The sequence below is a fragment of the Cornus florida genome, unplaced genomic scaffold (assembly GCF_030987335.1).
Source record: "Cornus florida cultivar Cherokee Brave unplaced genomic scaffold, ASM3098733v1 CherokeeBrave_3.0.0_Hap2_Chr07, whole genome shotgun sequence".
Taxonomy (NCBI): Eukaryota; Viridiplantae; Streptophyta; class Magnoliopsida; order Cornales; family Cornaceae; genus Cornus; species Cornus florida.
Genome location: NW_026775577.1, coordinates 85,786,070 through 85,930,248, shown reverse-complemented (window position 1 = coordinate 85,930,248; position 144,179 = coordinate 85,786,070). Strand labels below are relative to the sequence as shown.

The following is a 144,179-nucleotide window of genomic DNA, read 5'->3' as shown; positions in this document are numbered from 1 at the left end:
GCTCGGGAACCCTGCAAAAAGTACTAAGGTTTCTTAGTGACCTTGGCTTGGTGTCTAAAGGAACCCCCTTGGGTTCAAGTACCATTCCACATCCTTGTAACATGTCCCAACACACAGTTCAAATTATACCATCACCTTGGCTATACATTGCAGTGAAGCAAGTTAAGATATTATAAAAGTAGTGAAGCAAGTTACAAATTTAAGGTCTTATAGTTCTCTATTACGAGTCTTAATATATCAAGTGTTACATTCATTTAAATTGACATTTGACTTACGAGGATACCCTACACCAAATAATGAGATGCTTTAGTCCGAATGGAAACAATATGGTCGACATACGAGGATACCAAGTGACAGCGAGGAGTGTTACACAGTGACCATCAAATCTAATAGTCCAGACCTAGAGCAACAAATAGAAATTACCATCTCTTCCGCCCAATCATATCCAATTGGCAACTGAGGCGGGGGAATAACTTGACGAGGTTCAAATCGATCCACTCCAACCAGAAAGAATAGTCACGACCGGGTCCTTGCAATTTGAGGAAGAAAAGATTAAACGAACAAAGTTGCTTAGCGCTAACTTAGATATTTTCACCTAAAGTCACTTGGACATGCCAGGGGTACATACAGAGGTGGCATGCCACAGTCTCAATGTTGATCCAAGTTTTTGCATGTCATGGAGTGCCTAGAAGACTTGCATGTCATGGAGAGCCCATGGCTATTCCCACAATGGGGGATGTATGTTGTAAGGCCGTTTGCCATGGCTTATGGGTCCAAGGCAGTCATCCCAACCGAACATGTGATATTAACACTCAGAAGCATTAGCTTGGATACTTCAATTGAGGACAGTAGACAGGATTTTGGTACTGGTTTAGGTACTTGTAGGAACGTCACCAATTGAGGACAGTAGACAGGATTAACTATTCGTTAGTCTATCCTTAATCAAGAATTTAGTTCCTAAGGGTGTGATCGAACATCTAAATATGGGAGCTGGTGTTACCAGACTAGGGATACTGTCGTTAGACAAATTGGGAGGCAGGTAGGAGGAGGGACATAATGCGTTGTCGCAAAGTCTGATATCTAGTAAATAATCTAGATGGACCGTCAGAAATCATTAGATCCTTGTGGCCATTTCTCGTGCTAGAGTTGGCCTGACAGAGTAGTTTCCACGGATCTAGATGGGAGATTACTGATTCTACACAAGGGTCAGGATTCTGGTTGGGAGATCGTTAATTGATAAAATTAAATCAGTTTCATTTTGTCTATTTTGGGAACTAGTAAGATATCAGTTCCTACGAATAGCACGGATCACGAGACGACTTAGATGGATAGATGTGGTGATTCACACTTTGCGTTAAGCTTCGTCTGGTGGAAGTAATAGGGAAGAGGATGATTTTATCAATTGATATGGTAATTAAACCTTCGGTGGTTATTGCGCAATCCGTTGTGGTTTAACATGTGAACATTTGAGCTGACCCCACAGGAGGTAGTACCTTCCTCAGATGAGTTTAAGGTACTGAAGGACGATTAGTAGTTGTCTTTCTGCTTCTAGGAAGGTCGGAGTGACTGAGCTGTAAATTTCATAAATTTTACGGTGCAGTCAACTGGTTATGGTTAGCATCACGACATATAAGGTTAGTTTTGGGTGCAGTACGGATAGAGACAGGTATATCACTGTTTCCTATTTCGAAATGGGAGTAGGACTAATCAGGAGGGGATGGTTGGTAGAAGTTACCAACATTAGTTAGAATTTTAATTCCATATGGTTTAAGAATAGGGGATAGAGCGAGTTCGCTTGTGGACTACGCCTTAGTGGTGTTTACTTAGGCGCTTCTTATTCGTTCTCCATTGCGCTAATAACGAAGTTTTTAGCATGTGGTTATTCAATATAGAAGATAACCGGTGTTGTGTCAAAGGAGTTTTCTGAAGGTGTTGGTGCAACAACTATAATTCGCATCTCTAAAGGGGAAATGTGTTCGCAATATTATTTTTTTTAAGTCACGGCATATATGCTTAGGATATATCCTAGGTTAGCATGAGTAATTGGACGCGTTACTTAGCCTTTCAGATATTATCTGTGCTATTGTTGGCACAAGGGGGTTCGTGCGACAATGTCTGGGATTTTGGATAGTAGGTGGTGCCGATCTCTCACTGGTTGGTCCGGCCTGGAAGCGAGGTTATATGGTAAGACCTTGACTTTATGTAAGGATACATCAGAAAAACATACTCTGTTTTGGTAATGAGTGTGTATGGTTTGGAGGCGCCAATCGGATTTTGTAGATAGTTGAACTCGTACATAAGAATTCTCTATTAGGAAATGGTTGCTTAGGAGAAAGGTTAGTTTTCTGTGTTACACTGCCTTTTCACGGATTTTGCTAAACGAGTTAGGCAGTTGTTTATACTATAGCGTTACCAACTTGTTAAAGCGCTGCATGTATAAGAATTCTATGCGTCTGTTCTATGGAACATGAAGGAATAGTGATCATTACCTTTCGCTAAATATTGGGTATGGTTAGATCGTTGATAGATACAATTTGGGAGTTTTACAAATATGTTTTTCTTATACATGGTATGTTGTTGGATATGTTGGAAATTGGTGGAGCTCATCTAATGAAGCTGTGCCACAAAAGAAAAAAACGGGAATGAATTTGGTAAAGTCCTTAATTCAGAGTTTCGTGAATTCCGAGGACGGAATTCCTTTTTGTTAGGGGGGAAGAATGTAATACCCCTAGTTTTCAAAAGGATAGGATTGGAAATTTAATTTTTTTTATTTTTCATTGATTAATTGATTTAGTTATGTGACTTAGTTGTTTTGTTTTTCTTAAGTGATTAATTGTGGTTGCTTAATTGATTTAATTAATATTTGTGTGTATTTAATTTACATGTTAATTGAGATTGTTTTAATGATATATTACTTGATTAATTTTTTAATACTGATTTAATTGTTTTATTTAATTAATGTACTGTATTTTCTTTATGGTAACTTAGGGTTTTATTTTACACGGATGTCGCCGACATATTAGGGAATGAATGTTAGGGTTTTGTTTTCCTGTTTGTAAACGAATTAAAGTTGGGTTAAGATTTTGGTTCTATAAATATATAGTTATGTGGGTTTATGGTTTTAGAGAATACACAGGGTTCTTCTCACGTACCTAAGAAATAGAGAGAAAATACAGAGTGCAATAGTGGGGAATTGCAGGAAAACAAAGGGTAGACCTTTGAGGATTTCTAGTGAGGTTCAAGGGGAAGAACGGGGTTGCTTCTGGATTGAACCAAGAGCGCCGGAGGTGTAGAACAGTAGTTGACAACATTGACGGAAAACTCAGAAATGGTGGTTTACAGTTTCAAACTCTAACATTGCAGGCAAGTCTCTGTTATATTCTTTCCCCTTAATTCGTGTTCTGTGCATGCCTGGTTAGACTTCAGGGTTTTAATAAAGGCTAAAATGGATTGACACAAACATAATCACATGTTTTCCATGCATATATGAATTTATTTGATCTCAGTGAGTTAACTGCTTTGCATACTGGTTGATATTCTGCTATCGGCGTCTTTTACGTTTAAGCCTATTTTATTGAGATTAGTAATATGATTGGATGCCTCATAATTATTCTGAGAATGAGTTTAATCCCTAGAACAAGATTTTAAAACAGTTTTGAGTTTTACTAAATAAATCTGTTGTAAGTTGTCTAAAGTTGCTATCAGAAATTATGTAATCGTTGCTGTAAGACTTGTGTCTAGTTCAGATCGTGGCTGCATATCAGTGGGTTAAGATTACCCTAGAACTAAGATTGAATCCTAGAACAACCATTAAGAACCTTACATAGGTCTAGAAAACACCGTAGTCGAAGAAGAAGCAGCAGAACGGACGACGGCAACTAAGGGGAGAAGAGCAGGCTCCAAAAAGAGGAGGAGCCGGCTCTTTCTACCTTAGAGCCGGCTCTAAAGGAAGGTGGAGCCGGCTCTAGCATCTAGGAGCCGGATCCTAGAGCAAGTGAGCAGGCTCTTTTGAAAAAAATAGAGCAGGCTCTTTGTTTTGAATGAGCCTGCTCTCAGTTGAACGCACCAAATTTTGTTTCTGTGCACTGTTTGGTCTGCATAGGTTCTTACAACTTTGTTTAGGCTGTTTTAAATTGTTGTTGGATCTGGAATAAACCCATTATACTATGGAAAATATTAATCCATGATTGGGTTAAGGATGGGAGCAAATTAAATTTAAGGAAAAAAATCGGGTGTTGCTAACTGTCTTGAACATTCAAACCATTTACTGGAACTTGGAATTTTTTCTGGCATATATAATTTATGGTTTCATTATATCTAAACAGAAGTATAAGAATAGTAAGTGCTTGAAACCAACTATTCTTGAATTGGAATTAATTGATATATTTCTTTTATAAATTCTGTTCAATATAAGGAGTTTATGGAGGATCGGATTACTATGCCTTGTATTAACATTTTAAATGGTTCTATAAATATATAGTTATGTGGGTTTAGGGTTTTAGAGAATACACAGGGTTCTTCTCACGTACCTAAGAAACAGAGAGAAAATACAGAGTGCAATAGTGAGGAATTGCAGGAAAATAGAGGGTAGACCTTTGAGGATTTATAGTGAGGTTCAAGGGGAAGAACGGGGTTGCTTCTGGATTGAACCAAGAGCGCCGGAGGTGTAGAACAGTAGTTGACAACGTTGACGGAGAACTCAGAGATGGTGGTTTACAGTTTCAAACTCTGACATTGCAGGCAAGTCTCTGTTCTATTCTTTCCCCTTAATTCGTGTTCTGTGCATGCCTGGTTAGACTTCAGGGTTTTAATAAAGGCTAAAACGGATTGACATAAACATAATCACAAGTTTTCCATGCATATATGAATTTATTTGATCTCAGTGAGTTAACTGCTTTGCATACTGGTTGATATTCTGTTATCGGCGTCTTTTACCTTTAAGCCTATTTTATTGAGATTAGTAATATGATTGGATGCCTTATAATTATTATGAGAATGAGTTTAATCCCTAGAACAAGATTTTAAAATAGTTTTGAGTTTTACTAAATAAATCTGTTGTAAGTTGTCTAAAGTTGCTATCAGAAATTATGTAATCGCTGTTGTAAGACTTGTGTCTAGTTCAGATCGTGGTTGCATATCAGTGGGTTAAAATTACCCTAGAACTAAGATTGAATCCTAGAACAACCATTAAGAACCTTACAGAGGTCTGGAAAACACCGCAGTCGAAGAAGAAGCAGCAGAACGGACGACGGCAACTAAGGGGAAAAGAGCAGGCTCCAAGAAGAGGAGGAGCCGGCTCTTTCTACCTTAGAGCCGGCTCTAAAGGAAGATGGAGCTGGCTATAGAATCTAGGAGCTGGCTCCTAGAGCAAGTGAGCAGGCTCTTTTGAAAAAAATAGAGCAGGCTCTTTGTTTTGAATGAGCCTGCTCTCAGTTGAACGCACCGAATTTTGTTTCTATGCACTGTTTGGTCTGTATAGGTTCTTGGAACTTTGTTTAGGCTGTTTTAAATTGTTTGTTGGATCTAGAATAAACCCGTTATACTATGGAAAATATTAATCCATGATTGGGTTAAGTATGGGAGCAAATTAAATTTAAGGAAAAAAATCGGGTGTTGCTAACTGTTTTGAACATTCAAACCATTTACTAGAACTTGGAATTTTTTCTGGCATATATAATTTATGGTTTCATTATATCTAAACAGAAGTATAAGAATAGTAAGTGCTTGAAACCATCTATTCTTGAATTGGAATTAATTGATATATTTCTTTTATAAATTCTATTCAATATAAGGAGTTTATGGAGGATTGGATTACTACGCCTTGTATTAGCATTTTAAATGGTTCTATAAATATATAGTTATGTGGGTTTAGGGTTTTAGAGAATACACAGGGTTCTTCTCACGTACCTAAGAAACAGAGAGAAAATACAGAGTGCAATAGTGAGGAATTGCAGGAAAACAGAGGGTAGACCTTTGAGGATTTATAGTGAGGTTCAAGGGGAAGAACGGGGTTGCTTCTGGATTAAACCAAGAGCGCCGGAGGTGTAGAACAGTAATTGACAACGTTGACGGAGAACTCAGAGATGGTGGTTTACAGTTTCAAACTCTGACATTGCAGACAAGTCTCTGTTCTATTCTTTCCCCTTAATTCGTGTTCTGTGCATGCCTGGTTAGACTTCAGGGTTTTAATAAAGGCAAAAATGGATTGACACAAACATAATCACATGTTTTCCATGCATATATGAATTTATTTGATCTCAGTGAGTTAACTGCTTTACATACTGGTTGATATTCTGTTATCGGCGTCTTTTACGTTTAAGCCTATTTTATTGAGATTAGTAATATGATTGGATGCCTTATAATTATTCTGAGAATGAGTTTAATCCCTAGAACAAGATTTTAAAACAGTTTTAAGTTTTACTAAATAAATCTGTTGTAAGTTGTCTAAAGTTGCTATCAGAAATTATGTAATCGTTGCTGTAAGACTTGTGTCTAGTTCAGATCGTGGTTGCATATCAGTGGGTTAAGATTACCCTAGAACTAAGATTGAATCCTAGAACAACCATTAAGAACCTTACAGAGGTCTGGAAAACACCGCAGTCGAAGAAGAAGCAACAGAACGGACGACGGCAACTAAGGGGAGAAGAACAGGCTCCAAAGAGAGGAGGAGCTGGCTCTTTCTACCTTAGAGCCGGTTCCAAAGGAAGGTGGAGCCGGCTCTAGCATCTAGGAGCCGGCTCCTAGAGCAAGTGAGCAGGCTCTTTTGAAAAAAATAGAGCAGGCTCTTTGTTTTGAATGAGCCTGCTCTCAGTTGAACGCACCAAATTTTGTTTCTGTGCACTGTTTGGTCTGTATAGGTTCTTGGAACTTTGTTCAGGCTATTTTAAATTGTTGTTGGATTTGGAATAAACCCGTTATACTATGGAAAATATTAATCCATGATTGGGTTAAGGATGGGAGCAAATTAAATTTAAGGAAAAAAATCGGGTGTTGCTAACTATTTTGAACATTCAAACCATTTACTGGAACTTGGAATTTTTTCTGGCATATATAATTTATGGTTTCATTATATCTAAATAGAAGTATAAGAATAGTAAGTGCTTGAAACCATCTATTCTTGATTTGGAATTAATTGATATATTTCTTTTATAAATTCTGTTCAATACAAGGAGTTTATGGAGGATTGGATTACTACGCCTTGTATTAGCATTTTAAATGGTTAAAATGTGATGGTTGGATTCTATAGTAATTCCTATTGACTTGTCATAGGTATTAAGTGATAATTATGCATATAATGGATTATGGTTGATTAGTATCTAATACTGTTTTCGTCAACTAGGTTAGCTGGAAGGGTTAATTGTACAGTCTTTTCATATATATGAAGAACTATAATGAGATATCTAAATGTTATATTGGATGCGTAAATTGGTTGTATACGTGCTAAACTATATTTATGCTTAATCTGGGATGTGGTTGATAAATAATTATACTGTGTTAATAACTACGTGAACTGGAGGATTGTATGTACCGGTATGGTACAGTGACATACTAGGTATGCATTAGTTCAAACACTAAATCCTACTTAATTTGGAATGAGTTGGATAAAACATAAAAAGGTTAAGTCCCACTTATATGGATGTATATGAACCGGTATGGGACGGTGTCATATTAGGGATGGCTTAGTTCAAAACACTAAGACCTACCTATATTGGGAATGGATTAGTTCAAAACACTAAGTCCGACCCAATTTGGATTCAGGTATGGATTAACCATAAATGTTAAGTCCATCACCTACATGTGTCATATCAATTGTGAATTGAATGATCTACTATGGTTTCCGAATGGATTTATTATATAGATATCAGACCACTACACAGATGGATAATATTCTGTATTAGGAGGAGTACGGACTTTATATATTTATTATATGTGCCATGGTATGAGCTTGAGTCTCAGGACCATGGTTAGGGCGCGTATATCGCCTAGGATGGATAACTGGACATAGGTGTTGTTCCCTGGTAGGTCTAGGTACTCATGCCCACCTTAGGGTGCGTATTCGCATGTTGCCTCCTATTCAGGCTGAGACAGACCTACTGGACTAGCGAGCGTCCTATAGTGTGTACTATATATACATATATGGACTACTCTAGATATTGTTGAGTCTTTCTATGATGTATCTGCGTATCGGATTACTGTTTGGATCGTAATAGATCAGGACTTGCATGTGGGCCTGACCCACTCTATTATTTTTCAGGTGTTCGACAGTACCAGGCTTAGAGCGGGATCGTGTTGATGCAGATACAGACACTTATTCTTCCGGTTACATAGGATTTCCTTTCTATTTTAATTTTGGATTTTAATTCTGTAAATTTATTCAAGGATTTGGGATTAGGGGTTCACTAGGTGGATTCTCGAGTTGTACGGTTTTAAATCATATTAATTTATTTATTTCAAGTTTGAGTTCTTATGTTAGATTTCTTTCAGCGTATTATTATTTTGTTCTTAATTCAGTTTTATTTCTGCTTGTTTACATATTAATTGTCTGGTATCCCTCGGATCTGTGCTCGGACTTGATCACCCGTGGCTCTAGAATCGAGGGGTATCACACAATACAACACACAAATAATCCTAAAACATTCCCTACCTCAATTGGAATGAAAATCCCAATTACCACCGAAATGAAATCGCCCCAAATTTTTGGTCCTCAAAACAGATTTTTCAGCTTGCTACATTCAACTTGTAAATTTCATAAAAAAATTCAATTCTAACCCACATTGAATGAATCCAAAGCCCAATGAAAGCTTAAACACTGTAATTTGATAATATCAATTTAGTTTAACAAAATATTTTCCCAATTGAAACAGTTTTGCCCCACAACTTTGAAACAAATTCTGCCCAAAAAACACATTTTCAGCCTGTAGCTTCCAACTTTGAAAATTCATAAAAAATTCATTTGACATCCAAATTAGGCAAACCTAATTTATTTTGCAAGTAAACATATGAGAGTGTAAAAATGGAAATTTACGCCATGATCCAATGTCAAAAGGTTAGTGAAATAAATCATCTAAAAATATGTTTTCCAGCTGCAATAAAAACATGGACAGCAGATAGTTTCGGATTTTTAAAAAAATTTAGAAATGCTCTAAAATAGTGAAAAAATTCTGAGTAGTGTAAAACCCATGGAAAAAGTTCCAGTAAAAATTTCAAGACAATTGAAGCACCACAGCTCTATATAAAAATTCATTTCCGGACCAAAAAGGAAAAGCTTCAAATTTTCAGCAACTAGCTTGCAACTTCAAAAATTCATAGCTAATTCATTTTAAATCCAAATTACTTGAAACCAAAACTAAATGAAAGCTAATTGAGTATATTTTCATATTCTATATTTAATTTGACGAGATTAATTTCAAGTTAAAACAGTTTAAGGGCAAAATACAAGTCCTTCTCTTCCATGCATGTAAAACCCCCAATAATGACATAAAAATACTTCAAAATAATAGATCAATACCTCACTAGAGAATTGAATCTCTAGATACCAAAGCAAATCTAGGAGTTAGGCTAGATCCTTCAAGGGTTTTGAAGAGGAGGATAAGGGGAACAAAAAGTATTCCAAGCTTTATGGTCTAAAGTAAGTGGAAGGGCCTCAAAGATCAAGGTCAATGCCTAAGGCTCCAAGCTCCATCCATGGAGGCTAGGGTTTTCTTATAAGGAAGAGAATGAAATAATATGGTTAAGTGTGAGTGGAGGAAATATAAATCCTCCACTCACTATGTGCTCTTACACCATGGTCAACACACACATCTATGGTCAATTGCACAAAAACCCTCCTTTAAAACCATAATCCCAAAGTGGCCCAAAGATATTTGCAAGACTAAATTGTGAACCTACACTTGTCACCAATCCATGGCTCCTTCCTAGGCTTAATCCCACACCTACACTTGTCAACCATCCAAGCCAACAAGTGCACCAATCCTAGGCCAACAAGTGGGTGAATCCTCACCCTCCAAATGTCATCATCCAATGCATTAAAGTGTTTCCACACAAATGTCAACAAGTGGACCAATGAGAGTGTGACACTTGTCACACTTTTCAAAAATTGTAAAAAGGTCCTTTTTGAAAATATCCTCCAAATTTAATTGCAAAACGGTCCCCAAGATGAAAAATAATTACTTTATTTAATTACACTAAAACCCCGCAAGTTAAGAATAATTACACTAAAGTATGCATTAATGCCCCTTTATGAAAGAAGTAAGCAATCAGCATGCTTTTCTAGAAAAGTAAAAATACCACTATCATGGAAATCAAATATCATGAATGCATGCAAAACCGGAATCAAATCCGAGCACAAAAAGTGAGGTTGTGCAACGAAAAAGGATAAACGAGAAAAAGACAAAATGTGAATAGTGTTCGGAAAAATAAAATATGGAAATGACACAATCCCCAAAGGAAGTTGTCAATCCAAGGAAAAGAGTCTCGGAAATCATTCTAGAGCACTCGAGACGACATCAAGTGATGAAAAACTGAACCCAAAAAGGAAAAGATAACGGAAAAAAAATATCCGTTAAAATCTGAGAAAAAGAAAAGGAAGAAAAATGACCGGGTCATTACAACCTTCCTCCCTTAAAGGGATTTCGTCCCTGAAATCTAGCCCCAACAAAACAAAAAGGCGAAACCAGGATAACTACGGAGTACATCTCTGAGTATCCCTCACAACATGCTATGAAAACAATCCCAAAACCGAAGACAACGTACAACCCCATGTCATTCGCATCCACGTGCTCACGACAGGACAACCCCTCAAAAGAAAAGTGATCACATGGCCACACCATAAGTTGAAACTCACACACAGAACTTAAGGCCAAACGAGGGAACGGAAGACAACAATCGAAAGCATCCCTCCTGACGAACCATCATAAGGAACCAAAAACAACCACCAACAGAACTCCAAGATATCCATGAATCAAATCAAAGTATTAAACAAAGACGACATGGCAGTGCGAATAGCGACCAAAACCCGCCCACGACGTACTCAAATGTGTGGTAGTAATGACAATTCCTAGTGCCCGCCCACACTTACTCGTCAGTAAGGTAGCATCGACGACAACTAGCACCCGCCCACAACACACAACTTGTACGGTAGCATGACAGTATAAGGCACCAATTCATAACCTGCCCCACTAGGTCTACCCATGAAACCTCTCGATACAAATGACTTCAGTGTCAAAAATGATCATTACCAAAAGCACTATGAAAACCAACATTTTGTGAGAATTAAGATATGGTCCGAAGATGTCCGGTCGGACCATCCTGGCCAATCCCAAAACTCTAACAACAATGCCATAGGTACCGCTACGCTTAAGGCCTTAAATCCTCAATACAAAAGACCAACAATTTTAACATCTCAAAACACTACTATCAACAACATCAATTACGAATCCAAAGTCTGACAAGCAAAACAACATCTACAAAATCCCAGATATCATCCTAAAATAGATCAACTATAAGACTACTCACCGTAATCAAACATCGGATCAAAATCCCTATCACGGATAACTAGATCCTCGAAATACAAGTCCACAAAGTGGCACACACATCAACATCTTGACAACTAAGGTCATAGAACGAGTCTCTCAAAATCGTACTTGACAACACCAAGCTAAATCAAAATTCCTCAATTTCGATCCATCTATAAACAACCACTGGAACTACGATTCCTCAAGGCCATACCTAGTCATAACTAGGATGAGAAAACTCTACAAGCAAGCCATATCCAACAACGATCCTCCAAAACTCCTCCTAAGAGTCAACCACATCCAGGCCTCCAAAACTGGAACAAGTCTCCAAAAGACATTCTCAAAAGAGCATCGAGCTCACCTCACGAATCAAACAATCCTCAAAGATATGGACATAAGTCTTTGTAAAATGATCTCACACCAATCAACTCACTTTGAGCACCACAACCGTCAACAACCACGGTAGGAACTCCCCAAGGGAAGACACGAAAGAAAAGGGACCACCAGTCCTAAAAAGGACAACACCACGACTCTATCTCTGAAATGAAAGACAACAAAGTCAACGACTTCACCCCCTACATGGAAGTAAGTCGACCAAAATCTATCAAATCCTCACCAAGGACTTAAGACAACAACGATGATCCTCATGGACCAACCAACCCCAAAACAGTGCACAACGCAATGGAGGGAAGAGACTCACTAAAACCAAACTGAAAGTCATGCATAGGACAAGGAATGCAACTACCAGAAAGAAAATCTACTTACATAGATGAAAATCAAAAGCACATGTTGCACGTCTCCACATCAACACAAAAGCATGCCATTAAAGCGCAGTAACAACATGGCATCTCGAAGCATATAAGAAAGGCATGCTATTAGCACACAATAAGAAGGCAAACGTGGATAGACCTCCACCTACTCATGCATCACAATATCATAAATCATACTACTAACATGGGAGTAAATGAAACTGCAGAAAACAAAAGTGACACAACAATGAACCCTATGGACATCGTGTCCTAGAGCGCCTAGGTAAACAGGAAGGACCAGTCCTAGCCATACACTGACTCCAAAAACCAATGCAACAACAACCTGTCTCAAAACAAACGTGAGCCCTTACCACAATGGTAAGACTCTTACAATCCATCTCTGAGTCTAAGGGTGACACTACAAGTGACACTAACAATGCAATGCTCTCTCTACCCGAAGCATCTATTAATCGACTTAACCCCAAAAGCGTCATCGCGCAAGGAGAACTCAAAGAAAATGGCAACTCTAGCCATACAATCAGACAACTAAATCGATCACTACGATTGATCCCCAAAACAACCATCATCATTATTGATCAAAAAGACTACACCTGTCGGAACAAAACCTAACGCTGATTCCATCCGAACTGCACTCGTAACTTGCCAGTACGGTAGCATGACAGTGCCATGCACCTGCCCACAACATACCCACCCACAAAAATTGCAATCTCAAAGGAACCTTCTAAAACAACCAAGGATCCCAAAAGGTCCAAAACCTAACCATGGCCTAAAATCAACAAATCCAGTACTACGGTTGTGCCTAATGGCTCACCCCACGAGAGCCTAAACAAAAGGTGCCTCTCCACCTACCTCAAAACCAACTCTAGGTCAACAATAACCTAAACTGCAATACAACCGTGACTACAATCACCATCAACCTCAAGTCGAGCCTCAATGACCAATCTCGTGTCATGCCAAATATGCAACACAATTATGCATATACAAATCTGATCTAGAATACATCGCATGTCATGCTCTTTACATAATAATTAAATAATGCTAAACAAACGGCATACCACATGTAGCACGTAAGCACATAAACATGTTATTAAACCAAAACATGTTATCATGAAGCATATAAAAATAAGCATGATATGCACCCAAAACCCGTCGTCCAAGGTATTCAAACCTAGGAGCTCTGATACCACCTGTGACGACCCTGGTTTTTAGGCCAGCGTGTCCTGTGATGAACCGTAAGGATGATCCGATAACGGATCCGAATGCGGAAGCGAAAATAGAAAACAAGACTCTAAGAAGTCAAAGTGACCTTCCATGAGGTCGTGGAACTCAACAAGAACTGATGTGGAAGCAAAAGATCGAAAATATGACAAATAAGCCCCCAGGGGTAAAATAGTCATTTCTAAAAACTATAGATTCGGGTGCCACCGAGCACACCGCTGGAAGGATAACGAAAAACTAATCAAGATGGACTCAAGAATCGCATGATTCGGAGTCCGGACGAAGGAGAAACGGCATGACGAAGAAAAACGAGCACTTAAGGCAAAAAGGGTAAACTGGTAATTATCCAGGAAGAACCAGGTGCAACCGAGCACACCGTTGGAAAGACAGCGAAAAATTAGTCAAGTTCAAAAAAAAAATTCACTTAAATCGGAGTCCAAACGAAGAAGAAAAGCCCAAAAGAAGAGTTGACGTCGTGGCGGCCCGACGAGGGGCCATGACAGCCCCATGCGCACGCCTATGCGCGCGCCCATACACACCATGTGCGCGCTGGGTGCACCATGGCTGCCAGCAGCCCAAAAGCTGCTATGTGTTTTTTTTTCAAAAACAAAAACAGAACAGAGGCTGAATTTGAAGGCCTAGATGAACTTTTTTGCAAAAACACAAAGAAGAAACCCCCTTCAAAATTGAGTTTTCTACGTGACTTGAGAGAGAATTAAAAAAAAACGCAATGTAAAATGCCCAAAATACCCTCCCAAGAAATCTGGTTGCATCGGGTGTGGGAATTCCATTTTCATTCTTTCATAGGGTCTTATTAATCTTGTGTGAAGTGTGGCCAAGGGCCAAACGGTCATTTGACTCCATTTTACATTTTTAGATTCCATGTTTTCCATTCCAAGTCCATTTTTGCCTTTTTGCCCGTTGGGGGGTCGAATTTTGCATCGACTATATTTTTAAGCCATGGACCATTGTAGCGCATCTAAATTGGTAAATTACGTTCGCGTGCATAGTCGTTTCCGGGCAAAACCTCATCGTTTGTGTTTTGAGCCTCCTACGATTTCATTTTGCGTTTTTGTTGCATATTCTGATCTAGGGGCATTCTAGACTTTTTAATTCAGTTTTATTTCCTTCTTTTAACATGGTTGAATAGAAAACGTGATTTTAGGGGGGGTTTCTTTTTCGTGTTTTTCCAGAAAATGTCATCTTGGCATCGGAAATCGCTTACGAAGTTCAGCTTTCAGTTTTCTATTTAGCAGCTTTTTCGACCCTCTGGATCAGATTTCTTGGGAGGGAATTTTGGGCATTTTACATTGCATTTTTTTTTAATTCTTTTGAGAGTCATGTAGAAAACTCAATTTTGAGGGGGGTTTCTTCTTTGTGTTTTTGTAAAAAAGTTCATCTAGGCCTCCAAATTCAGCCTCTGTTCTGTTTTCGTTTTTGAAAAAAAAACATATAGCAGCTTTTGGGCTGCTGGCAGCCATGGTGCACCCAGCGCACGCACGGCGTGCATGGGCGTGCGCATAGGCGTGCGCATAGGCGTGCGCATGGGGCTGTCATGGCCTCTCGTCGGGCCGTCGCGACATCAACTCTTCTTTTGGACTTTTCTCCTTCGTCTGGACTCTGATTCAAGTGAATTTTTTTTTAACTTGACTAATTTTTCGCTGTCTTTCCAACGGTGTGCTCGGTTGCACCTGGTTCTTCCTGGATAATTACCAGTTTACCCTTTTTGCCTTAAGTGCTCGTTTTTCTTCGTCATGCCGTTTCTCCTTCGTCCGGACTCCGAATCATGCGATTCTTGAGTCCATCTTGATTAGTTTTTCATTGTCCTTCCAGTAGTGTGCTCGGTGGCACCCGAATCTACAATTTTTAGAAATGACTATTTTGCCCCTGGGGGCTTATTTGTCATATTTTCGATCTTTTGCTTCCGCATCAGTTCTTGTTGAGTTCCACGACCTCATGGAAGGTCACTTTGACTTCTTAGAGTCTTGTCTTCTATTTTTGCTTTCGCATTCGGATTCGTTATCGGATTATCCTTACAGTTCATCACAGGACACGCTGGCCTAAAAACCAGGGTCGTCACAATTACCCTTACCGCACTGATTTGAAACCCAAAAGTTAATTTTTTTGAAACTTTGACGTTTCATATCTTCTTCATCCAGACTCCGAATCAAGTGATTCTTGAATCTAGGTTTATTAATTTTTCATTTTCTATCTAACGGTATGCTCAGTTGCATACAGTGTTGTCTAAAAAGACCATTTTACCCCTGGTCAAGTACGCTTCCCATTTTATAATCTTAGCTTCCGCATTTGATTCTTTTGAGTTCCGTGACTTCATAGAAGGTCACCTTGGCATCTTAGGGATGTCGTGTATCCCTAAAGACCTTGTTTCTATTTTTGCTTCCGCATTTCGGATCTGTTTCGGGTTATCTTACAGGTCATCACAGGACGCACTGGCTTGAAAAACCAGGGCCGTCACAAAGTACCTTTCATATAAGTTGGGTTATTTATTCAAACTTTATTTCATGCATCGTAATGTGTAAAGTATATAACATAGTGTTGTATACTTTTTATATGATATAGGAAGAACCTAAGCCCCTGTGTTCGCAGTTCATTTTGGATCTACTAGACGATCCCAGGAATGCAAAACAAGATAAATTGTACAAGCTCACGAACATTGAACAAATTTAAAAATGCATCTTAATGAGAGTTGGTTGGACAAGCTACCTCGTACTAAGGCTTTATATACTGCTGCTTCATATTCTGATCACTATGGAATTGCTATTCACATCTCCAAAGATTTTACAACAGGACCCAAACCTTTTAAAATGCTCAAGTTATGGTGTATGCAGATTTGTATGCCTCCTATGGTGCAGAAAGCTTGGGATATTGAGGTTTCAGGGAATCCAATCCATGTTCTGCTGAAGAAGCTCAGGAATGTGAAGTTGATCATAAAAGATTGGAACAAGAATTGTTTTGGTAATGTTGGTCAGAAAGTGATTAAAACTAAGGACCATTTTGATCAAGTCCAGCTCCAATTATTGAATGATACCAGTGATGCAACCTTCTAAATTGAACAAGAAGCTAGATTGGCTTATAACTCTGCTATTAGTGGTCAAAAAATTCTTGTAGCCCAGAAATCTCGTGTAGTTTGGTTAAAAGATAACGATAGAAGTACTGGGTATTTTTATCGTAAGCTGAAACAACATAGAAATTTTAATGCAATTACTGTTATGGAGAATGATAATGGATAGACTACTATAGATTTGGGGATGATTAGAGTATGGTTTGTAAAGTATTATCAACAGTTGTTCTCTAGGAGTCCTAAGGTTTCTCATCCAGATATTACTCCTAGATTTTCTCTGAAGCCTGAAGAGGTAGTTTCTCTTGACAGAACTGTGAGTGAGGAGGAGATAAAGGAGGTTGTTATGGGGTTTCATCCTGACAAATCTCTAGGACCATATGGGTTTCCAGCTCGATTCTATCAGAAATTTTGGTGTGTTATAGGCAAGGAGGTTATAGCAGCAGTTTAACATTTTTTCCATACAAATGTTATGCCAATGGGAGTGAGTAGTTGTTTTCTGACTATTATTCCTAAGGTGGGTAATGCAAAGAAACTGGGAGAGTATAGGCCCATAGCTTTATGTAATTTACTTTATAAAATTATCACAAAAGTCTTAGCAAAAAGGTTGGCTATTGTGTTATCAACATTGGTTAGTCCTGAGCAGAGTGCTTTTGTGAAGGGGCATAAAATTCAAGATTCTCTTATTCTGGCACATGAATTGGTTAGAGATTTCAATGGACCTAAACATGCTTCCATGGCATTGAAGGTGGATATCAAGAAGGCCTATGATTTTGTGTCTTGTAGTTTCTTGTTGAGAGCTATGAAAGGTTATGGGTTTAGTGAAGTGTGGATCAATTGGATTTCTGCTGTTCTAAACTCTACTAGATATTCCATCTTGATCAATGGCTCTCCAAATGTTTTCATACAACCAGATAGGGGATTAAGACAAGGATATCATTTATCCCATTTGTTGTTTACACTTGTTACAGAACACTTGTCTAACACTATAAATGCTGCTGTCCAGAGAGGGGATCTAAAGTTAACACATACAGTTGCTAAAATTCATTCTTTTTTTAGCCATATTTTCTTTGTAGTTGATTTGGGATTGGCATTGTGTCCCTATGGCATTAAGAGAATTCATTATCAATGGCTGAAAGATAGAGTCTCTAACAGAATTCAGTGTTGGAAGACCAAGATGCTATAAGTTGCAGGTAAAGTTGAATTGATCAGGTCTACTGTCACTCCTATTTTCCTCAACTGGTGTAATATTTACAACATTCCTATGGCTGTGATTAATCAATTGCAAATACTCTGTAGGAATTTTGTTTAGGGCAGTACTAAACATTCAAAGAAGCTGCATTTACTTAGCTGGGATATAATCACAAGAAGTAAGGCTGAAGGGGGGCTGGGATTGAGAAAATTGGTTGATATTCAAAGTGCTTCTAAGCAGGTGTTAGCTTGGGATTTTCTTAAGTAAGGATCAGCTGTGGGTTTCTTGGTACAAGCTTAAATATACTCCTAATTCCAACGATTGAATTTTCATTCCAAGGATGACCAATTCGGTTCTTTGGAAAGCCTTAGTGGAGGTTAAAGATGATATGTTGCATTATATCAGCTTCAGGGTGGGTAATGGAAAGCTTTTTACTTTAAAAGATCCATGGTGTGAAGGGCTGACAATTACACAGAGATTTGGACATAGTGTGTTGAGGTTTTTACACTTATCCAGAAATGATACATTGGAAAGCCTAATGAACAATGGAAGGTGGGATTTAAATCTGTTTCAGGAGCCTGCGTTACTCCAGTTTAAAGAATTTTTGGTGCTGGTGCCACTTAAATATGGTACTGAAGACAGAATGTTATGGGATGGAGGAATGTTTTCTTTTTAAAAAGCTTGGATTTCTTGTAGGTCTGAAGCTGAAGAGGTCTCATAGGCTTCTTTGTGTTGGGGTAGGGCTAGACCAAGAAGGTCTGTTAATATGATTTTTATTATGCTTAACAGACTTCCTTCCATGGTGAATGGGGGATTCAAACTTGTTAACTTCCATATGTTATGTATGATTATAATGATGTCCCTGTGGAATACCGGTGAAGTATAAAGTACCTTACTCCTTTCTTTCTTTTCCCAATCCAAATTGGGTTGGTGTAATTATGATAGTAGTTCCTGATTTGTAGAAGTTAAGGTTAATAATTAAATGGAGAAAATGTTTTTGTGGGTAGTGTCGATGGAGGATGAACGATTGTGGTGAGGGTTTTATAAATGTTGGGAATAGAGAATGGCGAGGAAAAAAGGTGCAGCACAGAAAGGGAATTCGGAAGGAAATGTGTACCTAAAACAATGAAGAAAGCAGATTATTTAGGGTTTTAGACATTCGGGATACAATGATATATTAGTAAAAGCAACAGTTGTTCAAAAATTCAGTAAGCAATGTCGATGTATTTGACTTTATCCATGTCCAGTTCCTCTAATTTTGTGCTACTGTTTCGAAAAGATAATTTCCAAAACAAAGATACGATCTTGGGTTGTATGGATGAACTCTGTATATGGTTCCTAGTTTGGTAGGTTAGCATATGTAATGAATCCAGTGATAAACGCCGAATACTGTATATTCAAGCGCCCTAAATTGCATTAGTTAAGTCTGTTGTTTGTTTAATTCTGTAGATTATCTTCATTTGTGTGTTTTTATGCATTTTCAGGTTTAATTGCAAAAAGGGAGCAAAAATAAGCCCTTGTGGATTTTTGATCAACAATGTGCTCAAAAGCTGAATTTCTGGCAGCAGTAAAGCCCAAACTTTGTTTGCCATTTTGACCTACCAAACTCAAGAACTGGACTTCCATCATAACATGAAAGATTTAGAACTCTGAATTAGCTTTCTAAATCTTCAAACGGTTCATCATTCGGAGCTCGGAGCAGAGAGTTATGGCCTTGTTACCAGAGGTGCGCAGAACTGCCTGGCAGCACTGAAGTACTGCCTTTCTCCCCATTTTCGACCAACCAGACTTGAGATTTGGGTCTTCATCAAAACATGAAGTTTTTAACGCTCTGAATCAGCTCTCCAAATCTTTAAATGGTTCATCATTCAGAGTTTGGAACGCAAAGTTATGGCCATTTCATCAAAGTAGGTCTGGGCGGAGCAAGTGAAGCATGGAGCTTTTTACACTAAATTCGAGTGCTCGAGGCCCTATTTCGAGCACTCAAAATTTGGGCTGTTTGCTCCACGAGACAGCCCACTTGTGCTCTGAAATTTCCAATTTTGGATGGCCCTCTTTTATGAGGTGGTTGGGGATGTTTTTGGAGGAGAGAGAGCCTAGTTTGGTGGTAGATAAGAGGGATAAGAGTCACACATATTATGAAGCTTCATTCTACAAGATTAGAGAGAGAGAAGAGAGCAAAAAGAGGTGTGTTCTTGGAGCTAGAAGAGGGGAGCTCGAAAATGGAGGTCAAGGCTTTGCTTCCTCCTTCCTCTAGTGCATCAATGGGTAACTAAACCTCCATCTAGGGAGGTGATGAAGCCTCCTTTGTAAGCATGCTATAATCTTGTTTTAATTTGGGGAATGAAGTGTATTTGTGATCTTTTCATATTCTAGAGACTTACACATGTTGTAAATGTTCTTCAATTCAATAAATGATTGTGTTAAATGTATCATCTTGTCTTAGATTGTATGTTTTCATGATTATAAGGCTTATATCTTCATAGTGAGAATGGAGATGAGAATATGAAACGGTTTTCTTGGCATGTCTTGTGAAGGTTTTGATAGTCCATTCCTAGGAACGATGAACCATACTACACCCCTAGTTTAATGTAGTTAGGTAGATGGTTCATACCAACCGTGGATGGATTATACTTAGTCTTTGATTACATGTGCATTTACCATACAAAGTAAGGAATTTGATAGGCCATTCCTAGGGGATTATACTTAGATGGTTTATACTTAGCTCTGATTGTATGAACTTCTTGAAGATAGTGTAGTTATCATGCATCTCTATATATCATGATCATTTACATAAGTAGTTCCCCAAGTTAATTGCAAGCTAGCATGTTTATGAGGTGTGTGGTGGATTCATTTCCCTAGTCCTCTCCACCTAAGTTTCACTCCTTTTAATCTCCTTCAATTTATCATTTTATGCATTCTGAATTCGTAGTTTTAGTGACAAACAAAACAAACCCTCTATGAACACCCCTTATCACTCTAAAATGACTCTAGACACTTAAGTTGCCATAGATTAGCGCAGTCCCAGTGGTTCGACTTACCCGACCAATAGCCCTATTTTACAATGATTCGTGCTATTGCGAAGGTTGATGTATAGTTGATCAACCGATCAATTTTTGGCGCCGTTGCCGGGGACTGCAAACGGTTTAGCAACCGAAGTTTCTAGGGTTAAATTTAGTTTGATTGTGAATACTGTGTTTTGTGAATATTTCTTGTGTGGTTTAACCATTTTTGTGTTGTAAGTGAGATTCTAGGAACTCGAAGCTCACCGTGGGGAATGCTAGCAAATTGTAAGTCTAGAGGACCCCGGGTAAGTCTCTTGACCTTCTAGTTTCGAATTGTGAATATCGTGCATGTGTTAAGCTTAGAAGTAGATAAATTGTAAGCCCTTGTCGAGGCTATTTCAATTGTGTATTTTCAATTCCAAGCATCGGTCCTTGTCGTGGCCATTTTAATTTTTGTCTTGATAATTGAGGAGAAAGGGAATATCATTGTATGTGGAGTTGATGATAAAGAATTGTTGTGTTGATTATGTTGTGTGTTGTTGATGTTTAACTCCTAGATGGAGAATAATTATCTCCCAACTCAATTCTACACACCACATGCGTTTTGTGCTTTTTGCTCTAGTAATTCACATCATACAAGAGATTGTCTTCCAACGAGACAATTCTCGGATTTTTATCTAGAGCAACCAAATGAAAATTTCTTTGAACCGGGTAGTGATCCATACTTCAATGGTTACAACTCGGGTTGGGGAGACCAACAAAACTTCTTGTGGCATGATATAGGAAATTCAACCCCACAATCTCATATGCAACCTTTTCAACCCAATGATCATTCTTTCCCGCCCTCTTCTCCTTTTCCACCGTCTCCATTGGATGAGCTAATTGTTGCTAACAAACAAATGATGGAGTATATGCACACGCAAATGATGGACTCCAACAATCAACTATTGGCCTCCCTTGCTAGCATGTAATCCACAGTAGAGTCTATCAATCAAGTGGTACCATATCACCAGTCCCAAGTTAGTGCAATGATAGATGACCAAATATCTCAAATTCAACAAAGGATTAATGCTAAAAATCATGAAGAGGAGGAAACATTTTCATTTGAATTTATGGCCAATCCAAAAGAAAATTCTATGAATGATGAGATTACTCCTAGTAACTTTCATCATGAGAATGATCAAGTGGTTATTACATGTGAAAATGATGAAATGGTGGTTGAAGATCAAATTGTTGCCACTCATAAAATGGAAGAATTTGTGGTTAAAAATGAGGAAAAAGATGATGAGATTGCATCCTTTAAAACTCCAGAACAACCCCTAAATAATCCTTTGCTTGATGCACCTCCTTCAATGGAGGATCCTCTAAAAGCTTGTTTGGCTCATTTCAATTGTGAGGATTTTAATGTTGACAATTCCATTTCGGAGGTGAATTCTTTGCTTAATATTCATCCACCTATTCATTCTCTTCCTTGGTCAACATCAAATGTATCTCTTTCTTGGGAGCTTGCATCTCATCCCATTCCCTCACTTGAGTTGTCTCAAGTTGTTGAGCCCGAACCGCCGGATAAGTGTGAGGAGGATGTTGAAATTTTGAAGGATAAGTTGTCGAGCATTCCCGTGCTCAATATAACCCTTCAAAAGCCTTTGCTAGGTGCACTCTCACCTACTCTATCTTCCTATAATCCAAATAAGCCCCATAATCCAAAGTTCTTCATTGAGGATGAAGAGTGGGTTGAGGTCTTCCGCTACCTCTTTTCCACTTTTGTCTTCAAGCTCTTCCTCCTTCGCTTTTAAAAGAATTATCCTATTTGGGGAAGCTTGAATCTCTTGAGAGACATGGTATAGGGTGAGGAGGACTAACCTGATCTCGGTGTGTCTAGCTATCGAGATTTTTGAGGATTAGTACCTGCTCTAAATTCGTCTAGCTATCGACATTAAATTTAGCAAAGCAAGGGAAGCAATTCTTTCAATTTCCAAGCTTCCTTCTCTTTGAAATTGCTCGTGCCTTGCAAAATTTTCTGGGAAACGGTTTAGAAAAGCCAAAAATTTGATTTTTCTTAGACCTTCTCAACTCTAATTTTCATTCCCGGAAATTTCCATCGCTTCCTAGCAATTTCATCGGATCTTAGGAATGCTACTCATGTGCATAATGTCTCATTTGTAATACATTCTTGAAAATTTTTGCAAAATCATCCATGCATTGAAATTCTTACACTGTTTAAAATTTTTCCATGCATTTGCAATGTTTGAAAATTTTTCAAAATTCCCCATGCATTGTCCCATGCAAAATTTCAATTTCTTTCCATGCATGCAAAGCTTCAAAAATCCATCCATGCATTAGATTGGAATAATGTGCAAAGTTTTAAAATTTTCCATGCATGGCTTGAATTGAAGCTGCTGCTTGCAATGATTTTTCAATACATGGGAATGACATGAAAAATTTTCGATGCATGGAATGGCATGCAAAGTTTTCAAATATTTTTCCAACTGCCATGCAAAGCTTTAAAAATCTTTCCATGCATGGGAATGGCATGCCAAGTTTAAAAATTTTCCATCCATGCATTGGAATGGAATGAATTTGCAAAGTTCAAAATTCATCCATACATTGAAAATGTGTTACATTTTGAAAAAATTTCCCATTATATTCATGCATTAGCAAGATGTTGCAAAGTTTGACACATTTGTTTCAGCAATTGCATCCACTCAAAATGCTCACTGGGCCAAGATTCTAGTGCTCGAATGATCTAACCAAAATTCCATGAGCTACTACCCATTTTGGAGCACTCTAAATTCCATTTGGATTGCTCCAAATGTCTTCACCATCAATCCCAAGCTCACTGCCCATTTTTGGAGCACTCTAGCTTCCATTTGGATTGCTCCAAATTACCACACCAACTTGCCGAAGTCACTGCCTTCATTTCGAGCAATCTAGCTCCATTTTAGAGTGTTCTAATTGTGAACCAATCTTGCATGCACCACTGCCCAATTTTAGAGCGCTCTAAATTCCATTTGGATTGCTCCAAATTTCAGTCCTCACAGCCGAGCTGACCCCCTAGCCTACTGAGCCATTTTCGAGCACTCTAAATTCTAGTTTGAGTGCTCGAATTTCATGCACCAACCTACCCAACTCATTGCTCTCAGTTCGAGCACTCGCCGATCCTATTTGGAGTGCTCGAACTCCACCTTCTTTCTCTCTCCATAGCCAACCCCAACATACCGAACCTACTGGCTCCATTTCGAGCACTCGAGCTCCCCCTAACTAGTGCTCGAACACCTCATGCCAACGCCCCGAGTACTCGTTGCCTCACCCTCATCGCCTTCTCTTCCTCTCAGCCATCTTATCTACAAACTAAACCACCCATCAACCATCCCATGCATACAAACCCAGTCCTCACCAACAAATCAACCTCACCCAAGCTCTCTCACTCACCACCCGAGCACTCAACCTCTCTCAACCACTCGGCATCTCTCCATCCAGGCCAACCCCTGCATGCCAACTAACCACCCATCATGCATGCAAGCTCCCACATCCTCACCAACCCTCACCTTCTCTCTCTCGGCAACTTCACTCTCACCACCCAACTTTCTTCCTCTCTCTCTCTTAACCCAAGCAACCACAATGCATGAATCACCATGCATCCAACCGAGTCACAAACCAACTTCCCTCTCCACCATGCAATCCTCATGCAACCCAAGCAACCTAACCACACACCATGCATGCATGCGACCATGCAGGTGCCACCACAAACCAATCTCGGCTACCACAAACTTCACTCTCTCGGCATCTTGCATGCACCATCAACTTCCACCACCTCAACCCACAAACTAACCTCTCGGCAACCCCTCATCATCCTTAACCAACCAGCCACCAACAAACCTCCACCAACTAACCAACCTCCCAACCTCACCACTCAACACTTCACATCTCGGCTTCCCAACATCCCACCACCCTTCACACTCAACCAACTCCACACCAACCAACCCTCACACAAGCCTTCTCTCTCTCGGCATCCTCTATTTTCCCAACCATCCAACCAACCTCACCAAACTTCCTCATCTCACCCCACCATGCATGCCACCATCTCTCTCTCGGCACCTTCACTCCCTAACCACCCACCACCCTTCACACTCAATCAACCCCATCCTCAATTCCTCCACAACACCCTCATGCATGCCATTCAAAAAAAAAAAAAAAAAAAAAAAAAATGGCACACTTTTGGCATTCTTTTGCTATCCATTTTAAACTTGTGACTAATGTCTGCATTTGTGTTTTGTTTGGATTTTTATCTTGCACTACAATTCAGGTTAGTGTTTTTAATTCTGTTTTGATTTTTCTTAAGAGCCTATGCTTTTACATGTGTATATTAGTTGTGTTTTGCTAGGTTTTCATGTCCAAGTTTAGGGGAAGCACTTGCACATTCACATAGATGGAAACCTTTGCCTTCCTCACTCGACTTGGTATTATTGTTCTTTAACCCTCTCTGTTCTTATTTTCATTTACTTGTCTTCTCACATTGCGGACAATGTGACATTCAAGTTTGGGGGTGCAATAGGACATTTTTGGTTTCACATTTTGACATTTTTGGTTTCATAATTTTTGCTAAGCAATGATAGTATAACTTGACACTTGTCGGAGATGAAACATATGTTTAATACCTTGTGTATAGAAGCAATTGAAATTTTTGAAAATAAAGAAAAATTTGAGTTGAAATGATCATGTAGATTCAAATTAGTCTATATAAATGTCTCAATTAAATTTTCGCTGGATTTGACACTCTTTTAAGCTTCACAATGCACAGATGCACATTGGAAACTTAACTGTGAGGCATGCAACTTGATCGACCTTGACCTTGGCCTAGTTAATTTGATTTGATGAACCTGATAGATGAATATCTTTGGCATGATTTAAGTTGTCTAAAAAAAAAAAAAAAAAAAAAAAAAACTGAGAAAGAAAGAAAAAAAAATGACCAGTTGACGTTCGTAGCCTTTCCAACTCGAGCTATTAAGCCCTAGGAGTGTCTCTACACTTAGCACCCTAAAGCCGTCTGGTTTGGGAGTTGTTGGCCTAACGCTTGCTACAAGGGTTGGTTAGAAAGCTTAAAGGACTTAAACATTGCACGATCATTCAAAAAAAAAATTGTAATAAACATGGTTTGCTGGAGTTCGTAGCCTTTCCAACTTGAGCTATTAAGCCCTTTGGAGTGTCTCTACACTTAACAACCTAAAGCCATCTGGTTTGGGAGCTGTTGGCCTAACGGTTGCTACATAGGTTGGTTAGAAAACTTAAGGGACTTCAACATTGTACAACCATTCTATGTTTCGCTTATGAGTTGCAATAAATTGTCAACAAGCAACAAAAGTTGTCTTGTAAATAAAATCATGCCTTAGGGACCTCATTTAAAGGGGAATTCAATGATTTGAAAACTTGTGCTTGGGAATTGGAAAAGAAAGTAAAAGCCGCATGTTGAGAATCCAATTCACTTTCACTGAAGCTAGAGTTGATTTCCATTCAAGAGATGATAATTGAGTTATTTATATAGACTTTGATGTTGATACATGTATGTGGAAATGTATTTAGCCAATTTTTGTATCAATGTTTCATATATGCAAGGTAGTCTTCCCAATGACCCCATCTCCAGCTCTTTTTCTGTTTCAAGTTATTTTTGAGCCATGTATATATCTCATTTTACCATGGATGATATTTTTGTAGTAGCATGCCCATGGTTGTCTTTTCATTAAGTTTTTCATTGTAGTTTTGCTAAGGGACTAGCAAAATGTAAGTTTGGGGGTGTGATAAGCGCCGAATACTGTATATTCAAGCGCCCTAAATTGCATTAGTTAAGTCCGTTGTTTGTTTAATTCTGTAGATTATCTTCATTTGTGTGTTTTTATGCATTTTCAGGTTTAATTGCAAAAAGGGAGCAAAAATAAGCCCTTGTGGATTTTTGATCAACAATGTGCTCAAAAGCTGAATTTCTGGCAGCAGTAAAGCCCAAACTTTGTTCGCCATTTTGACCTACCAAACTCAAGAACTGGACTTCCATCATAACATGAAAGATTTAGATCTCTGAATTAGCTTTCTAAATCTTTAAACGGGTTGTCATTCGGAGCTCGGAGCAGAGAGTTATGGCCTTGTTACCAGAGGTGCGCAGAACTACCTGGCAGCACTGAAGTACTGCCTTTCTCCCCATTTTCGACCAACCAGACTTGAGATTTGGGTCTTCATCAAAACATGAAGTTTTTAACACTCTGAATCAGCTCTCCAAATCTTTAAACGGTTCATCATTCGGAGTTCGGAGCGCAAAGTTATGGCCATTTCATCAAAGTAGGTCTGGGCGGAGCAAGTGAAGCATGGAGCTTTTTACACTAAATTCGAGTGCTCGAGGCCCTATTTCGAGCACTCAAAATTTGGGCTGTTTGCTCCACGAGACAGCCCACTTGTGCTCTGAAATTTCCAATTTTGGATGGCCCTCTTTTATGAGGTGGTTGGGGATGTTTTTGGAGGAGAGAGAGCCTAGTTTGGTGGTAGATAAGAGGGATAAGAGCCACACATATTATGAAGCTTCATTCTACAAGATTAGAGAGAGAGAAGAGAGCAAAAAGAGGTGTGTTCTTGGAGCTAGAAGAGGGGAGCTCGAAAATGGAGGTCAAGGCTTTGCTTCCTCCTTCCTCTAGTGCATCAATGGGTAACTAAACCTCCATCTAGGGAGGTGATGAAGCCTCCTTTGTAAGCATGCTATAATCTTGTTTTAATTTGGGGAATGAAGTGTATTTGTGATCTTTTCATATTCTAGAGACTTACACATGTTGTAAATGTTCTTCAATTCAATAAATGATTGTGTTAAATGTATCATCTTGTCTTAGATTGTATGTTTTCATGATTATAAGTCTTATATCTTCATAGTGAGAATGGAGATGAGAATATGAAATGGTTTTCTTGGCATGTCTTGTGAAGGTTTTGATAGTCCATTCCTAGGAACGATGAACCATACTACACCCCTAGTTTAATGTAGTTAGGTAGATGGTTCATACCAACCGTGGATGGATTATACTTAGTCTTTGATTACATGTGCATTTACCATACAAAGTAAGGGATTTGATAGGCCATTCCTAGGGGATTATACTTAGATGGTTTATACTTAGCTCTGATTGTATGAACTTCTTGAAGATAGTGTAGTTATCATGCATCTCTATATATCATGGTCATTTACATAAGTAGTTCCCCAAGTTAATTGCAAGCTAGCATGTTTATGAGGTGTGTGGTGGATTCATTTCCCTAGTCCTCTCCACCTAAGTTTCACTCCTTTTAATCTCCTTCAATTTATCGTTTTAGGCATTCTGAATTCGTAGTTTTAGTGACAAACAAAACAAACCCTCTATGAACACCCCTTATCACTCTAAAATGACTCTAGACACTAAGGTTGCCATAAATTAGCGCAGTCCCAGTGGTTCAACTTACCCGACCAATAGCCCTATTTTACAATGATTCGTGCTATTGCGAAGGTTGATGTATAGTTGATCAACCGATCATCCAGTGGAGGAGGAATTTATATTTCTGTTATTTGCCAATTGTTGTAAAGTATTATATTATGTATTTATGGAAATATGCATTTTCCAATTATGGTAAACGATTGGATTATTTGGTTTCACTCTTCAAACTGGACTTTATCCATGTCTAGTTCCTCTAATTATGTGGTACTGTTTCCAAAAGATAATTTCCAAAACAAGGATACAATTTTGGGTTATATAGATGAACTCTGTATATGCTTCCTAGTTTGGTAAGTTAGCCTAGGTAATGAATCCAGTGGAAGAGGAATTTATATTTCTATTATTTGCCAATTGTTGTAAAGTATTATCCTTATGTATTTGTGGAAATATGCATTTGCCAATTATGGTAAACGATTGGATTCTTTGCTTTCACTTTTCAAAGTGGACAACAAATTAACAGCTAAAAATGAGATAGTTGACTAGTAATATGGGACAGATGCATTATATGTTTGTACAGTTATATTGACATATGTGAGTTATTTGAAGTTTCGGAAATAAGTCACTTATTTGCTAGAATGGTGGAATTTGTTAGTTTAACATTGACCTACAGTTTTGGTCGATGACATTTATATGTTAGGAACTTATTGGAATATATAAAGTAATAATGTCGTATAATACCTTTAATAGTAACATTCTAAAAACAAAGTTCAGATGGTGTAAAAATTTCAAACAAACTTCATGTCATGACTTTATATCATTTTTACTTCGCCTTTAATGAACACGAGAATGTATGCCTCTAAACATGCATTTAATATCAGTCAATCCAGTGAAAGAGAAAATATGCTTATGTGACTGTGTAAAAGAGCTCTCTAATATAAACAACCCTCTTACACATCTCCTAAATGTGGCAGTGTATCTTAACAGAGTGCTGGAGATGAAAATAAATTACAAATCCATATGTGTCGTTATATATTTTACAGAAAAGGGTTATTGAACATACTGTTGGAGATGCTCTAAATCCCAGCATTTTCCTACTTTAAATCCCAGCATTTTCCTACTTTAAATCCCAACATTTTAGTATGTAAATTTCCAATATTTTTCTACTTCATTTTAAGAAAATGTTGGTAGGAAAAATCCCAACATTTTTCTAAAATGAATCGCAATATTTTCGTACTATAAATCCCAACATTTTCCTAATTAACATCTCAACATTTTCATATTTTAAATCCCAACATGATCCTAAAAGAAATCAAAACATTTTCTTACTTTAAATCCCAATATTTTCCTAATTAACATCTCAATAATTTCGTAAGATGAATCCAAACATTTGGTATTGTAAATCCCAACATTATCATCACTACAAAAACACCATACCATTACAATGCGAATATGAAATTTGCAGTGTTTAAAGAAACATAAGACAAAAGTTGGTTCATAACCACAAAGAGGGATCACACCTTACAACTGAAACCTTACGTACGAAGTAAAACAGATACAGTTAACAGAAAGCATAAGATAGTCATAAGTAGGGTTGACATTGCCAGCAGCTTAACCAATGCATTACTTGCCTGGTTGAGTCTCACAGTTGAAGCAAGGTCTCCGGTTTCAGCTTTAAGTTCCTCAACTTCATCCACCAAATTAATACGATCTCCCATGGACTGGTTGGTTGGTAAGTGTTGTGGTTGACTTTCAAATAAAGTTGAAGATTGACCAAATCTAGTAGAAGAAATAAGATGGCACCATTCCCAAAATCCGCAACGTTCATGTTGTGGTTTTGAACATACATAATATAACTTTCCTTTGTTGGTATTTTGTTTTTCTGTAATTTTGACATCTGCCGTCTCTTGACACTAACAAAATGTATTCATATACCTTATGTCAGGTAAGTTGATTGGTCCTGTATCTGATGCAAATGCAGCCTGAATAAAGGGAAATCAACATATTAAATACGGCTTCACCAAACCTTTTTCCAAAAAAATGTCAATAGTCCAATTTCATCATGGATGAAGTAAAAATTATTTGAATTAAGTAAATATATTTCATAAATGAAGAGAGGGAATCCCTTACTGTGTTCTGAACATTAGATGGCCGGAGTGATTGGCGATTTCCACAACTGTTAGTGTAGGTGGCCATTGATGATCTTCAGTTATAGGATTTTAGAGAACATTTGCTGGTTTACGAAACATAGTAGTCCATCTACAAATAGGACAAGAATATATCCGTAATTCATATGAAGTAAATTTGGGAAGTCATGATTTATAAGACTCTATAAATAGTAATGCCAATTAAAGTACAGAAACGGTAAGTTTTTCAAATTTTGAATTTCAAAAATTTTACTCTAATATTATCCAATAAAATATGTAAGAAACAAATACGAAGGATAAATTGTCAACATAATTCATACAGAACATTCTAACATTTACCTATATTAAATCCCATAATATTCGTACAATAAACCCCAAGACTTAAGTACATAAAAGTCCAATCTTTACGTAAAAAAACATCCCAACCCTTACGTACATAACATCACATTTAAAATAAGCCTTCAATGTAATTTGTTGAAAGTTTTTCTTGCAACAACATGACATTTAAATCACACCAACAACGATGGCAAGTTATGACATCCTCGTTCAAAATCCAGCAGCGCCAGTTAATGTGGTTCCCTTGCAGACAACATTGAGGAACATATTCAAAGAATCTAGCATTCCCATAGTCTTGTTTCTGAATTAATGTAAGAATTTTTTTCCGGGCAGTCTTCAATGTTGTCAGCAGATGCTTATATTTGTCCTATCTTTTCATGTTTTCTACAAAAATAAAAAAATAAAAACAAAAATGAGGTATTTCTTTCCCTACTTGGCACTCAATGGTACTGAGAGTCAAACCCAGGACAAAGGGTCAACATTTGCCAACACCTAAATCAAGAGTCCATTGTTGCTCTCAGTGTTCGATTGGTACATTTTTTATCGTTTAAGTAACATGCAGACTCTTGTGCAAAGGTGAGTGTTTAAATTTGGTCGATCATATATCTGGCATCATATTTATGGCTTTACTGCTCTATCATGTTCACCCTGCGCCCCCATGCATATATATGGCTTCATATTTATTGTAATACCCCTCATTTTAAAAAGATATTCCTAGTATTTAATTTATTATTTATTTGCATCTTGTTTGATTTCTTTGTATTTATTTGCATTAATAGTTATTATTTGATTTATTTGATAATTATTTGCATTATTTGGATTAATTTGGTAGTTTAGTTTTCGGTGAATTAACAGTTTTAAATAATTAATTTTGTAGCAGACTTAGTTGGTAACATATATAGTTTCATGGGCCGACTAGGATTGGAATTAGGGCATAGTCTCTAATTATTCATAGACTAGGGTTATTGATTTACACCTATAAATATAAGCTATACGGTGGTTTAGGATTTTAGTAAAATAAGCAAACTTCTAAAGGAAACAGAGAACGTGAGATACAGAGTGAGGTTGGAGAGAAACAGAGCAAGTTTGTGAGGTTTCCGACTGAGGCTTCAAGGTCAGACCTAGGAGAAGGGAAAAGCAGAAGTAAGAGGAGGCTAGACAATAACTCAGTGTTGCCGGAACAGTGGACACGACGCCAGGATTTCATAACTGAAATCACGGGCAAGTTCTTTTCTTCCTCCTTCCCTTTGGCTTGTGTTTTGAGCACCTAGGTAGCCTCTAGGATTTAATTAATCATGAACTGAGTTTTACAGTTATATTAGATGCTATATTGATGCTCTGTATGTGTTGAAATCTGTTCAAGTATAGTTCGTGCATGTCTGATTTAAATTGTGTTCATAAAGCATGTTTAGTTTGTAGAACTTGTAATCTCTGTATTGGATTTTAACTGCTATAAACACACCATGGGGATTGTACTGGACATAGTTAAGACTCTTAGGAACAGTTTAAAACCAGATAGGAAGGGTTGGAAGCGGCCGGCGTTGAAGAAGAAGGTCGCAGAAAGCGCAGACGCAAGAGACGGCTCTCAGAGAGGGAGAGAGCCGGCTCCGGGAGGAGGGAGCCGGCTGCCCCCCATTGTAGAGCCTGCTCTAGGAGAGGTAGAGCCAGCTCTACCTACCTAGAGAAGGCTCCAAGAATTTGGAGCCTGCTCTACAAGTTTAGAGCAAGCTCTCCCACGGGAGTTGTTTTCTGAAGTTTTCTGGGCAGTGTTTGGATGGTTTAATGTTTCCTAAACTGCTTTGTGAGTGTACTGGGGTTCCTAAGTGAATTTTTAAGAGTTATTAAAATCTCTTATTGCATGGTTTATGTCCTACGCAAAAGAATGGAACAGTATAAAAGTAAACAATTTAGCATACGGTTAATGGATGGGAGGAACTGAATTGTTTAATTTAAGTTTAACAATTTGTTGGATTATAGCATGAAAATAAATCTTGTTTAAAATGCATGATTTTTATATTTGACTTTGATCATCTCTTATCTATGAAAACGTATTTGCAATAGCTCTGTCATATGTGTTTTTCTCGTCTCTGTTTCTGCATAAAACGTCTCACTGTTTTAAGTTTATTTTGAAACTCACTGAAACAAACCAATGTCTGAATTAATACTAGATGTAATTTAAGACCTTTAAGATCAATTTAGAGGAAGAACAGTAAGGTCGGATGTTGCCGTAGATGAAATAGAAGACGTGTAGTAAGGAAAAGAGAAGGCTCTAGAATTAGAAAGAGAAGGCTCTATGGAAAAGGAGAAGGCTCTAGAATTAGAAAAAGAAGGCTCTATGGAAAGGAGAAGGCTCTGGATTTAGAAAGAGAAGGCTCCAAGTCAAAAGAGAGGGCTCTTTGTTTTAAAAGAGAAGGCTCTCTTTTCAATTTTGATATTCTGTGTTTTTTTGTTACGAGTTGTTGTTACTGTTGGAGCATGGGAATTATTCTGATTATTCTGGGACTTTACAGAGTGATTAAGAATTAATGTAGGGTGTTAATAGGACCTTTAAGTGGTTAAATTTTACCTCTGAATTAACGAAACAAACCGTATAAAATCTACGCATCTTGTATACGGTTAACGGATGGAAGAAAACTTAAATTGCCTAAGCTTAATTTTAGCAATCTAGTGGGATCTAATATGTTTATAACACTTATTTTAAATGCATGATAGGGTCATCTATGTATTTGTTTTGATCTATTCATGTTTTGGGATGCTAATTGTCGAAATATTAAACCTTTTCTGCAATTACTTGGATTACTGTTGGATTGAAATTGCTAGAATAATGAAACGTTTTCTGTAATTATTTGGGTAATGGTTTGGACTGTAAATTACTAAATTATGATTTATATATTGTAATTTACATGGATATGGAGGATTATATGCACCGATATGGGACGGTGGCATACTAGGGACGGTTTAGCTTTAAAATGCTAAGACCTAACCAATCAGATTAACAAAATGGATTGTAAACTATTGAATCCTAAATTTGTGCTTAAGTCAGATCAACTGACTAAGTTGAGTGACTTCCTGGATTGGTTGGTTGTAGTTAAGTCATATCAGCTGAATAAGTCGAGTGACTATCTGGACTGCATTTTGTATGTCTCCTCAATGAATAATTGAATGACATACTTTGGTTTTGGACGGACTTTAGATATATGACTATGATACCACGAGATGAGCTTGAGTCTCAGACTCGTTGGTTAGGGTGCGTATATGCAGTGGATGCGTAGCTGGATATAGTAGGTAGGTGTACCCTATTAGGTCTAGGTACTTATGCCCACCTTTGGGTGCGTTTTCGCATGATGACTTCTATTCAAGTTGAGACCCCTATTGTAGTCCAGTGAATGTCCTTAGTGTGGATATATATATACTTATGGACTAAATAGATATTGTGAGGTATCTAGGGTGTATCTGCGTATCGGGTCTCTGTATGGATTGCAGTTTGATTAGAACTTGTTCGTGGGCCTGACCCACTATTATTTTTCAGGTAACGGACGGTTCCAGATTGTAGAGCTTGTTCGTGCTGAGCAAAGACGGTTACTCATTCTTTCGACGATGTTGGAGTTTTCTTCATGGTTTAGCATTGGAGTTCTTCAGTTGTTATTTTCCAGTGTCGGAGTTTATTAGGGGTCCACCAGATGGATTCCCGAGTTTTATTAAAAATGGAAAAGTTGGATGTATCAGAATAATTCTTTATCTATAAAATTTTATTCTGAGGTTTCAGTTTTTGGATTATCATTCGTGTTTCTTTTCAGCAATTTTATTTATTCCTGTTTATCTTAATTGTATTCTATGTTCATTTATTGCTAATTGATTTGATATCCTCGGGTAATCAAGCGTGGGCCTGGCCAACCCGCATCTGGAAATCTGGGGGGTATCACATTTATGGCTTAATAAAAGAGACTACAATTATGATAGGTTTACTGGTAGAGATTTTAGAGTGACTGCGAATTGACAGCCATTTCCTATCAATTTAAGTACCAAATTGTCACCATTTAACTCCCCATTTATGCTAGTTTAGTCACAATTTAAGCCATCATACGTATGTAATTTTTCTTTCCTTTTATCCTCATCACTTATCTAATATTATTCTTATTTATCATTTTTTTTCACACAGCCCCCATACATATATATAGTAACATGACTTTATACATATATATGGCTTCATATAGTAATGTTCACACTGCATAACAAGTAACGTTCATTTCTAAATATATATGGCTTCATATATCATTTAATATCATATATCATACACATAATTCTTACATAAAAAATATACAAAAAAACACCATCATATAAACATACATAAAAGGTCCAAACCCAACATAGCAAAACAAAGAACCTTCCAAATACTCCTTCACACCAAACTTCCACACATCGATAAGGGGTCCTTCACAACCAGCCGCCTCCAAAACAGCCGTCATTCCTCAGGTTTCGTCGTCGCTTATGGCGTCAGAGGAGTTGAGAACTTCCAAGACCTGATCGTCAGACTCGTCCTTCCACTGCGCTTCAAGCCTCTTCATACGCCGATCCACCCTCCTCACCATACTCGACAAGCGAGTCAGGTCACTCCCGAAATTATCTATGCTCATAATAAGGTATTGCAGGGTAGGGGAAGATCTACAACAGAGGGTGTTTGACGCACAGAAATGGGACTGAAGGTGGGGTAATTGGGGCTGGCTGCGCGTCTTCTATGGTTTGGAGGCGCACCATTGGTTGGCCTAGAGGAAGACATTTTCTTGTGGGTGCTTCTAACACTACTCATGACATATATTTATAGCAGAAGTGGTGGCGTTGTGGGTGGGAGTGGTTGTTGAAGCCATTTGTGATTCTAATCCATAGTTCAATTAATATTCAACTAGTCCAATACACATTTATTATTCTATTAGAATTCTATTTACATATTATATTGATTTTATGTACGTATGTATTGTGATTTTATGTACTATAAGTATTGGGATTTTCTGTACGTATGTATTGCGATTTAATGTACGAATATCTTGAGTTATTATGTACGTACATGTGTGGATGTTATGTACGTAAGTCTTCGCACAATTATTCTGGGATATTTAGTACAAATTATATTGACAAAATTACGTATTTATTGGGTTTTAATTCAAAAATACATCTGTACATGTTTGTACAATTCTGGCAGAATTAAGTAGTTGCCTTGTTGGTCTCATACCGCAAATATATACTCTTAATTTTATATCAATATAAATTTTAGCATCAAATTTTGTAATTGATATGACTTATATAACTTTATCAACTTATATCGTTGCATTTACCATAAACAAATCAAGAAAAACGGAGGTGTTTTACAATACCTCTTTTTAGATATTGTCAACTAGGGATAGTGAGAGTCGAACCGAGGGCAATGGGTCAACATGTGCCAACACCTAAGCCAACAGTCCATTCTTGGTCTCAATGTTTGATTGGTACATTTTTTATCCTTCAAGTAACATAGTGAAACTTCTGCAAAGGTGAGTGTTAAAATTGGAGTGAATTTTTGTACAACCATTTACTGTTGTCCAATTACAATTGCCGACATAAATGATTCATATCTTTGATCCATGTAGGTAAAATAATGTAGAAATGTTTTCTACACATTACATTATTTTTTTCCTACCTTGTAATGTTTTGTACAATAAAATAAAATTAAAAAAAAAAGAAGAAAAATTAGTAATTTAGAATACCTCTTTTTTCAAACTTGTCACTCGATGATACTGAGACTCGAACCCAGGACAAAGGGTCAACATTTACCAACACCTAAGCCAAGAGTCCATTGTTGGTCTCAGTGTTTCATTGGTACATTTTTTATACTTTAAGTAGCCTGACTTACATTAATATTTCTGAACAAACAGTCTATCCAATTTGACAGTGATCCTCCTATGTCTTCCTTGCTTACAAAACATGGTCATACCCAAAATAAGACATACATTTTGTAATGTTCGAAGAGTTAATTTATAAAACATGGTGACACTGAATATGTGGAAAATATTAAAAGGATGCACATAATGAATACAACGTCAATTACATGACAGCTAAAGGTAATAAGGCCAACCGAAGTAGGCCATAAACTTTGTACAAGAAGTCCAAAAGGTTACAAAGATACACACAATCAATGAAAAGTCAATTACATGACAAGTTTCTTCTCAATATTCGAAGAGTCGATGCTAAATTGGATGATTCATCCCCGACTTCATTGCCATTCAAGATATTGGCATCACATTCACTTACCTAGGTGTCTGCAATTAACCAGAACGAGAACAAATGTAATCCAACTAATTTTACTAAACTATTATCTGCGTTACTATAATGAGAACAATGAAATCAATTAGTGGAGAAAGAATAAATGATTACCTCATCACCTTCCAAACAATGAGCACTTGATTCATCATATAAAAAGGGAGTACTGAACAGTTGAGATGACAACATGGCTAGATCGCCAATATCAACCTGAAACATTTATATTGTTGACAATACATATTAAGGTAGGAAGAAAGGAGGCCTTAGGCATCCTCCCAGACTACTATATGATTTTAACCATACCATTGATCACCTTAGTTTATCTGATATTCCAGTGGATAATGGATAATTTACATGGGGTAATAAAAGGTTTAGTCAAAGAAGAATTTATGCAATGCTGGATAGAGATCTTATGAACCACGATTGGGATAATTTATTTCCAACTTCACACATTATTCTTACTCCACAACATTGATTTCAGATCATAGGGGACTTCAACTGAAAATTCCTTTGCACATTGGTGAAGGTCCAAAGCTGTTGGTGTGGAATAAACAGGAAGTGGTTAGCAGCATTATCTCTGATGTGTGGAAGACTAATAGTCATGGGAATCCAATCCAGAAGCTGCTATACAACTTTAGATTGGTTAAAAGGGCTGTCAAAAAATGGAATGTTGAGGAGTTTGGGTCTGTTTCTGAGGAGGTTGTTGCTATTACGAAGTCTCTTGACCAAGTGCAATTCAGTTTAGCTGAGAATCCTATGAATGATGTTTTCATTAAGTAGGATATTAGACAGAAATTTGAATGTGCTAGCTTTAATGAAGCAATTCTTCTATCTCAGAAGACAAGAATTACATGGATGAAGGACCAAGACAGGTGCATAAGGTATTTGCATCAGCAAATAAAGAGCATACGGCTCGAACTAATATCACTGTCATTCAGGATGCGGAAGGGAATTTTATACAAGATTATGGGCATATGAAAGACAATGAGGAACTTCATTTTGGGGCATGATGAAGATATTATAAAGATACGAAGAATTTAGAATGGAAAAAGCTTGCTGCTCCTAAAGAAGAAGGTGGTTTGGGGGTGAGAAGCGTTTTGGATATTGATTTACCTGAAAAGTGTGCATTAGCTTCGGATGTTTTTACTATCGAAAGTTAGGATTTCGGTGGTTAGGTATAAACATTGTTCATGTTACTTAAGGAATACATCCTTTTGGTAGGTTATTCCAAAGGTTTCAGATTCTTCTATATGGATGAGTATAGTTGCATTTTAGGGGACTTCATGAAGATCAACTGTAAGTATGTTATTGGAAATGGAACTGACATCTACATTTTTCTTCATCCTTGGTGCGATGGTAAAACGATGGCAATTTTTTTATTCACATACAGTTTTCGATCAAGGGTTTGGGGATGAAAATGGATAATATTCCAACTAATCTACATCAATCTTTTTCTACAATACAAGATTCATGGAAAAACAAAGAAAATAATGCATCTTAATTAACACACTCACATGGTTAGTTGATGAAGTACATGGTTCACCAATATTAAGCTGTCTGTTGTAGAATACAGCTGGTGGTGTTACGTACGATTCTTCATTCAGAAATTGGACGAGAATTTCTGCACCCTAAAATATTTCATATGAACACTATCAAAGCACGTTTAAACATAATCAACATGTTAACCAACATTCATGAATACTAACTACTTATCTATAATATACTTGCAATCATACTCACACTCACTAACACGTGGGACGGGGTTGACGGACTATCGCTGCCATCGGCCTTTCCCAAAATAACGGTTTTATTTGATATCTAAAACATAAAAATATTTTAGTTTCTTCCACTCACGAGTGTTTTATGAGGAATGATATAATGTTATGAAATCGAATTTATTTTGTTCGCATGTTCAAATAGTTAAATAATGAAATAGCAGTGCGTGCGATAGTAACGTATACCTGGCCTGTTGCTTTCATTGACTTCCTCCTTTTTCCCACTATTTAACTCTATGGCTCGTTTCAGCCTCTTAAATCGTCCTTTAGAGGTATATTTAACTTTCAGGGACATGGGAATTGTTCCACTGCTGCTTTTGACCTTTTTTTCCCCTTAAGCAATTTTCTCTGCAAACCTACGACCACAACTTATTTGTACTGTTATTTTCTAGTCCAGTGCTTTTTTTAATAGATCATTATATCCTTCGGGATCGTACGATGCAATGAAAGATATTTCAGTCAGTGTACGGCAAAGTGTCCTATGTCGCCGCCTAATATTGAGGATCCGGATTCACGTTGGTGGAAACAATTTTGTCCAACTACCATCTCTAGCATTTCTAGTCCACCTTTTTATTATATATCAGGAAGGAAACTCATTCACAAACATGCAGTCTTTAAGGATTTCCAGACTGTGCCTGCAAAAATAACCCTCTCTTCCAAATTTACAACATGAGCATGACAATTCATCTTCAAATGTCCTGATCACACGACGTTGCACCCCGTCCTCACCAGCAACTTTATAAACACGGTGTCCATTATTATCCAAGTCACTGTAACTAATAACAGCCTGACTCGCAAGAGCAGCTAAAAACTCCTCCTGGAAAAGCTGAAATATTATCTTGTTGTACACCTTCCCTGCTTGATATAATATGTGGCACTTTGTTTTTAGTTCCGGTTGATTCTCCACCAAGCCATACTCGGCTTCATACTCCTTGTACCGTTTGTCCGACAACAATTTGTCAAAGTGTGTGAAGAATTTTGGTAGAATAAGTTATCTGGAAAGGTAATACTTCAATTGACCATTGAAGCTTTCACTCAATTGCGTGCTACTCAGTCCTACAAACTAGTCGTGTTTGACAAATGCCAGGGCAGGGCCCATTTATGTCTCAAATCTAACAAAGTGGAAAGCCACTTATTACCACCAACACCATACTCTGCAATCATTAAATCACATTCCCTGATAAAACCATCCTCCTCCTCAATTTGGAACATTAATTTTGAGATGACTTTCTTTATTCCTTCAATGCATTTAAACAGAAACAGTAGGTTCTTCTGCGCATTATTCATTAAGTGCCAAAAACATAAATGATGATTTGTCACCCGTATGACCTGCAAGATTAATTAACTTAATACCTATGTTGCAATATTGCAAATACAAAAAATACGACTGAAATAATACGATTGTTTCGGCATGAAAGTGACAAGAATGGAGATGCATGAAAGTTATTCACCTACTTTAATGCCTTCGCCATTGTAGCATCTTGATCCGTAATAATCGTCTTTGGAACTTTTCCGCTCATCGCTTTCAAGAACGTTTCAAATAGCCAAACAAATGAATCCGCTGTCTCATCATACATTATGGCTGCTCCAAACACAGCGGTCTCCCAGTGATGATTCATACCCCAGAAAATTGCAAATGGTCTGTTACTGTGTACCACTTTATATGTTATGTCGAAACTGATAACATCTCCAAAATGGCCACAATCAATTATCATTCTACAATCTGACCAGAATATGTTCGTAATCATTTGCTCAGTATCCAGTTGCAAGGAATAGAAGAACGAAGGATCTTCACAAGCATGCGTCTCAAAATAATCCACAAGCCATGCCGCCTCTCCATAAAGAAGCTCATTTTGTCTTTGCGTCCTTAGATAATTTTTAAGATCCACTTCCAAGTATCCAACTGATTCTTTGCCACCAGATTGCCTTCCCATCAACTCATATGCATTACAAGCCGGAACTCTTGAATCCGAAGCCAACTCAATATCAATGGCCTGGACTGAGGAAATTCGTCGCTGAGACGGCATTATGTGGCTGCATTCAACAATTATGAATGGATGGTTATGACTTTTTACAAATTTAGAAACTACGTACTTTGCCTTTGTCTTGTCATATCTAAGAACCATTTGTGCACCACAATTTGTTCGTGTTTCAGCCCGGGGAGTCTTTCTAAATACATCCCGTTTATCAGTCCCCTTCACACCTTCCTTGCTATAAACTAACGCCCTTGATGTAATTCTTCCATTAACTTTATTGCCATACTCCTTCCGGATGCTAAAACCAATTCGACCACTATATGCATTGTAAAAATCATTTGCCTCTTCCTCAATATCAAACTCCATTTTATACATTGGTTTCCATTTAATCACTTCTGGTTCTACAACAGGAACGTTTCGTCCGTTTGTTGTGTCTTGAATATTATTTACTCTACCTTCCATCTGAACGGCTCAAATACAAAACATTTTCTCACATATGCAAAGAATATTGAATTAACAAAAAAATCATTTTACTTGTACATCCCAAGTACATTCCATCTCAATGGCTCAAATACAAAACATTTTCACATGTATGACCAATCAAATAAAAAACCTTTTCACATGTATGAGAAATTAAATTTGACATATATCTTATTCATTTATTTGCATGTATCAATCAAGTATATCCCAGACAAACGAGGACAAAAATCCTCGTTGCCACAACAGAACATATATGTCCAACCAACTGATGCTAATTTCACATACACTTTCTGAAAATGTTGAGATTAATATTACGCAAAATTTGGGATTTACGTTAGCAAACAGTTGGGATTCACCTTACGAAATGTTGGGACTCACCTAAGGAAAAATTTAGGATGTACCTTTTGAAAAAGTTGGGATGTAAATTACGAAACCTTTGGGATTCAAATTAAGAAAATTTTGGGATACACTTTACAAATACTTTGGAATTTATATTACGAAAATTTTAGAATGTACCTTAGGAAAATGTTGTGACTCACTTTACAAAAATATTGAAATGTAGATAAAGAAGAATTTGGGATGCCTATTAGGAGAAAGTTGGGATGCAACTTAGGAAAACATTGCGATGCAAGCCCAACGACCAAACATTTTCTTAACATTGTAACACTCTGAAACACTCTTTTCCGGGCTAGTCATGTATCCTACAAATCCTCTCATTTTTTATCCTCATAAACAAACATTAAAACCCCTAATAACTGCACAATAAAATAGTGATCAATTCAAATTCAACAATAATTTTCTATTTCTGGGTTTCTTACCAAAAATGTGTCTATATATTCTTACTAGTTATATATTTTTTTTTCTACCATTCAGTTCTTATGAAAATAAAGACGATTTTCTTCAAAATCAAATCTCAAAATTATGAATCATACCTGCTTAGGGTTGGAAATAAGGCGATCACCTGCTTCGATTTGGAAATACACTCTTGTTTAGCTTTGGAAATACACTGCTGCTTCTTTTTGGAAGGAAATCAGAATCTGCAATTTTATTATGACTAATAGAAGCGCTGCTTCTATTTGGAAACAATTTGTAGCATCCAAATTTTGGGTTGATTTACACAACAATCACTACTTCTGGAATCTATTTGGAAATAAATAAATTTCTAAAATGGCTTCATTCATATTTTGGGAGAGAATAAGGCTAGTGGCGGGATTTGATTTATATTTCAAATGCCGCCTAAAATGAGGGAGGGAAGAGGAAGAAGAAATAAGGGAGGGAACAAAAAGGGTGTATTCTTCAACAGTATATACATATATACACGAAAATTCTGTATTACAAAAATATATTTTTTTAACCAAACATGGTAAACACTGTTCATTGACCCAAAATGGAGCAAATGGGACACTATGGGACTGGAGGTGATCCTGGTCCTAAACAACACATATATATACCCCTTCCCCCTCCTTGCCCTATGTAATTAATATATATATATATATATATATATATATATATATATATATATATATATATATAAAGCATTTATTCAAGCCAAGTCAATAACCAAAAAGAAAGGGTTTTTTTTTTTTTTTTCTTACATGAATTGTCCAATTATCAAAATTGTCTCCTGGCCGTGCCTTCTGCGCCGTAGGTCAACATAGGCAGACCCCATCTGCTCTGCATGCTGATTGTTGCACTTCGCCTCCACTCTCTCGTCCTCCAATGGCAGGCGAACGAGTGGAGGTACGTCCCTTAACTCCATCTTTGAATAGAGCTCTATGTTCTCCCTTCGCAGGGTCTCAATGATTTGCATTGACTCGTCGTTCCTGGCCCGTTCGTTCTTCGCTTGTGGATGCAAGCTTCCTTCTCCGACCATGGTTCCCGATCGGAGCTGTGTCATGGTTTCAGTGTTGAAATCGACCAATTTCCTCCTTTGATTCTCGCAGATGGCGCAAGATGTAGATGCAAGAAAATTATTGTTTCTATTAGGGAAAGTTTTTCTCTTACACCAAATACTCTGCATCTTTTATCCTCTCTTAGTTCTATTTATAGTAGTTTACATATTGCCCTAAATTCCTTTCTTGGCTTCAAAGTAGAAAGGCTGATGGGTTGGACTTTCTTCTTAGGCCTTGCGGTTTAGAGGTCCATTTCTGTTATGGATGTGGTTGGACCTGAAGACCGTTATGTAATGTTCCTGATTGAGTGGTTTGGGCCGAATTTGGCCCATTGGGATTTATGGCCCTTTCAGGATTTAAATTATATAATTATGTGCTCACTTGTGTGTATTTATGTTGTTGTTATGGTATTTATTTTACGGTATTAATAATGCATTTGGATTGTATTTATTGGGTTCGGATTTATGTTGCTGGGGCATGGGGATTTCCATGGGCCAGCTCAGAATCCGATTTGGGCTTATTAGACAGACTTATTTGATGGGTTTATTTTGGACTTATTAAATGGACCTAATTGATGGGCTTATATTGTTAGACTTAGTTATACGATTAGGTTAATTAGGAGGGGGGAAGGCAGACTATACTATACATATAGAGAGAGAGTCCTAAGCTGGACTCATCTGTGTGCGTTCTAGGTCGTGAAAGGAAATCAAGAGAGGGCTGCAAATCCTTGGCTAGAGGCTGGAAGATTCGTATTGTTGCTCCATAATCGTGAGACAAGTACCCTTCTTCTCTTCCCCTTTGAATCTATAAACGTTTCAACTCAGTGAAACGGAATCATTATACATAGACACTGTTAAGAACTCTGATTCGATTATGAAATTTATATATTAAACCTGAAAACGCCCTGTTATTCCGAACTGCAATAATAATAATATTCCAATTGCTATGTTTCTGGTTGGATTACTGTATATGCCTCTATATTACGGAACTGTATGATTTTATAAAACTACGATTTTAACATGTTAGCTTCGAATTCTATATATGCTTCTGTTATTGCTGATTTTGTATGGTTTAAACTGTTATGCTTAATTGATAAGGGGTTTTACTAGTTTTGATTAATAATTATGTTATGCTGGTTTCGGCCTATATTTGTTAAACTTTAATGATTAAAATCTGGTTACATAAAACAATCACTGTATGCGGGGGATTAATTTGGTATGATAAAATTCGGTTAAAATTCCCAGAACGATAGGTTTTGACATAGCAATTATCAAAAAAAATCTAGTTCCTGGGGAGCTACCCTAGACCCCACCAATGGGCAGGCAACGAGACGTTAAATTAATTATGTGAACCTTAGTGCTACACTGAAATTATTTATGGGAATGATTTAATTAATATCATGCCATTTGTGTTATATTTGATATTTATCACTCTTTATTGTTTAATTTAACGGCTTGAAATGATAATAAGTTTACTATGTTTATAAGCATGAGAATGTATTATGGAACCACTGTGAGTTGACTATTAACGCAATCTCACAAGTACCTATTGGCATGGTTGATTTGCTAAGGCGGGTATTTGGTTTGGTTGCATGCATGGTTGAGTTGCATATTTCCTTATGTATTTAAATGTTGATTACATGTTTATGTAAATGAGGTGATCTTCTGGGGGTATTGCGGTGCATAGTAGATCACTCCTCAGTATCTGGGGTTCATGTCTTGGATTATGTTGTTTCTTTAGAGAAGTTGGGTTTATGGACTTTTTGTTAGGATGTAGTAGAAGGGACTTGTTCATGGGATTAACTCACATTTTGTTGACATTTCAGGTCCCAGACAGTTTCAACCACAGGATTGAAGACTCAGCTCACCATAATTCGATCATGATCATCCACTCTTTTCCAATTTTTATTTCAGTGAAGGTTCTGCTACCTTTTCAGACTTTGTGGTTTTGGATATTTAAGGATTTGGATTTAGGGGTCCGTAGTTTACGGGATTTTCGAGTTGTAATAAATAATTATTATGGATTCCAGCTTCATTTAATGATAGTATTTCCTTCCGCCTAGGGATGGCAATTTGACTCGCCCCTGCAGTTACCCGCCCCACCCCACCCCATTGTTGGCGGTTTTAGGGAACCGATTTGCTTATTTGGGTGGGGATGGTTTGATGCAATAAAAACCCGTGCGTGTTTGGTATGGGGGCAGGGGGAGGTCGTCCCGCCCCGTTTAGATAGGCAAATTACTTAAGTATTCTTATTTCATTAATATATATATTTCTCACTATATATTAATTACCCTATATAACAATATTAAAGTAACAAATAAATTTTATTAAAAGGAAAGTTATAATGGTGAAGAATTGAAGATGAAAAAAAAAAAAAAAAAAAAAATCCATTTCAACACTAATTAAATTATAATCTTAAACAGGGCGAGAGTAAAAATGTTAAACGGCTACGGGGATGGGGTGAAAAGTTTGGGAGAGGGTACACCTGCCCAAACCCGCCCCCGTAGCCATCCCTACTTCCGCCATGATTTCTTTTACTATTGTATATTATATTATGTGCTTGTTTATTACCAGGTGGTTGATGTTTTCTAATTTTTATGCATAAGTCGGGCCAACTTATATGTGAAAAATATGAGGCATATCACTTGTGCATCAAGAAAATGTTTTCCAAAAGTACATTTGAGCTTATTTTGTTAAATCCTAGGTTTGCTTAGACTTGGGCATTGTTGTCGATTGAAGTGCACAACACATTGATCGATCCATAGATCGTACACTTCGATATACCTAGTAAATTGTAGAAGGATCAAATTGTGTGATATATGAATCAATCGACACCACTAAAACTTCAATCCTTATGAGCTGTTTTTGGACAAAAGTTAGTTTCCTTTAATAGTTTTGTTTTGGTCATTTAGCATTAGTTGTATTGATCATAATTGAAGTATTTTTGGGTAGAAAAGACCCGAAATATACTTATTCTAGAAGTGTCTTTTTATCTACAGGTAAATTAATTGGAGAAAAATATTTCAACTCGGAGAACAAATACTATAGTAGTATAGTGGTTAGCTCCCTAGCTAGCTAGCTTAGTGTGTTGGAGTGAGTGCAAACTAGGGCTACTGCTGATATTTAGTAGTATATTTGGGAGTGAAAAAGTCGGTTTAGAGCCAGCATGACTTTTCATGATGTAATAATATAGATCATTATTTATTGTTCTTTGAGATTGTATTGGATCTATGATCCTAGTTTTGAATTTTGTCTAATTTTGTTTTGCCTTTCAAGGTATGCCCTTGATGTGTTTTTGTATATTATTGTTTATATCTAACAATAATAATAAATAAATAAATAACACAACAAGTCACAAAGGTTTTTTAAATATATTTTTAAGGTACTTTTTCACCTTGTAAAGGAGAAGGTAGAGAGTTCAAGCCCTTAAAGGGCATCGTGGGCGTGTAAGTGTGTTTCCTATCAAAAATTTAAAATATTTAAATAAAATAAAACATAAATTCAACCAGAATTCATATAAAAAGGTAATGATAATAAGTGGCATAGGGCAATATGAAATAATTTTTGACCAAACTTAGCGGCGGCAATATGCACTTCATGATATAATTAACACGCCAGCCTGCAAGCTAGAAATGAAAACCATCAGAAATTAATTTATGATAAAGAATTACTTCTCAAACAACGAACAAAAAACAATCAAATCAAATCATACATCTCGAATTATAAATTTATTAACCAAACTTAGTGGCGGCAACAACCATTCTGATAAATAGATAGGGTGGTTTTGATTACTACTACCACCATAATCTGCATGCAGCCAAAAAAAAAAAAAAAAGCAATAAATCAATTTCTGATTCAATAAATAAATAAACTAATCGTCCATTCTTTTTCTTTTAAAGCAGGGAAACAAAATCAACCACAAGTGGGCTTCATTCAAACCTGAAGCTCGCACAAGTATTCTGTGTGTAACAAAGGACTGCAATGACCAGAAACAATAATTAAGGTTATAATCATGAAAACAGAATACTTAAATAATGATTTCGTTATAATTGCATGCAAGTACTTCTGTTTTCTTTTTCTTTTTTCTTTTTTACTTTCATAGTCCCACTTTGTCCCTAATGGGACTCGAACCCTCAACATCCACTCTGGGGAGAAAACGGTACGCCACTAGGGAACAACCCATTGGTTAATTGCCTAATGCCTATAATTATACAGAAACGAAAACTACTTGCATTTCAAAACTTCAGGACAATCAATCTTGCAAACATACAAAATCGTTCACAGCAGATTTTCAGTTTAATTCAGGTATATAAATGACTATAATTGAACTTCATGCATTTCACTAGAAAGTAAATAACGAACCTTTAAAATTTAAAATATACACTTTAAATCACCAGTCTTTGGGAAGTAAAGAATTGTCCGTCTCAGGGCTCTAGTCATGAGAGGGTTCTGGGAGAAATAACTCAATGCAGACCTGACATTCCATATAGTCATACTTCTAAGGCCTGAACTTGTAAGAGGCACCAATTTGCAAGCTTATTATTGTTGAACCAGGCAATGCCTTCGGCAAATAAATTCATTATAAAACATAGTCAATTCCTTTTTTCTTTTTCTTTTTTTTTTTTTTGGGGGGGGGGGGGGGGGGTGGGGGTGATATATGAATAGATACAATAATGCATACATGCACTTTGCTCATTAAAAAAACAACCAAACAATTTTTCTCATTTAAATCTAAAATTAACTGCTTAAACAATAACAAACAGATATATACTCATAAATATTTTTTGAAGATATATATTCACAAAATGAAGAATGATACTCAACAAATGATGGATGATTACCTGCCAGACAGCAGGCATATATTCACGACACGACAGTTTTTCAGGATCACTTCTTATAGTTCTCGAATTTGAGACATTTTGTGAAGGCCATTTTCTTGAATACCTATTAGAAACACTATTTAACTTAGGCAAGCATACAGATCTGAAAAGCAAATGCTGCCTCGTGAATATATATTACCAGTATAAACTATCAACAATCAAGGTCTTTGAACTTAAAAACAGAAATTGTTATAAGAATTCAAGTGGAATCATAGGCTTTAAACTAGTGCCACTAAAGAGAGATCAATTTCTTGGTTTATATTGAGTTTGTCCAACATAGCCAATGTAAAAGAATACACTCCTTTTTACTCTCTCGGTAAATGAACTTTCTTAATAGATGACAATGGAGATGATATAGCCCTAAATGAGAATATTGGGGGGGGGGGGGGGGGGGGGGGGGGGGGGGGGAGGATACCCAATGAGTATGTTTTACAAGAGAAAGAGACGCACATAGATTTACCTACATGGTACACTAACTTCTTTAAATCATATGGATTTTTGTCAGTATCTTGTGTGCTTGCCCAGAGAAATGAAACAACATATGTTACAATCTGTCACATGTTCACATTAAAGGACCAATAACTCAAATTCCTTCACATTGCAAAGAAATAAAACCCAAATTCTGGGTCTTTCCAATCCCAAAAGAGTAAGAACTCACCTGTTAACTTCCTTTGTTGAATATTTGTCACCTAAATTAGCCGCTTTTGTAGCTAAAACAAGCATGGGATTCACCAGCAGAAGCTTTCGGATCTCTTGAACAACAGTTTCTGACACATTTTGAAAAGAGAAGCTTTTCCTACGCATCAGACAAAGTTGTAATTGTGAGACAAACCCCCCTTACCAAGCCATCATTAACAGATGGCTACAAGCTATCATATATATATATATATATATTATGCACATACAAATGGCAAGAGAGTTATGTGTATGAACATGTAGATATAAAATGATAATAAAGTGAACCTGCAAAAGAAGAAAAGAAATGGAACAAATTTATACATATAAATTTGATTAGCATGTTGTTTAAGGCCTAAGAACATATCAAATTCAGACCAGTTCAAGGTACAATGCAATTCAATCCATTAAAATATAACTCGAGTTTAAAGTACTCAAATCTTCCATACATTTAAAAAAGATAAAAAGAATAGAACATTCAAGTCCGTTGATGAATATAAGATGCAAGAACATTCAAGTCCGTTCAAGGTCATGGCCACTTGCGTGTTGAAGCCTATATTGATGTTGATTGGGCCAGGTCTGTGACAAATCGACGATCTACTTCAGGATATTGCACATTTGTTGGAGGTAATCTTGTTTCATGACGAAACAAGAAACAGTTAATAGTAGCTAGATGTAGTGCAGAGGATGAGTTCAGGTCCATGGCACATGGAGTTTGTGAGTTGTTATGGCTACGAACGGTGTTGGGTGAGTTGGGTTATCCTATTCGCGAGTCAATGAAGTTGTATTGTGACAACAAGGCTGCTATTAGCATTGCTCACAATCCAGTTCAACATGACAAGACAAAGCACATTGAAGTCGATCGACACTTAATCAAGAAAAAGCTTCGTTTTGGGCTGATTTGTATTCCATATGTCAACACACATGATCAGGTTGCTGATGTTTTGACTAAGGATGTGAGCAAGACTTGCTCACAAAAATATGTTAGTAAAGTTAGTAAAGCTAGGCATGATAGATATCTTTGCACCAGGTTGAGAAGGAGTGTTGTCAAGGGCTTATTTGTTATTACTTGTATAATATTGGGGCTTATGTGTAATTTCTGAAACTTGGATGTGGTGTGATAGCCCAGTGGTAGGGCATGTGTTGCTTGTGTGGCCAAAGGCCCATGTTCGAATCCTCACTCCATCAGTCATTATTAGTAAATAACTATTTAATTAAATTATTTGAACAAATTAGGTTTTATGTTATCTTTTCTTATACAAGCAAGAGACTTGGTATTCTTTTTGTGTTTTTTGTCATTTGTCTCAACAACTAACTTATTAAAAAAAAAAATATGTGTGTAATTTCTTAAACTTGTTAATATAAATAGAATGTGGTGGAAGGAAGAAAGTATTCTCTCTCTCTTTCCCCATCTCTCTTTTTTTCTCTCATCCTCTTTCTTCTCTTTTTCTTCTTCTTCTTATACTTTGTTCTTGATTTGATTATCTCTTAAAGTTAACATGGTATCAGAGCATGGTTTGTAAAGCTCTAGGTGTGTAGTTGAAACCTAGGGCAAGTTTATGTAAACCCTAGTGGGTGTGAAAGGTTTTGAAGAGATTCCAAGATGGGATTTGTTTGCAAGGAAGTAGTATTAATCACATCCACACGTACCGCGGATCCAACTCGATCGGAGTTTTTTTTGATCTGTTTTTGATCTATTGAAGTCTCGATTGGTGTTTTTTTCGTGTTTACGTGGTTCTACAACAACAGCTTTTTCTTCGTCGTTCGCGATTCTGGTATAGTCCATTTTGTTGCTTTCTAGGTTTTGTGTGGTGACTGTGTGGTCGCCTTTTTATGCATCTCAGAAGATAGTAATCTTTCTAGTTGAAGTTTGTGTGTTAGAGAGATGGTTCTCTACGTATTTTGTTGCTGCTTTTGTTTCTGAGGATTGTATACCCGAAAACTATTTGATAAAATGTCTGGCTCAAAGGTGACTTCAAAAGAAGCTGGGTTTGCTCTTAGTCTAACTTGAGTATTGGGAGGTGATGGTGATCACGATCCAGGCCTTTGTATTACGACTGTTAGGCTGGATGAGATGAACTATATAGAGTGGGCTCAATCTGCTCGTATGCATATCACATTGTAGGATGATCGACCACATCAAAGGGACTGTAATGTATCCCTCTAAGAGTGATCCTGAGTTCAAAGAGTGGAGAGTGCAAATAATGCACTAATTATGACGTGGTAGTTGCAGTCAATGCAGCCACAGATCAGCAAAGGGTTTCTGTTTGTGAAACAGCTAAAGAACTATGGACGGCTATGGAAGAGACATATTCCTCAGTAGGTAATTTTGCAAAATTGTATGAACTCCAACAACAGATTTCAAGATTCAAGCAGGAAGACCAAACTCTTGCTACATATTACCATCTACGTGGTAAATGGGAAGAGTTGGATCACTACCAAGACTACATACTTGTGTGTGCAAGTGATGTTAAAGCATTTCGTGTATGGGGCTTATCTAAAACTTGTTAGTTTAATAGAATGTGGTGGAAGGATGAAAGTATTCTCTCTCTCTTTCCCCATCTGTCTCTCTTTTTCTCTCATCCTCTTGCTTCTCTTTTTCTTCTTCTTCTTCTTATACTTTATTCTTGATTTGATTATCTCTTAAAGTCAACACAATGTACCTTACTCCACAAGTATACCATTTCAAGTATGCCACTGACGGTCGAGTAAAATAGCTAATCTTCCTACAAACCAATCATCTACTTCAATTAAGGTCTCAATCACTAATGATCTTTCTATTACCTAATGCAAAGGCACTTGCTCTTTAGCTTACGTGTTAAAGCCTATACTGATACTGATTAGGCAGGGTCTGTGACAAATCGACGATCTACTTCAGGATATTGCACATTTGTTGGAGGTAATCTTGTTTCATAGCGAAACAAGAAACAGTCAGTAGTAGCTAGATGTAGTGCAGAGGCTGAGTTCAGATCCATGGCACATGGAGTTTATGAGTTGTTATGGTTACGAACGATGTTAGGTTAGTTGGGTTATCCTGTTCGCGAGTCAATGAAGTCGTATTGTGATAACAAGGCTGCTATTATAAAGGTAAGGCTCATCCTCATGGTTGTTGCGCTCAACTGGTTCAAAAACTTGCCGAGGAGTTCGATCGATAGTTTCCGAAGCCTTTGTGATCGGTTCATAAGTCAGTATTATGGAAATAAACGCCCAGCAAAAGATGTCTCCAGTTTGTTCACAATGAGGCAGCATGAGGATGAGCGTCTCCAAGCCTTTCTTACCAGGTTCAACTTAACCAAGAGCATGGTGATCGAATGCCATCCCTCTACAGCGGTTCAAGCATTTAAGTTGGCCATGACTCGTGGCACTCCATTTCACACAAGCTTGGTGGTGAATACACCAAGGACGATGGATGAACTTAATGAAATAGCTGATGGTTTTGTACACTTAGAAGAAGAAGAAGCAGCGCTCGGAAGACATCCATAATAACAGCATAAGAGAAAACCAAAGCAAAAATTAGGCAAAAGCAGGCTCAGTTACAGCGTCAAGGCTGATTACTCCGCTGAAAGTCACACTGGTAAAGCTGTACCAAGAAAATAAAGATAAGTTCCGACCTCCTTTACCTATCAGACAGCCCCTCGACCAGAAGGACCAGTCTAAGCATTGTGCTTTCCATTCTGACTTTGGCCATCAGATTAATGAATGCAGGAACTTGAGGAGGCAGGTAGAGATGCTGATAGCCAGAGGGGAGTTCGCAAGTTATATCCAAGGCACTGCGGTGGAACAGAACCGACCAATGGAGCAAGTAAAAAGGAATCAGAAGCCGAGCTCCCACAACTAGCAACCAGTTCGCATAATCAATGCGATTCATGGTCGGCCCGAACTGGCTGAAGAGTCTGAAGAACTGCTTAGAGCGCGCCTCCGCCAGGCACAGATGAAGAGGAGGATAGGCAGTGTAAACACTCTGCATCAGCAGAACGCATCAACGCAAATCAAGTTTGATAGAACCGACCTGTTACGCGTTCAGATTCCTCATGAAGACCCGTTAATCGTCAGTTTGACATTGGCCGAATGTTTGGTACGCAGAGTTCTGATTGATCCTGGAAGTAGTGCGAACGTCATGCCGAGGGACACATTTGATTGGCTCGAGATCAAGCCAGACCGGCTCAAGCCCACTGGGAATCCTTTGCTAGGGTTTGATGGAAAACGAGTGGAGCCCATCGGTATGGTGGAAGTAGCAATGCATGCTGCAGAGAGGGTTCTGATGGAGAGCTTTGTGGTTGTCAAGATCCATCCCTCTTACAACCTTCTTTGTGGTTGTCAAGATCCATCCCTCTTACAACCTTCTGATGGGCAGAGGGTGGATCCACAGAGTTCAAGGTGTTCCTTCCACTCTGCACCAAGTAATGAGATGCCTGGGGCAGATGGCACCAAGGTGATTGACATTCATGGGGACCAAGTTGCAGCTAAGGAATGTTATTCAGTGACACTGAAATCCGCTGGAAAAGGAAAAGCACCTGTCCTATCGGCGAGCCCGAGATAGCAATTACAGAAACCTTCACCCAAGCAGAATGGGGGGGAGGAGCCAGTGGATTTGACTGAAGAACCCTTTATTGATGTACAGATCGATCAATCTAGGCCAAAGCAAACTACCCGAGTGGGAGTAAGACTCACCGAGAGGGAAAAGCAGGAATTAGTTGATTTCTTATCTCACAATGCCGATGTATTTACATGGGGTCACTTAGACATGCCTGGAATTAGCCCTTTGGTATCCTGTCACTCCCTGAACGTTAATCCCAATGCAAGACCTGTAAAGCAGAAGCAGCGAAGGTTTGCTCCAGAACGTAACCGGATCATAGCCAAGGAGGTTGATAGGCTGCTTGATGCGGGATTCATAAGAGAAGTGTACTATCCCGACTGGTTGTCGAATGTTGTTGTTGTGCAGAAGAAGAATGGGAAATGGCGAGTGTGCATTGACTTCACCAATTTGAACAAAGCCTGTCCGAAGGATAGCTTTCCGCTGCCTAAGATTGATCAAATGGTGGATGCTACTACTGGGTATGAGCGTTTAACCTTTTTAGATGCTTATTCAGGTTATAATCAGATCCCCATGGACCCTGCTGATGAAGAGAACTTTTTTCGTTACCGAGCAAGGGACTTATTGCTACAAGGTTATGCCGTTCGGACTGAAGAATGCCGGAGCAACTTATCAAAGGCTTATTAGCAAAATTTTCAAGGATCAAATAGGGACGACTGTGGAAGCCTATATTGACAACATGGTAGTAAAAAGTAAGAAGAAAGTTGACCATTTGAAACATCTACAAGACGTATTTGATGTGTTGAGACAATATGGAATGAAGCTCAATCTAACCAAGTGCTTATTCGGCGTGAGTTCTGGTCAGTTCCTGGGACACGTGGTTAATCATAGAGGCATAGAAGCTAGCCCTGCCCAAGCAGAAGCTCTGACTAAGAATGCCGAGCCGAAGACAGTCAAAGAAGTGCAAGCACTTACGGGTCGGATAGCTGCATTGAGCCAGTTCATTTCCAAATTGTCAGATCGCTGCAAACCATTTTTTGACACAATACGAAGCCATGGGAGACAAGTTTGGGGGGATGAACAGCGCCGAGCATTAACTGGTTTGAAAGAATATATGCAGAACCTTCCGGTCCTGTCAGCTCCCGAACCAGGAGAAAAACTATTTTTATACCTCGGGGTATCCAGCATCGCGACAAGTGGCGTTCTTATCCGTTGTAAAGAGGGAAAGCAATATCCAGTGTTCTATCTTAGCAAAACGATGACTGAGGCCGAACGACGCTATTCAAAGGCCGAACGGGTGATACTCTCGCTAGTACATGCGAAAAGAAAGCTCAGGCATTATTTTGAATCCCATCCTATCATCGTTCTAACCACTTTCCTTATCAGAATAATCCTGCACAAGCCAGACCTCTCAGGGAGGATGACGAAGTGGGCCATAGAGTTAAGCTCATTTGACATAACATATGAACCCAGAACGGCAATCAAAGGGCAAGCAGTGGCAGATTTCTTACTGGAATGTGATTCAGAAGACATGGAGGAAGACCTTCGAGGTTGCTTGTGGAAACTCTTTGTCGATGGATCCTCAAATCAGATGGGGGCAGGCATTGGGGTCAAACTGCAGACACAAGAAGGCACGTCCCTAAGTCAAGCACTCCGGCTTGAATTCAGAGCCACTAACAATGAAGCAGAATATGAGGCACTACTGGTTGGACTTAAGCTCGCCAAAGAGCTGAAGGTCAGGAATTTGACCGTCTTTAGTGACTCGCAGTTAATTGTCCGGCAGGTGAATGGCGAATATGAAACCAAGGATGAAACGATGGAAGCATATCATCAGAAACTTTGAAAAAATTGAATTCATCTAAATACTGAGAGAGCATAACAAAGATGCCGATCGGCTAGCATGTAGCGCCTCGGGTTCTGGAGAGACATTGGCAAGGGTGATTCCAGTAGGTATACTGAACCAGCCATCCATTTTTGAAGAACCTTCGGGCCCAGATCCTTGGCAAGTGAATGTTATTCCATATGAGCCAAGTTGGATAGATCCGATCATAACTTATATTCGGGATGGTACTCTGCCTGAGCAAAGAGATGAGGCTAGGAAAATCAAATCGAACACTGCAAAGTATGCCATAGTGCATAACCAGTTATACATGAGATCTTTTTCTGGGCCGTACTTAAAGTGCGTTACCCCCACAGAGGCTCGGCAGATATTGCGAGCTATTCATGAAGGTGTGTGTGGAAATCATTCAGGGGGAAGATCTTTAGCGCACAAAGCAATGACGCAAGGGTACTTCTGGCCAAACATGTCACGAGATGCGAAAGAATTCTCCAGAAGATGCGATAAATGCCAAAGGTTCGGACCATTAATCCACCAACCACCTGAGGACTTGCACATGATGGCCACACCATGGCCTTTCGCACAATGGGGGATGGATGTGGTTGGTCCTCTGCCAACTGCAAGAGCTCAGAACAAGTATGTATTGCTGGCAACAGATTATTTTACCAAATGGGTGGAAGCAGAACCATATCCGAGCGTAACGCAAATCCATGTAAGACGCTTCATCTGGAGTAATACTATTTACCGTTTTGGTGTTCCGAGGTCAATCATTATGGATAATGGGACTAATCTCGACAGCAAGCAAGTCAGAGAATTGCTGGAAGAATATGGAATTAACCAAAAGTTGGCAGCAGTAAGTCATCCCCAGGCCAATGGATAAGCAGAAATTACGAATAGAACAATTTTCGCTTGTATCAAGAAGAAACTGGAAGACCATAAAGGAAAGTGGCTGGACGAACTCCCGAACGTCCTATGGGCTTACAGAACGACCCCTAGACGGCCGACCGGGGAAAGCCCATTCGCCATGGCATACGGAACTGAGGCAGTCATACCGGTTGAATATTTGGTTCCAACTGTCCGAAGCTTAGCATGGAATCAGGAGCAGAATGACAAAATGCTGAGATTTAACCTTGATATGTTAGAGGAAAAGAGAGATGCTGCGGCAATAAGGCTTGTATCCTATCAGCAGACACTGGCTAGCAGCCATAACAAAAGGGTGAAGCACAGAGATTTCACACTTGGCGATCTGGTTCTGAAGGAGGAGGTAGGAATGGTTAAAAAGATGATGTCACCTTGGGAAGGACCATACAGAATTGCAGAAGTCATAGGGAAGGGGGCATATATACTAGAGACCATGGCTGGAAGGTTGGTTAACAAGCCATGGAATGCTACATCTTATAAAAGGTATTATCTGTAGAAAGTTTAAAGTTCTAATTCTGGCATTATTCATTTTCAGTTGTACAGAATTTCGAAATTTATAAAAAGTTATCTTCTTCTGAAAAGTTGAGTGTATGAAAACAGCAAAGTAAGTGGTAGCTGGCGGTAGCCGGCATTATGAGCCGAACGCCAAAAACTTGCCAAAAAAATAAAAGAGTGAAAGTGGCAAGTGGCATTCTAGTCGAGCGCCAACCACTCAGCAAAGTAAGTGGCAGCTGGCATTATGAGCCGAACGCCAAAAACTTGCCAAAAATAAAAGTGTGAAAGTGGCAAGTGGCATCCTGGCCGAGCGCCAACCACTCAGCAAAGTAAGTAGCAGCTGGCACTATGAGCCGAACGCCAAAAACTTGCCAAAAATAAAAGAGTGAAAGTGGCAAATGACATTCTAAGTGGCAAAGTGGCACACTAGCCGAACGCCAACCACTGACATACAGAGAGAAACCGGATCAGATAGCATTAAATCATTAAGTAAAAGGATTTTTCGCAAAATTTCAACCTAAATTCAGCCATCTCATTAATAATGAAGTTTCTGAGTTACAAAAAATGAGGTATACAGATGACAAAAGTGCAGAAGGAAGGAGGTCGGTACATCAGAAAGGTTCTAACTAGAAGCATTTACCCCGTCAGCTTCTTGATGGTGCTGAACAGTCCCCTCATCACTTTTGGCAGTTCCGTCCTCACGAGGGGGAGAATCAAGCTGAATGACAGAATCATTCTGCTGAGTTCTATCCTTAGTAGCATTGGAAGAATCATTTTGCCGAGTTTCTTCCTCAGCAGCAGTGGCGGATGGAATCACGGTGGACAGAGGAAGAACGTCCAGAGGTTGAGCAGTAGAGGGAGTATGATTGATCCTGGAAGAGGCGATCTCTTGGCATTCATCAAATATGCCCTCAGCAGGGGTGGAGTCTGGGTCGGCATAAACACCCGGAGGATCAATCTCCAGTTCTTTGTCAACCTCATCAGGGGTAGTACCGATCTGACCTTCAGCTGGGACACGATCGGTATAACCCTCTCGGAACCCCTGAGCATATCTGAGGACCCCAACCCTGGAAAACCGAGCGTGCAGAGCTAGCATACCACCATTTACCTTACTGATGGTGTTGAGTAAAGCATCACGCTCGTCTAGAGCTCTTTTCTCAAAGGCCATCCGAACGGATTGCTCATCACTCAGAAGGCGCTGAAGTTCTTCCTTCTCAGCCTTAAGAGATTCTCGCTCAGTATGCCAGACACTCTTCTTAAGTTGCAGAGCGTCCTTTTCGTCCTGAAGAGAGTCTGTCTCCTTTTTCAGAGCATCTCTCTCTTTTTCAACTTTGCTGAGCTGAACTATCAGCTCAGCATTTCTGGTGATGATGATCTTGTTTTCTTTATTGGCAACATCAAGGTTGTCAAAAAATTTACGAGCCTTGGCATTCCCTATCTCTACTTGCTTCTGCATGGCCATCATCCCAAATAGGGTTTGCAGAGATATACATGATAACTAATTAAGCCGAGCAGGTGATCAGAAGAAATCAAATATAAAGACTATGTAAAGATTTGCTGACTGAGGGGGAAGACTTACCTCCATGGCAGACAAAGGGAAGCGGCTGAACACTTCCTTCTGAGATAGACCCTTGGCAACCTCAATGTCTCTGGGAGTCCACATGCTCCTGTAGAATGCCATAGCGGTTTGACCATCCTTGAACATGGTCTCGTTCGGCTTCACAGATGACCCGTCCGTTCGGATAAACTGAAGGGTCCACGGCGCCATAGTAGAGGCAGAAGCATTGGCCGAAACTGACCCTAAAGGAGCAGGAGGTCTGATTGAAGGTGGAATGGGTGCATTCGGTCCAGATGGATGAATCCTTCTTGATAGAGGGATGTTATCTGGGCTAGAAGGAGTATCAGGCTGAGGCCTCTTCCCTTTCTCCTTTTCCCGAGCAGCAGTAGTGGTATTAGCAGAACGGGTGCCAGTTGAAGGAGTTGCGCTTGGATTAGCAGGTGGAACGTTAGTAACTGGGTTGGCAGTTACCACGTTCAGGTTGGTGGAAGGAGTGGTATCAGAAATAGTGGCCGAAGATGATGCTGAGGCCGAAGAGGAGGTTACAGCGGAAGTAGCAGTAACCCTCGGAGGATCTTTCCTCCTGCCGAAGGAAGGAATCCGAAGCTGGCTCATGTTTTTACCAATAACTGAGATATTAAAGTGGTTATCCGAAGTAAGGAGATCTGAGCAGGAAGGGATGTTGTTTACAACGTATTCGTTCAGGTAGTTGATCCTATCCCTGCAAACACCATAACCCAAGTCATTATAAGGAATGCTTAGGGAATGGCAAAGAAAAGTACAGAAGCGAGGGACACAAATTTTGCAAGAACAGTCACTTTTATGCGTTTTGAATTTCTTATACGAAGAAACCGAGCATTCGCCAAAGGCGCTCGGGATAGGAAAGTCCTCTGTAACTGGAGAAGACCAAGCCCTCTAACCCCTATTATGTTTTTTCTCCAACCCTTCTCGGATTTGATTTTGTCCTTACATATAGATCTCTTTTCGATCGGGTAGAAGTGGTAAAACGGTTCATCAGAACGGATCTTGCTAACTTTGTAACAGAGGAGAAGATCTATGATATCAAGATCTAGACCTCTGTCACGGATCAGAAGCAACAGAACGGATAATACTCTAAAGAAATTGGGGTTTACCTGCAGAGGGGAAAGCCCTAATTTATTAAAAACATAGTTAAAGAAGGGATGCAGAGGGAACCTAATGAGGTTAAGATGAAGATGGGAAAATAGAACCTCGTCGGGAAGAAGGCCAGCACCAGTTCTAATATCCACCTCTTTAGGGCAATTTCTAATCTGTATATTGTCAGGAAGACGAAGTCTCATGCGAAGAATATCTAGATCTATAGTCATGGTGAGAATGAATGAAGACTTGAAGGGAGAAAAAGAGGTCTTCTGAAAGAGAAAGGCAAACAAAACTAACCTCAAAAAGTGAAAACGTCAGAGAGCACTGCAAGGTCACTGGACAAAGGAGCTTTTGCAAGAAACCGCCGGAGAAGATTTGATTCGGAAGAGACGGATGAGGGTTTGATTAACAGTAAAGCAAGATAGAGATGGTAAAGAAGATTGATGGAACATCCCTGAGGCTTATAAAGACAAGGTGGGCCCGAAGACCAAGGATTCGGGAAACCGAGGAGTTTTTTTTTTGAATCTCGGAGCGTCGATTCCCGAATCCAACCATTCATTCTCCCAAGAGATCTTGTCGAGCCGTTAAGCCATGATTAGCAGCCTCTAATAATTACCCCCTAATTAATTAGGGAGTAATTATGGGGGCAGTTGAGGATACCAAAAGTAATATGGGCCGGATATGATCCGCGGACGTGGCATCGGGTCAAACAATTGAATTCAGCCCATACAGGAGCACCACAGAATGGGCCGAGCTCGGAGGATCCATCGAAGAAGGCCAAGCCCACTGGAAAGAAGGCCTAAAGCTGATAGTCCAGCAGCACTTGTAATTGCCTATAAATAGGCAGTGAAGAGAGTAAAAGAGGGGAGATTATTGTGAAATGTACTGAAATTCTGTCAAAATGGAGGTAGAGATTTTCTTGCATTTACAGAAGATTAGCTATTTTACTCGACCATGAGTGGCATACCTGAAATGGTATACTTGTGGAGTAAGGTACATTGTGTTGACTTTAAGAGAGAATCAATTCTAGAGTAAAGTATAAGAAGAAGAAGTAAAAGAGAAGGAGGAGGATGAGAGAAAAAGAGAGAGAGATGGGGAAAGAGAGAGAGAATGAAAGAATACTTTCATCCTTTCACCACATTCTATTAAACTAACAAGTTTCAGAAATTCCACATAAGTTCCAACATTATATAAGTAATAACAAATAAGCCCCTGACAACACCCCCCGTCAAGCTGGTGCAAAGATATCTATCATGCCTAGCTTGACTAACATATTTTGCAAGCGAGTCTCGCTCACACCCTTAGTCAAAACATGTGTGTTGACGTATAGAGTACAAATCAGCCCAAGACGAAGCTTTTCCATGATGAAGTGTTGATCGACTTCAATGTGCTTTGTCGTGTCATGTTGAATTGGATTGTGAACAATGCTAATAGCAGCCTTGTTATCACAATACGACTTCATTGACTCGCGAACAGGATAACCCAACTAACCTAACATCGTTCGTAACCATAACAACTCATAAACTCCATGTGCCATGGATCTGAACTCAGCCTCTGCACTACATCTAGCTACTACTGACTGTTTCTTGTTTCGCTATGAAACAAGATTACCTCCAACAAATGTGCAATATCCTGAAGTAGATCGTCGATTTGTCACAGACCCTGCCTAATCAGTATCAGTATAGGCTTTAACACGTAAGCTAAAGAGCAAGTGCCTTTGCATTAGGTAATAGAAAGATCATTAGTGATTGAGACCTTAATTGAAGTAGATGATTGGTTTGTAGGAAGATTAGCTATTTTACTCGACCGTCAGTGGCATACTTGAAATGGTATACTTGTGGAGTAAGGTACATTGTGTTGACTTTAAGAGATAATCAAATCAAGAATAAAGTATAAGAAGAAGAAGAAGAAGAAAAAGAGAAGAAAGAGGATGAGAGAAAAAGAGAGACAGATGGGGAAAGAGAGAGAGAATACTTTCATCCTTCCACCACATTCTATTAAACTAACAAGTTTTAGATAAGCCCCATACACGAAATGCTTTAACATCACTTGCACACACAAGTATGTAGTCTTGGTAGTGATCCAACTCTTCCCATTTACCACGTAGATGGTAATATGTAGCAAGAGTTTGGTCTTCCTGCTTGAATCTTGAAATCTGTTGTTGGAGTTCATACAATTTTGTAAAATTACCTACTGAGGAATATGTCTCTTCCATAGCCGTCCATAGTTCTTTAGCTGTTTCACAAACAGAAACCCTTTGCTGATCTGTGGCTGCATTGACTGCAACTACCACGTCATAATTAGTGCATTGTTTGCACTCTCCACTCTTTGAACTCAGGATCACTCTTAGAGGGATACATTACAGTCCCTTTGATGTGGTCGATCATCCTACAATGTGATATGCATACGAGCAGATTGAGCCCACTCTATATAGTTCATCTCATCCAGCCTAACAGTCGTAATACAAAGGCCTGGATCGTGATCACCATCACCTCCCAATACTCAAGTTAGACTAAGAGCAAACCCAGCTTCTTTTGAAGTCACCTTTGAGCCAGACATTTTATCAAATAGTTTTCGGGTATACAATCCTCAGAAACAAAAGCAGCAACAAAATACGTAGAGAACCATCTCTCTAACACACAAACTTCAACTAGAAAGATTACTATCTTCTGAGATGCATAAAAAGGCGACCACACAGTCACCACACAAAACCTAGAAAGCAACAAAATGGACTATACCAGAATCGCGAACGACAAAGAAAAAGCTGTTGTTGTAGAACCACGTAAACACGAAAAAAACACCAATCGAGACTTCAATAGATCAAAAACAGATCGAAAAAAACTCCGATCGAGTTGGATCCGCGGTACGTGTGGATGTGATTAATACTACTTCCTTGCAAACAAATCCCATCTTGGAATCTCTTCAAAACCTTTCACACCCACTAGGGTTTACATAAACTTGCCCTAGGTTTCAACTACACACCTAGAGCTTTACAAACCATGCTCTGATACCATGTTAACTTTAAGAGATAATCAAATCAAGAACAAAGTATAAGAAGAAGAAGAAAAAGAGAAGAAAGAGGATGAGAGAAAAAAAGAGAGATGGGGAAAGAGAGAGAGAATACTTTCTTCCTTCCACCACATTCTATTTATATTAACAAGTTTAAGAAATTACACACATATTTTTTTTTTTAATAAGTTAGTTGTTGAGACAAATGACAAAAAACACAAAAAGAATACCAAGTCTCTTGCTTGTATAAGAAAAGATAACATAAAACCTAATTTGTTCAAATAATTTAATTAAATAGTTATTTACTAATAATGACTGATGGAGTGAGGATTCGAACATGGGCCTTTGGCCACACAAGCAACACATGCCCTACCACTGGGCTATCACACCACATCCAAGTTTCAGAAATTACACATAAGCCCCAATATTATACAAGTAATAACAAATAAGCCCTTGACAACACTCCTTCTCAACCTGGTGCAAAGATATCTATCATGCCTAGCTTTACTAACTTTACTAACATATTTTGTGAGCAAGTCTTGCTCACATCCTTAGTCAAAACATCAGCAACCTGATCATGTGTGTTGACATATGGAATACAAATCAGCCCAAAACGAAGCTTTTTCTTGATTAAGTGTCGATCGACTTCAATGTGCTTTGTCTTGTCATGTTGAACTGGATTGTGAGCAATGCTAATAGCAGCCTTGTTGTCACAATACAACTTCATTGACTCGCGAATAGGATAACCCAACTCACCCAACACCATTCGTAGCCATAACAACTCACAAACTCCATGTGCCATGGACCTGAACTCATCCTCTGCACTACATCTAGCTACTATTAACTGTTTCTTGTTTCGTCATGAAACAAGATTACCTCCAACAAATGTGCAATATCCTGAAGTAGATCGTCGATTTGTCACAGACCTGGCCCAATCAACATCAATATAGGCTTCAACACGCAAGTGGCCATGACCTTGAACGGACTTGAATGTTCTTGCATCTTATATTCATCAACGGACTTGAATGTTCTATTCTTTTTATCTTTTTTAAATGTATGGAAGATTTGAGTACTTTAAACTCGAGTTATATTTTAATGGATTGAATTGCATTGTACCTTGAACTGGTCTGAATTTGATATGTTCTTAGGCCTTAAACAACATGCTAATCAAATTTATATGTATAAATTTGTTCCATTTCTTTTCTTCTTTTGCAGGTTCACTTTATTATCATTTTATATCTACATGTTCATACACATAACTCTCTTGCCATTTGTATGTGCATAATATATATATATATATATATGATAGCTTGTAGCCATCTGTTAATGATGGCTTGGTAAGGGGGGTTTGTCTCACAATTACAACTTTGTCTGATGCGTAGGAAAAGCTTCTCTTTTCAAAATGTGTCAGAAACTGTTGTTCAAGAGATCCGAAAGCTTCTGCTGGTGAATCCCATGCTTGTTTTAGCTACAAAAGCGGCTAATTTAGGTGACAAATATTCAACAAAGGAAGTTAACAGGTGAGTTCTTACTCTTTTGGGATTGGAAAGACCCAGAATTTGGGTTTTATTTCTTTGCAATGTGAAGGAATTTGAGTTATTGGTCCTTTAATGTGAACATGTGACAGATTGTAACATATGTTGTTTCATTTCTCTGGGCAAGCACACAAGATACTGACAAAAATCCATATGATTTAAAGAAGTTAGTGTACCATGTAGGTAAATCTATGTGCGTCTCTTTCTCTTGTAAAACATACTCATTGGGTATCTCCCCCCCCCCCCCCCCCCCCCCCCCCCCCCCCCCAATATTCTCATTTAGGGCTATATCATCTCCATTGTCATCTATTAAGAAAGTTCATTTACCGAGAGAGTAAAAAGGAGTGTATTCTTTTACATTGGCTATGTTGGACAAACTCAATATAAACCAAGAAATTGATCTCTCTTTAGTGGCACTAGTTTAAAGCCTATGATTCCACTTGAATTCTTATAACAATTTCTGTTTTTAAGTTCAAAGACCTTGATTGTTGATAGTTTATACTGGTAATATATATTCACGAGGCAGCATTTGCTTTTCAGATCTGTATGCTTGCCTAAGTTAAATAGTGTTTCTAATAGGTATTCAAGAAAATGGCCTTCACAAAATGTCTCAAATTCGAGAACTATAAGAAGTGATCCTGAAAAACTGTCGTGTCGTGAATATATGCCTGCTGTCTGGCAGGTAATCATCCATCATTTGTTGAGTATCATTCTTCATTTTATGAATATATATCTTCAAAAAATATTTATGAGTATATATCTGTTTGTTATTGTTTAAGCAGTTAATTTTAGATTTAAATGAGAAAAATTGTTTGGTTGTTTTTTTAATGAGCAAAGTGCATGTATGCATTATTGTATCTATTCATATATCACCCCCACCCCCCCCCCCCCCCCCCCAAAAAAAAAAAAAAAAGAAAAGGAAAAAAGGAATTGACTATGTTTTATAATGAATTTATTTGCCGAAGGCATTGCCTGGTTCAACAATAATAAGCTTGCAAATTGGTGCCTCTTACAAGTTCAGGCCTTAGAAGTATGACTATATGGAATGTCAGGTCTGCATTGAGTTATTTCTCCCAGAACCCTCTCATGACTAGAGCCCTGAGACGGACAATTCTTTACTTCCCAAAGACTGGTGATTTAAAGTGTATATTTTAAATTTTAAAGGCTCGTTATTTACTTTCTAGTGAAATGCATGAAGTTCAATTATAGTCATTTATATACCTGAATTAAACTGAAAATCTGCTGTGAACGATTTTGTATGTTTGCAAGATTGATTGTCCTGAAGTTTTGAAATGCAAGTAGTTTTCGTTTCTGTATAATTATAGGCATTAGGCAATTAACCAATGGGTTGTTCCCTAGTGGCGTACCGTTTTCTCCCCAGAGTGGATGTTGAGGGTTCGAGTCCCATTAGGGACAAAGTGGGAGTATGAAAGTAAAAAAGAAAAAAGAAAAAGAAAACAGAAGTACTTGCATGCAATTATAACGAAATCATTATTTAAGTATTCTGTTTTCATGATTATAACCTTAATTATTGTTTCTGGTCATTGCAGTCCTTTGTTACACACAGAATACTTGTGCGAGCTTCAGGTTTGAATGAAGCCCACTTGTGGTTGATTTTGTTTCCCTGCTTTAAAAGAAAAAGAATGGACGATTAGTTTATTTATTTATTGAATCAGAAATTGATTTATTGCTTTTTTTTTTTTTTTTTGCTGCATGCAGATGATGGTGGTAGTAGTAATCAAAACCACCCTATCTATTTATCAGAATGGTTGTTGCCGCCACTAAGTTTGGTTAATAAATTTATAATTCGAGATGTATAATTCGAGGGTCTCTGATAGGTAAAGGAGGTCGGAACTTATCTTTATTTTCTTGGTACAGCCTTACCAGTGTGACTTTCAGCGGAGTAATCAGCCTTGACACTGTAGCTGAGCCTGCTTTTGCCTAATTTTTGCTTTGGTTTTCTCTTATGTTGTTATTATGGATGTCTTCCGAGCGTTAGCTGCTTCTTCTTCTTCTAAGTGTACAAAACCATCAGCTATTTCATTAAGTTCATCCATCGTCCTTGGTGTATTCACCACCAAGCTTGTGTGAAATGGAGTGCCACGAGTCATGGCCAACTTAAATGGTTGAACCGCTGTAGAGGGATGGCATTCGATCACCATGCTCTTGGTTAAGTTGAACCTGGTAAGAAAGGCTTGGAGACGCTCATCCTCATGCTGCCTCATTGTGAACAAACTGGAGACATCTTTTGCTGGGCGTTTATTTCCATAATACTGACTTATGAACCGATCACAAAGGCTTCGGAAACTATCGATCGAACTCCTCGGCAAGTTTTTGAACCAGTTGAGCGCTAGTCCAGCCAAGCTGGTTGGAAAGCACTTGCACATTAAAGAATCGTTCTCGGTGTTCAAAGCCATTTTCAACTGGATATGATATACATGATCAACCAGATCAGTCGTTCCGTCAAACAGAATGAAAACCGGCATAGAGAATTTCCTCAGATTCGGAGCATTCAGAATTTCATCAGTAAACGGCGACTCAACCGTCCAAGCTGCTGAACGTAGTGCCTCATTCTCTAGTTGGCTTGCTGCTGCAAATCTCGGATCAGTGAATCTCCTTTCCGAGCTTCGGCAATCAAACGTAGCCACTGAAGGCCGGTAAGGCGGATCAGATGACGTTTCCTCAATGTACTCCTCCTGCCAGATCGGTGCAACCTTTTGGTGTCCAAACTCCATAGATCCTTCTCGGTCGAATCTTTCTGGATACGGATCGGAAGTCCTAGCCTCGTTCCGCCTGATTTGTTCACGCCTTTGTTTCAGGTGAATCGAGTCTTCTCGCTCATCAACACGACGGAGATTTGGCGGCAAATCGTCTGGCCTGACCTCTTCATGGTGAAGATCCGTCTGATTGTTTCCTACCTCCTCACCGTGGTTGTGTAAGATCGGGATGTACAATTCCGTCGCCTGCCGGAAGCGGTCGCGGGAGCACTGGAGCTTCTTGACGTTGCATTCCGGCTCTTAGCTCCGCATTCTCTTTTCGGAGAGCTTCGATCGTATTCATCAACTCATCTAGCTTCATCTGCTGGACATTCTCCATCGGATTGGAGCTCTCACCTCTTATCATGATTCCGGAGCGAAGCAAAGGCATGAATCACAAATTCCTAATCAGATCTGAGCGTCACCAGTGCAAATTCCGTCAGATCTGGACTCAACTTCACCGAATCGTGGTCACCGTTTGCTAAATCTGAGCTTTTCTAGCTTTGAACTCACCGGATCCAGCTACGATTGAACAAATCAAAATTATAATAATTCAAGGTGTTTTAATGGAGGAACTGCAATCTCTTTGATCTGGATTCAACTTCCAGAAATCAAGCTTTGTTTTCACGAATTTGCTTGAATCAACTTGATATCGATTAAGCTCGAATCGATCTTCTTCGTGATTCCCACAGACGGTGCCAATTGTAAATGCAAGAAAATCTCTCCCTCCATTTTGACAGAATTTCAGTACATTTCACAATAATCTCCCCTCTTTTACTCTCTTCACTGCCTATTTATAGGCAATTACAAGTGTTGCTGGACTATCAGCTTTGGGCCTTCTTTCCAGTGGGCTTGGCCTTCTTCGATGGATCCTCCGAGCTCGGCCCATTCTGTGGTGCTCCTGTATGGGCTGAATTCAATTGTTTGACCCGATGCCACGTCCGCGGATCATATCCAGCCCATATTACTTCTTGTATCCTCATCTTCCTACAAACCAATCATCTACTTCAGTTAAGGTGTCACTCACTGATGATCGTTCTATTACCTAATGCAAAAGGCACTTGCTCTTTAGTTAGTGTGAAGGGTTGACTATGGTACAGACTACACTACAGAGGTTTGGTAGAAGAATGTGCGTTTTGATGGGATTGGTTATGCCCTTCAAGCCAATAACTGAATGTATTCGATATATTTTATTTATTTATGAATGTCTGATTTTATGGTTCGCATGCTTACATATATATATACATATAGCGAATGATTGTATTGATTTGACTCTAGAGTTGAGTCAAGGCTCCTTTGACAAATACTAAATGATTTGCGTGCATCAACGATGGAGATAAATGCATATGATATATGAATCATAGATATTAGTTTGCCATAAAAGTGTTAGTTCACACCCCTTGAAGATGAGTTGGTCACTTTATTCTGATATAACACATTGAACTAGATCAAGAATAAGTTCTTGGAATTAAAATAGCCGTCTTCATGATTTCACCTTATTTAAGTTAGGGCAATGCTTGGATCCTGCCCTATGAGGACAAGTTTTGTCCTACAATCTGACGTGGCCCTATCAAAATTTGACACCTGTCATAATATGATATAACATTAAAAAAATGAGCAATTTGAATCAACCCGGGTACCCGATAGAATCCAATTAGAAACCCATGTTCTTCTCTCTCTTTCTCTCTTCTTGGCTTTCCCTTTCAGAAACCCTAAATCTCAATCCAACTCCAACTTTCAAAACTCCAAAAATGGTGGTCAAAGCTCAAGCAACCACCTCTGCTCTAGGGTTCGTTCAGAGAGCAATGGATTTGGCCCAATCTTCGCCTCCCTCTTGGCAATCTGCTCTCCTCTGCAATCTCGCGATATTCGTTGTGGGTTCTCCGCTTCTCGTATCTGGGTTGTCTCTCTCCGGCATTGGGATGGCCTTCTCGCTTGGCACTCTCACATGGCGCGCTTTGGGCCCTCTGGGTTTCTTCTCGTCGCCACTTATTTCTGTCATTGTAAGTCATAGAATCTGATTATTTTCTTCTGTATGCTATACATTTGTTTTGAAGTTGTTTATGGGTTTTAACTGAGAATTTCCATTGGCGATCTAGGCACTCATTCCTTATAGTGCAGGGCTCAAGTCCCTGTTAGGGTGCAAGATTGCAAGTATCTGTGTTGTTAATTATCAAAAAGAAAAAGGAAATTAAGTTTTTTTCCGGAAATTTGTGGATTTAAAACACATATGCGAACTGTTAAAAAAAATGATTGAATTTCTGATCAGTGAATGGGGGTCAATGATTTTGGATATGATTAAATATGTTAGGGAACGGCGGCGACAAAGGTGAAAATGGCTCAAAAGGAGGCTCAAGGGACTGCTGAGAAAAAGAAAGGAAGAAGAGGACCAGGAAGCCAAGAAGAGCGAGAGAGAGAGAGAGAGAGAGAGAAAATGGGTTTCTAATTGGATTCTATCCGGGTATCCGGGTTGATCCAAATTGCTCATTTTTTTAATGTTACATCAGATTATGACAAGTGTCAAATTTTGATAGGGCCACGTCAGATTGCAGGACAAGTTTTGTCCTCATAGGGCAGGATCCAAGCATTACCCTTTAAGTTATAGCTTAATTACTTTGAAGTATGAGAGAATAATAGACTTCCATATTAATTAAGTAATTACTTTGATTTATTCAGAGGACCATTAGTTCCAAATACTGGGTACTTTGGGTAATTATTAATTAATATGTGGAAGTTTGTAAAAGAATTCTCAACATGACATTTATGCTAGGTGGCATTTATGCTCAGTCATGTATTATTGACTTGATTATTTTGATCACGAGAAACCCAGCCGGTAAGTTTTGGTGAATAGATATAATATATTTATTTATTAAGTACATTATTTTCACAATAGATACTTTTGTGATTAAATAGTTTAATTAAGAAGTCATTAATATAAAAGATAAATTAGTTATTGGGGCTGTGAATAATACCTTTAACAGTAAAGAACTGGTAGTGGGCTTTTTGTGTAGCTAGGGTTGATTAATTAAAAGGGGGAAGGGTGAGGGCTCGTCAAATAGGGTCTTAAAGAAGCAAGGGTTAATAAGGTCTGGCCGTAAATTAATATGTCATTGTGTGCCAAAACCAAATAAAAATCAGAAGAGAAAGAAAAGCTAGGGATCATATCTAGGGTTTCCAATTCAATACACAATCCGCAATGAGCATAGTTACTTGGATTTTTCTCCTCTAATTGTAATCCCATCCGTTGGATAGAAAAGTGATAAAATAAAAATAAAATAATCTACCTATAAAGTAGCAGAATCTACAAAATACAGAGGATGTGATGATCAATATTAAGTATTTCAACAGCAACTCTGAACCACATATCCAGTAAAAGATTTGAAAATATGAAGAAAATAACTGTCATTACTGTCGGGTGAGGAATAATAAAAGAGGAAAAACAAGAAAATGCCACTTACATAATTCAGAATGATCTAGTGAAATATCACCTGCTTTTGCCAGTTAGTGGTAAAGACGTTGAAGCACGATCAATCCAGTGAAAAGCTCCAATACTGGTACAAGTAGAGTTGCAAATTAAGATTTCAATGGATAAATTATACACAGATTATATTCCATAATAATGATGAAACCCCCATGTATGTTTGTCCAAAAGTAATATAGTCCATAGCAAAGGATATATTGATCAAAATCTCAAAATATGACATTAACATGTCATGTGATGTGCAAATGACTTCTTTATCATCCATTTTCTATCAGAAAATAAACGGCAAGAGGTAATTTCCACATTTTCATGTAGTATAGGGGGTTATTCGCCAAAAATGTTTCAGGGGTTTATCTGCAAATCAGAGAAAGCTCAAGGGGTTTTTTGCATTTTGCCCTCTATATGAGCAATTTTCGAATCACAGTACCAGTCATAGTAGGAGTTATGGTTAGAACTCAACCCCTTCCACATTGAGATTCTCTGTTTCGTGATAATATGTATAACTATAAGGAGCAACTGAATTTTACTCAAACTAAATTTAATAGTTTTCCTTGGATCCAATTGGTGAATATGTGATCTCACCTTACGGTATGTGGAGGTTGATGTGAACTATATATTATGCTATCAAATCTGTTACTTAAATTAATATTTATACATAAAGGAACAATAGTTTACCTAAATAAGATTTCCTAATTACTATCACTTGGTTTCTGTTAAAACTGGAGAGAAATAGAAAATGAACACCACAACAATATAACGTGGATAAGCCACTAGGGCCTGCATCCGCGGCACAAAAAGCCTAAAGGGCTACATCACTCTTATTATATTCTTTCTTAAGATTGTTTACAATGAACACCTCTATTCATAGGTGATGAAAGAATACAAGTGATAAATATGAAAAATACATTGATGGAGGATATCTAAAATCAAACCCATAAATCTTTGTAATATTCCCCCCCTACCCGCCAAGTTGGAACACAGAGATTTTAACTCAAGTGTCCAACTTTAAACAAAATACGGAGTTGTCAAGAGTCCGAGAAGAGTTGATCTAAAAATCCAAGACGAGTTGTTCCTGAGGCAAGTTGATCCGGAAATCAGAGATGAGTTGATCCGAAGATCCAAGACGAGTAGAGTATATAGTAGGGTATGATAAACCTGCTCTAATACCATGTTAAAATTGAAAAGAGAGATAGAAAATGAACACCAAAAGGATAAATGTGGTTCAGCCACTATAGCATACATCCACGGCACAAAGAGCACAAAGGGCTACATCGCTCTTATTATATTCTCTCTTAAGATTGTTTACAATGAGCACCTCTATTTACAGTGAAAGAATACAAGTGATAATTATGGAAAATACAATGACGGAGGATTCCTAAAATGAATCCCATAAATCGCTCCAATCAATATTATACCATAAGCTAAAATCACTCCTAAAATATTCTCCAACAGTTTCCTTATACCAATAGGATGTAGGTTCCTAATTATACCTAAACACCACTTGAGGGTACTGAAAATGAACTGAGCCAATTATGGCCCGGTCCACTAGGCCCAAAGGTCATTTGAACCACCTCCAACCCAACCTCTTCAACATTACAAAACGGGCCTTCATTCACTACGACCCAACAAAAAGACCCATTGAAGATTGGCCCAGGTTTGAGAGTTTTGGGAGAGGTTTTAGGGCAAATGTACACTTCTATAAATAGAAGTTAGAGAGATGGAAAGGGGAAGATTGTGTGATGTGTAATAGATTACTTTCCTAATACGGAGAGAAATTTCTTGCACCTTCATCTGGCGCCGTCCGTGAGAAACAAGAGTAGATCCGATTGATTTTCAGTAATAGATGACACAACTCCATTCGGGAACAATGATCGGAGGAGAAGGCTCCTAACAGTAGGAGGACGAGCAGCAGGCAAGGCACGATAAGTTGATGAGCATGATTGAAACCCTAAGGCGAGAGAACGCAGAGCTCAGGGCCTGGTTGGAACAACGAGAGGTTTCGCCGATCCCCGACCACCACCAATAGAATAAAGAGTGGTGCCGCCAAGCATCAACCGTCAAGTAGAAAGAGAAGAATCAGATCATATGGACCCGTATCACAGAAGACCCAAGCAGGAAGACGAGATGGAGCGCAACGAGACTGTTCCTTCATGGCAGAAGGAGTCAACCGCAGATAGACAGTTCAACGCTATGCGTTGGTCAACGATGAGCACCCAGGACTAGAGGAACACCGGGAAGCAACAGATTAAGCAGAAAGCACCACCAGTGGACAACGAGACCCTTCGGACGTCAGCCCCGACGGCCGACTCACCGTTCACGGATAAGATTTTGAATGCACCAAAGCCAAGGAAGTTTTCGACACCGGGCTTTACTTTGTTCGACGGGACGAAAGATCCGACCAAGCATGATGGCTCTAGATACAGGAGATGATGCCTTGATGTGTAAAGTTTTTCCGATAAGCCTCACCGGACCAGCACTCAACTAGTTCAAGCACCTGCCAAGAGGGTCAGTTGGGAACTTTCAAGCCCTCTGTGACCTATTCATAGGCCAGTATTTCGACAATAGACGAATGGACAAAGACATATCATGCCTATTCGCCATACGGCAATAAAAGGGCGAATGCCTTCAGGCCTTCCTTACACGTTTCAATCTTAAGAAGAGTATGGTAATCGAATGCCACCCTTCATCAGCGGCGCAGGCGTTCAAGCCTGCCATGATTCGAGGAACTCCATTTCACACATCCTTAGTTGTGCAAGCACCAAAGACTATGGATGAACTGAATACTAGGGCATCAGGCTATGTACGATTGGAAGAGGATGAGGCTGTCAACGCAACCACCACAAGCAGCACCTTGGAGGGCAGAGAAGAGGCCACGAGAAGAAGAAATGGTCACCCCCCTCAAAGTCACCTTGGCACGTTTGTACCAGGAGAATAAAATGATGTTTCGTCCACCCAAACAGATCAGACAACCACTCGAGCAAAGAGACCAATCCAAGCGCTGCGCATTCCATAGCTACTTTGGACACCTGACAAACAATTGCAGAAACCTGAGGAGGCAGGTTGAGATGCTAATTGCGAGAGAAGAGTTTGCCACTTATATCTAAGGCCAGGCGAACGAGCAAAACCGTCCGGTTGACCAAGTAAAGAGGAACCAGAGGCCGAACCACCAGGATGCTCAGCTGGTCCAAGTTATAAATGCTATCCACGGAAGACCAGAGGCAGAGGACGAGTTAGAAGAATTGTGGCGGACATGCCTCCATCAAGCCCACATGATGAGGAGGATCGGTAGTGTCAACACGGTCCGCCAGGAAGGTGACACAGCTCTAATCAAATTTGACAGCGCCGACCTTCTAAAAGTCCAAACCCCACATAAAGACCCACTAGTGATCAGTTTAATGGTATCAAACTGTTTGGTCAAGAGAGTCCTTGTTGACCCAGGTAGTAGCTCAAACATCAGAACGAAGGTGGCGTTTGAGCAGTTGATAATAGACCCAAAGCAGGTCAGGCCAACGGGAATCCCTTGCTAGGGTTTGATGAAAAGCGAGTAGAACCCATTAGGGTGGTCGAGCTGCCGGTCTGTGCTACGAGGAGGAACTTAAGAGAGAGCTTTGTCATAGTGGATGTACACCCTTCTTACAACCTCTTGATGGGGAGGGGATGGATCCACCAAGTCCAAGGAGTCTCATCCACCTTGCACCAGGTCATGAGGTGTTTGAGTACGGATGGGAATGAGATGATTGACATTCATGGTAACCAGGTGGCCGCGAAGGAGTGTTATGTTATGACCCTTAAGGCCAATGGAAAGGGCAAGACGATCGCCCGTCCTACGAGTCCGAAATAGCAGTTACAGGGACCTCCACCCAAGGGAGTTAGGGAGGAGGCAGAGCCAATGGTCCTTACCAAAGAACCGTTGGAGGAGGTGCAGATTAATCCTCTGATGCCTGAGAGAACAACCAGGATAGGGTCAAAGCTTACCATGGAGGAAAAATGACTGTTGGTCGAACTCTTGACCATGAACGCAGACGTGTTTGCTTGGAGTCATTTAGACATGCCAGGAGTCAGTCCTTCCCTATCATATCACTCACTCAACGTTGACCCAAACTTTAAACCCGTTAGGCAAAAGCAAAGGAGGTTTGCGCCAGAGCAGAACCAAATTATAGCCGATGAGATAGACAGGTTGCTAGAAGCGGGTTTCATAAGAGAGGTTCAGTACCCCACTTGGCTCTCCAATGTGGTAGTTGTTCAGATGAAGAAAGGGAAGTGGAGAGTTTGTATCGATTTCACCAACTTAAACAAGGCTTGTCCTAAAGACAGTTTCCCTTTGCCAAAGATTGATCAGATGGTAGACTCAACCACTGGCTATGAGCATTTAACCTTTCTGGACGCCTATTCGGGCTACAACCAGATCCCAATGCATCCAGATGACGAGGAGAAAACATCTTTTGTGACAGAACGAGGAACTTATTGCTATAAGGTGATGCCCTTCGCGCAGAAGAATGCAAGAGCCTACTACCAGAGGCTAGTTAGCAAAATTTTCAGAGGCCAAAAGGGAAGATCTGTGGAAGCATATATTGACGATATGATCATAAAGAGTATGAAGAAGGATGATCACCTTGCAAACCTGCAATATGTGTTTGAGGTGCTGCAGAGGCATGGCATGAGACTCAACCCAGCAAAATACTCGTTCGGAGTGGGCTCTGGACAATTCCTGGGTCACATTGTCAATAGCTGAGGGATCGAGTTCGGCTCAGGCTAAAGCCTTGGTACAAAATGAGAAGCCAAGGACCCTTAAAGAAGTTCAGGCTCTTACACGAAGAATAGATGCACTTAGCAGATTCATCTCAAGGTTATCAGACTGTTGCAAGCCATTCTTCGATACAATAAGAGGTCACGGGCGACAAGCTTGGGGGGATGAACAGAGGCAAGCCCTGACCAGGCTAAAGGAGTACATGCGAAGTCCACTGATCCTTTCTGCTCCAAAGCAAAATGAGAGGCTCTACCTGTATCTTGAAGTGTCACACACTACAACCAGTGCCGCCCTGGTCCCAGAGGAGTAAGGAAGGTAGTACCCAATATTCTATGTCAGCAAAACAATGGTTGATCCAGAGAAAAGGTACTCGAGAGCCGAACGAGTTATATTGGCATTGGTGCATGCCAAGAAGAAGCTCCGGCACTACTTTGAGTCTCACCCCATTATTATCCTCACCACTTATCCCAAGGATCATCCTTCACAAGCCAGACCTAACAGGAAGAGTGACCAAGTAGCCGATCGAGCTAAGTTCGTTCGATATCACCTATGAGCCCCGAACGGCCATAAAAGTCCAGGCAGTAGCTGATTTCCTGTTGGAGTGTGACACAGAGGACAGGGAAGAGATCCTAAGGGATCTTCCATGGAAACTCTTTGTCAACAGTTCATCCAATCAGATGGGGGGCAGGCGTGGGAGTTGAGTTGCAGACCCCCGAGGGTACAAACCTTTGCCAGGCAGTCAGACTTGAATTTGAGGCAACCAACAACGAAGCAGAATACAAGGCGTTATTAGCTGGACTAAGACTCACCAAAGAACTGAAAGTCAAGAGCCTGAGCGCTTTCAGCGACTCACAGCTGATTATAAGGCAAGTAACCGGGGAATAAAGCACCAAGGATGGCATAATGGAGGCCTACCGTTCTACTGTAGAGCAAGAGGCAAAAGGGTTCGATCTAGTCAAGTTCGCACAACTGCCTAGAGAGGAGAATGGAGATGCCGACGCCACTCGATCCTGAACGTCTTCAGGTATGTGTCATACCTTATGAGCCGAGCTGGATAGATCCCATCATGTCTTTCATAAGGAATGGTGACTTGCCTGAATCGAAGGATAAGGCAAGGAAGGTCAAATCGAATGCTGCGAAGTATGCAATCATCCATAACCAACTGTACAGAAGGTCTTTTTCAGCCCCTACCTAGAGTGTGTGACCCCTTCAGAAGCAAGACAGATCCTACGCACCATTCACGAGGGAGTGCGTGGCAACTATACGGGGGGAAGATCTCTAGCACATAAGGCAATGACCCAAGGTTACTTCTGGCCAGACATGTCACGGGATGCAAAAGACTATTCTAGGAGATGTGACAATTGCCAGAGGTACGGACCACTGATTCACCAACCACCTGAAGACTTGCACGTAATAACCAACCTATGGCCTTTCGCGCAATAGGGGATGGATGTGGTTGGCCCTCTACCAAAGGCAAGATCACAAACCATACCCCATCGTGACTCACACACAAGTGAGGCATTTCATTTGGAAAAACATCATTTGTCGCTTTGGAGTACCAAGGTCAATCGTTATAGGCAATGGTACCAACTTGGACAATCAGCATGTGAGAAGATTAATGGATGAGTATGGGATCAATCAGAAGCTAGCAGCAGTCAACCATCCATAAGGAAATGGGCAAGCTGAAATCACAAACAGAACAATCTTCAGCTGCATAAAGAAGAAGTTGGAAAAGAAGAAAGGCAATTGACTTGAGAAACTCCTAAACGTCTTGTGGGCTTATCGAACAACCCCAAGACGACCGACCGGTCCATTCGCTATAGCATATGGCACGGAGGCAGTGATACCGGTCGAGCACATAGTGCCAACCGTTCGGAGCATAGCATGGAACCAAGAACGAAATAACAGAATGTTAGAACTTAACCTTGATCTCCTAGAAGAAAAGAGAGATGCGGCAGTAATCAGGCTCGCCTCATACCTACAGACACTCCGTGAATAGTCACAACAAAAAAGTGAAACATAGAGGGTTTGGTCCTGGAGATCTAGTGCTGAAGAGAGTGGTGGGCATCACCAAGAAGATGATGCCGTCATGGGAAAGACCGTACAGAATTGCAGAAGTCGTAGGGTAGGGAGCATACATGTTGGAAACATTAGCCGGAAGACAGGTTGCCAAACCATGGAATGCCACGTATTTGAAGAGGTATTATAAGTAGATCGAAATTGTCAATTAAGTTTCCATTCGAACTGTCTCCCTTTATGTGAATGTAAATGCACTAAGCAACAAAAATCTATAAAGAGAGAAGTTTTCTTAGAAAGGAGAAACCTGAGCATAGTACTTGTGAATATTTATAACTATGTCAATGGCATCCTAGCCGAGCGCCAAGAACTTAACCAAGTCAGTGGCAAGTGGCACTATAAGCCGAACGCCAAGCACTTGTGAATATTTATAAATAAGTCAGTGGCAAGTGGCATTCTAACCGAGCGCCAAGAACTTAACCAAGTAAGTGGCAAGTGGCAAGTGGCACTATAAGCCGAACGCCAAGCACTTGTGAATATTTATAACTAAGTCAATGGCAAGTCGCATTCTAGCCGAGCGCCAAGAACTTAACCAAGTCAGTGGCAAGTGGCACTATAAGCCGAATGCCAAGCAATTTTGAATATTTATAAATAAGTCAATTGCAAGTGGCATTCTAGCCGAGCGCCAAGAACTTAACAAACTCAATGGCAAGTGGCACTATAAATCGAACGCCAAGCACTTGTGAATATTTATAACTAAGTCAGTGGCAAGTGGCATTCTAGCCGAGCGCCAAGCACTTAACTAAGTCAGTAGCACTATAAGCCGAACGCCAAGAACTTGATTAATTCAGTGGCAAGTGGCATTCTAACCGAGCGCCAAGAACTTAACCAAGTCAGTGGCAAGTGGCACTATAAACCGAATGCCAAGCACTTGTGAATATTTATAAATAAGTCAGTGGCAAGTGGCACTCTAGCCGAGCGCCAAGAACTTAACCAAGTTAGTGGCAAGTGGCACTATACGCCGAACGCCAAGCATGTGAATATTTATAACTAAGTAAGTGATATTCTAACCGAGCGCCAAGCACTTAACCAAGTCAGTGGCAAGTGGCACTATAAGCCGAACGCCAACTTAACTAATTCAGTGGCAAGTGGCATTCTAGCCGAGCGCCAAGCACTTGACCAAGTTTAACGCCAAACACTTGTGAATATTTATAAATATCAGTGACAAATGGCACTATAAGCCGAGTGCCAAACACTTTTTTTTTTTTTTTTATAAGTGAGCCGAGAGCCAAACACTTATAGGAATTTGTAAAAGCAAATTGAATCCAAAGGGTTCTTTCATTGATAAAGTTCCAGAGGTTACAGGCGTCTTCAACCTTACAAAAATCATATTTATAAAATAAATAAATAAATAAAAATAAAAAAAATAACAGAAAATTACTAAGTCCCTAATCAGTCCTCTTATCCTCCTAGATTGATCCTGCATCATCCCAAACGTCCTCCACCACCTCATCCCCTCAGGATGGAGAGTCGACGTGAACAATATCCTCGAGCGTCTGAGCCTGGCTGTCAGAAGCATGGGCAGAGATGTTCCATTCCCCTGACATGTGGCAAAAGGAGCAGGAGCAGTGTTCAGAGGCTGAATGTCTGGGACAGGAGGGATGACCCCAGAGGTCACAATCTCTTTGCACTCCCTGAAGACGAGCTCAGCCTGATTAGGAGTTGGGTCGATATAGTTACCGGGCGGGTCAATCTGAAGATCGCAGTCGCAGTCGCAGTCGTTCGGACCATTATAGGAGCTCCTCTACCCTTCAAGGGGGAACGGTCTATAAACCCGTCCCTATACCCTTCAGCATATCATATGGCTTCGGCCCAGGAGAAACGAGCATGCAGAGCCTTAACCCCGCCTCACGCCCAGGAGGGCTGTGCGATCATCCGAGGACTTCTTCTCCAAAGCGGACCTAGTAGCCCGCACGGTCTCCAGGGCGTTTTGGAGATCATCCCTTTCCTTCTGAAGGGTTGAGAGCTTGAGCTCCAACTCCTTCTCTTTGGTTTGTGCCTTCTTCAAGTCTCGGGACACCATCTTGTACCCATTGAAGAAGTTGGGCACCTACTTATCAGCTATCTCTAGGTGCCTCTGTAAGGTGACCATCCCAAACAAGGTCTATATACAAACACAAGAAAGCTATTATGCCCAATGTGAGCCCAACAGAGTTAAAACGATAAAAAGAAAGAGAAAAGGTAAATATGAGTCAAGTGACAAGTTACCTCCATAGCAGAGATTGGGAATCGGGTATACATGTCCTTCCGGGACATGTCCCTCTGGACCTTCACATCCTGTGGAGTCCACATATGGGTGTAGTATGAAAAAGCGGTCGGACCACTCTTAAACATGGTGTCGCTGGGGGCAACAACCGATCAGTCCACTCGGACAAATTTAGGAGTCCATGGGATCACTGCCGAAGGGTTAGATGAGGTCCCCTCTGTTCCCCTAGTTGCGCCACTAGAAGTGGGCAACTCTTTTTGTGTGTTGGGTTCAGTCGCCCTAGAAGTCCGAACCCTTTGTGCCAAGGGAACGTCATCCAAGTCAGACCCAGAACCCCTCTCCGATAGGGGTCTCTTTCCTTTCTCCTTCGCCAGGGCAGTCTCCTGGACAGTGCAAGGATTCTCAGAGTTAGGAGTAGTGGCAGGGACATCCCTAGGAGGATCCCTCTTCCTTCCGAACAAGGGGATCTGTAGCTCGTCCATGCAGAGCCCTAGAAATGATATGTTGTTGAGGGCTTCTAGAGTAAGTAGCTAAGAGGATGAAAGGATGCTGGTCCACACTTTCTCTCAAAGCCTAGCCCTACAAACACCGTAACTCAAGTCGTCATAAGGGATGCCCAACGAATGACGAACGAAAGAGCTATAGCGTGGGAGACAAATTGCGCACTTATACTCGCTCTTATGTTTTCTAAATTTAACGTACAAGGGAACAGAACACTTGCCGAAGACGGTCGGGATGGGAAAGTTCCTAGAGGATGGAGTTTGCCAAGCCCCTCTAACCCCTATAATGTCTTTCTTCCAACCCTTCTCAGAGCCAGGCTTGTCCGAATAGATCGACTGTTTGGCAATAGGGAATAGATGGTAGTACATGTCATCCTGCCTAATTTTACAGATCCTATAACACATGAGAAGATCCAGAAGGTCGAGCTCCAGGTCTTTGTCATCATTCATGATCAGAAGGACTGACATAATCCTAAAGAAGTTGGGGTTCACTTGAAGTGGGGAGAGGTTTAATTTGTTAAAGATATAAGAAAAGAAAGGGTGCAAAGGGAATCTAATCACGTTCAAATGAAGGGGAGAAAAGAGGATCTCCCCTTGAAGGAGACCCTCACCTGTTCTCACATTGAGTTTCTTGGGGTAATTTCTAATGAAAACGTCGACAGGGATTTCTTACTTTGCACAAATAGATTCTAAGTCAATCGCCATGGCAACGGTAAGAGGAACCCTCAAATTTAAAAGAGAAGAAAGAAAAAAAAAAACCTTTTAAGAAATAAGAGGATGTTGAAACTAACCTTAAAGAGTGGAGTCAACAGAGTCACTGCAGAGAGTTGAGGATGAGGAATCTCTAAGAAAGGCTTGCCGGAGAAGACTTCCTCGTTGCTAGAGAAAAATGAAATGCTTAAAGAAGAGATGAAGAAGACAGAAGAGAGATCTGAGGGCACGGACCAAGGGTTTTAAAGAAGGCATTCTCGTTGACCGAGGCGTCACAGCAATGATGAAACTTCAGTTTTCAAAGCATTGATCTCTGTGCTGACCGTCCGCTTCCCCACGTCATCACATCGAGCTGTCACGTCATGATTGCATCCCCTTGTTAATCTCACCCTAATTAATTAGGGAGAGATTAGGGGGCAGGTGAGCGTACCGAAAACGAACTGGGCCATAAATGGCCCGGTCCACCAGGCCCAAAGGTCATTTGAACCACCTCCAAGCCCAACCTCTTCGGCATTACAAAAGGGGCCTTCATTCGCTATGGCCGAATGAAAAGACCCATTGAAGATTGGCCCAGGTTTGAGAGTTTTGGGAGAGGTTTTAGGGCAAATGTACACTTCAATAAATAGAAGTTAGAGAGATGGAAAGGGGGAGATTGTGTGAAGTGTAATAGATTACTTTCCTAATACAGAGAGAAATTTCTTGCACCTTCACCACTATAATTGTTTCAATTTTTTTTTTTTTTTTTTTTTTTTTTATCACTAGGATCATTTATAATTGCATTAAATAAAAATTTGCGCTGTCAAGTCAATTATGTTGTATGTTGGTTGATAATGTTTTTTTTTTTTTTTCAAATGTATCTACTTTTTGTTTAAATTCTAAATATTAGAAAAAAGGATATCATTCAGAGATCTTTTTTTCCTTTTGGAAGATACAGGAGCGAAACAATCAACCTATTGATATTGAAAGACCAAAGGATTATTTTGTATCATTTCTGGGTCCAATGGAATTCATAGGTATAGGAAGAAGCCCTATCAAATAGTGTTATTTTCTTTGGACCACATTTCGATTGTTAAAATTAAGGACCACTGCAACAAAGAGCATTACACCCTTGATCGTGATCCTGTGAATTGCGTGAAAGTAAAATACTTTAAATTCAAGGAACACAGTTCTATAAAACATTCTTGGTGAAAGAAAAAAAATTGTGAATGAAAGGGCACACTTGATGATATGAATCACTTGAAAAATAAGTGTATTCGGTCTGTAATGGAAACAACATAAGCTAAAATAAAGTGTGGCGGAAATGCAAATGCTGAGATAGATTTGCAATAAGACAAGAAGATAAAGATGAAGAAACGGTTGACTACCTTCTTTTGCATTGCCTAGTGGCTCGGGATTGCTAGTTTTTTATGTTGGGTTTGTTTGGGGTTCAGTGGGTTTTGCCCAGATCTTCCCGAGGGTTGGTTGAGGCTTGGAGAGGTTGTATATTGGGGGCTAAGCTCGTGAATTCTGGAGGGTCACACCTTTATGCAACTGGTGGTGTTTATAGCTTGAAAGAAATAGGAGATCCTTTGATGGAAAGAAGGCTCCTATTGGTGCGTCGAAGTTCTCCATTATTAGCACTCTTTTTTGTTGGGTTCTAGGGAAAAATCGTAAACCGAGGAGATAGTCGATTTTTCGGACTCTTTGAGAGTTTCGAGGCCCTATTTGGTTTTGTGTAGCTTTTGAGGGATTTTTTTTCCCCTTTTGAAGGCTTCTTACTACAATCTTACTCATAAAATAAATAAATAATATAGGACAAGAAGATAAAATTAGAAATCACCACATTCAGAAGATGGTTGGAGTAGCACAAATTGGAGATAAAATAAGAGAAAAACGGTTAAGATGGTTTGGACATAGAAGACCTTTAACTGCGTCAGTTAGAAAGAGTGGTATAGTCCACATAGAGGATAATACTAGGGTAAGAGGAAGGCCAAAGTAATGGTGGGTAGATTTAGTAAAGAAGGATATGATAGCATGTGGTTTGACTGACGCTATGGCCTTAGATAGAGCGGAATGGGAACATAGGATTCATGTAGCCTACCCCAAGTAGTTAGAAAAAAGGCTTCCTGCGGATTATTGTTTTCTTCTCTTTTAATACAATTTCACTTATATATATATATATATATATATATATATATATTTCTATATTCATCTAATATGAAGCCTGGCAAAATAACCTATAATCAGAATATTTAAAATGTATAAACCTGTCAATCATAAGAAAATGCACTCCGACACCATGAGCTTCTTTCTCCTTCTGAAGTTGATAATGCAATGTCTGTAAAGCCAATAAAACAAAAGAATACAGTAAATTAACAATATTCATCTACCTATGTTTACAATAGAATGCTACAAATTATTAAGTGTCATGGAAAGGTTGAAATAACTAGGTTTACCTATCATTCGAAACTACCTTCCCCAATCCCTTGAGAAAAAAGGTAATATATTATATATTATTGCACTTATTTTTTCTGGTTGTAGATGCCCAAAATAACTGCTGGCTGGTGTGAGATAGTGTTAATGCATCATAGAGAAGTGCTACAATATACAGAACCTTCAAGATCTTTGAATTTGTGATAATCATCAAACGGTTTGGTGTAATTTTCCATTAATGTTCCTTAGGGGTCAAACTTTACTTAAAAATTCTATTTCAGGGGACCTTGTGCAGCACTGTTTCATAGCTTTTGTAGAACAATTAAAAATTCGTTTTCAGTTACTTTGGTAAAGGGTTGTGTTTCACTATATAAACTACCTTGTTTCAGGTTTCACCGATTATTTAATATCAAGTAATAACCTCAGATTGAAACAAGCATGTAAATCATCAAATAAATAAAGCAGTAAATAAGTGAACACCAGAATTTATGGGAAAACCCCTCAATCAAGAGTGAAAAAAAATAATGCAACCAAGTCCAAACCATCATAAAACTATACCAAGTGCATTATATCAATGTGATAAGAGAATAAAAATCATAAAACACTAAATTTAAGTAAATATAAACAATTAAGTTCATCATTTACTGTTTGAGTCAATTTGCTCCCCCTTAAATCATGCTTAACTTTCAAAGCTGAAATTAATCATTTAAGTAATATTGAAGCAAAGCAATTCAAGGTTAAGTTGAGAAGCAAGTATAAAAATAAGTAAATAAAAGATAAGGTAACATGTAGCTGAAATTTGAAACATGCTAAAGTTGACAATTTGTGTTAGCCGAGATATGTTAGCCAAGAATCATTGGATTTGACTTTATTTACGCATATATTTAGGCATAGAATTTGCAGTGATTTTAATTGGTTTCCTTTCCTGTAATATTTAACATGTGCTCTTTTCATATATAAAAACCAGAGCCATGAATGGATGATTATTGCATAGAATTTGCAGTGATTTTAATTGGTTTCCTTTCCTGTAATATTTAACATGTGCTCTTTTCATATATAAAAACCAGAGCTGTGAATGGATGATTATTCTCATTCAAGTCTTTACATATTTCACCTATATTTCTTCTTGGTATTAGAGCCAGGACATTGCCACAACCTCCAGCAGTCTTGCTGCTTACGTGAAGGATACCCAGGTCCATTTTGCAACCAGAACAAGACCACCAACGTGATATCCTAAGATTTTACTATGCCTTTTAATTGTGTTTAGTGACTCTTAATCGTGTTTAGTGATTCTTAATCATGATTAGTGACTCTTAATCATGCTTAGTGAATCTTAATCATTATTGGTGACTTTTAATCATGATTAGTGGCTCATAATCATGCTTAGTGACTTTTAATCGTGTTTAGTGAGTTAATTGCTTATATTGGGGCATTAGTGTGATTAAACTTGTTTTTTTTTTTTTTTTTTTTTTTTTTTTTTTTTTTTTTCCCTGATTAAACTTGTTAGTATGGGAGTGTTTTGGAATTTCATGGAAGTCGGTTGGTTAGACACCATATGGCAGCCTTACATGGAATTTAGTTGGCACCTGTTTTGCTCCATACAACTCATAGACAAAATGCAACCCCCTACAAACCCAGGTTCATTTTGCTAAATGGCCTCTCTAACCCACCTCTATCAGAATCAAATAGAGAATTAAAATGCAACCCCCCTAGCAATGGCCTCCACCTATAGGGCCCTTGTACAGCATTTCATAGAAAGTGGCAATCCCCCTACATACCTCCTCCTCCTTGCTTAACACCTGGTCAACCCGAATCCTCGCAATGTGGTTACTCCTCCGATGGGCATTAGCAAGCCTATGAAAGAACCTCGTGTTCCAATTACCTTCCTTAAGCCGCAAAACACGAGATTTCTACCACCATGAAACCTCCTCTAAAATGGCAATCTCCGAAATCTCCGCCTGACACTCCTCCCTCCAACGCCTCATTGGCTCATCAAGACCACCCAAACCCTTCAATCTCTACTATTTCCAAAAGAGCCTTATTCTTCCTCCATAAGCCACGAAGCACGAGATTCCAACCGCCACGAAATCTCCTCCGAATTACCAATCTCTAAAATCTCCACCTGACACTCCTCCCTCCTGCGCCTCATTGGCTCATCAAGTCTACCCAAACCCTTCAAACAATCAACCTCTGCTATCTCCAAAAGAGCCCTGTTCTTCCTCCATTCCAGATTCCTTGTGATGACCGTGTCATTTGTTTTCCAGAGATATTTTTTTTATTATTATTATTATTTTATTATTAATTAATTATTATATTATTATTATTTATTTATTTTTATTTCATTTCTTGTTACCTAAGGGTTTTGGAGCACCCGAGGTACGGTTTAGTGTCCGAGATTGATTTCTGTTAGCACATGTGATATCCACGATTTATGAAATGATTTACCATAATAGCAGAGATTTGACTATGCATATGTTAGCATATATGATAGCCACGGTTTATATAATGACTTACCATATTAGTAGAGATTTGATTATGCCATAGAATATGTTGTGATTTGATTTAGATTTAGGTTGTGTTTGGGGGAGCTTCCAAACATCAAATGGGCTTTGGTAATAAGTCCTTTGTTAAAGTAATTTTATTCGAAAGTATTCAAGACAATAAAGTTGTTTGGTGAGTACATTCCTGAAATGCCTTTTAACTATTTTTTTATTATTATTTTTTTATTTTTTATTCTGAGGTCTTTAAATTATCACCACTGTTGCAAGTTTCAACCTAAAAGACCAAGACAGAAAAAAAAAGTTAATCGAATGATAAATAGAAAAACTACATGACCACATAAGAAAACCTCCAACAATTACAGTGAAACATGATAGAAATGTGTAGACCCATTTCAATCTGGAACCCTCCAGTTAATTGATCATTGATTTCATTATAAACACTACTGCAAATAGATCCATTTTCTTTCTCGAAATTCGCCACCTAATGAAGTTTCAGATTTGGAGCCCCCTCTTTTTTTTTTTTTTTATAAGTAAAAATATATTAGAAAAACGTTCAAAAGGGGAACGCGTCCCTAATACACAAAAACAAAAGAGCAAAAACCAAACCTATGGACCAACAGAGTCCAATAGAACAAAAAAGTCATCGATCGAGGAGCAAGTGCTGCCTCTGACATAACAGAAAAGAGAGCGTAGGATAAAAGACTTAAGGTTTGCAAAAGACGATTCCTTCCCTTCAAAGTTTCTGTTATTTCTCTCTCTCCAAATACACCACCAAACACAATGTGGGACGACCCTCCAAAAATCACAAGCATGACCAGAAACAGGGCATCTTCTCCAAGCATTAATTAATTGGAAAGAGTGCTTAGGCATTACCCACTGAACGCCAAAAATACTGAATATGAGATTCCAGCAATCAGATGCAACAGGACAATGAATAAGAAGGTGGTCCACGGACTCACCATCATTTTTACAAAGACAGCACCAATTAACAATGGTATTACCTCTCTTGCGCAGATTATCCAATGTTAGAATTTTCCCCAAGTAGCAATCCAAACAAAGAAGGCAACCTAAGAGGAGCTTTAGAGCGCCAAATACACTTCCAAGGAATGATCAGAGATCCCATTAAGGTGGAAGGTGGCAGAAAAAAAGGAGCATAAAGACCAAAATTACTGTAATTTAACCTGCCTACATTTCCTATGGCGGAGAAACCCATCACTGGAGGCGGTCTGGTCACCCACACGACGGTTCTCTTCCAATTTGTGTCTCATCTCCGTTGCAAACTGGGTCAGATCAGTGGGTCACCGGCGAACGTCTTTCAAGTCTCAAAACGGTGTAAGAGGAGATTTCACTGGAAATTTTGCTGCCAACGATCAGATATTCCGTTGGCAGCAACGGAACTTTCAAAATTATTTTATGGGGAGAGGATGAACAGAGAAGATGGCTACAGAGAACGAAGATAGGGAGAGAATGAACTGAGAAGGTTACAAAATTTTTTTAAAAATTATTATTTAATTAATTGCCCGAAGTCAATCAGAAAGTAGGTTTTAGTGGCTTCTTTGAAACGGGCTTCTAAACCACTAGCGTTTTCTAAAAGTCCATTTTAAAAACTTCACCAAACAGTCATAAAAATTGAAAAAGGGCTTTCTGGGCTTAGAAGCCCGTTTTGAGGCTACAAAAAGCCCAACCAAACAGGCCTTAATTTAGTTTCCTTTATTGTAATATGAACATGTGCTCTTTTTATCTATAACTACTAGAGCTGTGAATGAGTGATTCATATCATTCAAGCTTTTACATATTATAAATTTCGTTCAAGCCTCTACACAATTCTCTCTCTTTTTCTTCTGTATTATATTTCTACTTGGTATCAGAGCCAGGGTGGTCTGACTGCAATGAGGGCATTGCGAGTTCGGCACCACCCATTCGGGAATGGTCTAGGGTGAGATCTCCCATCCAGGAGGTGTTGGGTAGGCAGGGTGATCCGACCTTAATGAGGGTGTTGCGAGTTTGCCACCACCTACTCAGAAGTGGTCTGAGGAGACATAGTTGTTTCTTTTTTATGGTCTGAGGAGACATTATTGATTCTTTCATCTACATTGTTTAAACATATGTATGATGGGGAATGGTCTGAGGAGACATTGTTGATTCTTCCATCTACATATTTTAAACATGTGAAGGGAAATGGTCTGAGGAGACATTGTTGGTTGTTTACGGTCTGAGGAGACATGATTGGTTGTTTACGGTCTGAGGAGACATGATTGGTTGTTTATGGTCTGAGGAGACATTGTTAATTTTTATGGTCTGAGGAGACATTTTTTATTTGTTGTTCGGCACTTCATTCGAGAGAAGATCATCTCTGGTCAAATTTGCACTCCATTTGTTACAAGCTCTCAAATGCTTGCAGACATTCTTACAAAGGGTATCAGCTAGATTGTGTTTGAGAATGCATTGTCCAAGTTGGACGTTTCAGACATCCACACACCAACTTGAGAGGGAGTGTTAGCATATATGATATCCACGATTTATGGAATGACTTGCCATATTAGTAGAGATTTAATTATGCTATAGAATATGCCATAGAATATGCTTTAGAATATGTTATGATTTGATTTAGATTTAATTTAGTTTCCTTTCTTGTAATATGGGCATGTTGTCACACCCTACCTATGGAGGTTGTGCCACGTAGGCGACACGCAGACGCTGAAGAAGACACTGCATGGCAACTGCATGGCAAGTGGAGTTTCTAGAGTTTTCCGGACTTGTCTAGTATTGTGTGGAAGATTCTAGTTATGTGTAGTATATTTTAGAGTTCTCCAGAATTGTGTGGAGTAGTATGGAGAGTTCTAGAATATTGTAGATACTTGTAGATAAGTATGGAAGTATGAAGAAGGTGCGAGAAGATTCTAGAGAATCGATCTCCACCGTTGGTTAGAATGCATCCTAGCCATCCATTAGGGATGGGGATGTCTATAAATAGAGGTAGGACTTCATTTTCTATGCAACAAGTCCTAGAGTGAGTCTTGAGAGCCTTGTAGAGAGTTTGAGTGCTAGCCTTGTACAAAGCATTCTTTGAAGTAATAGAAGTGTTCTTTCCTTGCCAACTTAAGTGCCTTAGTGTGTGTGAGTGTGCAAGCCAAGTGAGGAGAGGGCGAGGGCCACTACAACACTAGTAAGCACACGAGGGGAGTGTGTTGGCTAAGCTGTGCACGGAAGTTAGGCTGACCAAGTCCTTGCGAGAGTAGAAGTAACGCCTTGGTGCCGCACAAGAGTAGCTAAAGTGGTGCTGAAACTCTAAGCCTGTGACAATTGGTATCAGAGCAGGTTCGTCAAGGGAGCTTTGTTGGAGTAGACATGGCTAGCGGAAGAGACCACCAAGTCCACGTCTTGGAGTTGGAGGAGAAGCTTACCACACACTTGGTCTACACGGAGACCAAGTTTAACAGGCTCGAGAGAATGATGGCGGAGCTATAGGAGCTAATTGATGGCATCGCCAACAAGGCACAAGAGAGGGAAAGGGACTTGTATGATCGGTAGACGACTTGCGCGTGCAGATTGTCGAGTGCAAGAAGGAGTTCTCCTAGGCGCGTGAGGTCGTGGTGAAGCCAAGGAAGAAGAAGGCGCCGGAGCCCAAGGAGTACGATGGGGCAAGGAATGAGTGCCAGATTGACAACTTCTTCTGGCACGTGGAGCGGTACTTCGAGTGCATGGAGATCGAGGATGATGAGGAGAAGGTGCAGACAGGCACTATGTACCTCACGGACACTGCCGCTCTATGGTGGAGGCAGCGCTTCACCGGTAGAGGCGCAAGAGCGGTTGACACATGGGAGGAGTTCAAGAGGCAGTTCTACCCCGAGTGCGTCGAGGACCTCGCCATGATCAACCTAAGGCGACTGAAGCAGAAGGGCAGAATAAAGGAGTATGTGAAGGAGTACTCCAACTTGATGCTAGAGATCCCAAAGATGCCGGAGCGGCAACGCGTGTGCTTGTTCATTGATGGGTTGCAGTCTTGGGTAGCCACAGAGTTGAGAAGGAGGGAGCCTAGAGACTTCGCATCCGCAATGGCTATAGCGAAGCGCCTTGAAGACTTTAGGCGCTATGACAAGAGGGCCCGTCTCCCAAGAGGAACCACGGCAAAGGTGGGGGAGACCGACGCTTCAAGAAAGGGGGCTCGCCCAAGTCCGGTAATGATGAGCACAGCGATGAAGAGAGACGCCCACGCCATGGTAAGGGCAAGGACCATGGAGAGAGGTCCAAGGCCAATGGCAAAGGGGAGCGCCGCGACAAGGGCAAGTGGGAGCCGCCGAAGTGCTACTTGTGCGAAGGGCCGCACCTATTGCGACACTGCCCCAACAAGAAGACCATGAATGCCCTTGTGAAGGATAAGGGCAAGGGTAAGATGGACGATGCGGGCAGCGAAGAAGACAGGTGCATGGGGGATATGCAGATGCTGAGTAGCATGGCGCATGACACCAAGAAGAAGGGCAAGGCAAAGAAGGTAGCTGGGGTGCGCTATGTGGATGCGCAAGTTGGTGGCAAAGTCGTGTAAACGTTGGTGGACACGGGCGCTACACACAACTTCATTACCCCGGAGGAGGCGCAACGACTTGGCTTGGAGGTGCGCAAGACGGAGGGCTGGATCAAGGCCGTCAACTCCGAGGAGGCACGCGTGAGTAGAGTGTGCAAGGAGGTGGAGCTATGCATGTAAGGATGGAAGGGCAAGGCCGACTTCCAGGTTGCGGAGATGTACGACCACGACATGGTGCTGGGGCTGGAGTTCATGGACAGGAACAACGCCACGCCACTACCATGCCTTGGTGCATTGATGATACTTGGAGGCGAAGAAGGCAAGGCCGCATGCATGGTGCCACTCGCAGGCAGGAAGGAGAGTCCAGAGGTGGCAGTCAACACGATGGAGCTCGTGAGGACCTCACATCTCCCGAAGGGTGCTCGTACGTTTGGGCCAAGGACATATGCGCAAGTGCTGATGACCTGCGAGAGGTTAGGTTAGTTGAAGAAACCGTGACGAGGGCGTCACGGAAATGGGTGGGGGAGAATGTCACGCCCCGCCTATGGAAGTTGTGCCACGCAGACGCTGAGAAAGACGCTGCATGGCAAGTGGAGTTTCTAGAGTCTTCCGGACTTGTCTAGTATTGTGTGGAAGATTCTAGTTATGTGTAGTATATTCTAGAGTTCTCCAGAATTGTGTGGAGTAGTATATAGAGTTCTAGAATATTGTAGATACTTGTAGATAAGTATGGAAGTATGAAGAAGGTGGGAGAAGATTCTAGAAAATCGATCTCCACTGTAGGTTAGAATGCATCCTAGCCATCCATTAGGGATGGGGATGCCTATAAATAGAGGAAGGACTTCATTTTGTAGGCAACAAGTCCTAGAGTGAGTCTTGAGAGCCTTGTAGAGAGTTTGAGTGCTAGCTTTGTACAAAGCATTCTTTGAAGTAATAGAAGAATTCTTTCCTTTCCAACTTAAGTGTCTTAGTGTGTGTGAGTGTGCAAGCCAAGTGAGGAGAGGGCGAGGGCCACTACAACACTAGTAAACGCACGAGGGGAGTGTGTTAGCTAAGGTGTGCATGGAAGTTAGGCTGACCAAGTCCTTGCGAGAGTAGAAGCAACGCCTTGGTGCCGCACGGGAGTAGCTAGAGTGGTGCTGAAACTCTAAGCCCGTGACAATGTGCTCTTTTTATCTATAAATACTACAGCTGTGAATGAGTGATTCATATCATTCAAGCCTTTATATATTATAAATTTCATTCAAGCCTTTACACAATTCTCTCTCTTTTTCTTCTATATTAAATTTCTACTATTTCCGACACTTCATGCATTTAATTTAGCTTATTTTATCGTTAATGTATAATTTAATTGTGTAGCAATGCATGCTTATTAAATTATGCTTTCGTGGGGGGTATATGTGCTTTATTTCTTTGGGGACATTTTCATTTTTGAGGTCCTTTGTGTGATTATCTTTTGGAGAGATTTTATTTTGGGGCATTTGTGCGATTCTCTTTTTAGATATTTCTACGAAGGACTTTTGTACAAATTGGAGAAGTTGTGCAAAATGTCATCATTTGATTGGACCAAGTTTTAGCCTTTAATTGGTGACATATGTAAGGCTTGGATGATGCCAAGTGTATGGTTGGATGTGTGTTTTGTGTGGAAGGTTAAGATGGTGACAAGTGGAGGGCTTAGATTTAAGTGTATGTGAGAGGTAGTGCTAGGGTTGTTTTTATGATTTATATCATATATTGTTTCACCTTTTTCCACTAATCTTCTTCTTCCTCCTCCTTCCTTTCTCTCTTTACCTCCATTGTTGCTCACCTTAGAGCTTGGTTTTGCCCACCTTCCTCTCACCTTTTGGCTTCACCATAGAAGGAAGAAGGCTCGCTTGCACCTTGGCCTACAAGGGCTCTTGTCTTAGATTTTTCATTGCTCATCTATTCTTTGGATTCTAGAGAGGCTTTCTCTAGTGAGGTAGGGGGTGTAGTATGATTGTAACCTAGGAGCTTTCATTGTGTTTTGGGGTTTATCATGAGCTATATGCATGTTGTGTGAGTTGTAGGAAGATTCATGAGATTTCTCTTTCTTGACTTAAAGGCTTTTACATGGTTCAAAGCATGTATATATAAATTGTGAACTTGTTATTCAATTGGTAGAAAGATGTGTTGATGTATACTTCATTGAGATTCACTTCAGGTTTGCAAGCCTCTTCAGCTTGGTGGTCTCGGAATTAGAAGACTGGCCCCTTTTAATAATGCTCTTCTAGGCAAGTGGCTTTGGAGGTTCGGCAGTGAAAGACATAGATTATGGAGAAAGGTCATCTCTTGTCATTTTGGGGAGGAAAGGGGGGTGGTCAGCTAGGCCTATTAGGGCTGCTTATGGTGTGGGGGTGTGGAGGTCCATTGGGAAGAGGTGGGATGAATTCTCCAAACACATTAGATTCAGAGTTCGGGATGGAAGATTTGTCAGGTTTTGGGAGGATTCCTGGTGTGAAGATAGGCCTTTGGCTCTGTTGTTTCCAAGATTGTTTAGGATTGCTGTTGACAAACATGCTATGGTTGCTGACTGCTATCGTCTTGATAGGGGGACGTTGTCTTGGGATGTGCGATTCAGTCGACCTTTTCAGGATTGGGAGTTGGATGATGTCACTGGCTTGTTGGCCCTTTTGTATAGACAGGAATTGGATGGCACTGGTGTGGATTCCTTGTTTTGGGTGCCTTCTTCTAATGGGACGTTCCAGGTCCGGTCATTCTTTGTGCGCCTCTCTGGGTTTCATGGGTTGCCCTTCCCGTGGAAGACGGTGTGGCTCTCTAAGGCGCCCCTTAGGTTGGCCTTTTTTGTGTGGATGGTAGCTTGGAGTAAGATTCTGACTTTGGACAATTTACGGAAGAGAAGACATATCATTGTTAATCGGTGTTGTCTTTGCAAGTGTTTTGGGGAGTCCGTGGATCACCTTCTGTTGCATCGTCCTGTTGCTTATGAATGTTGGAGTCTTTCGCTTGGTTTGTTTGGCATCCATTGGGTCATGCCTCAGACTTCTCGAGGATTGCTAGATATCTGGAGGGGCCAATGGGTGGGGGCTCAGGCTAGAGACTTCTGGAGAGTGACCCCTCTTTGCGTTTGGTGGAGTCTTTGGAAAGAGCGGAACAGAAGATCTTTTGATGGGAAGAAGTCCTCTATTGGAGAGCCGAAATTTTCTATTATTTGTACCCTTTTTTGTTGGGGTTGGGGGAGGGATTATTCTTCTTTAGAGGACATTGTGGACTTTTTGGGTTCTTTGAGTTCATAGATTCTTTTTGTGTATATCTCAGGATGCGTTCCCCTTTTGAACGCTTTCTAATACATTTTACTTATCAAAAAAAAAAAAAAAAATATTGTTCAAATGCATGATTATGTGTCTTGAAAGTTTATGTTTAACTAGAAAGATGATGGTTTAATGTTAGCTTCCTTGATGTAGAATTATCACTAGATTATTGTTGTTCTTGTCATTTTGAGAAGTATTACTAAATATTTGTTGTTCTTGCCATTTTAAGAATTATTACTAAATTGTTGTTCTTGACATTTAACATGCTAGAGATTAGCATAATGATTGTGTGGTTGTGTAGCTAAGGTATTAGAGACCTTAAAGTGCTAGCATGAATTAATCTTTTAAGTTGAATTCTCAATGTTAGCATATGCAATTACATATCTTGCTTGATATCATGCCATATTAGCCTTGAGGACTTGGAGCATGATATGCTTGAATCTTGCATCTTTTGTGTGCATGGAAGGTGAAACTTGTGAATTGACTATGTGGCTATGTTGTGAAATTGGTTGTTGATTTTGGGAAACACTTGGGACATTGTTACGTTGACATAGCTAGAGTTCAACTCTAGTGCGGGAGGTATGAGGTCTCCCCAATTATAGTAGCCACTTGGGTAGTTCCCTGCGAGTTAGTAGCCCAAAATAGCTAATTTGTCTTGGTTGTGATGTTCATAACCGGATGTTCGTGTCCAAGATATTCCTATTATGTGATTTCGTATTTCATTTCTAAGTTGACACTTTGATGCAAATGTAGCTTGGAGTATTTGGTATTGGATGTTCCAATTTGGTTAAATGCATTCTATGATGTGGATTTAAATTATGATGCTCCAATGCTAGTTCTAGGATGATCCCTTAGTTTCACCCTTAAATTAGACGCATAGGAGGCATGTTCCACATATGTATAACATATGCTATTCTTGTGAGGCCAATGAAACCTTAGGTTATCCTCATAATGCACTTTCCTACGGAGTAATTTAATCACACCCGTTGATAAACATTTTTCAGGACAATGCATGCTTGGCATGGATGTAACTTTATCTAGCTTGGATGTATTTTTATTAGTTTCTATTTGAACTTATCCTTATGTATGGGATAGCTTTAAGTGTAATGTATCTCTTAAATGTGGATGTAATCTTCTTTTATGCAAATTGTATATTTAAATTCATTTGATTAATGTAATGAGGCTAATTTCAATGTTTACTTTTGCTACTTCAATGTACCCATGTATGTATTTATCTCATTCCATGTTTCGTTTCATTTGGGATTGAGCTTAGAGGCCTTAGGGATCAGTTTTGGGCAAGGGGAAACAATGTACAAAAAATTGAGTTTTCTTTTTTTTGTAATTTTGGTCACGGTTACTATTCATTGATTTTTTTCCAACAACCGTACCGACCACTCCGGGACATCCAGAGGTCATTTAGGTGTATTTGAAAGACGTATTTTCAATTTAGACCTTGGGAAACCTTTCCGGCAGCCTACTTTCAGTCCTTTGGCAGAATACGAAGTTACTATTCATGCATTAGACAGTCATATCTCCCTCATTCCAAATCCAAATTAGGTCATTCTTGAGTCTAAGTTCAAGGATTTTGAGTTAGTTTTTCAATGGTACCAATCCCATTTTCATATTCCATTCCTACTGAGAGATATACTCGTTTTAGTGGGGTAGTGTCAGAAAATCACTTGACCGGGAGGGGGTATTTTTGGGAAATCATGATTAAAGGTCTTAGAACCTCTTGGGATGTTATGAATTGATTATATTGGATTGAGTACACTTCATTTGACTTGTTTTGAGTCTAATTTCTCCACCATTGGGTAAAATGACCATTTTACCCCTAGTTACATATTTTGTTTGTTTTGACCCTTTTACCCTTTTGACCTTAGCTTCCGCATTCATCTTCTACTTGAGTCTCGTGACTTCTTAGAAGGTTACTTTGTTGTCTTAGAGGTAGTGTCTATCTCTAGAGACCTCCTTTCTTTTCTTGCTTCCACGTTTCGAACTCGTAATCGGTCAGTTTTTTGGTTACTCACTAACGCTTCCGGTTATAGAAATTCGGGCCGTCACATTCCCAAACACCTCCTTGTTCTACCTTTTGATGTCTTCCTTCAAGCGCCTAAGTTTACCCGCAAAGGTAAAGCTCGAAGTGCCACTCGCCCCATACCCCGTCCACCAAGCCTGCACCTCTTCTTGAAGCCCTCCGCCCGAAGCCACATGTTCTCAAATCTAAATGGAGAGCTCCTCTTCCACAACCCACCACAATCCAAAACCAAGGGAATATGGTCCGAGGTGGGTCTAGCCAAAGCAGCCTGAACCACGTCCAAATATTTCTCCTTGCAGTCTCCAGATAAAAGGAACCTATCCAGACAAGACAAGGTAGTAGACTGTCTGCCACTAGACCAAGTGAAGGGCACTCCCTCCAATGGCAAATCAATCAACTAAAGGTGGTTAATGAAGCCTGAAAAGTGAAAACTGCTTCATGGCCGAAGTCCACCTGCCCAGGTAAACCTCTTCCGCTGGAAACGAAGAACATCAAACTCCTCACCCACACACCATCGAAGGGGGCATATCCTCCAAATAGAGCCAAGCTCCTCCCACAGCAAATGCCTCTCCCCATCCTCAACAAGACCATAAACACTGAAGAACACCCATTGGAAGCCATCCTCCTCCATAGCAAAACCACAAGAGACGGAAAATATCCCAATCCACACATACCTCTTAGATACCCACCTCCTATCCGACATCACAAGATTACCTCCCGAAACACCTGAAGCATCCAACACCTCCCACTCAACAAATCTCCCACCCCAAAGGTTCCTAACGACCCTGTATGAAATAGAGGACAACTTCATCTCCTGCAAACACACCACTTGAGTGCCCACTTCTGCACCGCCAACTTCACCACCTTGAGCACCACACTTCCGCATCGCCCCACTCTATTTTCTATAATATAGTGATGTGCAATTTTCTTAGTTGAGAAAACTATTTTAAGTAGATACAACCAAACAAATTTTTGAGTTTTTGTTTTTGGAAAACTGTTTTGTAGTTTCCCCAACCAAACGGAATTTCAGACTAAACAAACTGAAAACTATTTTTTTTTTTTATTCTCTGAAAACTATTTTTGAAAACTAAAAAAACTATTTTCTTTTTTGATTCTCTGAAAACTATTTTTGAAAACTAAAACTGAAAACTAATCCAAGCACGACTAAAGCCATCAAAGGTTGTTTGAAGTCTTGTAGAGGGAGTGTATATTAAGAAAAAGCAAGAGAGAGCTTTGAAGATTTCAGAGAAACCTCAAACCAGGGTTTTAAGTTGTGTGATTTGGAATGAGTAGAGATCCTTATATAGAGCTTTAGGAGTTCAAATTCTACATTAATATGGTAAGAACAATACTTGCCTCCTCAGCGATGAGGACATTGAGGAGGGACCTCCTCCACATGGCGAAATTATAGAATGACATGTGTCCATTTTGAATTTTAAATATAAAATTGCGAATGTTAAGGTTCGTTTTAAAAAAATTCTTTACATAATAGAAAAATGAGCGATCAGCATATTAAATAAAAGAAAATATAGAATAAGACCAAGATCCATTTGAACATCACTATGCATGGTCCCAATTACGTCCCACGTTGAATCGAACCAAATGTCTGTAAGCATTCTTTGAACATTTTGTTTCTTGGGCCTCTAATGGACTATGTCACCCCTTTAAGGAGAAATACCTAGCTCCACTCATTAGCAAGAGCATCAAAGGAGACATTTTTCAGCGATTACTTCTCATATAAATTGAAAGAAATTTGATGGTTGAGATTCACTTCTCTTTGTTTCTTTAATCTCCTCAATTGCATGAATTTGATTTTTACAGTCCTCTTTCTATTCTATTTACTCATTATTTGTCACCATTTAAAGTATTAAGCGTCTGAGCACACAATAAAATAATATTAAGGCTCAATTTGTTTCAACGTAAAATATTTTCCTCAAAAAATATTTTCCTTTTTGGGGTAAAATATTCGGTGTTTGGCAAAGGTTTAGGTCAAGGTTGAGGTTGAATCTATCGGGCCGGGCATGTAAAATAACTTGCCGAACATTTATGGGTAAGTTATTTTTGTTAAATTTTAATATTTTTTCCTTCATAAATATTTTACGACAACCAAACACCAAAAAATTAAAATAATATTTCTAAAATATATTTTACATCGAAACAAACGGAGCTTAAATAAAATGTCGTCTCAAAGTAAATAAAAATAAAAATACTAACATGGTTAACACCAAATATGAAGAAAGGTGCGTTGTAGAGTTACTGCAACTTAAATCTTATTCTAGTATATAGTAACCAACTGCATGAAAAGAAGCTTCTCACCTTAAGAGTTGAAAGAAATTCCATACTATCATAACAACGAACATGCAAGAACCGTCTCATGCATGCTGCAAACAATTCCTTGTCATATCCGATACGTGGCTCCTTCAAGTTATACTTAGAAACGTTAACATCATTTTGCTCGCAAGTAACATTGATTCTTGATCCTATAAAAAAATTAAAATACCCTTACAATTTTATGCAATAAATGCTTGTGTTTGAACAAGAAAAAATAAGACATAGAGGCAAACAAAAGAAATCATGGTACGAAAATTGAAGAGAATACAAGCATTAGTTCATGACAGTTTCTAGGAAAATAACATAGTTTATGATCAAAAAAAAAAAAGGGTGCTAAATGAAACAATAAACTAAAGAGAAAAATCACCAAGAGTTGTAGCCCAATGGTACCTCATCCAATTCCCAACGGGAACATTAAGGGTTATTGTTCCACGGGGGCAAAAGCACATGGGATTCATTTTCCATGGAAAAAAAATGAATAGACTTGAATGTGACATGACTGCATCAAAATAAAAATAGATAGACAAACTAATGCCAGAACAACTTAGGAACATCAAATCAATACTTCTAAATCGGAATAGAAAAATAAGATTCATTGGACCTACTCCAAGTAGTTAGAAAAAGGCTTAACCTTTAAAGGGAGATGTACACTTAATAAAGAGAGTCTGACATCACAACATAGGCTTCTTGTTTTAGATTTATGTATAAAAGAACAACCTAAAAGAAGAAAGAGAACCATAAACCAAGGACTAGGTGGTGGAATTTATTAGACGGGACTCAGGGGAGAAAGTATAATTATTTAAAAATAGGATGTTCAGAGAAGCATCATGGAATATAGAAATGAAACGAACTTAATATAGAAGAAGATGACTACATATATTAAAAGAGTAGCAAAAGTCTTAGAAGAATCAAAAGGACCGGGACCATTATTTAAAAAAACTTGGTGATGGAATGATCAAGTCCAAAAGGTAGTAAAACAAAAAGGAAATGCTATAAAGTTTGGCAAAAAACAAAAAATACTGAAGCCTTTGACAAATATAAAAAAGTAAATAAAGATAAGTAGTGTGGCAAAACATAGAGCATATGACGATTTATATTCTAAACTAGGCACAAAAGATATCTAAACTAGGCACAAAAGATGGGAGGAGAAGAATATATATACACTTGCTAAGCTAAGGGAGATGAAAACTAGAGATTTTAGCTTTATTAAATGTATTAAGAGTGAGATTAACGGGGTTTTAGTAAAAGGCGATGAAATTAAAGAAAGATGGAAAAGTTATTTTGAGAAATTGCTAAATGAAAACCATATAGGAAGTCTACACTTGGAAGAATATGTAGAGAACATATTTTTTTCTGTAGGGTCAAGAAGTGGGAGGTTAGGAATGCCTTAAATAAGACGAAATCGGGGAGGGCTTCAGGACCCGATGGCATTCGTATTGAGATGTGGGAAGTGTCTAGGAGATATTGGTTTGTCTTGGCTAACAAAATTGTTTAATAAGATAATAACAACTAAGAGGATGCCAGATGAGTGGCTCCAAAGTATTCTAGTACCTATATATAAAAGTAAAGGGGGTGTACAAAGTTGTAATAATTACTGTGGTATTAAATTGATAAGTCACACTATGAAACTTTGGGAGAGAATGATTGAACAAAGCCTAAGAAAAGAAACGGCGGGTCAGAGGATCAATTTGGATTCATGCCAGTTAGGTTAACAATGGAAGCTATTTACTTACTAAGGAGACTGATGGGAAGATATACAGAGAAGAAGAGAGATCTCTATTTGGTTTTTATTGATTTGGAGAAAGCCTATGATAAGGTACCTAGAGACCTAATATGGAGGGTTTTTGAAAAGAAGTCACAAAGGGATACATTGACACAATAAAGGACATGTATGATGGTTGTGTGATCATACTTAGAACAACTGTACAGGAAACAAGTGAATTCCCGGGTTAGCATTATGCCCATACCTTTTTGCTTTGGTTACGAATGAGCTAAAACGACACATCCAAGATGAGATTCCATGGTGTACATTATTTACTGATGATATTGTTTTAGTTGATGAGACTAGAGGAGTTAATGCCAAATTGGAGTTTGGTAAGAAGCTTTAAAATAAAAGGGTTTAAGATAAGTCGAAAAAACCAAATAGATAGAATGTAATTTTAGTAAATCTAGGAAGACAAATGAGGATGTAATGACGATTGAGAATCAAGAGGTAAAAAAAAGTGAACATTTTGGTTATTTAGGCTCAATTATTCATAATGAGTGGAGATGACATTAATGATAGAATGAAGGCAAGATGGGTTAAATGGAGGAGTGCATCTAGTATATAATTTGATAAAGATATCCCCATACGATTGAAAGGGGAGTTCTATAGAACAACTTATTAAACCAACCATACTTTATGGTACCAAATGTTGGGTAGTTAGGAAACAACATTTGAATAAAGTGGAGTGTGGCAGAAATGTGAATGTTGTGAAATAGAGCTCAATCACGGTGTTGCTTGCTAAGGTTGCTTTATATGACTTGAAGCTTGAGCAGCTTGATGTCAAGACTATATTCATGCATGGTGACTTGGAAGAGCAGATTTATATACATTAGTCTGAGGGGTTTGAGATTCTGTAAAAGGAAAACCATACTTGCCTTTTGAAAAAATCCTTGTATGGGCTAAAGCAATCTCCTAGACAGTGGTACAAGCAATTCAATACCTTTATGGTTGGGATGGACTTCAACAATTGTGTGTGTCACAGGAGGATCTCAGATGGTTCGTTTTTATACTTGTTACTCTATGTTAATGACATGTTGATAGCTTATAGGAACATGTCACAAATTAACATGTTGAAGGCTCAGCTTAGTAGTGAATTTGAGATGAAGGACCTTGGTGTCGCGTATAGGATTTTGGGAATGGAAATTCATAGTAATAGAGCCATGGGCGTATTGTATTTGTCATAGTGGAAATACATTCAGAAGGTGTTAAAACGCTTTCAGTATGCAAGCATAAAAACCTGTGAGTACTCCATTGGTAGCCCACTTTAGACTTTCAACATGATTGTCACCATAGACCGAGGAGGAAGTGGAGCACATGTCTCATGTTCCTTATACTAGTGCAGTTGGTAGCTTCATGTATGCTATGGTGTGCACTACGCCAAACATTTCACATGCAGTTAGCATAGTAAGCAGATACATGCATAGACCTAGGAAGGTCTATTGACGAGCAGTGAAGTGGATATTGCAGTACTTGCGAGGCACTACAGATGTTGGCTTAGTCTATGGCACAGGAAGCAACACGTGTGGGAGTGTCGTTGGGTTTGTTGATTTGGATTATCTGAAGATCTTGATATGAGGTCCTGGCAGGGTATGTATTCACTCTTTGTGGCAGTGTGATCAGTTGGAAGGCCACTTTGCAGTCTACAATTGCATTATCTCCAACTGAGGCGAAGTAAATTGAAGCCACATATGCAGTGAAGGAAGGTATATGGTTGAAAGGCTTGGTTGGTGATTTGTTTTGACTGTGTTTAGCGACAGCCAGGGAGCCACCAAAAATCAGATGTTACATTGATGTCAGGTTACACTTCATTAGAGATGTGATGACTAAGGTCGTTCCTTTTCTTTTTTTTTGATAAGTAATCAAGAACATTTTCATTAATAGAAAAAACGCTCAACAAGAAAAAGGGGAGTGAACCCTTAACAACAAGAAGAAAAGACACCATAGGCGCCACTACAAATACAAGTTGTCTATAAACTCCATTAGAATATCCATAGATGAACAACTTCTCCCATTCATCCAAAAATAAAGAGTCTAAAATATTTGATTTAATCACCCAAATAAGAGACTCAACTCCTTCAAACGCTTTCATATTCCTCTCTTGCCATGGACCCCATCATAAACAAAGCGGAGTCACCCTCCACTCATCTCTAATTCATCTGACCACTAGCCGCCCTTTCCAAGCCTCTAGCATCCCTATCGTGTCCCTTGAAACAACCCAATCCACACCAAAAATAGCCAGGAACATGGCCCAAATATCCGAAGCAATAGGGCAATGCAACAAAAGATGGTCCACAAATTCCCCCGCCTTTTTGCACATGAAGCACAAATTAATAGCAATATGGCGTCTTCTCCTCAGATTATCAAGGGTAAGAATCCTTCCAAGAGACATTGTCCATGTGAAAAAAGCCACCTTTACTGGTGTTGAAGTCCTCCAAACAGCTTTCCAAAGAAAAACCATGCGTACAGACTCCATGAAACTTCGATAAAACAATCTTACCTCAAACACCCCACTGGATCCTCCCTCCCACACCATTCTATCCCTGCCCTCCCACTCCAACACTTGCCTATACAATAAACCCATAAAATCAGTAATCTCCATCAGATCCCAATCATTAAAGTTTCTACGAAAAATCACATCCCAAGTTACTCTCCCATTATCAAGCCGATAATAGTCTGCAACCATAGCATGCTTATCCACAACAATCCTAAACAACAGTGGAAATCTACTCGCCAACACCTCATCCCCACACCACAAATCCTTCCAAAACTAACCTGACTCCCATTCCCTACTCTAAATCTAATCCGTTTTGAGAACTCATCCCAACCCCTCCGAATTTTTTCCAAACACCCACACCTGCTGGAAGAGATACCTCACTAGACTTCCATCCTCCCCACTCTTCCCTAAACCGGCAAGCAATAATCCGCTTCCATAACATAGACCTCTCACACCCAAACCTCCACAGCCACTAAGGTCTTTCCTATTATCAAGTTCAGACACTTTGTGGGCTTGATTGGTGTTTGTACTTATTGAGGCCCTTAGGGGCATTTAAAGGAGGCGGAAGGAGTAGCTGGGAGATGGAGTTTGGAGGAATTCGAGTTAAGGTGGAGATTTGTGATGTTTGTGGCCCAAATTTTGTTTCGGCCCAGGTCGTTTCGACCAGAAAATGGGCTTTGCATGGTCCCAAGACCACCCATTTTTTTGGCGAGTTGTGGAACCTATTTAGTACTCTCTTGTAGCTCGATATATAAGGGCGTCTAGGGTTTAAAGGGGGATAACAAGAGAAGACTAAAAATTATAGAAAAGGGAGTGGGAGTGGGAGTGAGAGCGAGAGCTAGGGTTTGGGGGTTGAAACTTGTAATCTCCTGTTTTTTGCATAGTAGAATCTTTCACTGAATCTTCATCGTAGACGTAGGCTTAGACTTGAGCTGAACCAATCTTTGTGTTCTTTTTGTGTGGCGTGTTTACTTATCTATCGTGATTATTGTTTTGTTCTTGGTTCGCTGCATTTCGTACAGCCACGGCTTATCTGTCCACGCTATCCTAAAAAGACTAGGAAAGATGCATGCCAAAAGGCCGTCACCACACCAAATACCCTCTCAAAAACGAATGCTCCCCATCCCTGACCTTGAATATGATGTGTTTAAAAAATTCATCCCATCCCTTCCAAATGAATTTCCAAACACCTACGCCACGTGGGAGCCTAACCTCAAGGGAGCACCAACCACCGCCCTCCTCCACGAATCGCAGAGATGACCATCCTCCAAAGCCTCTGTCGCTCTACGCCAAATCTCCACAGCAACTTCCCAACAAGAGCCTTATTTTTATTTATTTTTTTGATAAGTAAGATTTCATTAAAGGCACTCAAAAGGGGAGCGCTCCCAACGGAATACAATAAGGCAGTAAAAACTGAGAATAGATGAGAAAAGAAGATAATAATTTGGGAAATTTTCACCACATTAAATGATGGTGTTCTATTGTGTATTTATAGTTACAGCAATAAGATAGAGATGGAGAGATTCTCTCAATAAACTTATCTGTTTGTTAGTTGTTACAACAATAGGAGAGAGATGGAGAGATTCTCTCAACAAACCTATATGGGATTCTCTCAACAAACCCTTTGATCTGATTTTCTGGTTGATCTAATACATCACTAGCTAATCTCTTAACACCCCCCTTCAAGATGATGGTGGAGCAAAGGACAAACCAGCAGCTTGTCTCTTAGTAGTTGAAACTAAGGTACTTATAGAGCTTTGGTGAAGAAATCTGGCCAGCACTTGGTACAAACACGATTTTTAGAGAACCACGTAAAACACGTTCCCTTAAGAAGTGATAGTCAATCTTAATATGTTTGGTTCTGGCATGAAGAACTAGGTTGGAGGCTAACTATGTAGCAGATATTGTCACGATAAAGGATTGGAGGATGGTGTAATGGGACTTTTAACTCTCGAAGAAGGTATGTAAGCCACTGGATATCAACTGTTGTGTGTGCTAATGCCCTATATTCTGATTCCGCAATTGATCTAGAAACAGTGATTTGCTTCTTAGTGGCCCAGCCGATGAGGTTAGGACCAAAGTAAACACACAAGCCAGTAGTAGAACATCGCATCTGGAGAACTAGCCCAATCAGCATCCCCTCAGATGTCAAAAATTAAGTTTGTCCTAATCAACATATCATACTGAGTAATGGCGAATTCTTTTTTTCAAAATAGGGAGGAAAAACGAAAAAGGGTAAGCATCTGTATTGTTCATTTTCTGCTGTTGTTTTAGCTCTGTCCTGAGCTTCTATTTTGAGGTACTGTTGTTTTGGTGGTTGCTATTTTATAGCTTCCACTTTTCCTGTTGTACCATATTGTCTTGTATTATTAATAATATAACCATATTGGGTGGGGAGTTTGGGGTGTGGGGAGGGAAGTAAGCTAGATTCAAATAATTATCAGATCTCAAAACAATAATTAAAACAAAAAAGGGCAAAACAATGAATAGGTTTGATGTGTAAGAGTGAAAGAAGTAGCATAGCTAACCATTACATTCCACTATTCGATGCTTTGACGATTGTGAGAGGCGTACAATATCGAATCGACAGTTCAAATCGAAGAACATCACTAAACGCTCCAAGCCTCCATAGTGCACACCATTCCATTCTTTAGGAAGAATACAACTAATTGCGGCCTAAATACAAATTATGTATTTGTATTTCACAAAAATTAAATAAAACAAAATAAATGCAAAAGGATAAAAATAAAATCATATATATATATATATATATATATATATATATATATATATATATCAAAAATGAATGATGTAGTAGTAGCCTAGTAGGCATTACATACCTCAATCAAGATCTGGGTTTTGGCGGAAGGAGAGGGCCCAACGATCTCGACGACGTTGCCGACGCGCAGAGGGACCCTGTGGAGAGGAGGGATAAGCAACAAGGGTCGCTCCCTCAGAACCCTAGCCAGCATTTCTTTGGCGCTCTCGTCTCCCTCGATCCATTCGATTCCTTTTGCTTTTGCTTTTGCTTTTGCTGCTGATGATCTCATTTCTTTTACACTCCTACGCTTGCTTGCTTTTCCTCCAGTTCCACGATGGAGTAAGCAGTTTTTATTTGCTTCTCTTCAACTATTGGGCGGGCGGGAGAACAAAACACTCCTTCCTTGACAACAGTCGCGCGTTTTTCACCCAAAGTGAAGAAGGGGCACAACCAAAATACGGTCAAAATCGTCTCCTGCACAACAGTTAATGTGTCACAGCCTGTGAGTAATATGTGGACACCATTTTGCCACAGTTAGTCAAAGAAAAGAAAACGAAAAGAAAAGAAAGTAAATCAATTTTTACTGAAGACAGTGTTAGTGTATATATATAAAGTTTGTTACGACAGTTAGTCAAAAAAGACAAAAGAGAGTAAGTCAATTTTTAGTGCATATATACAAAATTTATTCATTCCAATTTTCTCCTTAACAACATTCCAATATTTTCTGAATGTACATCCCAATATTTTCTTAGAATACGATCTACTATTCTTCTATTTCTCTTGTTAGAAAAATATTTGGATGTTGGTCTTGCATCACAATATTTTCCTAACGTACATCCCAACTTTCTCCTTATTAGCATCCCAACATTTTTCTAACGTGTATTCCAAATAAGATAAAGCAATGGATAGTGTGATGTTGGTAAGGAGAAAGTTGTGATATTGGTAAGAGGAAAGTTGGGATGTAGGTAAGTTAGTTTTTAGTGTAAATATAGAAAGTCTATACATTCCAACTTTCTCCTTAACAATATCCTAATATTTTCTAAATTTCTCTTTACTAGCATCCCAATATTTTTCTAACGTGTATCCCAAACAAGATAAAGCAATGAATCGTGTGATGTTGGTAAGGGAAAAGTTGAGATGTAGCTTAGGTTAGGAAAATATTGTGACATACAATTTATGTGACGACCCTGGTTTTTAGGCCAGCGTGTCTTGTGATGAACCGTAAGGACGATCCGATAACGGATTCGAATGTGGAAGCGAAAACAGAAAACAAGACTCTAAGAAGTCAAAGTGACCTTCCATGAGATCGTGGAACTCAACAAGAACTGATGCGGAAGCAAAAGATCGAAAATATGACAAATAATCCCCCGAGGGCAAAATAGTCATTTCTGAAAACTGTAGATTCGGGTGCCACCGAGCACACCGCTAGAAGGACAATGAAAAATTAATCAAGATGGACTCAAGAATCGCATGATTCGGAGTCCGAACGAAGGAGAAACGGTATGACGAAGAAAAACGAGCACTTAAAGCAAAAAGGGTAAACTGGTAATTATCCAGGAAGAACTGGGTGCAACCGATCACACCGTTGGAAAGACAGCGAAAAATTAGTCAAGTTCAAAAAAAATTTCACTTGAATCGGAGTCCGGACAAAAGAGAAAAGCCCAAAAAAAGAATTGACGTCGCGGCGGTCCAACGAGGGGCCATGGCGCACACGGTGCCCATGCGCGAGCCCACCGGCGTGCATGCCGGCACCCAAAGACATGGCTGGTGGCAGCCCTTGGCTGCTGCTACATTTTTTTTGATTTGCCCAGAACTGAGGCTTGAAACGGAGGTCAAGACAAGCTTTTCTAGAAAAACACGAAGAAGAAACCCCCCCTAAAATCGAGTTTTCTACCTGCCATTGCGGACGGAATCGAAAAAAACTCATTGTAAAATCACCAAAATGCCTCTAGATCAGAACTGAACAAGAGGGTCATAAAGCTGCTAAATGAAAACTGGAAGCTGAAACTTCACGAGAGATTTCCGGTACCAAGACGACATTTTCTGGAAAAACACGAAGAAGAAACCCCCCCTAAAATCATGTTTTCTATTCAACCATGTTGAAAAAAGGAAATAAAACTGATGTGAAAGGTCCAGAACGCCCCTAGATCAGATTATGCAAAAAAAGTGCGAAATGAATTCACAAGAGGCTCAAAACACAAACGATAAGGTTTTGCCCGGAAACGACCATACACGCAAACGTAACTTACCTATTTGGACGTGCTACAATGGTCCACGACTTAAAAACATAGGCGATGCAAAATCCGACCCCCCAACGGGCAAAAAGGCAAAAATGGACTTAGAATGGAAAACATGGAATCCAAAAATGTAAAATGGAGTCAAATGACCGTTTGGCCCTTGGCCACACTTCATACAAGATTAATAAGACCCTATGAAAGAATGAAAATGGAATTCCCACATCCGATGCAACCATGGTGAAGCAATGACTTACGATTTTTCAAGGTTTTTATAATATTTCATGAAGTTAAAAAGTTGTATAGAATACAATAGACATGTCATTGGCCTCTGGCCTCATCTCATACATGTCAAATACATTGAAAGGAGTGCACTTATGTACACATTACATACATGAAATCAAATATACATATTTTGACATATAAGTCTACCAAATGACATTTCATGCTAACATTTGCATGAAATGGAAACTTGAAAGCTACACGACATCCAAGGAATGCTAGGCTTCACGAACCAAGTCTTCGTACCTGAAATATGCCCCAGTATCGTAGGGGTGAGTAATATAAAGCTACTCGTAGGAGATGAGCATGCATCGACCTAGCATTTTACAAATTTATCACCTTAAGGTGAAACATGTTAAAGGGGCTCATGCCACCTAACGTCTATGTCCAAGTGAGACTCGGGGAGCATCCTAAGCTACCTTAGAGTCTAAGCAACAAGAATTATGATATACATATGTGTATGAAACGAATCATGGTTAGGATAATCCAAAGAACACGACAAGAAGAATGCTTGAGTATAGATTAACATGAACTGCATTTCAATACAATTGAACTAGGTCTAGAGTAATCCATACAACATGACAAAAGCATATTTGAATACAAGTTAACAAGAATCACATTATCCATGCAATTTAACAACAAAAGAGCATGTTATACAATACAACAAGGTTTAAGTTCTCAAAGCCATCAACTTAGAATCTAAAGCACAAAATAACAGTAGTGGTTCATGCCACCTAACATCTATGTTATAAAAGAATCAATAGGATCAATCCTAAGCTTTATTAGAACGTCAAAACACGATTTTCAATATCGATGCAATTTAACTAACATTGGAACTTCCAATACAACGCATAAAGCACAATTTCGCAAAATTAACATCCTGTAACTTAAAATGGAACGACAAATAAGAAACAATAAGTTACAACATCATCTAGTTATCAACTTGAAAATGAAATGCAAAATCAAACAAAGTGGATACTCGGACGTCACGCCGGATCAGACCGACAACATAGTTACTTTAGGGTTACTAGCCCATGGGTAACCTCCCTATGTGCGCACTAGACCATATAGAGGGATTATCCCCCGTACTAGAACCACGTCCTAGCCATAGTCAAACAACGACATCCCCAAGTTTCCAAAATCAACAAGTTGTGCAACAACGCATATATCAACAGGAATATGCAAGATAATCAACTATCTACCAAGCACAACCAAATTTGGAAACCTATACAATACATGCTCTAAGTCCACAACTAATATGATGTGATGAATGTCGAATCTTCAGTGTGCGATTCGTTACACGCTATGCATGAATGATGTTAAATACAAAATGTGCACATCATTACACAAGGCAACAATATATTCAATAAGGAAAACATATTCTCATGAGTATAAACATAGCAACTATGTTATCCAATGCTCAAAATATAACCAAATGAATATACAACAAGTCCATGTCCAGGATTTTAATATAGAAACGACTTTCAAACACAATTAAATCCATGGCTCAATTCGATAGAATTTAATTAAATAAAAATAATTAAATTCCCTAGATTCTAATTCAATTCCAAATAACCTCAAATTAATACATATTAAAGAACATGGCATGGTCATTACCTATATCCATTCTAAAACTCAATTAGGTTATTGGAACAACAAAGTAGAACTCTATTTAAATCATGCTAATTTAATTACCAAGGTTCTAAAGCAACTTCAAATGGTCCACAATTAATATATACTAGTAAACAAGTCATGGCCAATACAAACATCAAGTTAAAACCTTAATTAAGCTAATGAGACCGCAAAATAGTTTTTAATTAAAATCTCTAGATTTTCAAACTTAACCAAATGCTCTCAAATTAACCTATGTTGGAAAGCATGCCAAGAACTAATGTAATATCACATTACAAGTTTATTTCATTCAATTTAAGATCATGTGAATTAAACTTTCACTAAAGTTAGATATAAATTAAAAGTTGCAATTCTCATGCAATTAATCCCAATTTATATATGTGAATAACTATACCTAAGCTTAATTTTCTAGCATGCCACAATTCAATTCCAAGTTGTATATCACCATGAGAATTAAATCTTAAACATGGAATTTAATTAAATAAAAGGTTTCAAAACCTAACCGAATATTCTAAATCAAATACATGTGAAGCTATATGGCATGTAAATCAAGAATATCAAGTTGGAATTTAAATAGAGTGAATAGTGCATTTGGGACAAATTAATTAATCAAATTAATTAATAATTACTAATTTTCAAAACACCTCCAATTACTTTCAAATTCAACTATGTTGAAGAGCATGCTAAGGCCTAATATAATATGCTAACACATATTAATTTCAAGCTAGTTAAGGCCATGTGAATTAATCTTTCACCTAAGATAAATATTAAATAAAATCTTTAATACTTATTCAAAATTTTCAATTTTAATACACGACAATGAGCATATCAAGGGGCAATATAAAATCATGCTACATGTTTAAACCAAGTCATGAGCAACCGGGAAAATTAGATCCCGTACAAGAAAAATAAATAATAAAATCTCTAGATTTTATATTTAATCATGCAAATAAGTAGTATAAGCATCACAAGCATGCTATATAACAAGAATTAAAAACCTAAAACATCCCCTACCTCAATTTGAGATGAAAATTCCAAAGGCCCACCAAAATAAAAGTGCTCCGAATTCGATGATACCGAGAGGTTTTGTCGGGGACAACACCGTGAACATAAATCCGCAAGAAGCCCCATCAAAATCATAACTTGACCTCAAAACCAAACTCAAGAAATGGTCAAATTCTAATAAGGGGGAAAGGTAGAGCACGGCGAGGGGAACAACAAACGTTAAGGCCGAAGACTTTCCATCAAGGAAAAGTGAACCAAAAGAGGAGAGAGAAGATGGCAGCACCCCTTGGGCTGCCATGGGAGCTCCAGGTCGTGCATGAAGAGGGGAGAAGATCAAAAATGAAATATCTCACCCCCCTTTTATAGAAATCTCAAAAAGTGCCTCGAACGGGCCCCGCCGGGTTCGAAAAAGTAAAATTTGAGCAGACGCACTCAAATGGCAAAACTTTGTGAACGAAAAGATTCAAAATGATAAAATATGAACAACAGAAGAAACGGAGTCAAAAACTGAGTCCCGAGCAAAAAGTTATGCCCAAAACGAGTTTGGCGCAAACTGGGGCCAGAAACCCTGAAACTGGAAAACATCGACCAGGAGGAAATTCCAAGGGCACACAACTCGACAAAATGTGAAAATGAATCCCGTACGAGGATTCAGGCTCAAAACAAGACATTTTGCAATAACTTTCATTAATTGCACAATGGCCCCTACAAAAAGGGTTAACTGCGAAACTGCCCCAGAATGAAAATATCTTCCAAAAGATATTTTCTTAGATGCACCTGAAATAAAATATCTTCAAAAGATATTTATGAAAAACACCCCAAGAAATGAAATTAATTCCAAAGATTTATGCATCCATGCCCCTATGGGCACCGGGAGCAACCAGAGTACTTTCTTGCAAAAGTAAAGATACGTATTTCGTGGAAACCACTCACGATGAAGGCACGTGAAGTCAAAAACCAACTCCGAGCATGAGAAGTGAGGTTGTGCCAAAAACTGACAAACGGAGATAAGACAGAATAGGGAAAAGGACGAAATAGCGCATAGTGTCGAAAAACGAAAAATGTGAAAATGACTCAGTCTTTAAAGGAAGTTGTCAATCCACGGAAAAGAGTCTCAGGAACCAATTCTGAGCACTCGAGATGACACTAAGCGACACGAAACAGAGCTCAGAAAAGAAAATTAAACGAAAAAAATTCATTCGTAAAATTTCAGGAAAAAGTAAAGGAAGGTAAATGACCGAGTCGTTACAATTTATACAAAGATATGTTTATTTATGTATTTATACAATAAGTGGGATGTTGGTAAGGAAAAAGTTGGGATGTAGATTAGAGAAATGTTATGATATACAAGAAGTTGTAGGTTAGAGAAATGTTTGTGTAGATAGAGAAAAAAAAGAGCAAAAAGTTGGTCTTTTTGATTTGGTCTCGTATGTATGTGTGTGTGTATATACAAAAGTTTTGCTTTTTTAATTTTTAACTTTTACGATTTTAACTCACTAGTTGTGACCGATCCTACTGTTACGCAGGAGACGATTTTGATCCACCAAAATACTGCCCGAGTGTTTCCTTACATTAGTCAGAGGAAGACAAAAAAAAAAAAAACCAAATATATAGATATAGGGAAAAGTACATTTGAGGTTTGCAATTTGCTAAAACGACACACAGATGAAAAATAACCTATTTTGGAACAAAGACACCCTAATGAGATTTACAAGCCAAACAGAGCCTTAAAACATGTGAAAAGTCAACATTACCCTTCACTATTTTATTAATTTTAATTATAAAATATCAAAATAATTAAATGACCAAATTACCCTCTTGGTCTGAGCACCCCATCTAACTCAAGAAGAACTGTGATACCCCTCGACTCCAAGACTGGGTTGATCAGGCCCAAGCCCGAACCCGAGGGAATATCAAACAATTAAAGTATTTTAAAACGAGTACAGAATATAAAAATGAAAGAATTAATTAACAAAGCTGAAAGAATTATTAAATATAAATCCTCCAATTGATAATGAAAAATAATAATCCGATTCTCCAAAACCTCCAAAAGTGCAACTTGAGAATCCATCTAGTGGACCCCTGTGACGGCCCAAGTTTTTCAACCCGGTGCGTCAGTGATGAACCGAAAGTTGACCCGGTAACAGATCCGAAATGCGGAAGCAAAAGATGAAACCAAAGTCTTTAGAGATATAAACTATCTCTAAGACACCAATGTGACCTCCATGAAGCCACGAAGCTCAAAGAGGACGAAAACGGAAACAAAGGTCAAAACGGCCAAAAACCGTGAACCAAGGGGCAAAGTGGTCAACTCACCATTAAAAGGAGAAACTTGACTCTAAACAAGTCAAACAAGGTAAAAAAAATCTAATCTAATCATTTCACAATATTCTAAGAGGTTCTAAGAACATTGGACAAGAATCCCACAAAATGCCCCTTCCCGGTTGAAGTGAAAACTGACACTACTTCACTAAAACATGAATAACTCCCACTGTGATTGGAATCTAAGAATGGAATTGGTATCATTAGAAATCTGACTCAAAATCCATGAATTTAGGCTCAAGAATCACCCCATTTGGATTTAAAATGAAGGAGTTATGATCAGTTGAAGTCAGAAAAACAGTGCTGAAATTGAACTGAAGTTGTGCTCGGGATCTACCTATTTCGGTCGACCGAAATGAGCCATCGGATAACCGAAATGAACAAAATTTGTGCTGAAAACATGTTTTTAAGGTGTGGTTACTTCGGTAGACCGAAATGAACCATCGGTCGACTGAAATATGCCATCAGTAGACCGAAATGGCCCTAAACAGTAGAAATGGTTACTGGAAATGGGTTTTTACTGTGCCTTGATGATTCCAAATGCCATTGGTCGACCGAAACACCACGTAAACCTGCTATAAGACCTGCTATGATCAAGAATTGTTGAGACTTCACCCAAGTCTCAAACCCCAACATGAATATGAACCAAAAACAAGGTTTTAAGCTATATAAGCATGCTTGATCGGTTGGTCAATTAAACATCAACCTTCGCAATAGCACAAATCATTGTAAAATAGGGCTATTGGTCGGGTAAGTCGAACCACTGGGACTGCGCTAGTCTATGGCAACCTAAGAGTCTAGAATTGTTCTTAAAATGATAAGGGGTAATAAGGGTTTGTTTGTTTGTCACTAAACTAGGAATTCAAAGATACATTAACAATAAAATTGTAAGAAATTTAGAAAGAGAGATCTAGGTAGAGAAGACTAAGGAGATGAATTCACACTACACCCTAAGTACATGCTAGATTAAGTCTAAATTGGGGATGGACAATATATGCAATGCTCAAGAAATACATGACAATACTTAGTTACCATATATTTGTTAAGAGATCCATTAAACTGGCACAAGAATGATCCTTCAAAAGCTAACACATTGAACTACCTAAACTAGGATGTAGAGTCAAATATATTATCTTAAGCTAAAGACCATCAAGCATTCAAGCAAATGACAAAGCACATGAAGTAGGAAACTAGCATAACCCATCAAAGGAAGTTCCTAAGCAATGGACTATCCATTTTTCTATCAACATGCCTTGAAAACATTTCATAGTTTTCTCCCCATTGTTACCATGAGAATACAAGCAATAAGATTAATGTAAGAATCATCAAGTCAAGCTAAAAAACTTACATCAATCATTTAAACATAATAGAGTTCATTACAAGAAGTAATATGCTCTAAACTATGAAAAGACCAAAATCTATACATTAAAATCCCCAAAATAGAACCTAATCTAGAACATGAACAACAAGGGGAGGCTTCATCACCTCCCTAGATAGAGTTTAGTTACCCATTGATGCACTAGAGGAAGGAGGAAGCTTGAAGAAAGACTCCATTTTTGCCTTCAAGAACTCCAAGAACTCTCCTTCTCTTGCTCCTCTTTCTCTCTCTACGAATCTAGCAAAAATGTAGATTAATCCCCTTGTGTGGCCTCCCTTCTCTTCTCTTTTATAGATAAGGCCTCTCTCTCTCCCCCAAAAGACATCCTCAACCACCTCATCAATAGGGAAATCCAAAGTTGGTAAATGTAGAGTGCAAGTGGCTGAAATGGGCTATTCCCGAACAACAATCTGCCCAAAATTCGAGCACTCGAAGCAAGGCCTCGAGCACTCGAATTTAGTGTAAAAAGCTCCATGCTTCACTTACTCCGCCCAGACCTACTTTGATGAAATGGCCATAACTTTGGACTCCAAACTCCGAATGACAAACTGTTTGAAGATTTGGAGAGCTAATTCAGAGCTTTAAATACTTCATGTTTTGGTGGAGATCCAATTCTCAACGATGATTGGTAGAAAATGAAGATCAAGGCAGAATTTCATTGCTGCCAGGCAGTTCTGCGCACCTCTGGTAACAAGGCCATAACTCTCTGCTCCAAGCTCCGAATGACAAAATGTTTGAAGATTTAGAAAGCTAATTCAGAGCTCTAAATCTTTAATGTTATGATGGAAGTCCAGTTCTTGAGTTTTCTAGGTCGAAAATGGTGACAAAAGTCAGGTTCCACTGCTGCCAAGCTTCAGCATTGTGCCTTTGCATTCAAAATTTCAACAAAACATCATTCTTGTTTCTTTTAAGCCAATGAACCTGAAAATAAACAAAAATGCACAAATGAAGATAATCTATATAATAAAATCAAATAATGGACTTAACTAATGCAATTTAGGGCGCTTGAACATGTTTTTAAGGTGTGGTTACTTCGGTAGACCGAAATGAACCATCGGTCGACCGAAATATGCCATCGGTAGACCGAAATGGCCTTGAACAGTAGAAATGGTTACTGGAAATGGGTTTTTACTGTTCCTTGATGATTCTAAATGCCATCGGTCGACCGAAACACCACGTAAACCTGCTATAAGACCTGCTATGATCAAGAATTGTTGAGACTTCACCCAAGTCTCAAACCCCAACATGAATATGAACCAAAAACAAGGTTTTAAGCTATATAAGCATGCTCGCAAGTGTACTTTTGATTGTGATGACCTTGTGGGTAGGTGTGCTGTGGGTGGGTGCGAGAGACACTGTCAGGCTACCACACTGGTGAGTTACGAGTACGCAGTCCCACATCGCTTGGGTAGAGAAAAGGTGAAGTGCTTATATGTAAGTGTGTCATCTCCAATTGGTATAAGGCCTTTTGGGGTAAAGCCTAAGAGCAAAACCATGCGGGCTCAAGCCCAAAGCGGACAATATCATACCATGTGGTGGAGTGGGTCGTTACAAATGGTATCAGAGCCTGACCCAACCGAAAATGTGCCGACAGGGACGTCGGGCCTCCAAGGGGGGTGGATTGTGATGACCTTGTGGGCGGGTGCGAGAGACACTGTCAGGCTACCACACTGGCGAGTTATATTAAAATGTATTACAATGGCCCATGGCCTCATTACATGATGTTTACAAAATTTAACATGCCAAACCTCAAGGTTAGAAAAGAATACATTTCAAAACAAAACTTGATACTTAAATGCACACACTTAAATCCTTAGAGTTTATGGCCCTTGGCCTCATATCATACACATCAAATAGGTTCCAAATAGTGTATCTAAGTACACTTTACATGAGATAAGACAAAAATAACATATTGAACCTATCTAAGTGTTACAACAGTAAAAGTAAGACTTAAACATGCTAACACTTGCATGTGAACAATAATGCTTTGAAAGAAACTTCAAATCTCCAAACCATCAAAGATAAATGCCAATCTCCATATCTTGAATCCTGTACCTGAAATATGCCCCAGTAACTTTGGGGTGAGCAACATAAAGCTACTCGTAGGAAATGAGCATGCATCGACCTAAAGTTTTACAAGTTTGCATGATTTAACCATTGTGGTTCATTTCACCTAACGTCTATGTCAAATGTGAGACTCAAGGAGCATCCTAAGCTACCTAAGACCATTTCTAGCATTAAGCAAATCATCCATGCAATTCAATAACATAAGAACATGTTATACAAAGCAACAAGATATAGATTCTCAAAGTTATCAACTTGAAATCTAAAATGCTAGAATAACCAAAGTGGGTCATGCCATCTAACGCCTATGTTCGAAATGAAACTATAGGATCATTCCTAAACCACATTTGAACATATAAGCATAATGTACTTAACAACAGCAAAGCTCACAATGATTCACTAAAATCATAAAACATAGATGTACTTAACTACATCAAAATGATTCATAAAAACCATAAACATAGATGTACTTAACAACATCAAAATCGCTAATAGCCAAAACCACAAGTCACAATATAAATATGATTGTTAACTTGGAATTGAATGCGAAAACAAGTAGTGGAAGACTTGGACATCACGCTCGGAATTCTGCCGAGACCTCAATGGTTATTCTGGGCACTAACCCACAGGGAAGACCACCCTAAATGCGCACTATCTCAATTGGGGAGAACTCATACCTCCCGCACTAGAGCCAAACTCTAGCCATGTCACATGTAACAACAATGTCCTAAGAGAATCCAAAATATACCAAATAAGTTCACAACTTATACTTAATTTATATAATGCACGAAATCACCTTCCATACACAAGTAGGTTGAAACCACACAATCCATGTCTTAGGATTCAAATTCTAAAATGGCATACATAATGTCAACACAAAGTGCACAATTCATTACACAAGTCAATCATATATTCAATATTGGAAACAAGTTCTCATGAATATAAATTTAACAACAAGGTACTCAATGCTTAAAACATAATCAAGTGAATACTCAACAAGTCCAAATCCATGATCTCAACATAGAAGCAACTTCTAAAACATGATTAAATTCATGGATAAACAAGATAGAATTTAATTAAACCAAAATAATTAAACTCTCTAGATTTCACATCATTTCCAAATGGCCTCAATTTAATATATGTTAAAGGACAAATCATGGTCATTACATATATGCATTTAAAAGCTTAATTAGGCCAATGAAACCACAAAATAGATTTTAATTAATTCATTTAATTAAAGGCTCTAGAATTTCAAACTCAACCAAATGCTCTCAAATTAAAGTATGTTAAAGAACACGCTAAGACTTAATTTAAAAGCATAACACAAGTTCATTTCATGTAAAGTATGGCCATGGGAATTAATATTTCATAAAGAAAAATATTAAATAAAAGATGCAACTTTTATTCAAATAATCCCGATTAAATATATGTTAACAAACATATTAAAACTAAGCTTTGTAGCATGCCACAATTCAAATTCAAGTTATACATCATCATGAAAATTTAATCTTATACAAAGAATTAAGTATTACTAACTTTCTAGATTTGATACAAGGCAAACATATAGGTTGTATAATCATGGGAAACACATAATACAACACACAAATAATCCTAAAACATTCCCTACCTCAATTTGAGATAAAATCTCAAATCCCCACCAAAATGAATGTGCTCCAAATCCGACGAAACTTCTAGGTTTTGTCAGGGACAACACCGTGAACATAACCCCCAAGGAAGCCCCATCAAAATCACAACATGGCTTCAAACCCGAACCTAAGAAATGGTCGGAAACGAATTCTAATAAGGGGGAATGATAGAGCACGTCGAGGGGAACAATAAACGTTAAGGCCGAAGACTTTTCATCAAGGAAAAGTGAACCAAAAGAGGAGAGAGAAGATGGAAGCCATGGATGCCATGGATTCCGGCCAGAAGAGAGGAGAGAGAGAGAGAAAAATCTCATATTTTCTCTTAAGTGCTCCTATTTATAGAAAACCCTAAAAGTGTCTCGAAAGGGCCTCGCCGGGTCTGGAAAAGTGAAATTTGAGCAGACGTGCTCAAACGGAAAAACTCCGTGAATGAAAAAGATTCAAAATGAGAAAATATGAACAACGGAAGAAACGGCATCAAAATTCGAGTCCCGAACAGAAAGTTATACCACAAACAAGTTTAGCGCTAACTAGGGCCAGAAACCCTGAAACTGGAAAACATCGACCAAAAGGGAATTCTAAGAGTACATGACCTGATGAAAAGTGAAAATGAATCCCGTACGAGGATTCAAGCTCAAAACAAGACATTTAGCAATAACTTTCGTTAATTGCACAGTGGCCCCTCAAAAAGTGAAAATTGCACTAATGGCCCAAAATAAAAATATCTTCCAAATTTTTTTTCTTAAAAACCCCTAAAATAAAATATCTTCAAAAGATATTTATGAAAAACACCCCAAGAAAAGAAAATATTCCCAAAGAACTTTGCATCCATGCCCCTATGGACACCGGGAGTAACTAGAGTACTTTCTTGCGAAAGTAAAGATACGTATTTCATGGAAATCACTGAGAATGAAGATACGTGAAGTCAAAACCCAACTCCGAACGCAAGAAGTGTGGTTATGCCAACAAGGTGACAAATAGGGAAAAGACAAAATAGGGAAAAAGACGAAATAGGGAAAAGGACAAAAAGTGATAGTGTCGAAAAACGAAAAATGTAGAAATGACTCGGTCCTCAAAGGAAGTTGTCATTCTAAAGAAAAGAGTCTCGGAAATCACTCCAGAGCACTCGAGACGACACTAAGCGACGAGGAACTGAACTCAGAAAGGAAAAAATCAACGGAAAAAAAATATCCGTGAAAATCTGAGAAACGGAAAGGAATAAAAATGACCGGGTCATTACAACCTTCCCATCTTAAAGGGATTTCGTCCCCGAAATTCAACCCCAAACAAAACAAAAGGCGAAACCAGGATAACTACGGAGTACATCTCAGAGTACCCTTCACAACACGCCACACCAGCGACCTCAACGTTGAAAGGAACATACAAACCAGTGTCATCTGCACCCACGTGCTCATGACAAGACAACCTCTTAAAGGAAAAGTGACCATATGGCCACACGACAAGTCTGAACTCACACACAGAATCCAAGGTTAGACAAAGAACGGAAAACAACAACCGTAAGCGTCCCTCTTGACAAACCATCAAAAGGAACCAAAAACAACCACCAAAAGAACTCCAAGATAACCACATATCGAATCAAGGTACCGAACAAAGATGACATGGCAGTATAAATAGCGACCAAAACCCGCCCACGGCGTACTCAAATGTGTGGTAGCAATGACAGTACCTAGTGCCCGCCCACACTTACTCGTCAGTAAGGTAGCATCGACGGCAACTAACACTCACCCACAACACACAACTTTGTACAGTAGCATGACAGTATAATGCACTAGTTCATAACCTGCCCCCACTAGGTCTACCCATGAAACTCTCGATACAAATGACATTAATGTCATAAATGATCATTACTGTAATACACCGCATTTTTTAAAGAGTTTACTTAAATTATTTCTGTATTGGGTTAATTATTTAATATGTAGATTTATTCACCTATTAATTATGTATGTTAAATTATTAAGTTTATTTTATTTACTGGTGCATGTACTATTAATTGTATGTTCTTTATCTTATAATGTTAGGTTATATATTTTATTGGTTATGTTTTATATTAATTAATATTAATTAATTAAAGTAGTACATTTATATTGTAGTGTATTATTAAAAATAAAAGTAAATAAATAAATAAAATAAAGAAAACATGTTATAACTTCCATTAGATGTTAGGTTGAAAGATAGGATTGCATTTACGGTTATAAAATGTTATGTCAACTAGATTGACTTAGAATTGTATTGCATTAAAACTTAGCTTGACTTAAGTTGCATTTTATTCAACTAGTTTAGGTAAGAATGTTTTGATAGTTAATATAAAGTTAGATATTTGTAATATTTATATTATATTAGTTTATATAAATATTAGTTAGCTTTGGTTGATGAGAACGGAAGTTAGAAAAAAATTAAAATAGCAAAGAGTTATTTTAGAAGAGAGAAAGAGAAGAAAAGTAAAAGAGGTAGCCTTGGACCGGTGAAGGAGAATTTAATCTGACTACGCGCAACCGGCGGATTTGTTTCAAATTCATAAGGCAAGTTATTATCTAGTTTTTCCCTTTGAATCCATAAATTATTCATTTAATTTTATTCGGCTATTTTTAAGGTTAGAAACCATGCTAGGACAATGATGAATTAAATTTTAATTTATTAAATTAATGTAATATTAATTATTTAGGGTGTTAGATAATTTATTATTGGCCTATGTAATTAATTAAAGCTTAGGAATAATTATTTAAAGCTTTAGGAATTTTTATAGAATTTTTCAAGATTTGTCGGGGATTTTCTATAAATTCCGGTGAGCCTCCGGCGAGGTTTTCGGCCATCGGCAGTAAAGAAGGTGACCGAAGTAATCCGGTGTGATGCGGCGTACCATGCTCTCTATGCGCATGTATTAATAGCCGTAGGATCACATTAGGATAATCAGATTAATCCAGTGCAGCGCGCCCACGGAAACTTGATGCAACCAACCAACTAGCACGCGCCACATCAGCAGGAACCATTAGTGCGCGCGCGGCAGCGCGTGCGCGCGCGTAGCTAATGCCAGATGCGCTTGGGGGCGCGTGTAAGGGCGTGCGCGTGTGAGGAAGGTGGCGGCGCGTGTGGGAAGCTCTGGGAGGCGCGTGAGGGCGCGTGTGGGGTCTCTGCAGCAGCTGGAAAAGTCCAGAATACCCATAGGGACTGATTTGTAATTTCTAGAACCTTCAACTTGCATTTTTGGGCCTCGGGTTGATATTTTTGGGATTAACGGGACTTTAAATTATTATTTTTTACCCGTTAATTATTATTAGGTCCGATTAATATTTCTAAACATTAATTGTATCATTTACAGTATGGATCACTATGAAACAGATGTAATTAATGTAATGACATATTTGAATATAAATTGTGTTATTATTTAATGTTAAATGAAATGATTACATGATGTGATTCCTATAAATAGTCCGTTATACATTATAGGATTATTTATGTTGTTAATGACATATGAATCATTATTGTTATGCTGTGTGCATTTCAGGTAGTAAGTGGACTGCTTAATAACTTAAGTCGCATTTATATTATATGGATGTGTTACCATATAGAACCATGTGAGCTGACTAATAAGTTTAGACTCATTTATACCTTATGCATTCGTTGCCATAGACAGCTGTGTGACTGTCGGGGTATGTGGTTTAATATTATTGGCATGTGTTGCCTAAGTGATATGCTCAGTATATTCATTAGTACCTTGAGATGTGTTACCAGTGTATAGGACTCATAGTCTGTGTGGTCAGTACCGTGCACCATGTATTAATAGCTGATTTCCCAGGTAGGGAAAGGAGACACTTAACCACCTCGTGTGAGTCTAAGTGATCACCGTCTATTCTGGTTGAGGTCATATTATACATTGTGTAGTTTCATTAGGGTGTATACAGGTATAGTATACTTCCGATTATTAATGATTAATTTATTTGATTCTCTGATTTGGGTCATAGTAGAGAGGACTTGCTCGTGGGGTTGACCCACCATTGTTGTTATTTTAGGACACGGTCAGTACTCGTTTCAAGGTTGAGGCTTAGCAGTGTGGGACCACCATCCGAACTTATCTACTCTTACGGTCTCGTTCAGGGTAGAAGTTTTATGTATTACTTTGATTTCAGTTTTATTTACTTCCGACGTTGAACTTTCAGGTTTATATTTAAGGATCCTTGACATAGGATTTCCAAGTTGTATAAAGGAGTATTGTATTTAATAAAGGATGAATGGATGTTTTATTATTTAGTTTTTTCTTTTCCTGTCTAAGTTCTTCTATTATTATCATTTTGTATTCCATGTTTGTATATTACCAATTGTTTTTGATATCCCTCATTTTTCTTGTATAAGCCTGATCAACTTATGCGTCGAAAATGTGGGGGTGTCACAATTACCAAAAGCACTACGGAGACCAATATTTCGTGAGAGTTGAGATATGGTCCAAGGATGTCTGGCTGGACCATCTTGGCCAATCCCAAAACTCTGACAACAATGTCATAGGCACCATTATGCTTAAGGCCCCAAATCCTCAATACAGCAAAACCAACATCTCTAATGTCTCAAAATGCTACTACCAACAACATCAATCGAGAATCTAAAACCTTAATAGCAAATCAAAATCTCCAAAAATCAAAACGAACCTCACCACAAGACATTTCATCGAAAGTCCTACATTTCTCCTTGAAATAGATCAACTACAAGACCAATCACCACGATCAAACATCAGATCCACATCCCTATCACGGATAACTAAATCCTCAAAATACAAATCCACCAAGTGGCACACACATCAAAATACCAACAACCAAGGTCACAAAATGAATCTTTCAAAATCGTGCTTGGCAACACCAAGCTAAATCAAAATTCCTCAATTTCAATTCACAACCAATCATCGGAACTACGATTCCTCAAAACCACGCCTAGTCATAACTAGGACGAGAAAACTCCCCAATAAACCATACATCATAGTCAATCCAACAGTAACTATATAGTCCGTATATGTATATATACACACACACTAAAGGAACCTTACTAGACTATAGGATTGTCTTAACCTGAATAGTAGGTAACATGCTAAAATGCACGTATAGTGGGCATGAGTACCTAACCCTACCAGGGTACACAACTACACTATATCTAGCTACACATCCCTGGCGATATACGCGTCCTAACCACTGATCCTGAAACTCAAGCTCATATCATGGCACATAATTATATAAATATAATCCAATAACCGTCCTATCCAGTATAAAATAATCATCTACAAGTAATCCTCTATAAGTCATTCAACTTGTTTAGCTGACCTAACTTGAATATAAGGAGGTCTTAACATTTTAGTTAATCCATTCTTTTATACAAAATATGTAGGACTTAACTGATAAGTTAATCCATCCGTAGAATGCCACCATCCCATACTGGTGCATTACGTCACACAATCCACAATTGATGAAAATAAATATAATATTACATTAATTTAAATCCAGAGATGAACATAATATAAATCGGTTATGTATATGATCATAATATGCTACCACTACATGATTAAATCATATATACACCACATTAAATTGCTAAATTAAATTTAAGCAATTAAACTCTCCATTAACAACATGCAACACCATTTAAAATTCCATATTGTTCAATACCTTAACATATTAATTATAATCATGCATTCCATAACCTCCATGAATTTATTTTAACAATTTAAAATAATTAAAACAAATCCAAACAACTATTAACATGAAGAGTATAAAGAACAGTAAGAATCCCAAAATCCTACGACATATTTGTCAACCGAATCCTTCCTTCGGTCGGCCGAAACCCCTTCTTCAGTCGACCGAAACCCATTCTTCAGTCGGCCGAAACGGCACTGCTCATCGTCTTCTTCTGCGGGTTCTTCTTCAAGCCTCCATTGTTGGAGTTTCAAAGTTCGGATTCCTCTTCCCAAAATGTCCGAATACCCAATATACATCATATGAACATATTTTAAACAATCCATATCACAAATCATGCATCAATTTATCAAAACATAAAAAAAATATACAAACCCATTACATACATATTTACATTGTAACTTCAGACTTTAAACATGTAAAAAGTTTGTTTTAATCCAATTAATTCTCCTAGAATTGATCTAAGTCTGTATAGAACACAAGTCAAAGAGGAAGAGAAAAAATATAACTTGCCTTTGGATTTTTAGATTTAAAACCCCAAATCTCCTCTTTCCTTTCTTTTCTAAATCCGGTGACCCCTTTGGTTGCCTTGGCGACCTTCTGCTGCTCCTAGTATAGCCTAAGAACCTCTTTTGTTCAGCCCTTCTTTCTTGTCAAACTTCTCTTTCTTCCCTCTCAAACTCTCTGTTTTCCTAACTCCCTTAGTGTTTGCGTGAATAGGGTTTTCAACCCTTTCACAGACATACAACTTATATATATACACTAATATCTTATAATCCTTTTCCCTTCCCAATTCTAATTACTTTAAATTAATTAAATGAAGAAGGAAAATAAATATACTATATATACATATAGACCTAAATCTGATAATACGTAATTTAGTTTAAATAATATTATATTATATATATATATAGAATTATATACATATATGAATCTACTGACTAATAGTATTTAATTAAATTAAATACACTTAATAAACACGTAATTAATGCAACATTTAAATATACCATTAATACAACCATTAAATACTTAATTAATATAACATTAAAACATGCAATTAATACAACCATTAAACACATAATTAATATAACATTTAAACATACAAATTATAACCATTAAACACTTAATTAATATAACATTTAAACATACAACTTATAACCATTAAACACTTAATTAATATAACATTTAAACATACAATTAATACAACCATTAAACACTTAATTAATATAATATTTAAACATACAACTTATAACCATTAAACACTTAATTAATATCACATTTAAACATACAACTTATAAACCATAAAATCAATACAACAATTAATTCAAATAAAAGCACATAAATAAATAAACACGAAATTAAATAATCAAATAAATAATAAGAATGCAATTTAAAACTTAAAAAAAAAAATACCGAGACTATCTTTTTAAAATTCGGGGTATTACAAATTCCTATCGAGCGGCGGGTAGAATCTTTTGCAGACGACTTAAATACACGATAAGGTATTATAAGTGGCAGAGTGGTCTAACTGCTACGATCCACTGAGATTCAGGCCTTCGTCGATCCGATTCGTCCCTCCCCCCTCCATCATTCATTCAACTAACCCAGCTCCAACAAAGGTTAGCTCACACAATGGGAAACACAAAGAAGCACACACACACAAGTGTCCTACCCCTAACTTGTATGCATTACCACAAAGGTGTACTACCCCTGAAGTACACACTACACCAACATGTACACAGCGTGCAGCTAAGCGTACCCCAACGTGCACTCCATCACCCTAGCGCTCACCCCATTCATTCAACTAACCCGAGTCCCACAGAGGTTAGCTCATAGCATGGGGAGCACAGATATGCACACACAAGTGTCCTACCCCTAATTTGCAGGTCAATGACCTTGTCCCACCCCCGAGGTACACACCGGAGCCACACCAAGATGCATACAAGTATAGCCAAGTGCACCCCAACGTGCAGCCAAGTGTCCACCATAGCACCCTAGCATGCACTCCAGTGTCAGCGTCCTCTTCTGTGTGCACTTGAGTGTCCACCCTAGCGCCCACCCCAGCACCCCAGCATGCACCCCTGTGATAAGGGTTGAATATTACATATTCGAGCCCCTATATATACGTATGTTAAGACCTTAAGTAATACTTCTATCCAGTTTTAGACTGATTTATGTTTATTTCGTATTTGTAGGTACTTTACCAAAGAAACGGTTAAAACTGTGATTTTATGATGAAAATATTGATATCGAAGCTTACAGAGTCGTTGTCAATCATCTGAAGCAAGCTTGGAGTCAAAATGGTGATTTCGGACAAATTTTGCTCCCAAAGCTCGAGCAGTGATGGAAATTTTAGACCTGCTTCAGTATTTTGGGCATAACTTTTTACTCGAAACTCCAAATTGGGCAAACTAAGCATCTATGGAAAGATGACCCGATGCCCAATGTTTTTACCTCTAATAGTGATTTTGAGATTTATACTTCAAATATGTCAAAATTGCGTTACAACTTCAGAACAAGTTGCTGACAAAAATAGTTCGAGCCGGAGGTCAAAATAGCTTGAGCCGAGACCAAATAGCTCGAGCTGGAACTCCAACGATCGAGCACCAAGTAAAGGTGATCGAGCACTATGAAGAAAAATCCCGAAAGTACTCTAAATGTTGATGAAAAAGATGCTTCAGAAAATATGGCTCGAGCTGAGGCCAAATAGCTTGAGCCGAAGTACTAAATAGCTCGAGCCGAAGCTTCTCGGCTTGAGCCATGCTGTTAAGTCAAAATTTAAAGTTACGAGATTTATTTTAATTGTCATAATTCATCCCAGACACGCCCAGATGACCCCAGAAGACCTAAAGCCCATCCAAGCCTTATTAGAAGTCAATTTTACTATAAAAGGAGGCACAAAGTCACAAAAGAAGTCTCTCGATTCACCCTCATTTTTCTCTCATTTTGGTGGCGGCTTTTAGGGTTTTGAAGAAGAAGATCCAAATAAGTTTTTGGTGGTCCATGGAGATGACTTCTACAACATCAATGAAGACATCATTCCTCTCCATGAGTAGCAAAACTTTGATTACTATGGTTTGATTATTCTATAGTTTGGGATTTTCATTATTTATGTATTTTGATTGCATGATTTTGAGCAATTAACTTAGATCAATTGGGTTTTAATGAAGTATGTAGTTTTTGAATGATTAAGACCACGTCTTAGATTTAATTATTTTTAAATTATACTCAACCTATTATTAATGTACAAGATGGCGGCATAAGGGCTTCTTGGACAATAAGAATAGAGATCATGCAATGGTGTTCAAACGTATTTTATGAATGAATGTTTTCATAGTTTATGCCTATGGAATATTAGTTATAAGTAGGTAGGTAGATAATTCGTGCCAACCGAAGATAGGTCATTATTAATTGAAATTCATGAAGTATCTTTCTTTAAATCTGAATTAAATGAATGTTATTGAATTTAATTCCATATGATACATAATATTGAAATCCCAAGGTTGTGATAATTGACCATAGTATGAGGTTTGTGATAACACTCGATTCTAGAGCCACATGTGATCAAGTCCGAGCACAGATCCGAGGGATACCAAACAATTAATATTTAAATGAACACATATGACAAAAGAATTAAGAAATAAATAATAAAGCTGAAAGATTACTAAATATTAAATCCTCAAAATTAAATAATTATAATAATTCGATAATCCAAAACCTCCAAGACAACAATTCGGGAATCCATCTAGTGGACTCCTAAATAAAATCCCAATTGGAAAATAAATTACTAAAAATAAAATCCAAATCTAAAACATAAGTAAGAATCCTACGTAGTCGAAGGAATGAGTGACTATCTTTGCTTAGCACAATCAAGCTCTACGGCTGGAACTGTCGAACACTTGAGAAAAATGATAGTGGGTCAGGCCACAAACAAGTTCTATTCTAATTATAATCCAAACAGAGACCCGATACGCAGATACATCCTAGATAACTCAGCAATAACTAAAATAGTCCATATATGTATAAATACATACTATAGGACGCTCACTAGTCCATAGGTCTGTCTTAGCCTGAGTAGAAGGTAACATACAAATCGCACATAACGTGGGCATGTATACCTAGACCTACCAGGGGACCAAGTATATACTATGTCTAGTTATCCATCCTAGGCGATATACGCACCCTAACCGTAATCTTGAGACTCAAGCTCATATCACGGTATCATAATTATAAATATATAAAAGTCCATCCAAACAAAGGTATGTCATTCAACTGTTTATTGACCTGACATAAAGTACAAGTAGGACTTAACTTTTATAGTTAATCCATTTGTTATTTCAAAAGGGGTAGGACTTAGTATTTTGAACTAATCCATCCCTAGTATGCCACCGTCCGATACTAGTGCATACAATCCACAAACTCCATTAATTGATAAATAGATATAAATGTTTCATCAATTAAAATCCAAAGCTTACGCATAATAAAAATTTGATATATATAAGATCATATTATACATCCAATTCAAGATTTAGAAATCATGTCACAGTTATTTAAATCGCTGAAATAATATTAAGCAATTTAATCCTCTACGTCCACAACAACATGCAAACTTATCTAAACTTCCATCCTGTTCAAATTAATAACATATAGATAAAGATTATGCATCACGGGATCCTAATATGTCATGAAAATAATTTAGAATCCCATTTACCAACCCAAGACAGTCCTGAAATCTCAAAAAATATCAAAATCGTGCTAAAAATTAAGTTCTAGTAAGTAACTAAGCAAGAGAGCTTGCTTTAAAAAATGATAGAGTGTGACGGCCTAAGTTTTGTGAACCCGGTGTGTCAGTGATGACCAAAAGATGACTCAATAACGGATCCAAAATGCGGAAGCAAAAGGTGAATCAAAGGTCTCTAGAGATGCAATGCATTTCTAAGACACCAATGTGTCCTCAGTGAGGTCACGGAACCCATAGAAAACAAATGTGGAGGTGACATTTCGAAAACGGACAAAAAGGAACCTAGGGGCAAAATGGTAATTTACAAGATAAAAGTGGGTACTACTGAGCACACCATTGGAAAGACAACAAAAAATTAATGAATTTAGACTTAAGAATCACTTGATTCGGAGTCCGGATGAAGAAGATATGGCTAACGGAAGAAAGAGGGGTAAAAATGTCAAAATAGTCAACCCTAGGTCATCTAACCGGTTACCAAGCTTTCCTAACCGGTTAGGAGGCCAAAACTAGAAGTCATGCATTCTGCCCACACTCATGTAACCTGTAACGACCCTAGCTGATGCCAAAATTTGAAAAAAAATTCGGCATAACCTCCCCTAAAAATGGGCTTTCAACAACCTGTCCCAATACACAAAACACATAATATCATCCAGCATCCCATTCATCCGTTCATTATACCTCAACATAGTTCCTGTCATGGTAGAACATCCACACACCAATTAATCTAAATTATCATAATTACAGTCCCAAAATACATGGTTAAGATTTAAAGTCCCTGTCTTACAACGTTACATGATACAATTTCATGGAAACATATACCATAATTCCATTACTTTCATTTACATCAAACAAAAGATAAGTTCGTTCTTAAGTTACAAGGCCATACATACTAACTTAGTTACATTCCCACAACTATGAATATACATAAAACGGTCAAAATACAAAATAGCAAACAACCTTCTAACAACTTTCAAGCTTGAGGTGGATTGTCGTCCACCGGTTTATTTCTAAGACCTAAAAAAAAATAATATAAATAGTAGGGTGAGCATAAAGTTCAGTAGGTGACACTTAAGACACAATTCTTGTGTCCTTGTGAATCCAAACAAAGCATAGGCCAATGGGAAATAGGGATCATGCAATATAGGGAATTAAAACAATATGCACGTCAATTCCAATTATAAACCATGCAGTGCAATGCATGCTAACGCCACTCCCCATTTTCATTCACAAAACCATCATTTTCAAATGTTAATACAGCCCGCCCTTTGGTAATCCCGCCGCGATACGAGAGGAGGATTGACTATCGCCCCTAGACCTTTGGTAACCCCGTAGCATCATCGAGGGGACTAAATAGCTCAACCACGCTAGGGTGACTCCTTAGTCCCCTCTAGGCTATATTAACCTCTGGCCCGTTGGTAACCCCGCAGCGACCGGGTTTATCAAAACTATTTGACAAAACTCTTCTCCCAAAATTTCCCCTATTTTCATTTAAAGACAAATTCTCCCATTTCATGCATCCCAATGACATGTGCATGGATGTACATATAATCTCAATATTATGATAATGGGAAATTTGGCACAATCTAAATAAACATGTTCTCATTAGTCATTTTCAGCATGTTAACACATAGTGGGCATGATAAAACAACATCTAAACATACTTTACACATGAAACAAGTCATAATCAAGCTTTTGAAAATTCTCTAGACATCATTCATACAATCATAGATACAATTAACTCCCAATTAAACATGTTTGACACAGCAAGGAGGTGAAATTCACAATAGAACAAGAAAGGAGTGGATTAAGATGCCCCTACCACAAAATGAGCAAAATCCCTAGAAATGGGTTCTTAAATTCTAGCTCCCAAAGAGGACCAAAAGCTGGAATTTCTGGTACTAGCACGTAGAGCTCGTCGTGCTCGTCGTTTTGTCTCAAACGACACTTAAATCCGGCAAGAAATGAAGCTAGAATCCTGATTCAAGTTGGCTTCCAAGAAGAGAAGAAAAATGATGTGAAATGAGAGGAAGAAGGAAATTGACGGGGAGAGAGAAAGTGAGATCCAAAAAATGGTCTCTAGACCATTAAAAGTGAGTGGGTGGTGGGTCCCACCACCACCCTTTGACTTTTCTTTTCCTTTTTCCTTTTTTTTTTTTTTTTTTAATTTTTATTTAATAGACATTAGATAACCGGTTACGAGATCCCTTCCAACCAGTTACGAAGCAAAAAACAGTAAGTTCAACAAAAACCTGGCAGCAGGGGTTTTTCGGCAAAAATTAGAATTTTGAGGGCCAAGATGACATTTTCTGGAAAAACACAAAGACGAACCCCCCCCCCCCTCGAAATCAAGTTTTCTACTCGGTAAAGCGGGTAAAAATGAAAAAAAAACACATTGTGATATACCTAAAATGCCCTTTGAACAAAATAGGGTAAAAACTTAAAAAAAATGCAACCTTAAGTTTTTGTTTCATCAAAAAGGGTATTGTTTGCCAAAGTGAGCATGCAAGTGTATGTAATATGATAAACTAGATGTGCTAAAATGGCCTATGGCCTCATTATAATACATTTACAAGTTTTTGCATACCAAGCCTCAAATTCTCACAAATAGGCTATAATGGCAATACTTTAGTTTTAAAGAAAACATATTTGTAACCTTTCAAGTTAATGGCCCTTGGCCTCATGTCATGCATGTAAAATGAACACTTCCAAATGTACTTAGATACACATTACAAGAAGGAAGCCATATTAGTTTCTAAAATACCATACATCCATGGTATACAAAATATATCATCCAAAAGTGAAGCATGCTAAAGAAGTGCATGTCCTTATACAAAAATGTTTCAAATGGCTCATGAGCCTCTAAGGATGATGAGCATCCAAAAACATTGTCTCCTTACCTATAAAACAACCCAAACCATCTAGGGTGAGTAATCAAGTTACTCGTAGGAAGAAGCATATGCATATACCCTATAGTTTCAATATCATTGCAAGATCAATATAGACAAATACAAGGGAGCATTCCACTTAACGTCTATGTTCAAGGTGTTCTAAGGGATCATCTTAAGCTAACTTAAATGATTCTTTTAACAACACATATCAACATCAATGTACTTAACAACCTCAATTCGCCAATAGCAAAAATTACAAGTTACAATTAAGCATTGGTTGTTAACTTGGAATTGAATGCGAAATCAATTAGTGGAAGACTTGGACATCACGTCCCGGGGTAAACCAAGATCAAAACGGTTATTCTGGGGCATTAACCCGCTGAGAAGACCACCCTAGTGCGCACTATCTCAATGACTTAGAGGTGAACTCATACAAATGACATTAATGTCAAAAATGATCATTACCAAATGACATCAATGTCAAAAATGATCATTACCAAATGACATCAATGTTAAAAATGATCATTACCAAAAGCACTACGGGGACCAACATTTTGTGAGAGTTGAGATATGGTCCAAAGATATCCGGCTGGACCATCCTGGCAAATCCCAAAACTCTGACAACAATGCTATAGGTATCGCTATGCTTAAGGCCTTAAATCCTCAATACAACAAAACCAGCATCTCTAATATCTCAAAATACTTCAACCAACAACATTAATGAAGAATCCAAAGCCTAAAAAGCAAATCGGAACCTCCAAAAATCAAAACGAACCTCTCCACAAGACATTTCATCGAAAGTCCTTCATATCTCCCTGAAACAGATCAACTACAAGACTACACCGTAATCAAACATCAGATCCGCATCCCTATCATGGATAACTAAATTCTTAAAATACAAATCCACCAAGTGGCACATACATCAAAATGCTAACAACCAAGGTCACAAAATGAATCTCTCAAAACCATACTTGGAAACACCAAGTTAAATCAAAATTCCTCAATTTCTATCGATCCATAAACAACCACTGGAACTACAATTCCTCAAGACCATGCCTAGTCATAACTAGGACGAGAAACTCCACAACAAGCCATATCCAACAGCAATTCTCCAAAACTTCTCCTAGAAGTTAACCACATCTAGGTCTCTAAAATGGAAACAAGTCTCCAAAAGACATTCTCAAAAGAGCATCGAGCTCACCTTACGAATCAAACAATTCCTCAATGATATGGACACAAGTCCCTACAAAATGATCTCACACCAATCAACTCACTCTGAGCACCACAGCCGTCAACAACCACGGCAAAAACTCCCCAAGGGAAGACACGAAAGAAAGGGAACCACCAGTCCTAAAAAGGACAACTCCACGACTCCATCTCTGTAACGAAAGACAACAAGGCCAAAGACTTCACCCTCTACATGGAAGTAAGTCGACCAAAATCTAACAAATCCTCACTAAGGACTCGAGACAATGATGGTGACCCTCACGGATCAGTCAACCCCAAAACTGTATACAACGCAATGAAGAGAAGAGACTCACTCCATGTGAAGTCCCTTACTCGAACCAAACACAAAACCAGTGTGGAAATTCGCATACACGCTACGTGCGACCAAAGGAAAAGAAAAGGGAATACCAAACCTGGAAGTTATACATATGACAAGGAATGCAACTACCAGAAAGAAAATCTACTCGCATAGGTAAAAACCAAAGATACATGCGGCACGTCTCCACGTAAGCACAAAAATCATGTTAGTAAAATACAGTAACAACATGTCATCTCTAAGCATATAAAGAAGGCATGCTAATGCCACACAACAAGAAGGCAAATGTGGATATGCCTCCACCTACTCATGCATCAGAATATCATAAATCATACTACTAACATGATAGTAAACGAAACTGCATAAGACAACATGATGCAACAATGAACCCTATGGACATCGTGTCCTAGAGTGTCTAAGACAAGAAATGACAATTCCTAGTCATAAACTGTCTCCAAAACCAATGCGACAACAACCTGTCTCAAAGCAAACGTGAGCCCATACCACAACGGTAAGACTCTAACAATCCATCTCCGAATCTAGAGGTGACACTACAAGTGACACTAACAGTGCAGTGCTCTCACTATCCGTAACATTAATCAATCGACTTGATCCCAAAAGTGTTATCACACAAGAACTCCTCAACGAAAATGGCAACTACAGCCATACTAATAACAACCAAATCAATCACTATGACTGATCTCCAAAACAACCATTATCATCATCGATCAAAAGGACAACGCCTATCAAAACAAAACCAACATTGATTCCATCCGAATTGTACTTGTAGGTCGCCAGTATGTTAGCATGACAGTGCCATGCACCTGCCCACAAACGTACCCGCCCAAGAAAAAATGCAAGTTCCAGAGGAATCATCCTGAACAATTGATAAGCGCCGAATATTGCATATTCAAGCGCCCTTAATTGCATTAGTTAAGTCCATTGTTCGTTTAATTATGTAGATTACTTTCATTTGTATGTTTTTGTGCATTTTCAGGTTCAATTGCAATAAAGGAGCAAGAAGGGTGTTTTGTAGAGTTTTTGAATATCAAGGTGCCAATTCTGAAATTCTAGCAGCAGTGAAGCCCAAACTTTGTTCGCCGTTTTGACCTATCAAACTCGAGAACTGGACTTCCCTCTTCACATAAAAGATTTAGAGCTCTGAATCAACTTTCCAAATCTTCAAGCGGTTCATCATTCGGAGTTCGGAGCAGAGAGTTATGATCTTCTTATTAGAGCTGCTCAGAACTACCTGGTAGCAATGAGTTTCTGCCTTGCTCTTCAATTTTGACCAACCAGACTTGAGAATTGGATCTTTACCAAAACATAGAGTTTTTAGAACTCTGAATTAGCTTTCTAAATCTTTAAACGGTTCATCATTCAGAGTTCGGAGCGCAAAGTTATGGCTATTTTACCAAAGTAGGTCCGAGCGAAGCAAAGCAAGCATGGAGCAATCTGCTCCATTTTCGAGTGCTCGAGGCCCTATTTCGAGTACTCGAAATTCAGGCAGATTGCACTTCAGAAATGGCTCATTTCAGCCACTTGTGTATTGTGTTCCTCATTTCTACTTACCTTCTTTATGGAGTGGTTGGAAATGTTTTTGGAGGGAGGAGAGAGAGCCTTGGTTGGGGTCTTGATCTAGATAAGAGGGAAGCAAAGCCACAGAATGGGATAAGCTTCATTTTGAGAAGATAGAGGAGAGAGAAGAGAGCAAGAAAGAGGAGTTCTTCAAGCCAACACAAGGGAGCACGAAAATGGAGTTGGAGGTGTTGCTTCCTCCTTCATCTAGAGCTACCATGGGTAACTAAACCTCTTCTTAGGGAGTTGATGTAACCCTTGTCAAGTAAATATGTATTAATTGTGTTTATATTTGGGGAACTTTGCATTTATGTAACAAGTTGTCTAATCTAGAGATACACTTTGATGTATTTGTGTTTCATTCCATATTTAATCTTGTAGAGACTCTTATCTTGTCTTAGAAATTGTTTCTTCATGATTATGCTACTTACATCTTTATAGTGAGAATGAAGATGAGATTATACAATGGTTTTAATGGCATGTTGTTTAAGAAATTTGATATTCCATGGCTTAGGGAAACCTTTGATGGATTATGGCTTAGTTCTTGACTTCATGTGCACTTACCACACAAATTGAGGACTTTGATAGTTCATAGCTTAGGAAGGATACTTCATTCTATACCCTAGTTTAGATAGATGACTTATGGAAACCTTGGATGGATTATACTTAATTCTTGAATGTGTGAACTTCTTGAAGATATTGTAGTTGTCTTGCATTTCTACATATCACGGTTGCATGTATACTTTGTTCCCCAAGTTAATTGCAATTAGGCATGTTTATATAGCTTGTGGTGAAGTCAATTCCCTAGTCTCTTCTCTATTGTTCTATCTCTTTACTTCCTAGCACACTATTATTTTATGCACTTTGAATTCCTAGTTTAGTGACTATCAAACAAACCCTTATTACCCCTTATCATTCTAAGAACAATTCTAGACTCTTAGGTTGCCATAGACTAGCGCAGTCCCAGTGGTTCGACTTACCCGACCAATAGCCCTATTTTACAATGATTCGTGCTATTACGAAGGTTGATGTTAATTGACCAACCGATCAACAATCAAGGATCCTAAGAGGTCCATAACCTTATCATGGCCCAAAACCAACAAATCCACCACTACGGTAACGCCAAATGACTCATCTCACAAGAGCCTAAACAAAAGGTGACCATCCACCTACCTCAAAACCAATGCTAGGTCGATAATAACCTATACCATAACGAGACTGTGACTACAATCACCATCAACCTCAACTCGTGCCTCAATGACCAATCCCGTGTCATGCCAAATATGTAACACAATTATACATATACAATTCTAATCTAGCATACGTCACATGTCATGCTCTTTACATTATAATAAAACAATGCTAAACAAACGGCATACAACATGTAGCACGTAAGCACATAAACATGTTATCAACCAAAACATGTTATCATAAACCATATAAACACATAGAGCATGGCAATAAAAGCATGATGTGCACCCAAAACCCGTCGTCCTAAGGTTTTCGAACCTAGGAGCTCTGATACCACTTGTGACGACCCAAGTTTTTCAACCCGGAGTGTCAGTGATGAACCGAAAGATGACTCGATAACGGATCCGAAATGCGGAAGAAAAAGACAAACAACGGTCTCTAGAGATACAACATGACTCTAAGACGCTAATGTGACCCTCAACGAGCTCACAGAACCCAAAGGAATCACATGCGGAAGCAACGTTTCAAAAACGAAGAAGAATGAACCTAGGGGCAAAAATGTCATTTCTAGCTTAAAAATGGGTGCCACCGAGCACACCATTGGAAATACAATGAAAAATTAATGAATTTAGACTCAAGAATCACTTGATTCGGAGTCCGGATGAAGAAGATATGGCTAACGGAAGAAGAAGGGGCAAAACGGTCAAAAAGGTGACAACCAAGAACATCTAACCGGTTAGGAGACCTTCCTAACCGATTAGGAGGCCAAAATTCACAACCAAAACACTGCCCATGCACATGTAACCGGTTACGAAACCCCTCGTAACCGTTTACATGTGAAGAGGGCAGTAAAGTGCAACCCAAAAACCTGGCAGCAGGAGTTTTTCCAGGAAAAATGGAAATTTGAGGACCAAGATGGTATTTTCTGGAAAAACACAAAGAAGAAACCCCCTCAAAATCGAGTTTTATATGTGACCCTTGAGAAAAATTGAAATATACTCACTGTGAAATGCCCAAAATGCCCTCCCAAGAAAACTGATCCAGAGGGTCCAAAAAGCTGCTAAATGGAAAAACAGAAGCTGAACTTCGGGATCGATTTCCGATGCCAAGACGACATTTTCTGGAAAAACACAAAGAAGAACCCCCCCCCCCCCCCTAAAATCACATTTTCTAAGTAACCATGTAAAGAACGGAATTTATTTCCTAAAGGAAGTTCCCTAAATACCCTTAGGTCAGAATATGCAACAAAAGTGTAAAATGAGTTTGTAGGAGGCTCATTTCACCAAAGAAGAAGCTTTGCCCGAAAACGACCATGTACGCAAACGTAACTTACCTAGTTAGATGTGCTACAATGGTCCATGGCCCAAAAATATGGCCGATACAAAATATGACCCCCCAACGGCCAAAATGCCAAAAATGTAATTTGGAATGAAAACTTGGAATTCAAAACTATGAAATGACTTCAAAATACCGTTTGGCCTTTGGCCACACCTCATACATGTTAAATGAATTCCAGATAACGAATTTCATACGCAATACACGCTCCGGTGCAAAATAGTATACTAAAACACATGAATTTCATATAATCTCATTAAAGGCAAAAATCAACATCCATGACATAAATGTGATTCTAAAAGAAGTTTGGCCCTTGGCCTCATGTCATATACATAAAATGAGAATCAAAAGTGTGCTTAGGCACACATTACAAGTTTCGAATCAAATATACACATTTGACAATTAAGACTACAATTAGCATTCCGATCCAACCTTCACAAAAATGGAAGTCTTCAAGTCCACAAGTCATCCAAGCATAATGGAAGTCTCAACTTTAATTCTTGTACTTGAAATATGCCCCAGTATCGTAGGGGTGAGTAACATACAGCTACTCATAGGAAATGAGCATGCATCGACCTACGTTTTACAAGTTTGCATGATTTAATTATTGTGGTTCATTCCACCTAACGTCTATGTCAAAGGTGAGACTCAAGGAGCATCCTAGCTACCTAAGATCATTTCTAGCATCAATCACCTCATTCATGCAATTTTAGCAACATAGGGTTATGCTTACACAAAGCAAAAACATAGGAGCATGCTTACACAAAGCAACAACATATAGATTCTCAAGGTTATCAAGTTGAAGTCTAAAATGTAACATCAACTAAATATAACAATTTAGCATAATTAGAATATCTAATACCACACAACAAGACATAGATTCTCTAGGTTATCAACTAGAAATCTAAAAGTGTGAAATTAACTAAATATATCAATTTAGTATGGATGTACTTAACAACATCAAAATCGCCAATAGCCAAAACCACAAGTCGACAAGGTAAACATGATTGTCAACTTGGAATTGAATACGAAAACAAATAGTGGAAAACTTGGACATCACGCTCAGAATTCTGCCGAGACCTCAATGGTTATTCCGGGCACTAACCCACAGGGAAGACCACCCTAAGTGCGCACTATCTCAATGACTTAGAGGACTCACGTCCCCGTACTAGAGCCAAACCCTAGCCATCTCAACTCAACAATGTTCCAAGATTCCAAAATAAGCCAAATAAGTTCATAACTTATACATATTAATACTACATAATAACAAGTTAGCAATATAACTCTCAATTGTGCATAATAAGCATTTCATATCCATAATGCTACGAAATCACAAGCCAACAATATATTCATATAGAAACATACTCTCATGAATATAAATTTAACAACAATGCCCTTCAATGCATATAACACAATCAAGTGAATACTTCACAAGTCTAAATTCATGATCTTAAAATAGAAACACCTTCTAAAACATGATTAAATCCATGGATAAACATGATAGAATCTAATTACATCAAAATAATTAAACTCTCTAGATTTCAAATCATTTCCAATTAGCCCCAATTTAATATATGCTAATAGACATATCATGGTCATTACATATATTCCCACAAAAGCTTAATTAGGCCCATGAAACTACAAAATTAGATTTTAATTAATTCTCTTAATTAAAGTCTCTAAATTTTCAAACTCAACCAAATGCTCTCAAATTAAAGTATGTTAACAAACATGCCAAAACTTAATTTAGAAGCATAATACAACTCAATTTCATGCAAGGTACGGCTATGAACTTTAATCTTTCACAAAAGATAAATATTAATTAAAAAGAGCAATTCTTATTTAATTAATCCAAATTTAATATATGTTAACCAACATGTTAAAATAAGATTTTTTACCATGCCACAATTGAAATCAAAGTTATATATCATCATGAATTTTAAATCTTATACAAAGAATTAAAAATTACTAACTTTCTAGATTTGATACAAGGCACATATATAAGTTGTATAATCATGCTAAACACTCAATACAACACACACAAAAGCCTAAAACATTCCCTACCTCCATTTGAGATGAAATCTCAAATCTCCACCAAAATAAATCGGCTCCGAATCCGACGAAACTCCTAGGTTTTGTTGGGGACAACACCACGAACATGAATCTCAAGGAAGCCCCCTCAAAAACACAACTTGACTTCAAACCCAAACTCAAGAAATAGCCAAAACGAGATTCCAATCGGTTGGAATCGAAGGCCTCACCGAGGGGAACAATAAACACTAAGGCATTAAGGTATTTCATTGAAGGGAAGAAGCTCAAAAGAAGAGAGAGAATATGGCAGCCATGGCTGCCTCTAGATCCGGCCAAGAGAGAGGAGAGAGAGAGTAAAAATCTGATTTTTCACTTAAAGGCCCCCTATTTATAGAAAAACTCAAAAAGTGTCCCGAACAGGCCTCGCCGGGTCCGGAAAAGTCAAATCTGAGCAGACACGCTCAAACGGCAAAACTCTGTGAACATAAAAGATTCCAAATGAGAAAATATGAACAACGGAAGAAACAACGTCAAAAACCAAGTCCCGAGCAGAGAGTTATGCCCAAAACAAGTTTGGCGCAAACCGGGGCCAGAAACCCTGAAACAGGAAAACATCATCCAGGAGGAAATTCTAAGAGTCCACAACTCGACGAAATGTGAAAATGAATCCCATACGAGGATTGAGGCTCAAAACAAGGCATTGAGCAATAACTTTCATTAATTGCACAATGACCCCTCCAAAAAGTGAAAACTGCGGAACTGCCCCAGAATGAAAATATCTTCCAAAAGATATTTTCTTAGATACCCCTGAAATAAAATATCTTCAAAAGATGATATTTATGAAAAACACCTCAAGAAAAGAAAAAGTTTCCAAAGGACTTTGCATTTATGTCCCTATGGACACCGGGAGCAACCAGAGTACTTTCTCACGAAAGTAAAGATACGTATCTCATAGAAATCATTGGGAATGAAGACACGTGAAGTTAGAAACCAACTCCAAACACAAGAAGTGTGGTTACGCAAACAAAGTGACAAATGAGGAAAAGACAAAAAGTGAATAGTGTCGAAAAACGAAAAATGTGGGAATGACTCGGTCCTCAAAGGAAATTGTCAATCCACAGAAAAGAGTCTCGAAAATCACTCCAGAGCACTCGAGATGACACTAATCGAGAAGAAACCAAACTCAGAAGAAAAAAGACAACGGAAAAAATTTATCCGAAAAATCCAGGTCATTACAAGAACCCCTGAATAGACCTATGATATTATCCTGCCAATCCGAGAAAACTCTGAATCTCGGTAGGTGAAGTAGGCTGTCCCCACTCTACCACTGCTTAAACTTTGGCTGGATCTATCGTTATTCCCCTTTCTGACACCACGTGACCTAGAAACTTCACTTCCCGCTGCCAAAATTCACATTTCTCAAACTTAGCATATTACTATTGTTCACGAAGCGTCTGCAACATGATGCCAATATATCTATCATGATCGTCCTCTAACTTAGAATAAATAAAAATGTCATCAATGAAGACAATGACAAACTGATCTAAATAAGCCTTGAAGACTTTGTTCATTTAATCCATGAAGACTGCTGGTGCTTTAGTCAATCCAAAAGGCATTATACGAAACTCATAAGAACCATATCTCGTGAGAACCATTGTCCTAGGAACATCTTGCTCCCTAACCCGAAGTTGATGGTACTTAGAACACAGATCAATCTTAGAGAAATATGTAACTCCCTTCAACTGATTAAAAAGATCATCAATTCTAGGTAAAAGGTACTTATTTCGAATAGTAACCTTGTTCAACTCCCTGTAATCTATACATAGGCGTAACAAATCATCCTTCTTCTTCATAAATAAAACTGGTGCTCCCCAGGGTGAAGTACTTCTACGAATAAAACCCTGGCTGAGTAATTGCTAAATCTGATCCCTCAGCTCTCGTATCTTCACTGGTGCCATCCTGTATGGTGCTCGAGCAATAGGCGTAGTGCCTGGAGCTAAGTCAATCACAAAGTCTATTTCTCGACTAGGTGGCAATCCTGGAATCTCCTGAAAAATATCCGAAAAGTCCTGTACAATTGGTATGCTATCCAATGACATAGTAATCTCCTCATTCGTTTCCTCCACATGGAACAAATAAGTGCTAATGACCCCGTTAGAACGTGGCATAGCGACGACGTACATATCCTGACCACGTATGGTAAAAATAATAAACCTATCGTAACAATTAACTTGGGCATGGTAGTGAGATAACCAATCCATCCCAAGTATCATATCATAAGTGTGCATGTCCAGGACCAATAGATTGGATAGAAATTTGAGTCTACCAATATCTAGTGTTACAGGCCCATCACTCTCATGTAAAATGGCAGTATTGCCTAAAGGTGTAGAAATACCCTGAGGTCTATCGCATACTCGCATCGTCACCCCAGATAAAGCAACAAAAGATTTAGATACAAATAAGTGTGTAGCACCCGTATCAAATAAAACGTGACCCTGTAAACCATGAATAAGAAACATACCCTCTACAGCCTGAGGTGCCTGAACATCCTGTGGCATGGGGTTGTACACCTTGCCATAATGCAACTACTGTCGTGCCTGTCCCTAAGGCTATGGCGGTGCTGGTAAAGCCGGATATGTCTGTCCCTGAATCCGTGGAACCTTTGGAGCGGGTAAAGGTACCGGTGCCCTCTATCCCTGCTGCACATGCTGTCCCTATCCATGTCTTGCTTTAGGACACTACCTAACTAAACTCTCCACATGTGTAGCAACTACTCTGGAAAGTGCCAAACGACCTCTGTCGGTTAGCCTGTGGCTAACCCTGTCCTGCCTGTGGTCCCCTATCCTGCTGACTATGAACAGGTACCCCATTCTTGTGAGTATCAGAACCACCCTTGTGCTTCTTCCAAGACTGCTGTCCCTGTAATTTGCCCTTGTCATTCTGTCGGTGTCTATTACCATACTGATTAGCAGAGTCTCTGTCACCCCGCTTTTCACCCTTAGCCTGTTTGAAATCCGCGGTTAACTAATACTATTGTAGAGCGGCGTCTACCACCTGAGTATAAGTAGTGTAGGCTGGACTACCTGTAATAGATCGCTTAATAGACCACATTAGTCCCTTAATGAAACTATTATGTTTCTTTTCCTCTGTATCCACCTCCTCTAGTGCAAAAAGAGACAAGCGCGTGAACTGCTACTCATACTCTGCCACTGTCATGTTCTCCTGCTGTAGATTAAGGAACTCAGTCTTTATAACTGTCCTAACTGCATAATGAAAGTACTTCTCATTGAAGCGAACACTGAACTAATTATAAGTCAATGAAGTCATCTCTTCTTTGGTGTTAACAGACTCCCACCACTGTAGTGCATCTCCAATCAGCTTGAATGTAGTAATCATCTACTTCTGAACCTCCGTGCACTGAACCATTTGAAGATGTCGCTCGATATCCTTCTTCCATTGATGAACTGCTTTCACATCGGTGGAGCCTGTGAACTCAGGTGGGCTCCCCTTTGTGAAAGAACTCCTAGCCTTTTCCCAAGGATCAGTCGGAACTACCGGTGCTGGTATAGGTGCCCGTTGAACCAGTGGTTGATTCCGAAGTGCAACTGTCACCCCTGCTTCTATAGCACGAGCAATGAGGTCATTAATATAAGGAGGATATTCTGGATCTCTGCCCTGATTATGAATCTGCTGAACTTCCTCTTGGTCTTCGTGAAACTGACCATCATCATCCTAATACCGAGGCATTTGCTGTTCTTCCTTAATTGGCTGACGCCATAGGAGATCTTGTTGCCTACGTGCCGCTTCCCTTCGCCGCTGATTGTTCCGTCTGGTTCTAGCGTAGCCATTCTGTTAACACAGAAAATCAGACATCAGTACGATTTAAATGGACCGTATAAGAATACAATGAATCTTAATCTTAAAGCTCTAAACAAGAGAATACGCTATGCGTAAGTCTTAATACAAAATAACCCTAGAGACACTGAACTTGGCTCTGATACCAATTGTGATAACCCTCGATTCTAGAGCCACGTGTGATCAAGTCTAAGCACAGATCCGAGGGATACAAAACAATTAATATTTAAATGAACTGTAATGACCCGGTCATTTCCTTCCTTTTCTTTTTCCTCAGAATATCACGGATGAATTTTTTTTCGTTGAAATTTCTTTTCTGAGTTCAGTTTCTCGTCGCTTAGTGTCGTCTCAAGTGCTTAGAAATGGTTTCTTAGACTCTTTTCTTTGGATTGACAACTTCCTTTGAGGACCGAGTCATTTTCACATTTTTCGTTTTTCGACACTATTCACTTTTCGTCCTTTTCCCTATTTTGTCCTTTTTCCTATTTTTTCTTTTCCCCGTTTGTCACTTGGTTGGCATAACCTCACTCCATGTGTTCAGAGTTGGTTTTTGACTTCACGTATTTTCATTCTAAGTGGTTTACACGAAATACGTATTTTTACTTTTGCAGAAAAGTACTTTGGTTGCTCCCGGTGTTCATAGGGGCATGGATGCATAGTTTTTCAAAATCTTTTTCTTTTCTTGGGGTGTTTTTCGTAATATATTTTGAAAATATTTTATTTCAGGGGTATCTAAGAAAATATATTTTGGAATATATTTTCATTTTGGGGCAGTTTTGCAGTTAATCCTTTTTGGAGGGGCCATTGTACAATTAACTAAAGTTATTGCAAAATACCTCATCTGGAGCCTGGATCCTCGTACGGGATTCATTTTTACATTTCATCGAGTCGTGTACTCATAGAATTTCCTTCTGGTCATTTTTCTCCAGTTTCAGGGTTTTTGGCCCCGGTTGCCGCCGAACTTGTTCGGGGCATATCTCTCTGCTCGGGACTCAGTTTTGATGCTGTTTCTTCCGTTATTCATATTTTCTCATTTCGAATCTTTTTTGTTGATAGAGTTTCATCGTTTGAGCACTTCTGCTCATATTTCACTTTTCCGGACCTGGCGGGGCCCTTTTGGGGCACTTTTTGAGATTTTCTATAAATAGGGGGTCTTAAGTCAAAAAGTGAGATTTCCATCATCTTCTTCACCCTCTTGGCCGGCACCCATGGGAACCCAAGGGGTTGCCTTCATTCTTTCTTCTCCTCTACTTGATTTCTTTAGTGGAAACTCTTCGGCCTTAACGTTTATCGTTGTCCTCGACGTGCTCTACCTTTCCCCCTTATTAGAATTCATTTCTGACCATTTCTTGAGTTTGGGTTTGAAGTCAAGTTGTGATTTTGATGGGGCTTCTTGTGGGTTCATGTAGATCGCGTTGTCCCCGACAAAACCCTTCGGTATCGTCGGATTCAGAGCACTTTTTTTTCGGTGGGCTTTTGAGATTTTTATCTCAAATTGAGGTAGGGGATATCTTAGGTTTATAATATTGTTGTATTGATTGTTTGATAAGCATATACAACTTGTAAGCATGCCTTTGTTTAAGATTTAGAATTTAATTTAATTATTTTCTAAGATTAAGATTTAATTCACATGGGTGTATGTTGCTTAGAATTAAATTGTGACGTGCTAGTAATTTAGGCCTTGGTATACTTGTTGACATATATTAAATTTGGGGCATTTGAATAAGAATTGCAAAATTTATTTAATATTTATCTTTTGTAAAAGATTAATTCACATAGTTGTATCAATCATGAAATCAACTTATAATGTGATATTACAGTAGGCTTTGGTGAGTTCTTTAACATATGTTAAATTGAGGATATTTGGATATATTTGAAAATCTAGAGAAAATTAATTAATTAGCTTAATTAATTTTACTTTTAGTGTTTTTGTAATGACCCGGTCATTTTCCTTCCTTTCCTTTTCTCAGATTTTCACGGATATATATATATATATATTTTCGTTGATCTTTCCTTTCTAAGTTTGGTTCTCTTCACTTAGTGTCGTCTCGAGTGCTCTGGAATGATTTCCGAGGCTCTTTTCTTTGGATTGACAACTTCCTTTAAGGACCGAATCATTTCCACATTTTTCATTTTTCGACACTATTCACTTTTCATCCTTTTCCCTAATTCGTCTTTTTCCCTATTTGTCTTTTCCCCGTTTGTCACTTTTTGGCATAACCTCACTTTTTGTGCTCGGAGTTGGTTTTCGACTTCACGTACCTTCATCCTAAGTGGTTTCCATGAAATACGTATCTTTACTTTTGTAAGAAAGTACTCTGGTTGCTCCCGGTGTCCACAGGGGCATGGATATATAGTTTTTCAGAATCTTTTTCTTTTCTTGGGGTATTTTTCATAAATATCTTTTGAAGATATTTTATTTTAGGGGTTTTTAAGAAAATATTTTTTGAAGATATTTTCATTCTGGGCCATTAGTGCAGTTCTCAAAATACCTCGTCTGGAGCCTGGATCCT

The 144,179-nt window shown here is 38.7% G+C and overlaps 2 protein-coding genes and 1 pseudogene across 2 annotated transcripts; 1 reads left to right on the top strand and 2 right to left on the bottom strand.

The window, feature by feature from the left end:
• Nucleotides 1–40,204: 40,204 nt before the first annotated feature.
• LOC132266373 (protein FAR1-RELATED SEQUENCE 5-like) lies at nucleotides 40,205–41,095 on the bottom strand. Its single transcript, XM_059767224.1, has one exon. The coding sequence runs from the start codon at nucleotides 41,093–41,095 to the stop codon at nucleotides 40,205–40,207; it is 891 nt and encodes a 296-aa protein (XP_059623207.1).
• A 5,466-nt stretch (nucleotides 41,096–46,561) lies between these two features.
• LOC132266371 (DNA repair protein XRCC2 homolog) lies at nucleotides 46,562–104,626 on the bottom strand (annotated as a pseudogene).
• On the top strand, nucleotides 63,503–65,579 carry LOC132267459 (DNA repair protein XRCC2 homolog). The gene is made up of 4 exons (XM_059768619.1): nucleotides 63,503–63,648; nucleotides 64,243–64,345; nucleotides 65,214–65,250; nucleotides 65,383–65,579. Exons 1-4 carry the CDS (start codon nucleotides 63,503–63,505, stop codon nucleotides 65,481–65,483), a joined length of 387 nt encoding a protein of 128 aa, XP_059624602.1. The 3' UTR covers nucleotides 65,484–65,579.
• Nucleotides 104,627–144,179: the final 39,553 nt, after the last annotated feature.

Excerpts from the sequence above, each read along its gene's own strand:
- LOC132266373 (XM_059767224.1), bottom strand. The coding sequence starts at position 41,095 with ATGGAGTTTGATATTGAGGAAGAGGCAAATGATTTTTACAATGCATAT.
- LOC132267459 (XM_059768619.1), top strand. The coding sequence starts at position 63,503 with ATGCGTAGGAAAAGCTTCTCTTTTCAAAATGTGTCAGAAACTGTTGTT. Across the intron at positions 63,649-64,242 it reads TCAACAAAGGAAGTTAACAG|GTATTCAAGAAAATGGCCTT; the intron begins GTGAGTTCTTAC and ends TGTTTCTAATAG. Across the intron at positions 64,346-65,213 it reads ATATGCCTGCTGTCTGGCAG|TCCTTTGTTACACACAGAAT; the intron begins GTAATCATCCAT and ends TGGTCATTGCAG.